The sequence below is a fragment of the Siphateles boraxobius genome, unplaced genomic scaffold, assembly GCF_051911475.1.
Source record: "Siphateles boraxobius isolate OS27281-9 unplaced genomic scaffold, OSU_SipBor_1 89, whole genome shotgun sequence".
Classification (NCBI taxonomy): domain Eukaryota; kingdom Metazoa; phylum Chordata; class Actinopteri; order Cypriniformes; family Leuciscidae; genus Siphateles; species Siphateles boraxobius.
In genome coordinates this window covers 1,583,227-1,727,405 of record NW_027509218.1, presented here as the reverse complement: position 1 = coordinate 1,727,405, position 144,179 = coordinate 1,583,227, and the positions used below count along the sequence as shown (strand labels likewise).

At 40.1% G+C, this 144,179-nt stretch overlaps 2 protein-coding genes across 5 annotated transcripts; one reads left to right on the top strand and one right to left on the bottom strand.

Annotated features, from left to right (window-relative positions):
- Positions 1–26,509: 26,509 nt before the first annotated feature.
- LOC143731940 (zona pellucida sperm-binding protein 4) lies at positions 26,510–36,104 on the bottom strand. The gene is made up of 11 exons (XM_077222547.1): positions 35,538–36,104; positions 35,335–35,453; positions 34,500–34,719; positions 34,254–34,376; positions 31,781–31,953; positions 31,290–31,387; positions 29,768–29,922; positions 28,173–28,350; positions 27,586–27,724; positions 27,427–27,501; positions 26,510–26,601 (listed from the first exon to the last, which is right to left on the bottom strand). The coding sequence occupies exons 1-11, from the start codon at positions 35,797–35,799 to the stop codon at positions 26,593–26,595; spliced, it is 1,551 nt and encodes a 516-aa protein (XP_077078662.1). The 5' UTR covers positions 35,800–36,104; the 3' UTR covers positions 26,510–26,592.
- A 5,494-nt stretch (positions 36,105–41,598) lies between these two features.
- On the top strand, positions 41,599–142,651 carry ints8 (integrator complex subunit 8). Of its 4 annotated transcripts, none has more exons than XM_077222539.1 (28): positions 41,599–41,619; positions 43,987–44,122; positions 49,344–49,518; positions 52,952–53,092; positions 59,645–59,716; positions 59,798–59,849; positions 61,832–62,014; positions 62,107–62,214; positions 62,387–62,542; positions 91,086–91,186; positions 103,347–103,488; positions 103,636–103,706; positions 103,988–104,163; positions 104,277–104,407; positions 104,552–104,662; positions 110,893–111,097; positions 116,970–117,091; positions 117,957–118,141; positions 118,291–118,324; positions 118,425–118,484; positions 120,586–120,647; positions 120,795–120,913; positions 141,268–141,371; positions 141,508–141,558; positions 141,637–141,710; positions 141,798–141,862; positions 142,034–142,077; positions 142,286–142,651. In XM_077222539.1, exons 2-28 carry the CDS (start codon positions 43,993–43,995, stop codon positions 142,400–142,402), a joined length of 2,991 nt encoding a protein of 996 aa, XP_077078654.1. In that variant the 5' UTR covers positions 41,599–41,619; positions 43,987–43,992; the 3' UTR covers positions 142,403–142,651. The 4 variants fall into 4 exon arrangements, with proteins under 4 accessions (XP_077078654.1, XP_077078653.1, XP_077078652.1 ...); XM_077222538.1 differs by lacking the exon at positions 41,599–41,619 and adding an exon at positions 41,672–41,745; XM_077222537.1 differs by lacking the exon at positions 41,599–41,619 and adding an exon at positions 43,316–43,474.
- Positions 142,652–144,179: the final 1,528 nt, after the last annotated feature.

Below are 144,179 nucleotides of genomic sequence, written 5' to 3'. Positions count from 1 at the left end.
TAGAGTGGTATAGGGATCCTCCATAGGGAGAGGCTAGTTGGCACTTCAGCACTGCATTGTCATCAGGTCCAGACGAAAGTCCTTCGTCAGATCTGGAAACGGCCTGGATCCAGCAGGCTGCGGGAAAACCTCGGGATAAACAAAGACACTAAAATTAGCGTAGATGCCATTCTTCTTATGATGTAACAAGTACATCAGGATTTGAGGGAAGTGTTCCCAGTTCCGGCTGACCTAATGTAAGCAGCCTAATATTGAATTATAGAAGTCTATAGAGTGTTATGTGAATGCTAGGTCAAAGAGATGTGTTTTTAGTCTAGCTTTGAACTGACAGACTGTGTCTGCTTCCCGGACAATGTTAGGAAGATTGTTCCAAAGTTTTGGTGCTAAATAGGAAAAGGATCTACCGCCAGCAGTCGATTTATATATTCTAGGTATTATCAACTGGCCGGAGTTTTGAGATCGCAATAGACGTGAAGGACTATAATGCGTTAAGAGCTCGCTCAAGTACTGGGGAGCTAAACCATTTAGTGCTTTGTAAGTAATCAGCAATATTTTAAAATTTATACGATGTTTAATAGGGAGCCAATGCAGTGTTGACAGAACCGGGCTAATATGGTCGTACTTCCTGGTTCTGGTAAGAACTCTAGCGGCTGCGTTTTGAACTAGCTGTAGTTTGTTTATTAAGCGTGCAGGGCAACCACCCAGTAGAGCATTACAATAATCTAGCCTTGATGTCATGAACGCATGAACTAGTTTTTCCGCATTTGTCAATGAGAGCATATGACGTAATTTAGATATATTTTTAAGATGGAAAAATGCGGTTTTACAGACACTAGACACGTGACTTTCAAATGAAAGATTGGTATCAAAGAGCACACTCAGGTTCCTAACTGACGACGAAGACTTAACAGAGCAGCCATCAAGTGTTAGACGGTATTCTAGGTTATTACGTGTGGAAGTTTTTTGTCCAATAATTAGAATCTCTGTTTTTTCAGAATTTAGTAGTAGGAAATTACTAGTCATCCAATTTTTGATATCAACTATGCATTCCGATAATTTTGTGAATTGGTGAGTTTCGTTAGGTTTGGAAGAAATATAGAGCTGAGTATCATCAGCATAACAGTGAAAGCTGATTCCATGTTTCCTAATGATATCTCCTAAAGGTAGCATGTACAGAGTGAACAGCAGCGGTCCTAGTACTGAGCCTTGTGGTACGCCATACTGAACTTTTGATCGATAAGACATCTCTTCATTTACTGCTACAAACTGATAGCGGTCAGATAAATATGATTTAAACCATGCTAATGCAATTCCACTAATGCCAACATAGTTTTCTAGTCTATTTAAGAGAATGTTGTGGTCAATGGTGTCAAATGCAGCACTAAGATCAAGTAACACTAATAGAGAGATACAACCACGATCGGATGATAAGAGCAAATCATTTGTCACTCTAATGAGAGCTGTCTCAGTGCTATGGTGCGGTCTAAATCCTGACTGGAAATCCTCGCAGATACCATTTCTTTTAAGAAAGGAACACAGTTGTGAGGATACTGCCTTTTCTAGTATCTTTGAAAGAAAAGGTAGATTTGAGATCGGCCTGTAATTGACTAATTCTGTAGGATCAAGTTGCGTTTTTTTAACAAGCGGTTTAACCATAGCCAGCTTAAAGGTTTTTGGTACGTATCCTAGAGACAAAGATGAATTAATGATGTTAAGAAGAGGATCTATGACTTCTGGAAGCATCTCTTTCAGTAGTTTAGTCGGTATAGGGTCTAACATACATGTTGTCGATTTAGATGAATTAACAAGTTTGCAAAATTCTTCTTCTCCTATGGCAACAAATGAATCAAATTTTACCTCGGGGAGACTATAATGCACTCCCTGATGTGATGCTGTTGTAGACGGTTGCATAGTTATAATTTTGTCCCTAATATTATCAATTTTATAAGTGAAGAAGTTCATAAAGTCATTACTGCTGTGTTTCTTGGAAACTTCTGGGCTTGAAGCTTTCTTTTTCGTTAGTGTAGCCACTTTTTCAAATAAATACCTTGGATTATGTTTATTTTGTTTTAATAGGGTTGAAAAATAAGCAGATCTAGCAGCTTTTAAAGCCTCTCTGTAAGCAATCGAGCTCTCCTTCCATGAAATCCGAAATACCTCTAGTTTTTGTTTTCTTCCAGTTGCGCTCCATTTTCCTGGCTGCTCTCTTAATGGCCCGGGTGTGCTTGTTGTACCACGGCGTTGGACTATTTTCTTTAATCTTCTTTAAGCGCTGTAAAGGAGAGAGTTAAAAGTTTCTGTTGCAATATCAAGTTCCTCTAAGCTATCTGGGATGCTGAGACGATGAAACTGATTAGGAAGATTATTGATAAAGCAATCTTTAGTGGCAGAAGTGATAGGTCTAACATACTTGTAACACGGAGTTGGCTTTGCAGCCTTGGCTAAATGTAATTTACATGAGACTAGATAATGATCTGAGATGTCGTCGCTCTGCTGCAGAATTTCAACAGCATCAACATTGATTCCATGTGATAATATTAGATCTAGAGTATGATTACGACAATGAGTAGGTCCTGACACGTGTTGTCTAACTCCAATAGAGTTAAGAATGTCTTTAAATGCCAATCCCATTGCATCTTTTCCATTATCTACATGTATATTAACATCACCAACAATTAGGACTTTATCTGCAGTCAATACTAATTCTGATAGAAAGTCAGCAAATTCTTTGATAAAATCTTTATGGTGCCCTGGTGGCCTGTATACAGTTGCCAGCAGAATTCTCTAACTTGATTTATCGTTTACATTATGTATTTTTACACTAAGCACCAACACTTCAAAAGAAATATATTTTAAACTAGATTTTTTTTGTGGTTTTGAAAATATTACTATAAATTACAGCAACACCTCCCCCTTTGCCTTTCAGGCGAGGTTCGTGTTTATAACAGTAATCATGAGGGGTGGACTCATTTAAAGTAATGTAATCGTCTGGTTTTAGCCAGGTTTCTGTCATACACAGTACATCTAGGTTATAATCTGAAATCATATCATTAACTATGAGTGCTTTTGAAGTAAGGGATCGAATATTCAGCAACCCAAGCTTTATCGTTTGCTCATCTGTATTATATCTATTTTTTATTTGTTGAATATCAATTACATTTTTAACCTTAGATCGGTTTGGACGTTTTTTGGATTTCCAAATTCGGGGAACAGACACAGTCTCTATATGATGATATCTAGGTGAAAGAGCCTCTATGTGATGGGATCTATCTGACCTTGGTGACGCGAGGCCGCTAGCAGACGGTCGGTTTAGCCAGTTTGTCTGCTTCCTGACTTGAGACTTAGATTGTCATGTTTTGTCTCTAAGACTATGAGCTTAATTACTAGAGAGAAGAGCAGCTTCATCCCAGGAGGGATGAATACCATCTCTTTTCAACAGGTCAGGTTTGCCCTAAAAACTTTTCCAATTGTCTATGAATTCTATATTATTTTGCGGACACCACTTAGACAGCCAGCCATTGAGTGATGACAATCTGCTTACTATCTCATTACTCCTTCGAACCAGAAGGGGGCCAGAGCATATTACAGTGCTTGACATCGTACTTGCGAGTTCAAACACCTCTTTAATATTAATTTTGGTGATCTCCGACTGGCGGAGTCGAACATCATTAGTGCCGACGTGAATAACAATCTTAGAGAATTTACGATTAGTATTAGCCAGCACTTTTAAATTTGCTTTGATGTCAGGCGCTCTGGCTCCCGGCAAACATGTGACTATGTTGGCTGGTGTCCCTATTTTCACGTTCCGTGTAATAGAATCGCCAATTACCAGGGCACAATCAACAGAATTCTCAGTGGGTGTTTCACTGAGTGGGGCAAATCGATTTGTTGCGGTAATCGGAACGGAAGAGTGGTTTTTTGATCCGTGACTAGAGCGATCCCTCACTGTCACCCATCTGCCTGGCTGCACAGGCAATAATTCAGCCGGAACCAAATCATGTAAAGAGTTCACTATGCTAGGTGCATCCAAAGTAGAATCTAAAGCTCTAGCACACTTACTATCCTCAATTAAAGTTTGGATGCGTGTTTCTAATTCTGAAATCTTCTCCGTCAGCCTGACTGTTTCCTTGCATTTATCACATATAAACCCTATATTGCCGACGGGGAAGGCTATGCTAAACATGTAACATGAAGTGCAGGTGACAATAACAGGACAAGACATTACTCACCGTGTTTGTTGACTGATTCTTACTCACCTGGGCTTTTTATGAACTCAGAGTCGCAGGCGCGCGAGAGAAAAATAAATAAATAACTGAGCGCACGGGTGGCGCGTTAACAGGCTAGCGAGTTACTAGCGTGTTGTTCTAACAATAACGGAAGCTAGCGATGTCAGGTTAATCTGAGATGTTGTCTAAGCTGTATTTAGTAGTATAAACAACTAGAAATGGTAGTAAATGATGGTTCAAAACAGAAAGAAATACAAAGCTAATACGAGGCTTGGACGGAGCTTACAGCCTCGAAGCAAGCAAAACACAGCAGGCAGCTAGGCAGACAGGAGCAATCGATCAGGATCAGGAACCTATTTCAGGAACCTGAAATAATGCACTTTTATAGTTGAAACGATTCATTCACTCTATGCATGGCCTAACGTGGCACTGTTCTGTTCGTCTAACGTGACCTGTCTATGTATGGCCTAACGTTGCACTGTTCTGTTTGGTCTAACGAGACCTGTCTATGTATGGCCTAACGTGGCAGTGTTCTGTTTGGTCTAACGAGGCCTGTCTATGTATGGCCTATAGTGGCACTGTTCTGCTGGTCTAACGAGGCCTGTCTAAGTATGGCCTAACGTGGCACTGTTCCATATGGTTTAACGAGACCTGTCTATGTATGGCCTATGCAGCACTATTCTGTTTGGTCTAACGAGGCTTGTTTCTGTGCGGATTAATGTGGCACCATTATTTATGATCTAACGAGGCCGTCTATGCATGGTCGAACGTGGCACAGTTCTGCACGGTCTATGCGGCCTCGCTTTGCGCATCCTCAGGAGTGCAGCTGTCAAATCACGTAAAAAGTACATCAAATTCTACGTAAATCGCCCCTGCCTTTGCTCTAGGCAGGAAATGCAGATCCGCTACCCTCGGATTACGAACTACGGATGGGCCCTACGCCAAAGAACTTTATAAATAATTGCTTGCTGGGCTGTCAATAAATTATTGCTTGTTACATCATTATATCTCCTGTGTCTTTCTGGTAGAAATGAAAGCTTTAGCATAAAGTTCTGCCAGGAAGACTTAATTACGACATCATTATTACCTTCACATCTATCCAATCATGTCCTTATACTCGCTGCATAAAAGATCTGTACTCGCACATGTTTGAGTTTGCAGATACCGACGCGACAACTACCTCCACCATCCCCACCACCACCAGGATAGTCCTGTCCATACCTCCCGGGGGGATAGGCTGCGTCCCTGCCTTTGCTCCAGGCAGGAAATGCTGATCCGCTACCCTCAGATTACGAACTACGGACGGGGCCTACGCCAAAGAACTTTATAAATAATTGCTTGCTGGACAAACTTAAACAAACTACAGCTAGTCCAAAACGCAGCCGCTAGAGTTCTTACCAGAACCAGAAAGTACGACCATATTAGCCCGGTTCTGTCAACACTGCATTGGCTCCCTATTAAACATCGTATAAATTTTAAAATATTGCTGACTACTTACAAAGCACTAAATGGTTTAGCTCCCCAGTACTTGAGCGAGCTCTTAACGCATTATAGTCCTTCACGTCTATTGCGATCTCAAAACTCCGGCCAGTTGATAATATCTAGAATATATAAATCGACTGCTGGCGGTAGATCCTTTTCCTATTTAGCACCAAAACTTTGGAACAATCTTCCTAACATTGTCCGGGAAGCAGACACAGTCTGTCAGTTCAAAGCTAGACTAAAAACACATCTCTTTGACCTAGCATTCACATAACACTCTATAGACTTCTATAATTTAATATTAGGCTGCTTAGATTAGGTCAGCCGGAACTGGGAACACTTCCCTCAAATCCTGATGTACTCATTACATCATAAGAAGAATGGCATCTACGCTAATTTTAGTGTCTTTGTTTATCCTGAGGTTTTCCCGCAGCCTGCCGGATCCAGGCCGTTTCCAGATCTGACGAAGGACTTTCGCCTGGACCCGATGACAATGCAGTGCTGAAGTGCCAATTAGCCTCTCCCTATGGAGGATCCCTATACCACTCTACAGATAAAGCGTTGTGGAATTTTTCGGTTCGCGTACCTACCCAAAGTGATAAGATAAAATAAAAATTCTGCATCAAAATTTATAGACAAGTAGTTTGTTTAGGCATGGTTTGTAAGGAATTATAAACCTGCGCACATATATTCAAACGCACATAACTATAGAATCAATTCTTAATGCGCATGTGAACGCCATAAGCGTCTATCACAGGTTCACGTTTAAAGTCTGTTTAGAGAGAACGGTGTCGTCTTAGCGGCCCCTAATTTAATAACAAACTATCATTTAGACGGAAGTGAATCAATCAAAACTAACTTTAGCTGGAAAAAACATTTTTCAAGAGCAGCTATAAAACCAAACCAATCTCTGTTACCTTAAATTATATCTTTATCACTGTAAAGCTGCTTTGAAACAATCTACATTGTTAAAAGCGCTATAAAAATGAGGATGACTTGACTTGACTTGACTTGACTGTCAATAAATTAATGCTTGTTACATCATTATATCTCCCGAGTCTTTCTGGTACAACGTCACAACTTGTGATAGTGACACTATGAAGATTTTAAACCCCAAAGTAAAAAATGGTGCAAACAGCTTAAAAATAAGACCATTTTCTATTACAATTAAAATGAACAGATGCTAATGTTCAAACACCTGTTAAAATAGCAGAAAATGTAATTTAGTGTTTTATGACCCCTTAAAATGACTCTTTATTAAAGGCTTAACAATGGAATTGAATTTTCTAAATGTAGTAGACATTTAGAGTTTACATACAGTAACTTTGTCCATTTTTTTTTTTTTTTTGCATATGGAAAATGCAATAACTGCAATGAAGGCCCTGTCCTGGCTATTGGAATTGTGATTGGAGCTGCAGTTGCAGTAGCTTTTGTTGCAGGGCTCTGCTTTTAACCTTTATAAGACTAAAATAATTGGTAAGTATTACAACATAAATGCAGATTCTGGGCACACTTTTAGATAATTTTCTTTAATAAAGGTGCTTCAACTGTCAAAATTGACAGGGCTGCTTCAGAGAGAGGGGAAAAAAAATTGTTTCACTAGGGTGGGCAATTAGATAGTATGTCCAAAATCGTGAAATAGTCCATTGAAATCTATATTAATGTAATGCAATGTAATGGTTACAAACAACTAACCTCCTTTAAAAAACTATACATCTTAAGAACAATTTTTTTGTGTTATCCAGACTTCACTTGATATATCTCTGCCTCTGACTGCAATTTATGTAGATTGTAACTGTATTTATAATCTTTATTTGTAATCCTCTCTAGTTTTCAGAGTAGCAAGAGAATCATACTAATGGAACACAGCAAAATATTCTCCCAGGTTAGCTGCTTCAGAGAGGACTGAAGTGGAGTGAATCAGTATTTCCCTTTAGATAAGTGTTATGGGGTGTTAAAACATACAACAATTTTATCACTTAGAGGTTCTATAGTGGATACTGGATTCCCTAATGTTTTTAGGGCTGCACATTTTCCCAAAACCATAGTTCCAATGAACATTCGCAAACAGCATCGCAAAGTTGTCTGGTTGAAACTATAGCTCTCTACCTGTGGTTAGAAGCAGCATAGCTTCTTTTTAGTATGACAAAGATAATGCTCTTGAACAAAATAAGCACTCTAAGGCTGCGTTTACACTTGGCATTAACACGCGATCACCGTGATCCTGAAGCCAATCAGGACACGGTGTGTTTATACCTGTCCACATCAAGTGGCTTCTGTATCTGGATAACAGTGTCAAGTTGTGTAACTGCAGTCTTATGGAGATTAGACCCAGATGCAGAATGACCAAGGGATGGAATTTTATTGACAAAACAAGGAACAATAGGGATGGTTAAGAGTGAGAATGATTCAAACACTAGAACAGGGCAGTCAACAGGAGAAAGGGAAGACAGATGAGATCCGACCCGGGCAAGGCTATGCTGGAGAATCAAGGAGATGGAGAAGCACCAGATAATGAATAGAGATCAGGCAGTAGCTTGAGGAACCAGAGGCTGAAAACTTTGAGCTGCAACCGAAGCTGTATCAGTCACAATGCCTGGTCTTGAAAGTAGCAGCCAGGATAGTGGACAGGAACAGACACAACAAAAAAAGGTAAACAGAAATAAAAACTACTCGGTTACTGTCGTAACCTCAGCCTCAGTTCCCTGAGAGTAGGGAATGAGTATTGCGTAGCTATACGCAGTGGGAAAACTCCTTTTCCTAGATTTACTGAAGCCTATAATGTAAAACTTATTTTGCAGCTGACAGCTAGCACAGTGAGTGTCTGGCTCACTCATTGGGTGTGCTGCGGCAAATGCACATCCAATGGCGCCCGCCAAGGGGCGCAGCCTTAACCTATATTAGTCCCCGAAAAGCGCCATTATAACAGGTCTAAATGACTGAAGTGACAACTTGGCAGATTACTATAGTGCGGCTGGCTACGCAATACTCGTTCTCTAATCTCAGGGAACTGAGGTTACGATAGTAACCGAGTAGTTCCCTTTCGAACGGTCACTTCGTATTGCGTAACTATACGCAGTGGGGATGCCATGCAAAACGCCGCACTTATAGTAACTGGTTGCCTACTGCAGCTCAGGACCCTGAGCTCACAGAAAAACAAGCCAGAACCCAAGCATACATAATGAATAGACCGGACACCATCGGGTCTAGTAATATATATATGTCAGTAACTTAACCAACATAATGTACTAATAGGACCGGACACTGTCGGGTCTATCAGAATAGGGAAAATATAACCGGCCAAAGGCGGGTTTTATAATAAATTTATATGTGATTGTGCACAGTGACATAATTCATAGACAAGACCAGACACCGTCGGGCCTCAATCATACCGAAAATCCCTTCGCCTGCAGGGAAGGTAACTCCAAATTATAAAACTTCATAAATGTGGAAGGCGAGGACCAGCCTGCCGCATCACAAATATCCTGAATGGGAAGACCAGAGGACCAAGCCCAAGACGAGGCCATGCCTCTAGTCGAATAAGCCTTGATACCTATAGGGCAAACCTGACCCACTGAGGTATATGCCATAGATATGGGAGCCACTATCCATCTAGACAGTCTTTGCTTAGTGACTGGATCACCCTTAGATTGGCCACCAAAGCAGACAAAGAGCTGTTCTGATTGTCTAAAAGACGCAGAACGCTCCAGATAGATTCTCAGAGCTCTGACAGGGCAGAGTAGATGAGCCTCCCCATCCTCAGCAGTAGGGGGATTGGCTAATAATGTGATAACCTGAACTCTAAACGGTGTTGAGAGCACTTTGGCTACATAGCCATGTCTGGGTTTGAGGATGACCCTGGAGTCATCCAATCCAAACTCCAAACATGAAGGGCTCACGGAAAGAGCCTGCAGATCACCCACTCGCTTGATAGATGTCAGTGCCAGCAGGAGAGCAGTCTTTAGCGAGAGAGGTTTAAGATCAACCGACTGGAGCGGTTCAAAAGGTGGACCTTTCAGAGCCCCAAGAACCGTGGAAAGGTCCCAAGATGGCACAGAAGGAGGTCTGGAGGGGTTCATCCTCCTGGCTCCTTTCAGTAACCATACCACCAGGTCATTTCTTCCAAGTGGTTGCCCAGCCATCAGAGCATGATGAGCTGCAATGGCTGCCACATACACTTTGAGCGTGGATGGGGAATGGCCCGCGTCCAACAACTCCTGTAGGAAGGAGAGTATCACAGATACCTCACATGACCCTGGATCAATGAGTTTTTTAGAGCACCAGCTGGAAAACCCTGTCCACTTCAGAGCATAAAGACGCCTGGTAGACGGGGCCCTAGCCTCAGTGATAGTGTTTAATACCTTCTCAGGAAGGTCCATGGGTACCCGTTTAGGGGCCAGACATTGAGGGCCCATAAGTCGGGTCGCGGATGCCATATCGTCCCGTTGGCCTGTGTCAATCCTCAGCGGAACAGGCCAGGGGACTCTGTCCGATAGCTGAACTAGCTCTGGAAACCACGGTCTGGATTCCCAGAGGGGGGCCACTAGGAGGACTGGGCATCCGCTCTCCCTGACCCGTTTGATGACCTGGGGAATCATTGAAACGGGGGGAAATGCATAGAGGGGGCGTCTGGGACACGGATGGGCTAGTGTGTCCTTGTTCTTCGAGAAGAACACCGAGCAGTGAGTGTTGGTTCTCGAGGCGAAAAGGTTCGTCTTCGGCCTCGCCGAACACACCCCATATCAGACTGACCGTCTGTGAGTTCAGGGACCACTCGCCTAGGGGAGTGTTGCCCCGTGAGAGCATATCCGCACCCAGATTCTCAATGCCGGGGATATCAGATTGGTCTGTGCCCACAAAAGTCTCTCCCTATAACGTACAGGTTGCCCGACCTGATGCCGCCCTGGCGATTTATGTAGGCCACATTGACGTGTAGTCCGTGAGGACTAAAACGTGGTGACCTTTGATGTTTGACAGAAATGCTTTGAGGGCCAAACAAACTGCTTTCATTTCCAGACAGTTGATATGTAAGCTCTGCTCCGTGCTCGACCAGGGGCCGGAGGCAGGCTTGCCCTCGTGCAACGCTCCCCAACCTAGGTTGGATGCGTCTGTAAAATCAACTTTCCTCCTGGAAACTACTCCCATGGTCACACCCTCGTGGTACCAGTCCTGAGCCCGCCAGGGAATCAGGGTCTGTAAACAACCGTGATTCACCATTATGCGCAGGCTGCCTGACTGCCATGCATGGGTTGGCACGCGGCGTTTGAGCCAGTGCTGCAGTGGGCGCATGTGCAGTAATCCCATACGGAGTACTGGTAAGACCGAGAAGTTTCTGAAATTTCTTTAGAGGTGTGTGCTCGCCCACCTTGAATGAGGCTGCTAGCGTCCGCACAGAGAGCGCCCGCTCTCGTGTAAGGCCCGCTGTCATCGTTATAGAGTCGATAACTGTGCCCTGAAAGACCAAACTCTGGCTGGGGATCAGTTTGCACTTGGTTACATTGATTTTGAGACCCAGACATTCCAAATGGCCGAGAATCAAATCCCTGTGTGATAGTAGTTCGGTCCTCGACAGTGCGAGTACCAGCCAGATGTCGAGATAATTTAGCACGCGCACTCCCTGATGTCTCAGGGGCGAGAGCGCTGCATCCATGCACTTCGTGAATGTACTGGGTGCCAGGGATAGACCGAACGGCAGAACAGTGTATTAATAAGCCTGACCTGACCCGACCCTCGAAGGCGAATCTCAAGAATGGCCTGTGACGAGGGTTTATCTGAATAACCCTAATCTTTCAGAACCACCGTAAAAAAACAATCCCCCGGGCGAACTTGCGCGAGGATGTGTTTGGTAGTTAACATTTTGAAAGACCGTCTCATGAGAGCCTTGTTCAAATGTTTCAAATCTGGTATGGGTCTGAGACCGCCATCTTTTTTCGGGACTAGAAAATAGCGGCTGTAGAACCCGAGTCTTTTAGCGTGGGGGGTGTAGCTCTATCGCCCCTTTTGCTAACAGATTCCGAATTTCGGCGCGAAGAACGTGACCCACGTTGCTTCTCACTGAAGTCTTGACAACCGCCTGAAACTTTGGGGGTGTGCAATCGAATTGGAGTGGGTAACCTCGCTTTATAGTATTTATGACCCAACTCGACACATCGGGGATGGCTTGCCAGGCCAGCGCCCATGTGGCTAGGGTTTGACACACAGTTTGGGATGGGTCGCCTAACACAGGGGGGACCTGATACCCTTACATTGTGATTTGTGCACACATTGAGTGTTGGACTGACTGTATAGGCTTTTGCCTGGGGAAAAGACAGTGTAACAACTGAGAGTGGGCCGCCTCGAAAAGGGGGACCGTGAACCCATGTGTTGTGATTGTGAAATATACTCTTTTTGTGCTTTATGTGGGTCGCCATGAAAACGGCGTTTGTTTGTAGAGGCGCTTGCAAAGCAGTAGGCCTGTTTACAGTAATAAAATCTCCAGCCGCCCGAGCTGAACAGGGAGCTGTGAGAAGTGTGGCAGGTTTCTTTGAGGGTTAGTCCGGCAAGCGCGAGACACAAGCCTTCTCTTTTTACCCTCGATGCTAGGCGGTCTTCGGGCGGTCTGGCTGGATGAGGCGAAGGCGGGTTTGGGCCTGCTTGAAGCGGAGCTGGAGCATTTCGGCAGGAAGTGTCGCATAGCTTGGGACGACTTCGCGCTTCGGTGTACCTCTTCGAGAAACTCTTCACCGCCGGAACGAAGAGGCCGGACCTGGATACAGGGCAGTCGAGGAACATTGTTCTGTCCGCGTCCTTGATGTCGGTGAGGTTTAGCCAAAGATGGCGCTCGAGCACGACCAAACTAGCCATATTCCTCCTTATAGCCTGCGCTTTAGCCTGGGTAGCACCTAAGGCTAGGTCCGTGGCGCTTCGGAGGTCCCGGAACGCCTCGGGGTCTGAAGGAGTTTGGCCTGGTAGACCTGCAGCACGGCCATCGTGTGCAGGGCCGAAGCAGCCTGACCGGAGGCATAATAAACGCGTCCGGCGAGGGCTGAAGTGTTTCGGCACGGTTTGGTTGGATGAACCGTTATTTCGCCAGCCAGCAGCAGTGTTCGGGCAAAGATGAGCAGCCATGGCCTCTTCGAGGGGCGGTTACGACTCATAGCTCTTTTCCGCAACGTCGTCCACGGAGGAGAGCGGTGCGGAAAACGAAGAACCCACTCGTGCAGAGTATGGAGCTTTCCATCCCTTAGTCAGTTCTTCGTGCACCTCAGGGGCTGATTTTCCGCGAAAACGACCGGAGAGGGCGTTTGAGCAGGAGAAAGCGAGGCATGCGGGGACGTGGACCTCCATGCTCTCAGGCTGCCTTTGGCTGCAGCCTTTCTTCTTCCTCTGCCGAAGTAGAGCCGGGAAAGGAAGAGCGGGGGCGGCGTCGTCGTCTCGTGAGAGAGCTAGCCGCAGTGCAGAGATGGGCATGCTCTCACAGGCAGAGCAGCCGCAGGCAGAGAGTGCAGCCACTGCGTGGTGAACTCCCAGGCATGAGATGCAGCTCATGTGTCTATGGGCCTCGTGCAGGTATCATCCGCATGTGGCACAGGAGAAGTGAGGCATTTGAAACAACGCTTTGCGATATTAGCAGTGAAGGATACGCCGGATAACCACAGGTGAACGGCGGCAGGAGTAAACGACTTCGGTGAAGGCGTGGTCCTTGAGTGCTGCTCGCTCAGGCTGAAAGGGTTATTTCAACGGCGAAAGCTTTCAGAGGTTTCAGAGACTTGATGTTGTCGCTATAATGGTGCTTTTCGGGGACTAATATAGGCTAAGGCCGCACCCCTTGGCGGGCTCTGATGTGTATGACGTAATGCTACCTCATTGGCGCACACGTCAGAGGCGCCCGCGCCATTGGATGTGCATTTGCCGCAGCACAGCCAATGAGTGAGCCAGACACTCAAAGTGCTAGCTGTCAGCTGCAAAATGCGTTTTACATTATAGGCTTCAGTAAATTGAGGAAAAGGAGTTTCCCCACTCCGTATAGCTACGCAATATGAAGTGACCGTTCGAAAGGGAACTAACTCAGCACAGCGACTACAGAAAAGAAATAAACTAATTTAACTGGAAATAGAAAATAATAATTATAAACAAAAATAAATACTAGGAATTAATACCTGAAGGTACAAGCAGAGAAAGGCCAAATCAAAATAGAAACAAAAAAAGTCTTGAGAAACCTAGATCAAAAGACTGGAACTAGACTAGAGCAAATTCAAAAGAATAAAATGCAAAAACTAGAACTGGCAGGAAACACGGTCTAAAAGTAGACAAGCAAGAATCTTATCCACTACAAACACATGCAATGAACCAGCAGAGACATGAGGGAAAGGAGCATAATATAAAGGGACCAAAGCACATGAGGATCAGGTGAGCACAATTAGGCGTGGTAAAGGGAAACAAGTAGCAAATGGCCAACAAAAAGATAGACAAAGCCATGTGCTCAGGCACAAGATAAACAGAGAAACATTGAACAGAGACTAGACTGTCAGAGACTAGACTGACTAGACAAACAGATTGGATCTCGCATTCCCGTGGGCAAAAAAAGGATGGCTCTGGTGCAAAGTCGACCTGAAGTGGTGTTTTTTTTTTAAATACAATTTTCAGTCGGGGGATATTTTACAAATCTCACAAAATGAGGGGGATGAAGAGACTGCAAGTAGCTACTAATAATGTGGATAGATGCCGTAATGAAAACGGTACAGATAAACATGGGTCCGAGAACGTTGCCAGGTGTGGTGGGAAAAATGCACGTCCTTTACAGAAAATGAATGGTTCTGCAATCTTTGGGTGTGAAGGCAAACATTTCAGTATATTTGCGATGTACTTTGCACTCGTCTGCATCACAAAACCACACAGCTACGTGCAGCAATTTCTGGAGAGAGGAGGGTGAATAATGACAGTGGGCGGGGTTTTGTGTGACGTCCACCTGTGAATGCAGACACGATGGCTGGATTGCGTTTACATTACACAGTGAAATCAGATCACAATGTGTCACTACCTGCTATCAGGACACGCTGATCGGATAACATTCCGATCAGAAGAGCCTTTACACCACACTTGTCTTTTCAATGTGTATGTGGACAACATATATATATATATATATATATATATATATATAGCCTATATACGCATTTCATTCTATGTCTTTCAGTTTGTCAAAATAATGAAAGTGCCACTTGTTTATGTGCAAATGTGCTCAAGTACCTTGGGGAACCCCGGAGTATGACATAAAAGGAACCCTGCGATTGAATCAAGCATCTGTAAATAAAGCCAAACAATAGAGAACAATAACAACGGGTGTTTGGTGCCATGTGCATTAGGCTACTTGCAGCAATAATCTGACACTATTTTGATCTCACACTGATTAATTAGCATATTATAACACCACCTGGTGACGCCATTGACTACAGTCTTATTGTTCAACCAACATGGTTGGTTGAACAATATGATACATTATGGTACATTATGGCACATAATGTACAATTTGGTACATTATGGCACATAATGTAATAAGTATTACTCAATGTAATACAATTGTTTGTATATTTGTAATGTAATAATTTTTGTTTTGTAATGCAGCCTAATATTTTTAGTTACTGGAGCTCAAATTAATAATGATTTTTAAATTGTGGGAAATTTATTATATTATGAACTCACCAAAAACATATTTGTCATATTGTAATTTGTAATTTCAAAATAAAACCGAATATTCGATCATTTGTTTATTTAAATTAAGTTTTAACGTGCGAGGCGTTATTTTTAAAGATACGTTTACAATACAACGATGTACTAAAAACGGAAAAGTTTTTTCTTTGTACAGATGACAACGTAATCAAAACGATCTCTGCACATGGATCTGCAAAACGACTGTCACAGTTTCATTCAGTTTAAACTTTGTTTTCATTTGCACTGTTTCTCCCTGCCTTGTCTGTTGTCATGGTAGCATATTTGATTTCATCATTCAGTTCAGTTCTTGTTCGCACGTGTATTTAAGTCTCCTTGTTTCTGTTCATTGTTGTCGGGACTCGTTGATGTTTGGTTGATGTGTTACGTTACTCTCGCTCTGTGAATTTATTGAAGACTGCCATATACTCTTTGGCTGCGTTTACGGTCAGGGGATCTCTGGATAAAACGTAATTCGTTTGTAATTGTAAAACGAAAATACAGTTTTTCTGTTTTTTGTTTCAAAACGAAAAACCAAATAACCGTTTTTGGTGTCAGAATCAAAAAACGAAAAACCAATTAAAAACGGCCCGTTTTTCGTTTTTTTCCCATCATTTTATCGTTATTCCTTTTTGAACAAAGAATGAAGAGAGTCTTTGAACTTCAGTCAATTTGTTTTTCGTTTATGAACCAAAAACGGAAGTCACGTGGTCTACTCCTTTTTTGGAAGCGAAAGTAACCGGTAACACTTTCAAAATAAAAGTAGGCTAACTATAGTTACAGAAGGCCTCGAGGAGGCCGTGGCCAATCATCTCTGCCCGCCCTCCACCACCGGATGGAAAGCCAATGCTTCCCACCCCTCGAAGCCCTGCCGCACTACTTCTGCTCTCGCCGGTCGCGCCTACGCCGCCGCCGGCCAAGCTGCATCAGCACTCAATGGCGGTACTTCAGGTGTTCCAAGCTAAGCTTCTCCGCTCTATGGACGAGTATGGCCCGGAACCCGAAGCCTTTAAGGACCTACGCAGCGCAACTGATATAGCTCTGCGAGCCACGAAGGCCACCGCCCAGTCTATTGGCCGCGCCATGGCTAATTTGACTGTTCTCGAGCGCCATCTGTGGCTGACTCTGACGGAGATGAAGGACGCGGATAAGGCCCCGTTTCTCGACGCGCCTATCTCCACCAGCGGGCTGTTTGGACCGGCGGTTAAAGGTTTCGCCGAAAGCTTCACTGAGGCCCAGAACGCTTCACAAGCTATGCGCCATTTCCTGCCCAAGCGCTCCAGGTCATCGCAGAGCAGACAGAGACCGCCACAGCCGCAGCGGGCTAGAACAGCTCCCACCGCCTCTCAGCCCGCGCCTCAGGCTGACGCTCGACGCCGCTCGCGCTCCCACAACCGCAAGCCGCCTCCTGAGCGACGGGGTCCTCGGCCCAAGATTGTGCTGAACCCTGAGCCTCGAAAGCCGTCCTAGCCACAGGAATAAGAAGAGAGAGTGCGTGTCTCGCAAAAGCCGGACCACTCTCTCTGCAAAAGATCAAACATTACCCAGTCCCCTTACAGGCGGCTGGAAATGTCCATACAGCAGTCAATGGGCCAGTCACAGAGCTCGCTCACCTGCAAACAAACGCCGTTTTTACGGCGACGCACAGAAAACACAAAAAGAGTCAAAATTTTCTGCCTGTGTCACTAAGGGTTCACATGTACACAAAGTGTGCATTCCCAGATACTGTCAAAACAGTGCCAAATTCATTCCCAGCTCAGGCTGCGCGCCCCATGAATGTAGATCAAGTGCCTACGGTCATGTACGCACCACTACACACAAACACTGTTCACACAGTTATGAATTCATCCCCAGTAAAAGCGGGAAACATTATAAAAGTGACGCGTGTGCCTACCACTGTTTATGCACCCCCAATTATAAACACTGTCCTTACAGTGTCAAACACAACCCCATTTTACAGACATAGCGCGCGCTGTTGTAAGCACACACGCGCCCATTCACTCAGCTGCTCAGCGCGCGCCCGTGCCTCTGAGAGCTACGAGCTCAGGCGATTCGCTGGCCGGGTCCCTACGTCACAGCGGCCCGCCCCTAGCCTGTATTCAGCCCATATCTGTACACGCAGCGGCATGGGAAAACATTCCAGATATGCCGAAATGGGTATTGAATATAATAAAGCACGGATACTCGCTCCAGTTCGCTCGCAGACCACCACGTTTTACGACTGTGGTCGAGACGAAAGTGAGAAAGGAGTGTTCACAGGTTCTACGCACCGAGGTGCACAAACTAATAGAAAAGGGCGCTGTGGAAACTGTTCCCCCCTCTATGAGCGAGGCAGGTTTTTACAGCCGCTATTTTCTCGTCCCGAAAAAGGATGGTGGTCTCCGCCCCATCCTAGATCTCAGACACCTGAACAAAGCACTAATGATTCGCTCGTTCAGAATGTTAACAACCAAGCATATCCTCGCGCAAGTACGCCCAGGAGATTGGTTTCTCTCAGTGGATCTGAAAGATGCTTACTTTCACATTCCAATAGCGGCCGTTTCTGAGATTCGCTTTCGAGGGACAGTCTTACCAGTACACAGTACTTCTGTTTGGCCTGTCCCTGGCTCCCCGTACATTCACGAAATGTATGGACGCAGCACTTTCCCCTTTGAGACAAAGAGGAGTGCGAATACTGAATTATCTCGACGATTGGCTGGTCCTAGCACAATCAGAGAGTCAGTTAATAACACACAGATCTTGGATTATCAGCCATTTACAATGCCTGGGTCTAAGAATCAATTTTGCAAAAAGCATACTATCTCCCAGCCAGAGGATTTCTTTCCTGGGAATAGTTCTAGACTCGATGCAAATGACAGCGCGTCTCTCATCAGAGCGCGCGCTCACCATCCGGCGCCTTGCAACATCATTCAGGGCGGGCGTGCGCGCCCCCGTCAAGCGGTTTCAGAGGATGCTCGGTCTCATGGCCTCAGCATCGGCCGTACTCCAGCTAGGATTGTTGCAAATGCGCCCTCTCCAACGCTGGCTCAAGAGCCGCGTCCCTACTCACGCGTGGCATTCGGGCCATTTTTTAATCAGAGCGAACCACGGCTGTATAAAAGCCCTGACGCACAGGAAAGCCGCCGACTGGTACCAGTCAGGCGTGAGTCTGGGTGTGAACACAAGGAGAAAGATGATAACGACAGATGCCTCCAAAATAGGTTGGGGGGCCCTTTACGAGGGCAGGCCTGTCTCCGGCTTTTGGTCAAACCCGGAGAAGCGCCTACACATAAACTGTCTGGAGATGAAAGCGGTCGCTTTGGCTCTCAGAGCCCTGCTTCCACATCTAAAAAACGAACACGTCCTGGTCCGAACGGACAACATGACGGTAGTGTCGTACATAAATCGCCAGGTGGGACTCAGGTCGAGCTCCATGCATTCAATGGCCAGGAGACTCATTTTATGGTCCCAGCACAACTTACGCTCGCTGAGAGCAGCGCATGTGCCAGGCGCCCTGAACCAGGGGGCAGACATGCTATCCAGAGACAAGATTCTCCCAGGAGAATGGGCTCTCAACCCGCTGACGATTCATTGGTTATGGAAAACCTTTGGCAAAGCGGAGATCGACCTCTTCGCCTCCAAGGAGAACGCGCACTGCTCTCTCTTCTTCACGAAGAGCACGGACGCGCTTGCCCAGAGCTGGCCGAGCCGCCCCTTATATGCCTTTCCCCCGATCGCGATGCTGCCACAGGTCATCAGTCGGGTCAGGGAGGAGAAAAACGCAGTGCTTCTGATAGCCCCACTCTGGAAGAACCAAACATGGTTTCCAGATCTGATGCAAATGCAATCTGCACCACGGCCGATTCCACTGAGGCCAGACCTCCTCAGTCAGGCAAGCGGGATGATATTTCATCCCCGCCCCGACCTGTGGGCCCTTCATGCATGGCCCCTCAACGGGTTCCCAGGAACCTCACGAGCGGAGCGCTAAAAACCATCGCTGAGGCGCGGGCGCCCTCCACGAGACGCTTATATGCCCAGAAATGGAAAGTGTTCAGTGACTGGTGTAATGCCAAGGGCCTGAACCCTGAGACATGCGAGATTACGAACGTACTCGCTTTTCTACAAGGGCTTCTGGAGGGGGGCCGCACCCCCTCCACGCTCAAAGTATATGTGGCGGCCATCACAGCATCACACAACCCTGTAATGGAACGTCCATTGGGAAGAAACGACCTAATTATTCGTTTCCTAAGGGGCGCTAGGAGGATGAACCCCTCACGCCCCCCCTCAGTGCCGATCTGGGACCTAGCTACTGTCCTAGACGCTCTTCAAGGGCCCCCGTTCGAACCACTCCGAACCGTGCACCTTAAACAGCTCTCGCTCAAGACTGCGCTCTTGCTGGCACTCGCCTCGGTCAAGAGAGTGGGCGACCTGCACACGCTTTCGACTAGCGCCGCTTGCCTAGAATTCGGACCTAACGACTGCAGGGTCGTCCTTAGACCGAAACATGGGTATATTCCTAAAGTGCTCACCACTCCCTTCAGAGCACAGGTTATCTCCCTAACTGCGCTATCATCTCCAGCAGACGAACACGACGCTAATCTACTCTGCCCCGTTAGGGCTCTCAGAGTGTATTTGGAGCGTTCTGCCCTATTCAGACAGACAGAACAACTGTTTGTATGCTTTGGCGGCCGTACGAAAGGTTCCGCCGTCTCAAAGCAGAGAATCTCTCACTGGATAGTTGAGGCTATAGCGCTGGCTTATGAAGCTAAGGGACTTCAATGCCCCTGGGGAGTCAAAGCACACTCCACCAGGAGTGTGGCTTCTTCCTGGGCATGGTCGAGCGGAATTCCGATCGAGGATATTTGTGCGGCGGCAGGCTGGGCCTCACCGTCCACATTTATCAGGTTCTACAACCTACAGGTCCCGACATTGCATTCCAATGTACTATCAGAATGATACTAGTTGAACTACGAGTTCGTATCTAGATTATGTATGTGCTTGTGCCACACTGAGCGCCTTCTAGCCGCTCTATATTTTTCCCACATATAAAGCTCGCCTCTGCCGGCTAGTTGGATGATAACTTTGCTTTTCAGCTCAGGCACCTGCCTCTGGCTATCATAAGGCGAAGTTCAGCACGCACGGCGGAAAGCTACATACGCTATAGGAGAGACCTCTCGAAAGGGAACGACTCGGTTACTAAACGTAACCTCGGTTCCCTGAGAGGAGGGAACGAGTATTGCGTAAGCTGCTGTGCTTGTGCTTGGTTAGTTCGCTTCAGTCGTTTTAACCTAAAGAACTCTCATGACGGGACGCCCAATAAATAGCTCTTGGCCACGCCCATCATGGCGGGCTCTGACGCGCGCGGGCGCGAAGCGCGCTCATTGGTCGCGCATCCAGAGTCGCCACCGTCATTGGTTCGAGCAAGTTGCCGCAGCACAGCCAATGACCGAGCTTCCTTCGTTCATTGCTGTCAGCTGTGCAGCTGCAATGCGTTTTACATAAAGACTTCAATATTCTCGAGAAAAGGAGTTTTCCCATAGCGTAAGCTACTTACGCAATACTCGTTCCCTCCTCTCAGGGAACCGAGGTTACGTTTAGTAACCGAGTCGATCTGGATAACCGATCGGATTCCTGTTTCCTGCATAAATTATAGGTCTGTGGCACGACACCAGATTAAGAGTAAAGATGATACAAATTAAACAATTGCTTTCACTCACTCACTTTACTTTCAATCTCCAGTAATTAGATCAAAGTATTTTTTTTAACGAAGGAATACTTCCAAAGTTGATCATACAAAAATAACTGGGTTGATCATGTTAAAGTCACATCGATCATCTGGTTTTAAGCTTATAGCGTGCAATGACTATATTGACAGAAATGGGAGATTGATAAACATGCTGAAACAATAAAAACATTCAACATTTAAACATAAAAAAATATTCTTCTGGCAAAGCAGCGTGCAGCTCTTCATTAAGATCATGACTGACTGTATACAGGCGATCGCCTCGTTCAGATAATGTTGCAAAATTAAAATGAAAAATGACACACATAGTATCATGTAAGTCTAAATAAACTGTTTTAAAGATTGACGTTTATTGTAAGGTTTACATAAGTTTCATTTCTTGTCTAAACTGCGTCTTGCCATTATTTTCTGACAGCCACGCGGGGAGACTGGGCGGGAATTTAAATTACGTTCACCTGTGAATGCAGACACGATGTCTGGATTGCGTTTACATTACACTGAGATCCGATCACAATGCGTCCTCGACTACCTCCGAACCTGGACACGCTGATCGGATAACATTCCGATCAGAAGTGCGTTTACACTTGTCTTTTCAATGTGTATGTGGACAACATCCGGATACAGGTCACATGTTAATGCCAAGTGTAAACGCAGCCTTCATCTTCGTGTGTGTTATGATAGACATCATATCGCTATGATGTCTATGGTTATACCTACACAATCCGTGACTGACTAGAACACTGTATTATGCATGCCAGGCCAATTGTTGGCGATGTCACTTTGTAAAGAAAATCTACACGCCTGCGCACATACACATTCAATTACAGAGCATTCGCACCAACTGTGAATGCCTATAGACTAAACGTTTAGTGCAGTCACCGTTTTCACAGATTTGCTTTTTTGTAGTTTACATTGAGACGATGACAGTATCATTTTCAAAAACTTGCACTTTGAAACCGTTTTCAAAATTGCGTGTTTCCAGGCCATCAAAACGCAGTTGTTGTGTAAATGAATGGGCAAACGCATAAAAAGATTTCCATTTTAAGTTGAAAACGCTGTCATGTAAACGGCCACTGAATCACTACATTTCTGTCACCATTTCTAAGCTTATGACTAGGCAATATACACAACAAGCTTATCTTAAAGGTTGTATCAGTGATTTCAGGCCCAAAAATAAATGTCTAATCTTTCCTAATGATCCGCTAGCTGCCCGCCCCATAAGCACAGGGGTGTAGTACCAAATTTTGGGCCCTGGGTACAAACCATCTAGCTGGGCCCCCTGCCACGGACTTTTGATTGGAGCGCGGCAACTTCTCCAACGGGGTGGGGTGGGGGGGGGGAGGGTGAAGGAGACGGACTTTTGATTTGAGCGCGGCAACTTCTCCAACGGGGGGGGGGGGGACGGAGATGGAGACGGAGACGGACTTTTGATTTGAGCGCGGCAACTTCTCCAACCGGGGTGGGGGGGTGGACAGACTTTTGACATGAGCTCGGCGACTTCTAAGGGCCCCCCCCCTGCCTCGGGCCCTGGGTACTCTGTACCCTTTTTCCCCCGGCTACCACGCCCCTGCATAAGCATGCCGTCAAAAAACCTCATCTCTGTAGGCAGCGTAGGCTCTGAGATCTGCACACAAAAACAAATGGGGCAACCACCACCCAAAACCAAAATAAAGTGTTCCAACCAATCACTGACAGGTGCGGGTGTTGTGAGGTTTTGCGCTCGTGCACGGCTGGACGCGAAATCGGAGCAACACCCGCCCCTGTCAGTGATTGGTTGGAACACTGTTTATTTTGATTTTGAGTGGTGGTTGTACCCATTTGTTTTTGTGTGCAGATCTCATAGCCTAGGCTGCCTACAGAGACGCGTTTTTTGGACGGCATGCTTATGGGGCGGGCAGCTAGCGAATCGTTAGGAAAGATTAGACATTTATTTTTGGGCCAGAAATCACTGATACAACCTTTAAGGTTTTCCTTTTTTTTTTGTTGAAAACATTAAACAATGCGTGTAAACAAAAACATATACAGATCAAAAGTATTTCAGCTCAAGGAGAGCGAAAAGGGATCAAGCCCGCTAATAAAGTAGTACTGCGCCAATTATAGTACAAACGTACGATAAGACACTTGAGTTGGCATATGGTTATCGTGTTTATATTGTTTGTCATGTTCATGTTGAGAAAAACAAGAATATCCACATGCTCGGGTGAAATTTGGCTCCTCAGTCTGATAACAATAAGGTGTGCAGAGAAAGGGACACAATGATAAGCGGAGTTTCTTACAGCTTCGCATAGCAATTGTAGCAACTAGTCAGATTAAGACAACATTCTTTTTAATGTAATTTTAATTTAAAAAAAAAAAATGTTATGCTCATAACATGTTATGATATAATTATATTGACAGATTTTTTTTATTGTAAACATTAATTCACTTATCCATTATTACATGTTGCTACAGTGTTTATGATGTAATAAATTTCATATACAATAACAAATTACTTTATGTGGCAAAAATATAATAAAAAAATATTATAAGATTTTGCTTTGTATTGATTACATTATAAACATTTTATTACATTCCGATACCACAGCAGTGGTCCATTTGTGGCAACAATGCACTGTTTCAACAGAGATACTCAAAAAAGATGAGTTTTGAGTCAAAAAACAATGTAAATGTGATTGATTATACAGTATACTTATATTTAAGGTAAAATATACAGCACACAAACCTAAGTAGTTGGAGACTACACTCTCTTAGCTTTTATATTTTGGCCTACATCAAGATTTGCTTAAAATTTCACAAATTGCAAGCAAATTGTTCTCATGGGTAACAACTTCCCTCTTACTACAGGAAGCAATGGAACTGTCTAAAGGAAGGCATCTTTCAAACCAGTAATATCCTGACGCATGTATTCAAGAATTATTTGAATTTAATCTAGAATTAAGGATCGTCTAATATAGAATTAAGGATTGTCTAATATTGACATTTTTTCTGTGATATTGATTAAGGTCTCTTTTTGTGCCGCAGGAAACAGGAAACGTAATGAGTGAGGATAGGGATCTCAATCTAGGCTCACTCCCTTTTTTTTCTCACTTTGGTAATCAGATCTACTATGTGCATTGTTTTCCTGAATTCTAAGTATGTGAGTTCATTTCAGCTGATATTGAAGGTGTTTTATTACATTTTTGCATTTGGCAAATGCTTATATCCAATGCAAATTACATTGCATTTAAGGTATACATTTAATCAGTCCATGCATTCTCTGGGACTTGAACTGAACCTTTTGCTAGCACTGTTTAGGCATGGTTTGTAAGGAATTACAAACCTGCGCACATATATTCAAACGCACATACAGTAACTATAGAATCAATTCTTAATGCGCATGTGAACGCCATCAGCGTCTATCACAGGTTCGCGTTTAAAGTCTGTTTAGAGAGAACGGTGTCGTCTTAGCGGCCCCTAATTTAATAACAAACTATAATTTAGACGGAAGTGAATCAATCAAAACTAACTTTAGCTGGAAAAAACATTTTTCCAAGAACCACTATAAAACTAAACCAATCTCTGTTACCTTAAATTATATGTTTATCTCTGTAAAGCTGCTTTGAAACAATCTACATTGTTAAAAGCGCTATATAAATGAGGATGACTTGACTTGCTCTCAGATTTGAGCAACAGGAATTCTGTTTTAGGTGAAAGTATGAACTTATCACTTTTTAAAGCGTAAGCACAACACACTTACTTTGATGTTACAGGGTTATTTTGATATACTTCTGCAGTTTTTAAAAACAATTGTTGATTGGAAGATTTGACTGTTGACTGCAGAAAAGCTTTATTTTTAGGGGTTCTAGCACGAAATACTGAAATCCTATTATTATTATTATTATTTTTCCACCGCAAATCCTGGTCCTGGCGATCAGTGATTCACGCTCATGACAGGACGCCAAAAACGTTCGAAGGTTAAATAAAAAATTAAATAAATACAAAACAACAAAAGAACCACTGCTGTCAAATTATTAAATATTTGAAATTATTTAAAAAAAAATACTTTTTAAACTTTGTTTAAAAACGCTGTTTGTCCGATTTGCTCGAAAGTTGACAAAGTAGAAACTTCACAAAACGGTGCACATATGGAGAACATGTTAATTTGAAAAAACATGCCAGGTTTCTTGGATTTCTGATGCTCAGAGAATTCAGTTAAATTCTAAACTATCAATCATTTCAACTGAGAGATTAAGGCTGTAATGCTACTGTTTTCCACTAAAGAGAACCGCAGGATAAGAAATCTTTTAATCAAATCTTTCTCAGTTCTCAGCATTGTTTGATAAATGTTTTTTTTCTAAATTATGGTGCACTGGTAATATGGTTTTATATACAGTAATTAGTTTGCAAAGAAATATGTAATGCTTAGACCATTACAATATATTTTCCCAAATATTTGTTTTTGTGTGTGTATGTAAGCATGTTTAAATGGACTTACAATGGATAAATTGCTTTGCTTTAGTGGAGATTACACCATTTTAAAATGAAAGTGAGCCAATAATTGTCATTCTACTTACTACTAAAGTTCTTTTTAAATTTTTGCTTTTGCATTCATATTTAGACATTGAATAACTATAACACTTAAAATCACATTTTGTCAAAGTTGATCACTTCATTTGTACTGAGCTCTCAGTTTTGACAATTGTGCCACATAACGAGTGTGAAACCTGAAAAATGTTATACAGAGGAGATTTGCAGTAAACATACCTAGTTTATTTCAAACATCTATATCTACAACAAAATGTGTGAGCATGCTTAGTGTGTATTCAGTAGTATTGTTTAAGCCTTTCATTCTTTTGTTTATGTGATTTAGCATATTCTTGATAATGGATAATTTATGGTGTCAAGCTGTCAGCCCTAAATGTCGAGTACTCCTAAACCCTAACAGCATAGACGTTATTGAGGTCTTACAATACGTGTACTCCAATATTTGTGGCTTGCAGCTAGATTTCCTACAGTATCTGTAGCTTTACATTCACTATACAATTAAGCATGGTACAAAATTGATCGTGTATTGCATTACCATAACTGACTAAATGAGTTGTTTTATTTGTTCAGTTTTAAGATTTGTGGGTAACAATGAATCAAGGCCGTGGAAAAAAGGCAATGTGTTAAAAGATGTTTCAATCATGCTAACAGTTTCTAGTATTTTGAGCTTGAGTTCTCAGCTCGTTCAAGTGTGGTTTCTATATAATATTATCACTTTATTATATAAAACCGATAAACATGGCTTTTTCCTCCCGGGGAGCATGTGCCCAGAACACCCGAGTTCACATATTCACCAGTTTCACTGCTGATGAGTTGACATCCCTGGACTGTTAGATGCTTTAGTCTTAGGTACTTGCTAGAAATGTACATCTTGCACAGAGAGATACAAATTTTATTTCAAGTTAGACAGCACAAACACACACTCCAACTGCCAGTGGCTCACCTGGGCCTTATTCATTGAGACTACAACAAAATGAACAAAATAACATCAGATTGCAGACAAAAGAAATAAATCATTGTAATCCATCATGAACATTTGAGTGACTCTTAAGGCAAGCTTACAATACATGACTTTTGGACGGATTTGGCTGTCACAGACAGATTTCCACGGTCTGTGACAAAACCCCCAGGTCGTGGCCAAATCACTTGTTAATTATTAGCAGTGACATGATCTGAGCCAGTCTAGAGCAGTCACAGACGCTATGATAATATCCAACAGGCCACTTGATCTTTTAGTTTGTGCAATGCAACTAATCCATCCAAACACATTGCAGATGGTACAAACATTCCATCTCAAATTTCATGCATTAATTTATGTGAGAAAAGGTACATTTGTTGGAAACACTTTACAATAAGGTTCATTAGTTAACTACCTTAGTTTACATGAACTAAGAATGAATACTTCTACAGCATAATATTAATATCAACATTTACTAATACATTATTAAAAATCAAAAGGTTGTATTTGTTAACAGTTAATGCACGGTGAACAAACAATGAACCGCTAGATTTTTATTACTAACATCAAAGATTCATAAATACTGTAACAAATGTATTGCTCATTGTTAGTTCATACATTAACTAATGAACCTTATTGTAAAGTGTTACCCATTTTTTCGATGTTGGTCGAGCCTGCCTCTTGACCAAAGCTCTTTCAGTGTTGTGATCTGCTACGACAGATGACAAGAAACCATTTTGTTTACTGTGGGCACCACAGCAATTCAGGTAGTTTTGCAGTCCTGTAGTGTGAGCTTGCATTTAAACGTATAGACATTTTGCACAACACACCTTTCCATCAAAACAGGTCTCTGCACAAGGCGACCCAGAGGGCATGCACACTTCAGTAGAACACATGAAGTAAATCTGTTTGCAGGGAGGAAACACAGGAAACATCAGGTTACCTTAAAAACACATGATCAGAAGCATGATTTGGTGTCTAGTAGTTACCTCCTCGTTGAGATATTTATTGGTGGACAAATCCATGAACTGAAAGGCTTTAATCTCAAAGCGACGCTGGTACTGATTCTGAGGCAGATGTTTCACATAAAGAATGGAGGTATTGCCTGAGTCAAGAGGATTTGGGCATCTTCAGGAAAAAATCCATGGATCAGTCATGAATAAAAACCAAGGATCAATCAAAAGAAATCTGAGCTAAGCAAAACTTCTAAGTATGCATATCAAGTTCTTAGCAACCTTTATCATTTCAAAAGAAGTTTACTGAACTGAAATACAAGCAAGTTCATGGAAGTTATTGAAGTGAACTAAATATAAAAATAGAAATCAAATAGAAAATTCCACCTATAGAATTTTGAACAATTGTGCATCTACTGACAGACACATCACTTTTTACATTTAACTTTTAGCTTTTAAACTATGCTCTCACAACCAATACATTCAGTGTTCATCGGTTTAAAAATTCCACTCATTGCATAAGTGACATGATCATTTTAAAATTCAAATCTGCATCCTCAACTCAATGCAATGCTACATCAATGTAAGCATCTTTGTTTTGAATTTAAAATTTAGGTTCTTACCCCTCAAAAAGCAGAACCAGGGCACTCTTAGCAGAGCGTGGATAGGCCACACAGTAGTGAACTAGAAGAGTAGCTGTAGGTTTTGGAGATCTCAGACGCAATTCCAGATATACAGGCTTCCCCAAAAGAACATGTAGGGGCTGATGACACTGTGGATAAAACTTGGTGAAAGTCTCGTCTGCAAGGAAAAAGGAGAAAATGAAAAGAAAATATTCTAAAAATCATTATTCTGATCAACTAGAGCAACCAGCTTGACTATGGAGGGAATATTGGGACAGATTGAAATCTAAAAGTCTAAAACTAAAAGTCTAAATCTGAAACTAAAAGTCGAAGTCGAAAATGAATTTGGTATTTTGGATTGGGCATTTAGTCATTTAGGATTTAGGATTGGGAATTTGGGGATTGAGAATTGAGGAGTGTAGGCAAATAAGGAGGTGTGGGCCAAATACTGGAGGCTGGGTTTGAAATGGCTGGTGCGCAGAGGCACCTTATGGACAGCAGAGGGAGCTCCCATTGCTAAGGAGCAAACTGGCAGAGCGTCCTCTTCAAAGTGAAAGTTGTCATGCTCTACCATCCACGTTGGCTGCCACATTAAGGCCGTTTCCAGATCTGACGAAGGAACTTTGCCTGGATCCGATGACAATGCAGTGCTGAAGTGGCAACTAGCCTCTCCCTATGGAGGATCCCTATACCACTCTACAGATAAAGCATTGTGGAATTTTCAGTTCGCGTACCTACCCGAAGTGATAAAATACTGCATCAAAATGTATAGGCAAGACAAGTAGTTTGATATATATATATACACACACACACACACATATTCAAACGCACATAACTATAGAATCAATTCTTAATGCACATGTGAACGCCATCAGCGTCTATGACAGGTTCGCGTTTAAAGTCTGTTTAGAGAGAACTGTCATCTTAGCTAATTTAATAACAAATGACCATTGCGACAGAAGTGAATCAATCACAACTAACTTTAGCTGGAAATAACATTCAAGAACCACTATAAAACCAAACCAATCTCGGTTACCTTTAATTATACGTTTATCTCTGTAAAAAGCTGCTCTGAAAAAATCTACATTGTTAAAAGCGCTATATAAATGAGGATGACATGACAAGATTAACAATGGCAAAGCCAGAGCTAGCATCTTTGTTGAGACCGGCACTGGAAGTTGAAGTTATCACATAAAGTACAGTCCTCGCTCCAGCCCTGCTTCATCGCTCTGTTTGGTTTCATTACAATGGGCTCCTTAGCACTGGGAGCTCCCTCTGCTGTCCATAAGGTGCCTCTGCCCACCAGCCATTTCAAACCCAGCCTCCAGTACTTGGCCCACGCCTCATTTGCATACACTCCTCAATCTTCAGTCCTCAAATGCCCAATCCTAAATCCCCAAATTCCCAATCCTAAATCGCTAAATGATTAAATGCCCAATCCTAAATAAAAAATTCCAATCCTAAATCCCTAAATGCCCAATCCTAAATACAAAATGCCCAATCCTAAATACCAATACCAAATTCATTTTCGACTTAGACTTTTAGTTTTCAATCTGACCCAATAATCCCTCCATACTTGACAGATAGAGCTTCACCCTCAGAAATCAAAAGCTGAACTCCAAACAGTCCTTCAGAGAGCAGGAATGGAGGAAGACTGGGACTCCTAACCATGTACCCCGCACTGGCAAGCACAGGCCTGGGAAGCAAAGGATCAGCTGAATCCTTCTGGTAGCGGCATTCAACCATCAGTCTAAGGAGCACAAAATAAAGAGGAAAAATTAGACTGAAACAATCTTTACATAGCCATTTAATTAAAGCTAGCATGATACAGAAGTAGCGAAAGTGTTTTCTTCACTATTGTGGCGCATATATATATATACACACATATACACACATGAGAAACAGCTCAAACTAGAAAAAAAGGTAGGGCAGGACTTGTTTTTGTCCATGGGGAATTGGTTGATTTTACCACCCATATGAAAAAGCTGAAATCAGCTGAAAAGGAAGGTTGTTGTCCTTGTGTGTTGGTTGCGTGTCCAAACACACACTCATTTAAACTAAATATTTAATAATAATAAATTGTTAAACTAAAATTGCTCATGTGTAATGGATTCGGGGTAAAATTTTTTATATAAATCAAAATAATTATCGCTAAAAGAGACAATTTAAGTTACTACTGTGATGAAAGATTACGAAGGTTTGGAAGTTGGAACCATGCCATAAAAGACCAGGGGCCTATACAATGATGGTGGTTGAACAAACTCTGGTTTGTGTTACAGGAGGACTAGTTTAAAGTTGACAAAACCAATTCAATCATGAAGCCATTCATCAACTTCCTCGATCAACTCAGGCTTTGATCCTGAGATCATGGAGCACTTACACATGAAAGTTTGACACCAATCGCATGCCTTGAAACAGAAAAACTGCGAATCACCTCAAGAGAATCAGCAATATTCGAAGATTAAGAGATTAAAGAACATAAAGTACATAAATACCCTTACACAGCAAGAAGAAAATATCTTGCTATATCAGTGCAAGTTATGAAGTTAGTTTATACAGTTGATAAAAGGTATACAGAGAGTCAGACACGTAAACTCAGTTATTCTTTAAAGCTTTATCAAAATGATTCCAATTCGTACTTATATTATGCATTTTGTGGGTGTATACACATATATATACACACACACATACATTTAAACTAAATATTTAATAATAAATTGTTAAACTAAAATTGCTCGTGTAATGGATTAGGGGTAAAATAATTATATAAATCAAAATAATTTATCGCTAAAAGAGACAATTTAAAAGTCTTTTACTATGTAGTGACCTTTAATTTGGAGCAAGATAAACTTGGGAGTGACATTTCAGAGATGTCACTTTGGTCACAGAGAATTGATCTCCTACCTGGAACAACAGAGCGCAAGTTACTATGGCAATGAACTATGGCATTACTATGGCAATGAATAAGCCACTTTCATAGTGCCTAAAACTCAGGGCCGGCTCAGCCTAAACGGAGACATAACTGGCTATCCACCTAAACCAGCTTTATGGTATAGGCCCCTGGAATGTATATAATTTTTGTTTTTTGTAATTATCAAAGAATTTATTTTCAAATACCTGATAGGATTATCCCTGGAGATCACGCCATACTTCAGGTTGCGAACTCTGATGAGGGTTTGTACCTCAGCCAGGTAAATTGTCGTCTCACCTATGACCTGATGTAAAATGACAGCAGTTCTCATTTCTTTCAATCAACCAGTTGAATCAATGTACAAGGTAGAGCCAGCACAAGGGGGTCTAAAGTAACAAAGGGGGCGTAACGTGACGCCAGGTATACCCAGATAGAAAAAACATGTAGCCCATTCATGTAAACCTGTCGCTACTAAAACTAAACTAAAAGCTAATGAGAAAATACAGATGTCAGAGCTTTGAAAAATATTACAAATAAAACAAAAGGAAAATTGCATAAGCAAATATATTTGAAATTTGAAGTCATGTCCATGAAATAATCATTTTAAATAATCCATGTCATCATTCATTTTGACTGAGACAGTCCGGGTGAGGGAGTCACGCCCCCAAAGATGATGCTTCTAAGGAAAAATACTTACATAAGAACGTGTTCCACACTCAGTGACAGAAAATTTGAAGATGGCCAAGTCTTTGTTGGAGATAACAGGTTTGCAACCAGTCTTCCCAGCAACAATCAAGCTCATGGGGTTCACATGGAAGTTTGTGAAATCATTGTGAACCACAAACACAAAATTCTTATCAGCAGTGCATTCTGGGAAAACAAGAAAGTCGAGAAAAATGTCCAAACAAATTTTTTCATTCACAACAAGTGCGTACGCACATGGACTAACCTTAGCCTTGTTTCAACGCTAATAAATTTGGAGTATTCTAAATGAGCGATCGCATGCATTAGGTTAGATAGAGTATTTGCATACACAACATACTCAAACCGCATGTCCATAAGAGCATTCCACACACCATTTCCTTGGAAAAAAGAATCCCACCAGCAAAAATACAACAATTTTTATAGAATAGGATCATGGCAAAGGTGACATGATTCATTACATAACTTTTCTACAATACGATTGGTTGTTCATCTGTATAATCCAGCAAATCCTTATCAAAGTCACGAGTTTAAGAGAAGTTTCTAGATAATTCTATGTTTTAGAAAATGGCGGTATAACAGTAACTTAATGCAATTACTGACCTACCAAACCGGTTAATCAGAACAAAAATGTATCAAATTCAGGTGTTTTTAAAGTACAACCAACCATTTTTTTTAAAGAGGAAAATAAATAGGCTAAATTTTAAAGCAAAGAAAACCCTGACCCGGAACATGTCAAATGTATGGGTTTGTAATGCCAAACACCACCTGTAGGGAAACGACAATTTAACAATCAATATGGCAGCTGTAGAATGGAAGTCTCTCCTTTCAACTCCAAGAGGTAATTGCTTTTTGATAAGGGAATTGTCTTTTCTTCACTCAAGAACACATGTGCATAGAGGAGCCTAAGTCCCTCCCCTTCCGGTAGACCAGCATGGGACCTGATTTCAGAAAAATATTGAATGGTAGTCAATGGCGAGAGACAACAAATATTTGGATCCCGTTTGAATTGTGCCCTGAATTACACATATGATGTTTGTCAATTTAAAAGATACATTTTAAAGTCAAAAAAGTCGCAGTTTGATGTAAAACTGTTGAGGTATAAGACTGTGAAAATACGCATTTATAAAGACTACAAACCCAAAAGGCGCGCATGTGACATCATACCTTTTCTCTCAAGGAATGAAGCTAACGTCTGTCATTTTTTATATAGTCTAACGTTATAATCGTAACGTTACGCCGTCATGCCTGTGTGTTTTGTACCAGACTGCTCACATACGAGCTTGGTGACGCACATAGTGCGAGACGAGAGATGTAGTTCATTGACAGTTTTCACATACAACTAAATGTTACTCTTCTGTTTTATGACAAACTGTGACTTCATAATCATCTTTTAAATAGACAAACATCATGTGTGTAATTTAGGGCACAGTTCAGACGGAAAAAAAAGATAAGTTGTCTCTCGCCATTGACTACCATACATATTTTTTCCGAAATATGGTCCAATGAGCTGGAAGCGGAGGGACTTAACCTCTCCATTAAGTGGACCAACCTGGAGAAAAAAAAATTGCAGGACTTGAGTTAAAGATGTGCAATTCATGGTACAATTGTTGTTACTTGTAAAACTGACTTGCCTTAAAGGGTTAGTTCACCCAAAAATGAAAATTAAGTCATTAATTACTCACCCCCATGCTGTACCAACCCCGTAAGACCTTCGTTCATCTTCGGAACACAAATGAAGATATTTTTGATTAAATCTGAGAGGTGGATCACTGCTACATAGGCTGCCAGAGGGAATGAAACTTGACGGCCCAGAAAGTCATTAAAGAAAATGTTTAAATATTCCATGTGCCTACAGTGGCTCAACTATAAGTTTATCAAGCGACGAGAATACTTTTTTCCCGAAAAAAAAAAACATAATAACGACTTTATTCGACTATTCCTTTTCTTCATTGTGGGCCTGAGACGAGAGTTCAAGAGATTTCCACGACGCATGCGCGAGAACTGAGAAGAGAACGTTTTTCTTCTAATACTTCTTGTTCAGTTCTCGCGCATGCGTCGTGGAAATCTCTTGAACTCTTGTCTCAGGCCCACAAGGAATGAAAAGGAATAGTCGAATAAAGTCGTTATGTTTTTTTTTTCGGGAAAAAAGTAGTCTCGTCGCTTGATAAACTTATAGTTGAGCCACTGTAGGCACATGGATTATTTAAACATGTTCTTTAATGACTTTCTGGGCCGTCAAGTTTCATTCCCTCTGGCAGCCTATGTAGCAGTGATCCACCTCTCAGATTTAATCAAAAATATCTTCATTTGTGTTCCGAAGATGAACGAAGGTCTTACGGGGTTGGTACAGCATGGGGGTGAGTAATTAATGACTTAATTTTCATTTTTGGGTGAACTAACCCTTTAACATACACTAGTTTCTCGCATTACAGTTTTAGCTGTGAAGTATATAAGAAAGAACATACCATCCATGGGATAGTAGCACACTGAGGTCATTGCATCAAAACAGCATCCTATGGTCAGGCAGTCCTCTTGCGTTACACCTGAAGTGCTACACGACACTCTCTGATCGGCAGAGATGCTGCAGCCTTAAATGAAAACAAGAAAAGCGGAGTTAATTTGAGGAAAGCAGGACTTCAAATTAAAAGAAGTTTAAGCTGGAATGTAGCAATGCACAGTTATAAATGTTCAAGAGTGAGTTTCACGTTCACCTCCTGGTTTGCTGTTAAGCGGCAGCAGGTTTGGTGGGGATTGGGGAGATGATGATTGAGAAGGTTGTGCAGGCGGTAGTTTCGCACACGTCTGATCTGACTGCACATTGAGCCGTTTTAGGGAAGCAGCGAGACTTTGGTTTGCATCACAAGACAATGTAGAAACATCCAACTTTCCAGCTTCATTTGGATAGAGGACCCTCAGGGTATAATGGCCGTCCTAAAGACAGAACAATCAAGAGAGAAAGCTGGGTGCAACATGAAACTGCATCTGCAACTTAATATTTTAGGTAGGAAAGTATAGGGCAGAATTTAAGATTAGTTGACAGGTGCTTGGATTAAGGAGACGTGGAAAATAAGAGTGCTTGGACATCAAAAGAAAAAGACCATTTGTTTCACAGGTGCATCGTTTTTCCTTTAGAACAACATGCACTGACAGTAAACCATTTACATCAGGACCATGAATGTGTACAAAGTTAAATAGATTGTTCATCTGTCATGTGGTGTCATACATCCATGCATATCTTTTGTAAGCTTTTAACCAAACCAATCATTTGTAACTCACTTTAGGTAAAAAGTGTCTACCAATAATGTAAATCTTTCTTCTGTGAAACACCATTTTAGCAGTCAATAGGGTTCAAACTACATTGACATTCACTATGTAAAAAAAATAAACAAATAAACACAACAACAAACTATTTTTCAAAATATATTTTGTGTTTCACAGAAGAGAGAATAGCATTCAGGTTTAGAACAACATAGAAGTGAATAAATGACTACTCTAATAGCTGACTTGTGAACTTTAAGAGCAGAAATGTTTCCATAACTTTAATACCTCCAAGGTGACATGACAGCCAGTGTAATCAACAACCAAAATATTACGTCCATGGCCTTGTGTCAGAGAGTATCCACAGGCCGCTGGGGCCTCAAGCACAGATTCAATTACTGCAACACCTGGAAATATTTACGCAAAAAATTAAATGTCAATTAAAATGACATATGAAAACAAACAATTGCTATAGGCTACTAAATACTTACCCAAGATTTTGACCTTATTGAGAGAAACAGAGGGCAAAATCACTTTCATAGTATTATTATTACAGTAAACTGTCAACTCCGATTTTATTTTATGTTTACTGTTTTTAGCCAGAACTTCTGATTTATCAGCTTCACCATCAGAATAATCATAATCTACGCCTGAAAAATGATCTAAAGAAGAGATCGGCTTTGAATTCTGTAATAGAAACAAATCAATGTAGCACAAAAACAAAATAATTTGTTTCACTCCCTGCCAAGCCATGTGTGCCTACAACGCAGCAAAAGATAGGATGGAGAATAAAAAAGCAATGCTGCAAAATTCAAATAATTAAAGTTTTACTTAATTCATAGCACCTGTCTCCACCCGTTCATATAATTACCTATTCTATAGGGCAGTGGTTCTCAAACCTGTCCTGGAGGACCACCAACACTGCACGTTTTCTTTGTCTCCCTAATCAAACACACCTTATTCAACTCATCAGCTCATTAACCCATGTGATAATGAGCTGATGAGTTGAATCAGGTGTGTTGCCGCTTGGTTCTAACACCAGCGCCAGGACCGGAAGGGAGGGGCGGAGCTTACGTTCTAAACCGAGTAACGCCACCTAACGTTTTGGAGCGTGATTTGCTTAGACACGAAACAGCATACTTTTATTACACACGAAACGTCTAACTTTATACGTATGTTATAATCATACATTAAGGAACAGTACAATAAGCATTTTAAAACATTGATTTTGTGTAATATAATTGTATATAGTTATCCGTTTCATTGTATTATGAGAGTTACTTCCTGATCATGATGGTGAAAAATAATGCTTAAAACTTATGGGCATTATAATTTATAACAGTTTAATTGTTTTAGCTAAGCAGTTTATACATAAGTGTAGATTTATGAAGATAAGACCTTTGTTTTTGATGAAGGAGTTAACTCTGTATAAGAAAGCTTTGAAAGATATAAAAACAAGACGAGCCTTGGAGGTTTTCAAAATTATATACAATTTGATAACTGATTAGACCTCTGTGATATTTTATTTTCTATTTATTGTGTTTACAAAAATGTTAAATTGTTGTGATATTGAAGGTATGTATTGTTAATATGAATTTGCAATGCCTGGTTTTGATTGTTGAATAAAAAAAAAAAAAACGTAAGGGCATTTTATATAAAATATACTTTATTTCACAAGGACATGTGCAGCATGCATTTTCCTTTATGTAAAATAATAATGTCAAAAATCTAAAAAAGAGAGAGAAAATTCGGCATTGTTTTAAAAGAAACAATAAAAATGTATACAACCAATGACCAATTCACCCCTAGGCCCATTTTATCACAACAATCCTGTATAAATTTAACTTACAATGTATCAAATGAGGAACTCACTCTAAGGCCCATTTTGTCCTTACATTCTTCCAAAAATAACTACAATGCAATAATAACAATTCCGCCCCTCCCTCACTTCCGGTTCTGGCGCTGGGGTTCTGAAACTGGTGGTGCTGCGGGTCTGCAGCTGGATATATCTCGGTACGTCACGCCGTGTTGTATTATGGGACGTGGGCGCCATCTTTACAGGCACGATCTCTGTTTACCTTCGGCAGAGATGTCCTTAGACTGCTTTGCCTTCGGTTTAATTGTGGGTGTTTGGCTAAAACGAGGTAGAATTGAAGAAGAACGGAAGAAATGGAGATGTTTAAAAAAAAGAGAAGGAACCCTACCGGGATAAACTAAATGCCACTGCCAAAAAACGTTATTTGGACGAACTATCCACGATAAACAACGTTGATACATCTGATTTTTTTTTTTGGTGTTCGAAGCCTATGCTAAGTTGCTTACTATTGTACATAAAGTTCAAGCAATTTTACCTGAAAAGCAGCTCTTATAGTTAATGTTAGCTTGCTATTTTCAGCATGTTAGGTTTTCATAGGTTGTGCAAGAAAAAAAATTGTACGTTACTTTATAATGCCACAAGATGTGGTAACTTGTTAAATACAACTGTGCCTTATTGTCATTTAATGTTGACACGTGTAAAAATGAGGGTATTTGGTACTTTATTTTAAAATAGTTTGATGTATCTTTGCCCATCCCATTTATGTGTACTTAGAGGGTCTTTGTGGATGCAATCACTACAGAAACTGAGAACTCACTTAATGTATTTATTAGGCAGTTATATAAAAACATGATTCACAAACATTTTAAAAAAGGCATGTAAAAAGATGTACAGAATATCAAAGCAAATTGTTAATTGAAAACAAACAAAATATAATTTGATTCATGCAATGTGTCCTGGCTTTATCATCTGCTAACATGAACCACAAATTCAACATCACTAATCAACTACCCTCCTAACTGTTAGTGATCGAGGAATATACAATACACATACTCTTGCTTTGTACAACTTTTAACAAACGTCCTTTCCTCATGATTGCGGCACCCCACGCGATCCGACGTCTTCTCGTCAGCTCCTCGACGTCTTCTCGTCAGCTCCTCGACCTGCTTCCCATGTTGTTTTTTTCTTTCAACACTTCTGCTAACCCGGAAAACTACACTTTTGAAACGCATAGTTAAAAGTACATGTGAATGGTTGTTAGCACTAACAGTTACTAAACTAGCAGCTAGGTGGAGCGCACCTTACCTTTGTCCGGATTACTGCGTTCCCACTGTTCGTTATGATGATCTGCAGCTCCTGAACCCATCCATTAGTGAACTGAACATGCGACTCCAATTCCTTGTAGCTTCGGAACTGTTCAGAGGTGTAGGCGATCACACCACAAACAAGGTAGCTGAATATGTTGTTTATACAAAACTGCGGCGGCAAGTCCTCGTCGGTGCTCCACTCTTTATGTGAAATTTCATAAGGATCCAAACCGTTAATAATGGCGATTTTGTCCACATATCGGTCACTGGCTTCCCAAGATAACCTATCGCGGTAAATTGCACATCCTTTTAGGTGTTTTAACACATTTCTTTTCTTTCTCTCAACTATTCTTCTCCTCGTTCGGCTTGCTGTATGTTTACATTCGTATAGCTGTCAAGATGGCCGCTACGTCCCAGAATGCAACGCGGCGCCCAAGCCCTATTAGGTCACGTGACGCGTTTCTCAACAAAACAAAAGAAAAAGACAGTTGTTGAAAAAACGTTTCAAAAAGGAGGTTCAACCAACTCTGAGTTAAAACTTGACTCTGAGTTGACCCTGAGATGGGAAACTCTTGAGTTTTCGGTTTCAGAACAGCTGAAATGAGTAAGTTCACAGGGCTGCCAACTTTTGAGTTTAGCTTGGCGTGAGACTAACGGGGGGGGGGTCTGCACACGCAAGGTCTCTCGCTCGCTTACCTCTGCCGTGCGCGCGGTTTGGAGCACAATATATTTACTCTAGATTACGGGATATTTAACTAATTTGCGGTATAACTAGTCGATCGCGAGTGGCTCAACAGGTAGATATATAGATAAACTCATCTTTCAGGCATTTTACCTACCGGGTTGACACTTAAGCGTGAGAAATCGGGGGTGTGGCGTGAGAGCGTGAGAATTGGGTCAATTGCGTGTGTCTCACGCTCAATGCGTGAGAGTTGGCAGCCCTGAGTTCAATCAACTCTAGGTTGACTGACTCTGAGTTAAGCGCGTGCACCACAACTATAAAAAGCCATAATCAATGGAGCGCAGAGCCGCAGATATTATGAGTCACCATGGTAACAGCGCCAGACAAAAAGAGGTCTGCATATTTCTCACTAGCAGTACGCAAACATTTTTTTTAAGCAACAGGGCAGCAGCGGCGATCGAGAGAGTTAGTTTGGGAGAAAATAGTTGCTCGAGTAAATGCGTAAGTTTACATTTTAATTACTGTTACAGTGTTGGGTGTAATTCCCAAGTAATCTAAATACTGTAATTTAATTAAAGGGATTACTCTTAATTCTTCTGTAATATAAAGTAAAATAGTATGTCATTGCATTAAATACTGCATAGACTATAGAACAATTCTGTATAAAACAACAATGGATTTAACATAACATTTTTTAAAGGTATATTTTTAATGTAACCTTCTCTCTCTACACACTTTGGTCAATTCAAGAATAATTCATGCTATTGTATATTGTTAATTTGAAAACATTAAAAGCGCAGTTTATTGTCTCTTTTTGTATTGTTCAATTGGTTGAGGTTGATATGGGATTTATAAAGTAATTAGTAATAAGTAGACCAATACTTTCTAGAGATAGTAATTATTACATTAATCACTGTTGAAGATCTCATTTGTTGTTAGTAATTAATAACTATTTTAGAGTAACTTGCCCAACTGTTATAATATCAGAGGCGAAACTGGGAAGAACAGTATGTTATTCAACCTAATTTTAATTTTCATGTAGGTGCAATCCTGCAGGCATTAAAAGAACATGGCAGCAGCTGAAAATGAAATATAAAAACATAATTCAGTCAGTTAAGGCTTGAGCATATCATGGATGTAGGCTACCTGACTTTACAAACATTTGACATATTCAATAACTAAATAGCATCCAGTGTCTAGCAGTGCAGCAGCATTTTTGACATAGGTCTAATTAACACAATTAAATGTTCATTCTCATTTGACTTCTACTCAGCCAACAGAAAGAAGGAAGAGGTTTGCAAAGATGGAGATGAAGATGCAGAGGAGATGGAGATGCAGAGGAGTTGTAGATGCAGAGGAGTTGTAGATGCAGAGGAGATGGAGAGGAGATGGAGATGCAGAGGAGATGGAGATGCAGAGGAGTTGTAGATGCAGAGGAGATGGAGATGCAGAGGAGTTGTAGATGCAGAGGAGATGGAGATGCAGAGGAGATGGAGATGCAGAGGAGATGGAGATGCAGAGGAGATGGAGAGGAGATGGAGATGCAGAGGAGATGGAGATGCAGAGGAGATGGAGATGCAGAGGAGATGGAGATGCAGAGGAGATGGAGAGGAGATGGAGATGCAGAGGAGATGGAGATGGCCCTGAGCCTGAATGCGGGAAGGCCAATGGCTGAGGGAATTCCTGGAGGGACTTCATCAGAGCCAGTCACTCCCGAAGATTCAAGTGCCTTCATAATATGTAAGAGGTCTACATATGTGTTATTATTTATATAGGCTGTTTTTGATATTTCCATATATTTTACTTTGGGTTGGGTTTTTTGTTGCTCCCAAGAGATTCTGATGGTAATATCTGTCTTTTGGAGCCTCCTGTCCCAGCAGAACCCCAGACAGTTGTAAGTAGCCTACTCAATACACCAGACATTATGACAAATAGTATTATAAAATGTGCTTAACCAAATGCTCATCTTCACAGGACGATGAGGATGAAGAAACAGTTTATGCTGCCACAGAGAGGCCTACAGAGGAAATGTTAATATTATGTGTCTACACATCAAACAATCTACACATTCACATTTCTTCACATTATTTATGTGGAGTAGCCTATAGAATCTAAGTTTATATCTAAGTATAAACGGATATTCTTATCTCTCCTCCGTCCCCAGAGTGTGGAAGAACAGCATTGGTCCATCAACTTCTGGTGCACAGATGAACACAGTTCAATGATTTTCAGTGAATGCCACAGTTTAATTCTGTAGAATTTGTTTAGAACTAACTACATGATGTAACACTAATCTACTGTATTTTCAGTTGCCAGTTAAGAAGTTATATAGACTTCATCTTATTAAAAAAATTGGGGGAAAAAACAGCAATGAATAAATGTACCGAAAGAATGAATGAGGTGTTTAAACACTGCTTCCTCTTTTAAAAAGGGGAGGAGACCGAAATAAACTCTGGGTTTACGGAAGTAAACCCGCTCCCGACCAGGTTAGGTTCACAGAGTAAGTTACCATGGTAACTGACTATGAGTATAAGTTACCTCTCTTTCAGAAACGGGCTTGACTTACCCTGCTTTCTCAGGTTTGACTTGCCTCCCATTCTGAAACAGAAAACCCAGAGTTTCCCTCATTTCAGGGTTAACATACTCAGAGTTTTCACTTAACCTCCTTTCTGAAACAGGCCCCTGACCTAGTTAGAATTCATTATTTTGTGTCTGAAAATTCGGAACGCAGAGCCATCGCGCAGCTTTCCCCCACAGACATTTTGATAGTTGGTCAGCTAAATCAAACAGACGATTGCCAAATATGTAGGCTGGGTAGTTGTGGGTGAAGATGCGTAGTAAAATAATATGAGACTAATATTTCACAGAAGAAAGCCTTTCTAGGCTCTGCCCCGGTAATGTTTGTGTCGAGTTATTCGTTAGTCTGGTTGATGGGAAAGAGATGAAAAATAGCAATAAACGACGCTTTAAGAATCAGTACAACTACAGCGATGATGCTGCGCGAAACTGAGGAAACGGTACGATTTGATGTTTGGTTGACCAATCAGTGGAAACGGGCGTTTCAGCCACGTGCTTCACACAATACCAAAACAAACGTTTTTTTGTTTGAAAACAACAATGAATTTACTTCCATGTTGTTTTCTAAAGATTTTGCTTTGTTCAAAATTATTTGTAGGCTATGTTGTTTCCATCTTTAAAATCGCTTTCTGCAAATTCCGCTGAAGTTTCCTGGCAACATTCCTTGAACGGTCTTGATCTGAATTATGAATAAAAAAGATTGCAGTCTTTGAATCTAAAAGCCTGAACAATAACTATGCTATGTATGTACTGAAGGGGGTGGATTGGAATCCACTGCTGCTTCAATGTATATGTAATGATTGATTATAATTAAGGTATTAATCAATATTTTTCCTTCTAAATATCAAATGAGTTGAATGACTTCTCTGGAGATTTTACTTTATTTATATAAGTTACCATTGTGATTACTGAAATGTTCTTTTCATGTATTCTTTAATGTCTGTATTTGATATCTGAATGCAGTGCTTGCTTATTTAACCCAGCTTCCAGAAATGAAATAGGGACTTGTTTTGTGTTTGAGAAAGGTCTTCAATGTGTTTAAACATATAGGGGTCATTGAAGCCAATAGTTTAAGGGACCATTTCTTTGTTAAAGCCTTTCTTTCCAGTTAGACTAAAGTTTAGCTATCTTTGAGAGAAAGAACGCATTATCTTGATGTTTTGAGAGGACTCTCCTGTTTATAGTGAGAGCCTGGCCAAATCCAACCTTGGAAAAGCTGTGTGCCGGTGTGTGTGTGTGTTAGTCTTCTTGGTTACAGGTTAAGGAACCACTGGCATTATTGGAGATTGACTGAGTTGTTGTTCTGGACATGCTGGCGCCCAGCAACCCAAATCTGCGACCTGGAAGGTCATGACGTGCCTAACTTCAGCTGCATAATCGATGGAGATATGCTTCAGTCTATCTGTATATGTGTGGAAAATTACTGTGTTTATCTATTTCATAGCCAATGAGAATCATTCATCCTGTAAGCAATGACGTAGCTTAGACCTTGGAAATGGTATAACTGCTGTGATCTTTGTAACTGTAAGCGGGGCGGCCTACGAACTCCTGTGCGAGTATTGAAGCTGACTTCTGCTGATGAAACTGCAAACTATCTTCAGTAAATATTTTCTTTAATTTTTTATAATTCTGACTCTGGGTCTTCATTCTTCATATCTGGTTCTGGGTCTTTAACTGTACACCCCTTACAGTACGTTGAACTTTACTTAACACAATTGTGAAAATACATATTTACATGTTTCCTTTTATTGATTTATTTAGTCTTTAATTTTTATTATAATTTTTATTCATTGATGCTTTTTCATTATTTATTCATTTATTGATGCTTCACACTCCATCTCAGAAGGTGGCAGAAATGCAGTATACATTTGCTTGCCAACCGCCAATAAATCGAAAGAAGAAGAAGACAACCGCCTGCACAGTTAGCGGCGCTGTTTCGTTTAGTCTCTCGCAGACCTTACAAAGAAGAAAAACTCATTGGCGCCTTGTATTAATATAAACAGTTTGTGATATCTTTAAAATTATTTATTCAGACCTTCTAAACAGGTGAGTGATAATGCAGGAACGGGTAAAGACTTCCCATAGTGTCTCTTTCAGTGGGACTGATCAAAGACAAAAGCATCGTGAGCTTACAAATAAAGGTTGAAAAAAAAAAGTTGATCGTAGAGACCTTTGATGACAAGTTGTATATGGTTTTCTTAGGCTGATGGTTATGTTTTTGGGAAACGTAGCGCTGAAAAGTTAACACGAGCCTGATCCTAAATCTAAACCTTACTGTTACCAATATTTCTATCGTTAATGATTTTCAGTTACTAAAACCTAATGAAATAACAACATGATTGCAATTAAAAGCTCAAAGATGCAATCCAGTACATCACAGACATGGACTATGTGCCAAAACATAGTGAGCTGCCTACCTATACTACACGTTAGGCTACATCATTTGTGGCCTCTAATCTCAAACCCAAAAATACAGTTTAGTTCATCAGCTCATTTGAGGCAGGGTGAATATGCTTTATGTACTGGATGTTTATGTATACACTTATGTTTTTCGTTAGGTTAGTATGAGTGCTGAAGCTGCAGACCGGGAGGCGGTGACTGGCAGTCGGCCCTGCACCCCACCACAGACCTCCTGGTTTGAGTTTCTGCTTGATCCATCATTACTGGAGCAGCACTTACTGGGCCCTCATCCAGGTATTATGCACAAAAAATGGATCATGGAGCTGCTTGCTTGTAAATTAATTAGCACAGTGCTGCTCTTCAGACTATACAGGTGCTGGTCATGTAATTAGAATATCATCAAAAAGTTGATTTATTTCAGTAATTCCATTCAATAAGTCAAATTTGGATATTATATTCATTCATTACACAGACTGATATATTTCAAATGTTAATTTAATTTAATTGTCATGATCAAAACTGACAACTAATGAAAATCCCAAGTTCAGTATCTCCGAAAATTAGAATATTTCTTAAGACCAATACAAAAAAAGGATTTTTAGAAGTGTTGGCCGACTGAAAAGTATGAACATGAAAAGTATGAGCTTGTACAGCACTCAATACTTGGTTGGGGCTCCTTTTGCCTGAATTACTGCAGCAATGCGGCATGGCATGGAGTCGATCAGTCTGTGGCACTGCTCAGGTGTTATGAGTGCCCAGGTTGCTCTGTTAGTGGCCTTCAGCTCTTCTGCATTGTACTTCCTCTTCACAATACCCCACAGATTTTCTATAGGGTTAAGGTCAGGCGAGTTTGCTGGCCAATTAAGAACAGGGATACCATGGTCCTTAAACCAGGTACTGGTCGCTTTGGCACTGTGTGCAGGTGCCAAGTCCTGTTGGAAAATTAAGTCTGCATCTCCATAAAGTTGGTCAGCAGCAGGAAGCATGAAGTGCTCTAAAACTTCCTTGTAGACGGCTGCGTTGACCTTGGACCTCAGAAAACACCAGCAGATGACATGTGACCCCAAACCATCACTAACTGTGGAAACTTTACTCTAGACTTCAAGCAACGTGGATTCTGTACCTCTGCTCTCTTCCTCCAGACTCTGGGACCTTGATTTCCAAAGGAAATGCAAAATTTACTTTCATCAGAGAGCATAACTTTGGACCACTCAGCAGCAGTCCAGTCCTTTTTGTCTTTAGCCCAGGCGAGACGCTTCTGACGCTGTGTCTTGTTCAAGAGTGGCTTGACACAAGGAATGCGACAGCTGAAACCCATGTCTTGCATACGTCTGTGCGTGGTGGTTCTTGAAGCACTGACTCCAGCTGCTGTCCACTCTTTGTGAATCCCCCCACATTTTTGAATGGGTTTTGTTTCACAATCCTCTCCAGGGTGCGGTTATCCCTATTGTTTGTAGTGTTGTCACGATACTAGAATTTCTAACTTCGATACGATAATTTGAAAAATATCGATATTTGATACCATTTTCGATACCACGGAGAAAAAAAACTGCCACAATATTAAGGGGGCATTTTTTTTTATTTAAAGCTAAATATAAACAATGAGTCTAGAACATGACAATGAGGTATATTTTACATGAACTAAAATGTCCTGAGGTAGTGCACTTATTCAAAAGCCTCTCAGATTGCCATGCATTCAAAAACCAATAAAGTGCAAGTAAAAAAAAAGTGCGATGACTGACAGCCAATGAGAGAGCAAGATACAGGACAGCAGGATTTTCAGGGAGGAGTTATAGACCAGAATATCAGTATTTTAATAGATAGGCCTATATTTACAATTATATCAAACAGAAACAAAGCACAAACATTTGCATGACCAGCAGCAAGAGCAGGACATTTGCAAAATTATTTATTTACCCCCAACTCTCTTTGCAAAACACAGTCCTTGCTCCCCTCGTCTTCCCAACCATTTCCTCCTGCATAAACCGTTTATTTTTCTCATTTTCGCTGCAAATCAGCGCACAGACAATTTGGATCGCAATCTTCTTGTAGGCTATCATTTTTAATAACAAATTCAGTGTCGCGCGAGAACTCCGGTCTCACGCATGCTGATCTTCCGTTATTGCCTTATCACTTCTCGCGTTTGTTTGGTTGTGAAACGTAGTTTGCGGACCAGGCAGAAGTTGTTGGCGATTCTTTCTTTTGTAAAGTCATGCAGTGTGAAACCTCCCATCGCCGATCCATTGTGCAGTGTGAACACAGCAGCAACTGAATGTTACCCCAGATAGTCATGCAGTGTGAAAACAACAGTGACCCGATTATTTTGAAAATCGTGCAGTCTGAACTCGGCATTACTTGAAAAGTCTAGGGTGCTTTCACACCAACTCGGAACGGAATGGGCACGGTTCGCATGAAAAATCGCTAATTATGTAAACGCTGTCTGTCATGCGGACCCGGTTGCACACTGGGGTACCAAACCCGAGACTGCCTGGATGAGGTGCGCTGAGTTCGGTTGCACTCGAACCGTGCCGCGGCTCGCGTGAATGTGAAAGGATCACGGACTCGGGTGCGCACTTGTTCAGGAAGTAACCTGCGCATGCTTTTTAGCTGATTATGATGTATTTAGTTAAATAAAACACATGTAAGGGATGATAGTGTTGATAATTTACCTTGGATAAGAGCGAGAGTGAGTCTGCAGTGTATTCGCACACACACAGCGCGTGGACTCAGGGCAACAAATTAATGGAAATCCACTGTCTCCTCCGTTTGCAATCAGCAAAAAGCCAAATGCGACACACAGTAAACGGGTGTTGTTCACTTAGCTGTGCATAATAGCACCAAATAAAATAAAAAAAACACTATATATTAACCCGCGTTCTGTTTTCTATCATGCGTCGTGCACGTTTGCGATGACGTAAGATACACGGAACCACACGATAGAATCAAGTTTTGAACTGTATGGAATAACTGTTATATTTGCAATGCATTGAGCACAACATAAACATTATGTGAATAGAATACTGTTCCTGTATTCTCAATAAAAGGCAAATTATAAACATTTTTGTTGATTTATTTGAAACTTAATAAATATCATGTAAAAATATAGATTATTGAATCGAATCGTATCGCGGGGAATTCTGAAGTATCGAAAATAATCAAATCGTTGGCTTAAGAAATCGGTATCGTATCGAATCGTCATGTAGGCTACGATTTACACCCCTAGTGTGGTGATTGTCAACGCACCTTTGGAGAGAAGTGAAAGTGACAGCTCGGCTAGTATGGATACTTTGGGAAATTAGTATTGGTACCGTTCCGATATTTCAGTATCGATATTTTTGACAACACTAATTGCTTGTACACTTTTTTTCTACCACATCTTTTCCTTCACTTCACCTTTCTATTAATGTGCTTGGACACAGAGCTCTGTGAACAGCCAGCCTCTTTAGCAATGACCTTTTGTGTCTTGCCCTCCTTGTGCAAGATGTCAATGGTCGTCTTTTGGACAGCTGTCAAGTCAGCAGTCTTCCCCATGATTGTGTAGACTACAGAACTAGACTGAGAGACCATTTAAAGGCCTTTGCATGTGTTTTGAGTTAATTGACCTATAGCTAAGTCACGCCCCCAAACGCGATGAGAAAATCACAGTGCGCATAGCTACCCTAATTAGGGCTGTAGTACTCGACCGCTTTTCTATGATCTCGGACTTGCTGGTATTCGGACTCGGACTTGTCGCGGTCTCGGCCACTGGTCTTGTCAAATATGGCTTTTGGTCTCGACCGAGTCCAGGTGTCTTTATCATGTTCCCAGTAAGCACACATAAAAGCCATTTATATGCGCGCCGTTTATTTGCTCTGGTGTGAGCCGCGATTTGCTCCAGAACCAGCCATTATTTCTCCTTTTCACAATATTCTAATTTACTGAGATACTGATTTGGGGTTTTTTATTAGTTGTCAGTTACAATCATCAAAATTTAAAGGAATGAACACTTGAAATATATCAGTCTGTGTGTAATGACTGAATATAATATCCAAATTTCACTTTTTGAATGGAATTACTGAAATCAACTTTTTGATGATATTCTAATTATATGACCAGCACCTGTATTCATATTTAAAGGGTTAGTTCACCCAAAAATGAAAATTCTGTCATTACTTACTCCCCCTCGTGTTGTTCCAAACCCGTAAGACTTTCGTTCATCTTCAGAAAAAAAATTAAGATTTTTTTATGAAATCTGAGAGTTTTCTGTCCCCTCTACGCAACTGAAACTTTGATGCTTCAAAAAGTTTAGAAAGATATTTAATTAATTAATTAATAATATGAATTGAACCATTTAGTCCAAATTTTCTGAAGCGACTCAATTGCTTTATATGATGAACTGATTGAATTTTAGGCTTTTATTCATATATAAATATTGATCTCCAAATATTAACAGAAGCTCAACCAAACCTCTTTGATGCGTGAGAACAAACCTCATTTGTTCTTGCTGAAGCTCAAAAGTGCTGCGTAACACGAGAATGAACCTCAATAGTTCTTGAATCTGTTGGTTTACTGCAACTGATGTGTGAGTTGATGAATGTTCATGTGTATAAAAGCCTAAATTCAATGTTCATCATATAATATAAAGCATTTGAGTCTCATCAGTAAGTTTTGGACTAAACTGAGAAAACTCAATTCATATGGAATAGTTTTACGATGTCTTTCTGAACTTTTTGAAGCGTCAAGTTTCAGTTGCAAAGCTGTCAATGGAGGGACAGAAAGCTCTCATATTTCATCAAAAAGATCTTCAGTTGTTTCCTGAAGATGAACGAAAGTCTTACGGGTTTGGAACGACATGGGTGAGTAATTAACGACATAGTTTTCAGTTTTGGGTGAACTATCCCTTTAATTAAATAGCAGCCTTTTGCAATTTGATGAGTGCCCAATGCTATATTCCTATTTTGATTATAGTTGAAAGATACTTTGCCAATGTACTGTCACAAAACACAATGTTAGAGATCTTTGATGTTACCATGAGAAGTTTAAAATAGTTTGGGTTCATTTTATGTAACCGTGGCAGGACAATGTAAGTAAACCAAATGTCGGAAAGACAAAGAAATCCTCTAACGTTGTTCGAAGAATATTGCATATTATTAGGACTTTACTGTAGTAAATATAAGTGCACTGTATGTCACACTGTATGGTCAGCTTGTTAACTTGTCTTCATGTCTGCTTAATGTTTCAGCTGATGTCAAATTAGTTTTAACCCCCCCCCTGCAACTATATGTCATATACAGCAGTCCACTTTTTCACCATCCAAATCTATTCTTTATTGAAAAAAATCAAGTCCTGCCTTATAGTTATTGAATGAGCTGTTTTACTTGGATACATCGTGTCAAAATACAGAAGTAAAATTATCTGCAAATGCTCTTTTATGTTGACAGTTTCCACAGGTCCTCATGTCAACAAAGAATAAAGTTAAGATAATCTTAGTTTCCTAAGATGAGATTCAGAATTGAATTGTACATGTTTTCCACAGATCCATCTCCTGTTCAGCTCATCATTCAGTTTTTTGAGCAAGCCTCCAAACCATCTGTGAATGAGCAGAACCAGGTCCAGCCACCAGTGGACAACCGGAGGAACCGCACACTGAAGCTAATGGCACTTAAGGTTGCCGCCCACCTGAGATGGGACCTGAACATACTAGAGAAAGGGTGAGTGAATATAAAATATTTGATTTAGTGTTATTTTTTATTTTTTTTAGGTTTATAGCAAGTTTACAAATTTAGAACAGCCACAGTGTTTGGCCATTGTAACAGTGATTTCCACTTACATTTTCTTAAAGAGTCATATGATGCTTTTGTGTGTGTATAAGATCTGCAAAGTTTCTTCTCCAGACCTGCCAAAAAGCCTTGTTCGAAGTCCGGATATTACTTCCTCAAATGTCTGCCCCACAATGCAAAATATTAGCAGGCCTGATAGCGCTCCGGCGCCACGCCGGATTTCCGGCGTAACGTTACAGACGTGTCTGAAAAAAAAAAAAAAGCAACAGCAAAAGAAGCGGAGTTCGACCAATCATAGCGCTGGGTTCATTCCTCAAATAGCAAGCGGGTATGATTAAAAGATGCGTAAGGCCTATCATTAAAAAGAGACTGAAAGTCGAGAGCAATAAAGAAGTCTGCTCGATCCCGCTTCCACTCCCGCGGCCGCCTCTGACTGAGTTCATGAGCGAGGACAGTAGGCCTAGGCTAGAGGTAGTCACGGTACTTCTGACTCCTGAAGGTAAACGGGCTGGGGTGGATGTGGAAAGTTGAAGTATTGTATTGAGTTAACTTAATCTGGATTCTATTATCACACGGAGTGATCGCAATCGCATGGATTATCTTAAAATACTCCGTCATTCATGTCATTCAGATAAGATGAAGACATCATACAGCCATGCAAATTATAAAAAGCTTAAGTATTGATGAACAATAAATCTAAATAAAATTAAAATCGCTATGGCTTACTGATTATGAAAGTGCTGTGATCTGTGGATTAATTTACTGATAAGCGCGAGTCTGCAAACAGGCGTTTATTTATTCATTCTCAGTGTTGAGAAACGTAGCCTGCATGTGTTACGTTATTGTGTTATGATAACTAAAGTACCTAATTAAGTTACATAATAATTTTGTATGAAAACAAGCGCGTTACTTGTGGATAAGAAACCGTTGTATCAGTGCTGCACAAGCTCTCGCTCTCACAAACACAGCGCACAGAGAGAGATGATAATTGTAAAATGAAAATTGACGAACTGTTTTGTTCTTGGTTGTTTTTTTTTCCTGTCAAAATTCCAGAAAGCATTTTTTATTATCCATCCCGTATTTTTAAAATTCGTTAAATGCCGGACGTTTTACTATTAACACAGCTCTATGTCAGATTCTTCTAACATATAGGCTACTTTATATTCTTTTTAGAATAAGTGATTCGTTTTGCTCAGAGCCGAACGGCTCTGGTTTTGCTATTTATTGGTCCTGTGACAGGACTCATGTCTATTCATTGTCAACTATTTTCTACAAGTATGTTTGTATTGGCTAACGTTTATTCAGCTAATGCGTGTCCTGTTTACAATGTGCAATGTTCAAATGCAAAGACAGCACGGCACAAATAAAAGCCCTTTTTTCTTTTCTTTTTATCAAGTAGGCTATCATATTTGGATATAGAACTATCTTATATTTACAAATGTTTTTTTTTTACTGTTTTCTAGGTTTTTTTTAATTTTAGACTAGTTGACCAGCACACATTATTTTGCAATGCAATATTAATCATGAAAAAAATACATTGCAGTGCAAGTGAAATTTAGGATTTGGGTCGAATTCAAAAAACTTTAGAAGTCAAGAATTTTGAAGATAGGCATGTGTTTGTGTGTGCCTTGCATTCTCAAAAAATAATGACAAAAATATATGACAACAATATAAGACTAGAAGAACAATCGCTCATCACTTTGTGTCAGAAATTAGTGGAGGATAAACTTGCCCTTACGCATCTGTCCCAGGGAAAAAAGTTCAGGCTCAGGATTTTTTTCTACTATCACCCCTGTATTAGTATAATGCCCGCCCAAAGCTATACATACAGAAAGTAGACGGCTTCAGTGAATTGTGGTGTTGTCACCATTTCGAGGACACGCTTTGTGTTTCGATGCAAAAGCAAAACCCCTTTGTTTGGCTTTGCGAAAATGGATGAACTTAGATACCAGTGGTTAAGATTTATTTATATTTCTGTTACTGAGCAGTACATCCCAAAAGTTAGCTTGTGTACAGTTCATTTTGCCCAGCTGCTGCACATTTTCTCTTAATTAGAAATATACACTTCAGTGTATATTACCACTGTTAAACGTTCTCCTGAAGTCGTGCTTGCAAAGTTGTTTCCGAGCAAACTGCTTGATCATCCGCATTTTCAGAATCTTACTCTGGCTCGAACTGATACGGTAATACATACAACATCATTACTTTGTGTTTACAGTTGCTTTAGAAGCCTTGGAAGCTGAAGATTGTGATTGTTAAGGGGCGTTACATTTCTTGCACACGCTTGAGGTTTTTGACCAATCACGAGCCACTGGGTCTGCTGGCCAGAGCACTCTGGACTTTTTGAAGAAGAGAGTTTGGGTGCTTCTCAATTCTTATTTGCGTATCCTCCTTTCCTTCCTCGCTTCCTTTCCCCAGAGGAATTTAATCAAGTGAAATGATATATCCTCACTTCAAAGCGTTGTCAAGTAATGATAACTCTACACTGCTGTATTTAGCTTGCACGTCAGATTCTTGAACATTAGAGAGAATTATTTATATTGTAATAGTTTCAACCTCCACAAAATAACACAATTGTCTGCATTTTTTTATATTAACAGTTATTATTATCAATTAATTATTCCCAATTATTAACTGCTTTTTATTTGTTGTATAGTATTACAGTTTGTTTAAATTTCTTGTGTTTTGATATAATTCTGCAACTGTCCCACTACACTTGTTGTAATTTAACATACACCACAGTGAGACAGTTCAAAATGTTATTAATATTAACATATTAACCCCTGCAGGCATTAACTACAAATACCATGTAATCAACACATCAAAACGAATTAACTACAGGCCTACATTAAAGTTATTATCTATTAACCAATAAACGAGGCATTAATTTAAAAATTAAAAGCAACAAACCATTAAAATCAAGAAAATTAAATAAACGTAATTAACTTTGCCTTTAATTTCGATGATTAACGTACTTTTCAGCACTGTCAAACTTCGAACCCACATTTACAATAACTTAATGCTTAATACTCACATTTATGTGTGCTTGTATTCTCTGCCATGGTTAGGACTTGGTGCAGATGTGAAGGGGGAGGAGAATTTATAAGTGCGTCACGTTTAGTTGATAAAACACTTCCGCAAAGGATACACCTGTGTATCCTTGCTCATGACTCCTCAGGAAGCCTCCGCGACTCCTCGCGGTGCAATTAGAGAGTTAAGATGTCCTACAAGATAGCTATTCTATTACACCCAATAAATAATATAAATATTTTTAAAATAGCATAATTTTCCTTTAAGAAAATGTAAAGACTGTGTTGGACATTGATATAAAGTTTCTTGTTTTGTCTTTCTGTTTGAATCACAGTTTGACCATCCCTGTACTCAATATGTTATTGAATGAGCTTCTGTGTGTCAGTCGAGTTCCTCCTGGAGTTAAACATGTGGATCTGGACTTGTCCACCCTGCCGCCCACCACAGCTATGGCCGTGCTCATCTACAACAGATGGTCAGTGTGGCGTTCATTTGTTATATCACAGCTTTGGCAGGGTTAGGTATCTATTTATAATATACTGAACAAAATTATAAACACAACACTTGTTTTTGCCCCCATTTTTCATGAGCTGACCTCAAAGATCTAAGACTTTTTCTATGTACTCAAAAGGCCTATTTCTTTAAAATATTGTTCACAAATCTGTCTAAATCTGTGTTAGTGAGCACTTCTCCTTTGCCGAGATAATCCATCCACCTCACAGGTGTGGCATATCAGGTTGCTGATTATACAGCATGATCGCACAGGTGTGCCTTAGGCTGGCCACAATAAAAGGCCACTTTAAAATATGAAGTTTTTCTGTTTGGGGGGGGTCTGAAAACCAGTATGAACTTAGATACCAGTATCTGGTGTGATCACCATTTGCCTCATGCAGTGCAACATATATGATTGAAACTAGGGGTGTGCAATATCACGATTTTTGGGAATGAAATATTAAAATGTCTCCATGATCTGCTTTTGAAGAAATATCGTAGTATCGTCGTGCTATAGATTCTATCAGTTGCAGTTCTGGCACCTCTGTCTCAACATATTGTACAAAGCGACTTACATTCACATCACATGATGTGTGACAATTCAAATTCATTATTTGCATGTGCTTTAAAGCCTTGCTGGTTAAACATTTAATTCATGTGCTGATGCGCTGTTTTAATATGTGTTTTTCTGAGCGCATACACTGGCAAACAGCGGCTGATTACTGGACTAAGTTATCTTTCGAGTCTTATTGCGCCAAAACTTTCAAATACACACAAGGTTTACATAGACACTTTTGGTTACATGTCTAAAGTGTAAGCAAAAGTAAACATTTGAGGGAAAATCAGATGCATTTCTGTATATTAGTTGCATGCAGGTCTTAAAGTGACGGCAGCTTAATAGTCAACGTACTCTGTTACTAACGTAACCTCGGTTCTCTCTAGAGAGGGAACGAGTACTGCGTAATATCTTACGCCAAGGGGAAAACCTCTTTTCCATGAGATATTGAAGCCCAAAATTATCCTTAATTTTGAATGAATGTAAAACGCTGTGCGGCAGCATGCAGACATAGGCAAGACAGGCCTATTGCGCGCCTATTGGCTGCCCTGCAGCAACAGCAGCAGCCTATCGAGAGAGGCCCTGCGTGACGTGATATCCAATGGGGGCGCTTCGGGCCCATTACGTCACGTCCCGCCAGAATAGGCGTGGCCTTGGCCTATAAATATACTCGACAGGCTGATACAAACTGGTTTTCATCACTGAAGCGAACCAGCGCTGTTGCATGCACGACAATGATGGCATTCTGATACCCCGGGAAGCTTTGCCCACGCATCTGCGTTAATAGCTAGAGGTAGAATGAAATCCGGGCTCGCTCATAGCGGTGGCCGCAGAGCTTCGGTGTGCTGAAACATAAACAATGTGCTTACAGTGTGCGAGGCGGGGGGCGCGCCGATCACGGTGGGCAGCCTGGTCGCGCTCGATTTCTCTATGACAGATTGTGGAGAGAGAGCGAGCTGAACAAACCCCGTGGGGTTGAGCGTGTCTGTGAGCGAATGTGGGCACGGGAGAGCAGGCACACTCACTGTACTGAGAACACCGTCGGCTTGTGCTGACTGAATGTGTGTTGGTTTCATTTTTACAGAAACCGTCGGACACGCATTGTGTAGTATTTGTGGGCACTGTGTCGTGGGCACCTTCACTACATTTTTTGCACAATCGACATGAGTCGATTTTATTTGTGCTAGCACTGAACTGTGGCGGGCTGTGTCTGTGTGTGGGAATGGGCACTGAGACGTGGGCATTCTTATAACACTTATAACACAATCGGCCGTGGCCGGAATTCCAGAAAATACTCTTTTTTTGGGGATTTATCTGGGTCGCCGTAAAAATGGTGTTTGTGTGCAGGCAAGCGGGCTGTGGTACCGGCTTGTTTACTGCAAAATACACTGGAACAGTCAGATTGTTTGGAACTGAACGAGCGAGAAGTTTCGGTGGATTCTGGCCGCGGCGAGACTTAAACACCGTGGGCCTTAGCTGACTGAATGTGTGTTGGTTTCTTTTACAGAAAACGTGGCACATGCAGTGTGTAGTGTTTGTGGGCACTGGGTTGTGGGCACATTCACTACATTTAATGCACAATTGACATGATTCGATCTCATTTGTGCGAGCCCTGCACTGTGGCGGGCTGTGTTTGTGTGTAGAAATGAACACTGGGCTGTGGGCATTTTTATTACACTCATTACACCATCGGCTGTGGCGGGAATACCAGAAAATACAGTGCTTATGTGATTTTTCAGGGTCGCCGTGGAAACGGCATTTGTGTGCAGGCAAGCGGGCCATGTGTTTTTTTTTTTTTCAATTGCTGTCCATCGTGTCCGATGACGACTTCCTTCTAATTAGATTTCTCCACAGAGTCCTGTTTTTTGCTTGGCGATCCCAGCTGCCTAGTGGGATCTGTTTTGCTGCAAAATACACTGGAACAGTCGCATTTTCTTGGAACTGAACGAGGGAAAAGTTTGGGTGTCAGTCTGGACATGGTGAGACTAAATTTTATCTGCTGCTAGAGCTGGGATTGAACACGGGTCTCCCGTGTGAAGGCTTTGGGTTTTGCCACTGAGCCACAGGAGGGAATGACAAAAGCTTAAATTAGCCCGAGCACATAATAGAGGGTCATCACAGTTTTGTGTGTGTCGGCGTTTGTTTGTTGGCGGCGTGCGGCGGCCGTTGTCTGTCAGTGAGCGACTCGACTGAAGCTCGTGAAGCTGGCGAGCGAACCGGCGAGCTTTCACGGGCTGGAGAAGGCTCGGGGACACCCTGAGTACGGCGCGGCACTACAGCGGGCGGGAGTGCAGACTCTGAGAAAAAATGCCAGGCGAGTCCTTAGAGTCACCATGGCAATAGCTCGCTCAGCGAGTGCGAGAGCTGCATGATCCTTACCCAGGCGGGAAACGCAGATGAAATAGTGGTCCCCGTCGCTGAGTGCGGCTCGGCACGGGCCACAGGAACAAAGCATCTTTAAAAAGACACTGCTCTTTTAGAGAGAGAGTGAGAGTTGCGACGGCGAACACACTCTCAGCAGAGTAAAAGGATATTGATGCCGGAAAGCTGAGCAGGTACGGTGGCTGAAGGCGGCGAGGTGAAGGCCAGCGGTTTTACCCCTAAAATCCACTGGATCCGTCTACGGCGAGGAACGTCAGCGCCACGTTTTTGATGCGTCCCTAGCTCGGCGTCAAAGTCCACTGGAAGTGTCTCAGACGCGTTTCAGCAGCGGAGCGTTGGTGACTTCTTCATTTTTACTCAGAATCGGAGCGTTGTTTATTTGTTGTTCATTTGTCCTCTTTTGTCTCAGGAGTGGACAGTTGTTCTAACTTATTGATTTTTTTTTTCAGTTTTCCTCTTTGTGCTTCTACAAGGTGTTTTATTTTGAAAATCGACCGGATCCTCTATGCCGTTCTGTGTCTGACTTCCTGCCCGGTACAATGTTCGACGCGGCAAGCGGCGAAAATAGACCTGCTACCTATTTTCTGCGGAGCGGAGAGACTCTTCTGGGAAGCTTCTGAGACGCGCTGCGTCCGCAGCTGGTGGACTTAAGAGCATTGACTATAATGGCCGCGATTAGCTCCGGCATCCGCGACGCTGACGTTTCGCGCCGTAGACGGATCCAGTGGATTTTAGGGGTTAGGCTTGAAGGCTCGTACCGCAGAAGGCTTACAGTCAGACGGCGCGGCTTCTCACTCCGGATCCAGTGATGCGTGAGCTTCGCTGAAGAGATGAAAATCAGTTTGTCTGTTGCCGCAGGGCAGCCAATAGGCGTGCGAGCCATCTATGGGACATTAATTAAAAATTAAGGATAATTTTTGGCTTCAATATCTTGTGGAAAAGAGGTTTTCCCCATAGCGTAAGATATTACGCAGTACGAGAGATGCTCTCGTAAGAGAACGTGCTATTCATAGGGGTAGTTTCAATCATGAAAATTGTCTTTATTTACTCACTCTAATATTGTTTCAAACCTGTATTAATTTCTTTGTTCTGCTGAACACACAAAAGAAGATATTTAGGAGAATGTGGGTACCCAAATAGTTGCTGGTCCCCAGTGACTTCCATAGTATATTTTTTTCCTACTATGGCAGTCAGTGGGGACCAGCAACTGTTTGCTTACCTACGTTCTTCAAAATATCAACTGAAGAAAGAAACTCATTCGGGTTTTAAACAGCTATAGGGAGTAATTGATGACAGAATTTTCGTTTTTTGGGGAACGATCCCTTTAATGTTAATAAAACAACTAAAGACAAAGAAAATCACTCGCTGTCCCTTGACTGAACAACTTTAATACAGTAGCTTGAGATCTAATAAATGTATAATTTATACATTGAAGTCTGTAGTGATTTATTTATTTGTTCATTCAATTACTTGAATGCTAATGTTAAATACACCTAGCTGAAAAAAATAAAGCACTGTTTATTTCATTTGTATATCATGCTGTGTATATGTAATGTGTCTTTTTATTTTTCAATAACAAAGATAAAATAATAGCTACGATTTTTATCTTTGCCACTTTGGCCTAAATGTCTGCCATTGTTTTTTATTTAATATTTTGTTACCTTGTAAGGCTTTGTTTTTAAAATGGGGAAATTAGTTTGGCTGTAATGCTCAGCCAAAATGGTAAAAACCAACATGGAAAAGAATCGTGATAAAAATCGTGGATCGTGACTTTCCTGGAAAAATCGTGATATGATATTTTTGCCATATCGCCCACCCCTAATTGAAACTTTTGACAAGTAATTTCCGTTTAGCCCTTTTTAGAATAAAAGCGGCCATCTAGATGAGAAGTTTAAATTCTGAGCACCTGCATTCTCAGCAAGCTGCATATTTTAATAATAATAATAATAATAATAATTAGTTACATTTATATAGCGCTTTTTCTGTGACCTCAAAGCGCTTTACATAGAAGGGGGAATCTCCTCAACCACCACCAATGTGCAGCATCCACCTGGATGATGCGACGGCAGCCATATTCCACCAGCTTACTGGTGGAGAGGAGACTGATGAAGCCAATCAGTATATGGGGATGATTAGGAGGCCATGATGGACAGAGGCCAAGGGGCAAATTTGGCCAGGATGCCGGGGCTACACCCCTACTCTTTATCGAAGGACATCCTGGGATTTTTTATGACCACAGAGAGTCAGGAACTCGGTTTAACGTCTCATCCGAAAGACGGTGCTTTTTGACAGTATAGTGTCCCCATCTATATACTGGGGCATTAGGACCCACACAGACCACAGGGTGAGCACCCCCTGCTGGCCTCACTAACACCTCTTCCAGCATCAACCTTGTTTTCCCAGGAGGTCTCCCATCCAGGTACTAACCAGGCTCAGCCCTGCTTAGCTTCAGTGGGCAACCAGTCTTGGGCTACAGGGTGATATGGCTGCTTATGATATGATGATATGCTGCTATGGGTGATTTAGCCGCGTCTTTGTTTACGCATATGACGTAATCATGTAAAATGACCTCAAACTGACATTTCTGAATGTGCAGCTGTCAGTCACCGCGCTGTTGTGGATACTGGCATTTGGAATCACAGATTCTACTTTTTGGAAGTATGACCAACATAAGAATTTTAAGTAACATCCACTTTTATTCCGACCAACTAATGGAAAAAAAGCATTGCAGCATCTAACGATCGTTTATCATATCACGTGAAACCGTGCAAATTATACTTTGTTCTTAAATTGTTAATGTTAACAACATCAGCATTGCGTGACTACTACATTTAATGTGTATTAGGGCTACCTGTAGTTCAGTACTTCAGTAATTTTATGAATTAAGCGAACAAGTGCGCTACTGTTACATAATTGAACATTTGAAATATCTTACCTGTCCAGCTGAAAAAAAGCCATCTCTGTGTACATTTTGAACCCCTTCAAAACACAGAGTTCACGCCACCTTTCAAAAGCCCTTCGGATATTTATCCTTGTTTTTGCATGGGCCCGGTTGCAGTCTCTTTTTTTCTGTAGCCACTCCGAAGTCTTTTGCATTTTACAACCAGTGAATCTCTAGTTGTCACTGGTGATTGTCGTTTAAACTTCTCTGGATTCGCCATCAAATTGATAAGTTTAATTATATCAAGTGCTGTGAGAAAAGGCTATAAATCTCCACCTCCAACATCCTCACGCAATATAGCCTACTAGCCGAGACTCCTCCTTTATGTGTACAGATGTGACGTAATGACGCAAAGACATGCTCGAATTTCCTGCGGAAATCCACCAGTACCACTGGAATTAAAAACATTATTACAAGCTGTATAATTTATGAATATTATGAATCGAGCTACGGCAAGCAGATAGTTTTGAGCACTGGCTAGTAATGTACTTGCTCAATTTTATTTTGGATAATTTTTAACCAAAAAATGTTACGGACTGCAGCTTTAAATAGGTGTTTTACACTGATGGATTTCGGATGAAAATAAAGTAGTACAGAAGAAAGTCAGCCTTAAGCTGATTGCTGTGTTGATGTTGTAATATGAACTTTCTCAATAGGGCCATTCGTACCATTGTGTTGAGCAGCTTTCCTGAGAAACAGACCAAACCTGGACCACATCAGCTGAATATGTAAGGAAGGAATGACAGGGGTGGCAGTTCTTTGTGTTGTGTTCTGTTGAATTTGTTCTAATTTTGTTGTGTGTTCTCTAGGATGAATCTGGTCCAGCAGGAAAAGGAACTTACAGAGAACATACTGAGTGTGGTATGACTGAAACTTGCTTGTAAGATACATGCTTGTAGCTGTCTGCAGTGTTTTTATATACTGATATCTCTTTGGTCTAACTCTGGGTAATAAAAAAGATGTTCACACAGGATGAACAGCTAATACTAATACAACACCAATATAACAGCAATATTTAGTGCAACAAATTAACAACAAAGGAAACGTGGTGACTTCCATTTGTTTGCATAGACAAACATAGGGTTCATACGGTCATGAAAAACCTGGAAAGGCCATGGAATTTTAAAATAGCAATTTCCAGGCCTGGAAAAGTTTGGGAAAAATAAATAAACCCAAAAAGTTTTGGAAAAGTCTATATTTATATAATAGAATATGTTTAAGTGATAATATTGATTGAACAAACTACAACACTTAAGGTTCAATCAATCCATCCAACTGCGGCATTTCTATCAGGTTTCGTTTTACAGCGTTGAGCATTATAACCAACCACACATGTTTCCGTTGAGCTTATGAGTGTGATGGCCAATAACAAGATTAGTTATCGCTGAAATGAAGAGTTTTCGTGCTCTGACATAATTCTGACTGAAACTTGCGAATTCTCCCTTCATAAAACAACAAAGTGTCCTAGACCCAAGTTATGGACAGCCTCACGATCACTCCTGGCACTGTTTATCTTTAGCACAAGTTGCTTTTATTTGGCGTGCTCTTTTCACGGATAAGTAATCTTTTACTTTCATCTGGTATGCAAAATTTACTCTCTGGGTAGAATTGTTTGTGTGTGTATATATCGTATCATATGTATGCTAAAAAAGTGTGTATTTGATGAATGTAAAAGGTCATTTATGCATATAATAACTCGTGCTATAGATACGCAGTACCAGGAGATTGGGCTTGATCGGTCACATTCTCTGCTCCTTTTCTGTATAGAGTTTATTCCAGTTAATATAATTTTTTCATTGTGCTTATAAGATTGTGTAGTCTGCATTTTCGAATGCGTAAAAAGCATTAAATTAATTCAATCGTTAGATTGTTTTTTCTGGGTAGCCAGAATCCCCAAACACCTTTTTTTTATGTGTTCTATTAATCGATGTTAATAATCAGTAGGCCTATTACAATATCAAGAGCATTAAATGACAATAATAGCCCTGGTGAGTTCGTTAACTGTGTAATTGAGTAACATTAAAAAGTATGTGCAATAAAAAGTATGTGCAAATAAACATATATGCTATTTCAAATGCAGCTTCTGTTCCACCTTTGCAGTGTAAAGATGGCTTTTGTTAATGATACAATTTTATTGGTAACAGTCTATATAGTTTTCTAATTGATTTAAGTAATTGGTTAAATTTAATTATTTGACAAAGGACTACACAGGTAATCATAACAATTGCACTTATGTAAAAAAATAAAAAGAATGCCCCTGGAAATCAATTGCAAGGAAAAGTTAATGTAAAAGTTCATTTCTGACCCCGGCACGGGGTAACATCTGGCAGTTACAGTTTGTACTTGGGTGTAAATTGCTGAAATTAAAAAATAAACTTGACTGTTTTGGGGGAATTCAAATAGGGATGTTTTCTTGTTGATGATTGATGGTTATTGCTATGAGATTAATGGTAAATATGAGGCAAATCTGAATTAAAATCTTCTTAGTTACTAAATTTTGTATTCCAAAAGTTGGTCTCTGGAACTGCCACATTGTAAAGTTACTGGACACACACTTTTATTCACTTCACTTTGTTGCCTCCCATTGATGCATGTCAATGTTGCAACACAGTGGATTTAACTGTGGAATTAACCCACATAGCTTGTTGTTAATTAGTTAAAATATGCTGTAATTTGAATTTGAATTTCTTATTTTACATGTACACAGACGTTTCATGGAACATTAGGTCATGAATATTTGCCTCAAATGTCCTGGTAGTGAGATTGCATTGTGTATTCTTCATGTTCCTTCTCAAAGAAAGCTCATCATAGCCCTGTCACTTGTTTAACGCTCTGCTTTTCAGCTCAGAGAACAGGCCACAGACTCTATCATGGTATTAGAAAGAGCCCTGAAGATTAAAAAAGACTTCTACATCCACACTCTTCGTACCCTTGACCTGCTAGCTGCTGATCCCAGTACAGCCAATGGAGAGACTGAGTCCTCCACCGCAGGACTGCACATCAGCGCGGATCACCTGCAATGTCAGGTGTGTCCTGCAGAGAATATAAATGTGCCCATTCATCATGTATAGATATTTTCTGTTATTGAAAGTGAAAAATTTTCATATCTGTCTGACAGGTGCATTACGATTTAGGAGGCATTTACTTTCAGCAAGGCTGTTCTGAGACTTTAGTGTATGAGAAAGCCAGAGAACACTTCAGAATGGCAAGAGAACTTTTCACAAAGGTGAGACATAATCAAATTTAAGGAACACTTTACCCAAAAAGGAACATGCTGTCATTATTTACTCAGGTTCATTACATAACTGAAATGCATTCGATATTGTAATAATGGTGAGGTAATCAGCACACATGTCTGAATCATGACTTTCTTTATTATTTTTGTTGTCGGATGGCAGCTGGATTTCTCTGCAACTCTCTGTTGTTTGGATGAGCAGCGGTTGGCTGGATACTGGAGCGCCTGCAGAACTCTGACCGGAACCTCAGACCCCAACGAGAGACAACACACCCCGTATGGCCAGATCAGCGGCTTCATGAGGAACAGCAATTATGGGGTCAGCAAGAACTCTCAATGCACTGTGCCATTAAATATGTTGAGATGAACAGAGTACCATGGTACTCTTATTGATTAAAAACCCTTAACATGACAAAAGTTAAAGCTAGGGTTGTGGACTCGAGTCGCATGACTTAGACTTGACTTGAGTCCCAAATGTGATGACATGCGACTTGACTCAACATAATCAAGAGAATGTTGCTAAATTGTAGGGCATGTTTGATAATTAAAGCACAATAATCCATGCCTGAGACAGTTTCAAACTTCAAGTCAGCTTTCTGTGTGTATGCTCCGAAACGGACCGCAACTAGACAAGCAAATTATACTTTAGGTTTTGTGTACGATCAAATACACACAAAAATATGTAAAAATGGCCAGCTTGAAGAGTATTCACTTAAACACAGTTTGTCTTAAATGAGCGTAAATATTTGTGAGAAAATGTGTGTATAAATAGATCTGCATTCGGTCTTAAATTGGCAGCAGCAGTCAAGTGAATCAAATAACAAAAGGCAAATAGAAAATTACTCTCAGCTCTTCAGTGAAAAACTTTAGATTTAATACATTAAAGATTTAATTAATAAATCTATTCATTTATACTGTGAAAAAGAATGACATTAAGATATGATTATATTATATTGTGCGTGTATAGATAGGCTACCTCGTCTCTGTGACAGCATTCAAATGAATTTTGAATAATTTTTTATGTTCAAGGAATATATAGAAACATAAAATAATGTAGTCCTACGTCAGTATGTGGTAATAAGTGAGCTTCTGTTTTGCGTCGTCTTAGTGAGTAAATAAATCTTTGATTCATCTGATTCGTTAAAAACATCTTTATGGATGCACAGTGTATTAAACGCATCATAAACTCAAGTGTGAAAGACTTGCTGTCGCTTACACGCATAGAGAGAGTTAGTGAGTCTTACATTCCACTTGAATTGACACGCCACATATAATCTTTAATCTTTGTTGTATTTCCCTGTCAAAATGACAGTTTATTCAGCTTTTAATGCAGAGTTCACATTGCACGATTTTCAAAGTCGTCAGATCCCTGTTCAGACTGCACGACTATCTGAGGTAGCATTCAGTTGCTGCTGTGGGCACAGCACGATGGATCGGCAACGTGGTTCTACATTGCATGACTTTTACAATAAAGAATCGCAGACAACTCGGTCTGTTCTGCAAACTATGTTTCACAACCAAACACACACAGAAGTGGACGCTTCGTCGATTCTCTCAGATAGCGTTTTTTATAATATACACTGCTTGAACTTTGTCATTCGCTTGAACAAGTACAAATTTGCCTTCGTTTTTGGGCACTTTTCAGAAGTTCTGGAAGCTCATAATTCATGTCTGAAGAGACTCATGTGAAATCATACAGGACAGAAGCCAGTCAGTTGAGTTTGTGGCAAAACCAGTGCTTGTATATTGTTGTCTTTCAAAGCATTTGATAATTCATACTCATATGAACTGTAGTAGAACTGAAATGACATTCATTACAAGATTATTTGTTAAAACATTTCAAAATGTATCATTAATAAACACACGAGTTGAGAGTTCTCCACATGAAAGACCCACTACTGGCAGATCAACGGGCAACTACATTTCTCTCTGTTACAGTAGGAAATTAAATTAAATTGAACATGGAGGATTTTAACTGAAAAGATGATCGACATTTTAATTGGTGACAGGATGCACATAACTAAGCGACAGAACGATAATGATGTAGTGCATCCCAAAGCTTGCCTACTCTTCTGCTACACACTGAAAAGTATGTAATATTTCTAAACAAAAACAGTACATACTTTTAGGGCATAGTATAAGTAAGCCAATTGGCAAATGACTTAAGCCCTATTCGAACGGGACTAGTTTAACATGGAGAGGTGGGGTAAAGTTATTATCATCAGAGCTTCTCAGTGATTTTAGTCCCGTCCAAATGTGCCATCTCAATAATCATTACAGACAATGTCAGTAAAGATTACGGCGACTTTTACCTTCTGTAAAAAGGTCTGGAAAAATGACCTCAGGTAATACTAATCCTGTGCGAATAGACCCGCTGTAAATATGTATGCAAATATTCCGTCATTTCCTGTTTAAAAGTAGTTTTCTGTGGTTTTTCAAGGATGGAGGGGCTTGAAAAAGCATTCAGTTGTGTTCTAGGTGGTGGGACAAGTCTGTGGCAAAACTCAAGTATTTTCCACACCGCATCAGTTAAAAAAGGAGGTCGAACCCACTTTTTAGAGGCACAAAACTTCTTTTAGCGTTAGGTAAGTGTCTATTACCAACATAATCCTGTCATGACTAATGAAGCGGAAGCAAAAGTGCAAGTAATCTCGTTTATTTGGTCAGAATAAAAACGATCAAAGATGGCGCCGCGGATGGCTGCCTCGGTTTGGAGCTCTCCAGCTATTGTGTTTTTTTTGTTTGTTTGTTCTGCGTTTAGTCGTTCGTTTCATATATAAGTATCTGTGAGGATACATGCATTCCTACTAGGACATTCTTATCATTTACTAATGATAAACCATGGTTTACTGGGAAACACAAACACCTTCGTCATGCCAAAGAGGATGCCTACAGAAGTGGGGATAAAACCTTGTATAACCAGGCCAGAAACAGACTGACAAAGGAGATCAGAGTTGGTAAAAGAAGCTACTCTGAAAAGCTGAAAAAACAGTTTTCATCCAACGACCCGGCATCAGTCTGGTCTTGCCTGAGGAACATCACCAACTACAAGTCACCATCCCCCCGATCTGTGGACAATCAACACCTGACTGACGATTTAAACTCATTTTATTGCAGGTTTGAAAAGCCCTCATTCACGACACACCGGCTCTGACCTGCACTTCACACATTCAGCATCACCTCCTGCACCCCCCCCCCCCCCCCCCACTTCAGTTCGGCCCTCAATACCATTATGCCTGATCTTTTCACAGCCAAACTGACCCAGCTCTCCATGCGATCCTCAATCTGTTAGTGGATCTCCAGCTTCCTGACGGACCGGCAGCAGCGAGTGAGCATGGGGAAACACACATCCAGGTCTCTCACAATCAGCACTGGCGCCCCCCAAGGGTGCGTTCTCTCCCCACTGCTCTTCTACCTGTACACTAATGACTGGACTTCTAAAGACCCCACCTTCAAGCTCCTGAAATTTGCAGACGACACCACTGTCATCGGTCTCATCTGAAACGGTGACGAGTCTGCTTACAGACTGGAGGTTGAACAGTTGGCTGTCTGGTGCAGTTACACAACCTTGAGCTGAACACGCTCAAAACAGTGGAGATGATCGTGGACTTCAGGAGGAACAGCCCAGCACTCCCCCCACTCACCATCATGAACAGCACTGTGGAAGCAGTGGAGTCATTCAGGTTCCTGGGCACTATCATCTCTCAGGACCTGAAGTGGGATAATCACATTGACTCCACTTTGAAAAGGCCAAGCAGAGTCTGTACTTCCTTCGCCAGCTGAGGAAGTTCAACCTGCCACAGGAGCTGCTGATTCAGTTCCACTCAGCTGTTATTGAGTCTGTTTTATGCACTTCCATCACTGTCTGGTTTGGTTCAGCTACCAAATCAGACATCAGGAACCTACAACAGACAGTCCGGACTGCGGAGAGGATTATTGGTGCCCCACTGCCAACCCTCCTGGACCTGTACTCTTCCAGAGTGAGGATGAGAGCAGGTAAAATCATTACGGACTCCACTCACCCTGGAAACCGTCAAGACGGAGACTCAGATCACTGGCCACGAGAACATCTAGGCACAGGAACAGTTTCTTCCCACAGGCCATTTCCATTCTGAACAGTTAACATATCTCCCAAGGCATATGCCTGTAAGTCTAATACTCCCACTGTTCAGTGCAAAATCTTAAAAATTAAGGTGATATTTATATTTATTCATACTATTCAAAATACTGTAAATATGTTCATAATCTGTAAACCGAACTGTGAACATATATTTTTATAGTATTTTCATTTTTTTAAATAATTTTATTTGTAGAATTTGTATTACTATGTTTCGTGTTGTATCTGTATTTGTATATGTGCGCTGGAAGCTTCAGTACCAAGGAAAATTCCTTGTGTGTGCAAGCACACTTGGCAATAAAGCTCTTTCTGATTCTGATTCTGAGAATAATGAACAGTCTCTGGTGCGTTGGTGACACATGGACAAGATGGTCAAAGTCCAAGTGATGAGTGCAGAGGTGAGTAATCCAGACACGAACAGAAACCAGAACAAGGACAGGAACAAACCGCAACAGTGCAAGGACGATTGGAACAGGACCAACACGAATGAGAAGATCAAACAACGATCTGACAAGGAGAGAAGAATGCGATGAGTATTTATGGAAGAACAGATGGGATGCAGCTGGAGAGGAGATTGATCAGCTGATCAGGTGGAACGAGCTGTCACGCCCACAATCACACACGCCCACACACATAACTATACGAGACAAAAAGGAACAATGAATTTACGAACCGTGACAGTACCAGTACCTTCCGGCGTTCCCAGACTCCCTTACCTGTCAATTGTAATCATCAATAAGGGAGTGATCCAAGATGTCTCTAGCAGGTACCCAACTTCTCTCCTATGGACCGTAACCTTCCCAGTCCACCAAGTACTGGAATCCGCGTCCCTTCCGCCTTGAGTCACGAATACGATTAACCGAATATGTGGGTTCCCCTTCAACGAGTTGCGGCGGTGGGGGAACCGGGACTTGGCGGATTAATATGAGAACGAAACATGGGTTTTATTTTGGACACATGAAAGACGGGATGTATCCTCCTGTACACTGGAGGGAGGTTGAGGCGGACTGCCACTGGACTAATGATTTTGGTGACAGTGAACGGGCCGATAAATTTGGGAGCAAGTTTATTAGAGACGGATCGTAGAGGAATATTCTTGGTAGTAAGCCACACTTTTTGACCAACGACGTATATGGGAGGCCTAGACTGGTGGCGATCGGCTTTGGCCTTGGTGCGTGCTCCCACTTGGAGTAGAGTCTCACGGGCTCTAGTCCAAGTGGGATGACACCTCTGAACGAAGGCGTGGGCAGAAGGGACCGCGACTTCGGAGTCCAGGCTAGGAAAAATAGGTGGCTGGTAACCTACACTACACTCAAACGGAGACAGGCCCGTAGATGACACTGGTAATGTATTTTGGGCGTACTCCACCATAGACAGTTGTTGGCTCCACGAGGAAGGATTCTTAGAGACTAAACATCGTAACGTTCTCTCTAAATCTTGGTTGGCTTCATCAGTTTGACCATTGCTCTGGGGATGAAACCCTGAGGTTAAAATTCTTGCCAAAATCTTGACAAATTGGGGTCCTCTGTCGGAAACCACGTCTGTCAGTAGGCCATGTAAGCGAAAGAAGTGATCCACGACGGTCAACGCGGTCTCCTTGGCTGAGGGTAATTTGGGCAAGGGAATGAAATGGGCCGCCTTCGAGAACCGGTCCACCACGGTCAAAACTACCGTGTTCCCTCGAGAGGGTGGGAGAACGGTGACAAAATCTAGCGCAATGTGGGACCAGGGTCTCGAAGGGACTGGCAGCGGTTGAAGTTGCCCATCAGGAGGACGATTGGAAGTCTTACCAATGGCACAAACTGAGCAAGCCAAAACAAAATCGTGAACATCCGGAGCCATAAGTGGCCACCAGAATCGTTGCTTGACCAAAAACTTGGTTTGACTAACTCCTGGATGACAAGCCACGTTGGAAAAATGCCCCCACTGAATGACGTCAGACCGTAATCCCTCCGGTACAAACAAACGGTTCGGTGGGCAACCGGGCGGAGGCGTTACTCCTTCTAAGGCCTTCTTGACCTTCAATTCAACCTCCCATACGAGAGTGGAGACAAACAGAGTCTCGGGTAAAATACACTCGGGAGTAGACGGGCGTTCGGAATGATCAAAAATGCGCAACAAAGAATCGGGTTTAATGTTTTTGGAACCCGGGCAGTACGAGAGCGTAAAATCAAAACGTCCGAAAAATAGTGCCCACCGAGCCTGCCTGGAGTTCAATCTTTTGACAGTCTTAATGTATTCCAGATTCTTGTGATCGGTCCGAACGATAAAAGGTACCCCCGACCCTTCTAACCAGTGACGCCATTCCTCCAACGCTAGCTTGACTGCCAACAGCTCTCTGTTACCCATGTCATAGTTGCGTTCGGCAGGGGATAGACGATGAGAAAAAGATATCACTGCACCTACCCCCACCTCCGACACGTCAACCTCCACCACGAACTGACGTGATGTATCAGGGGAAATGAGAATGGGGGCTGAAATAAACCGGCCTTTCAGTTTGGCAAACGCAGCTTCCGCTGCATCTGACCACCTGAACGTCGTTCTGGGGGAGGTCAAAGCGGTCAGAGGCGAGGCTAGTACGCTGAAGTTGCGAATAAAACGCCGGTAAAAATTGGCAAACCCCACAAACCTCAGTAGGGCCTTACGGGAACCTGGACTTAGTCAATCCACCACAGGCTTAACCTTCACAGGGTCCATGCGTATTCCCGCAGTCGACACAATGTATCCTAGGAAAGGAACAGAATGTGCATGAAAATCGTATTTCTCCGCCTTGAAAAAAAGCCCATTCTCTAGCAACCTCTGAAGCACTCGCCGAACGTGCTGCCCGTGTTCCTGGAGAGAAGATGAAAAAATCAATATGTCATCCAGGTAAACATATATGAACTGATCAACCATGTCTCGCAGCACGTCGTTGACGAGTGCCTGGAAGACTGCTGGGGAGTTGGACAGCCCGAAAGGCATGACTAAATATTCAAAATGACCCCTGGGGGTGTTAAAAGCAGTCTTCCATTCAGTCTCCCTGATGCGGACCAAATGATATGCGTTACGCAAGTCCAATTTAGTAAAGACAGACGCTCCCTGCAACCTCTCGAAGGCTGAAGATATCAACGGCAAAGGATATGTATTCTTTACCGTGATGTTGTCATTTTTTACTCTGGGACAGAGAGCGAATAGAGCTTGCCTTCAGGGGGAGACTTACCTGACAGTAAATCTATGGCACAGTCATAGGGACGATACGGAGGAAGAGAAGCAGCACGAGACTTACTGAACACTTCCTTCAGGTTAGATAATCCGTGAGCACGTTAGATAGTTCCATTGCCTCCTCCTGAAAGACAGAGACAGAAACAGACGAACAAGCAGACACAAGACAGGACTCATGACATTTACTGCTCCACTCCAATACTGCTCTCTGCTGCCAGTCTATTTTCGGGTTGTGTTTGATGAGCCATGGGTATCCAAGAACACTAGGTGCAAGAGGGGAGTCCAATAAATAAAATGAAATAATTTCCGAATGATTGCCAGATGTAATAAGCGTGATGGGTCCGGTGATGAGAGAAATCGTGGGTAGGTCTTGGCCGTTGAGTGCGTGGACTGCTATCTTGTGTGAGAGTGGTAAAACAGGAACTTGAAATCTGCGTGCAAACGAACGGTCCATAAATTTACCTTCGGCTCCCGTGTCCACCAGTGCTCGACAATTGTGATCATGAGTTAACCATCTTAGTTCTTCCCGGGAAGAGTGTAGATGTGGATGAGGTCTTTGCAGCGGAGATCCCACCCGACAGTAGCCTCATACTTACTGCCGGGCTGTGCCTTTTACTGGGCAGTTATAGGCGAAATAACCCGACGCTCCGCAATACAAGCAGAGCCCTTGGGATCTCCGCCTTTCCTTCTCCTCCCGAGAAAGCGGAGCTCGCCCGACCTGCATGGGTTCGTGATCGTAGACGGGGCTGACCGCGTCCCCGCCGCTGGACCGCTGATTCTCGGCACCCTCTAGAGACCGACTGGGCAGTCTCCACCGTTCCACTCTGGTCAGGCGTGCATCAACTCGGAGGGCCAGGTCCACCAGAGCATTCAATGAAGTGGGGAGGTCCAGGGCATAAATCTCCTTCTGGATGCGGTCAGCGATGCAGGAATATGTCCCACTGCGCCTCCTCGTTCCACCGGCACTCTGCCGCCAGGGTTCTAAATTCGATCGTATATTCCGACACCGACCTTTCACCCTGCTTGAGTTCGATGAGCATGCGAGCTGCCTCTCTCCCGGCGATGGCTCGGTCGAACACCCTCTTCATCTCGTGGCGAGTGCCTGGAATCAGGCGCAGCAGGGATCTTGGTTCTCCCACACCGCCGTCCCCCATAAAGCTGCCTTCCCTGTGAGAAGCGTGAGCACGAAAGCTACCTTAGCCTGTTCGTTGTCAAAGGTTCTGGGCTGCAATGAAAAATGCATAGAGCACGGAGTCAAAAATGCTCTGCAATAATTAGGCTCACCGGCATAAGATTGTGGAATAGGTAGGCGGGGCTTCGACTGTAGAACGCTCTCTGGTGGTGTGGGGGGAACGGCCGTTGTTGGCAGCGCAGTGGGAACTCGCATATGTTGTAGTTGCTGGGTGAGCTCGGACACCTGCGTCACTAATGCTTGCACAGCCCGAGTCGTGTCGTTAAGACCTCTTTCCTGGTTGCCCATGCGTCTAATACTGGAGTTCACGAAATCCTCCAACGCCGACGAACCACCCGCTGCTTCCATCTGTGGGTCAGATCGTTCTGTCATGACTAATGAAGCGGAAGCAAAAGTGCAAGTAATCTCGTTTATTTGGTCAGAATAATGAACAGTCTCTGGTGCGTTGGTGACGCAGGGACAAGATGGTCAAAGTCCAAGTGATGAGTGCAGAGGTGAGTAGTCCAGACACGAACAGTAACCGAAACAAGGACGGGAACAAATCGCAACACTGCAAGGACGACCAACACGAACGAGAACATCAAACAACGATCTGACAAGGAGAGAAGAATGCGATGAGTATTTATGGAAGAACAGATTGGATGCAGCTGGAGAGGAGATTGATCAGCTGATCGCTGATCAGGTGGAACGAGCTGTCACGCCCACAATCACACACGCCCACACACATAACAACAACTACACGAGACAAGAAGGAACAAAAGAATTTACGAACCGTGACAAATCCAATCTGAATTTATTATGAATTTATTTAATACATCATTCGACCGGACTTAACTGTTTTATATATAAATATAGGGTATATGATTTTGCGCCTGAAAACATAGCCTGAAATGATATCAGGAAGCAAGCAATGTAATCGTACATAACAACAGGAGGGTGACAGTGGTGCGTAAATTGAGTTACCCTTCCCACTTCTGCTAGTTTTACTGAGATATCTTATCCTGTGCGAATTGGCCATTATTGTTATTACAGACGTCCTGTGGTAAAATTACATTACTCCATCTACCCTGGTAAAGCTAATCCTGTCCGAATAGGGCTTTGGTCCCACCTCTGGTTAAAACGGCTGTCCTGCATTTTGTCATGAGCCTTCCGCATGGACACTAATACTCATAATTCTCACACATGAGATTGTGTAACTTAATAAAAAGTTATATATGGTTTTAAAGGGTCATGAATTGAGAAATCTAAATTTCCTTGATCTTTTGACATATTAGAGGTGATTTGTACAATACAAACCTTGAGGCATCAGGCTATACACCAGGGGGCCAATTGTCCCTTTGTTGTACAGTGAAAATATAAGTTTGTAATCAAGTATATATGTTACTACATTGATTGAATTTTAAGTTTACGGTAAGTTATTGAGGCCCATCCAGGAATGAATAGTAAAATGCAGGTAGAAGTAGTGTCCATCTGGAACCAGCAGTAGTTCATCCTCTGCGGTATTAAATTGGACTAAGGGACATGCAGATGTTGGTTCTTTACAGCAGAATCACAATAATCTAGTGTTGAGGTTATGAATACAATAATATTTATTTTTTTCAGCATCAAAGACAGCATATGTCTTATTTTGGCAACATTTATTAGGTGAAACAAGGCATTTCTGCAAACATTGAAAATATGATTGTCAAAGCACACATTTCTATTCAAGGTTCTTTTTTCTTCTTCTTTTTTTTATTGAAAGGAGTAAAGCAATATACAGTGAAACCATGAAAGTTAAATTTTCCCTCCTTCTAATTTTAACTATAAAACCCCCCTCACCCCCCAAACATCCCTAGGCAGCTTAAATACAACATAATAACATAGCGTCTGGTTACAAAGTCAAAATATAACCATTATGCCACTACACCATTTCAAGGCATGTACCCATGCATACCAACCAAAACAAAAGTAATGATGATAAAAGTATCACTATTACAGTATAAATGCATACACAAAAGAGAGAGAAGAAAAAATGATAATAATTTTGCCATTCTGTTAGACAAACTACACTGAGGTCAAAGCAGCAAATACGATGACACAACAAGAAGTACAGAGAGAGATACATGGAAAATAGGTTAACTGGGTAATTCTTCCAGATTTTTTAAATATGACAAAATAGGTTCCCATTTCAAATAAAATCTGTCCACAGATCCCTTTAATGTAAATTTTATCTTTTCTAATTTTAAAAAGAACATCACATCTTCTAGCCAAACTGTTGCAGATGGAGGGGTAGGGGATTTCCAACTTAACAAGATTCTTCTGCGGGCCAATAAAGAAGTATATGCAATGATGTCCCTCTGGGTTGCAGTTAAGGTAATTGTTATAATGTCATTGGGAGATCCAAAAATAGCTATTGAGGAACAAGGCCGCAATGTCACCCCAAGAGCCTCACTGATAGTTTTAAAAACCAATTCCCAGTAACTATTTAGAGAGGAGCAAGACCAGAATGGATGTGTCAGACTGGCTGGAGAGAAAGAGCATCTATCACAGGCTGCATCTAACCCAGGATATATTCTCGCTAACCATTCCTTGCTCAAGTGAACTCTGTGAAGCACTTTATATTGTATGAGCCCTAACCTAAGACAGGATTATGATGAGTGGACCCTTTTACATGCCTCTGTTGTGGCAAAAATTCTGTTAAACATCATCACTGCGTAAGAGACACTCAGAGTCAAATTAATAAAATGATAAGTATTTATTCTTGCAAGAATAGGTTCAGTCTAGTACACAGAAGTTACGCTGTGCAAGAGAGTGACACCCAACAGGAAGATATGAGACAGCCTTTATACTGTTTTCAAGGTTCCTCCTCACCCGCTGTACCTTTCACCCACTCAGATAAGGTCCTTACTGCTGTTCAGTTTCTACTTAAAGACACAAACTGGTACTGAAATAAACTGGCCAAAACTGACCGTCCCTAAGGTCAGAGGTCCTGTCCCATATGTTCCTGAAAAGTCACGCACAAGCACGTACACACATATACTTTTATACATTGAATAGGTTCTTTCTCTTATGATACCTGTTTGGGATCAATGAATATTAAAATTTCCACAACAATTCCCCCCTTTTTATCATTCAGATTACCCAATCATAATAATAAAAATAATAGAACAAATTTTAAGTCATATCATCACACTTATACTCTTCATCTCTGGTTACCATTACAAATCTTGAAACCCACATGGCATTTCAACAGGCTAAGAAATACAAAGAAATAAAAGTAGAATAAAATCCCTCATTTCGACCCCTCTCCTTGTACGTCATCACATAGCGGATAACCACAGCTTTTAACCTTCTGTTCATATCAAAAACATTCATAGAAAGAAAGAAAAAGAAAAGGAAACACACACTTTAACACATGTCACAGTAGCTCCCACTACTTGTATCATCATATTTTGTTCATCCAATTGAACAGACTCCCAGCTTTAACCAGTCTCTGTACTGAGCTGGAAACACATTATAATGCATGGTAAACATAACAATATTGATAATCCTATCGCTGAAATTGGTAGTACAGTACCCCCAACCCCCCAAAGATTAACCAATCTTATCCATTTACCATCAGTCCACGCCCATTTCCATACATCGCCTCCATTTTCCTAACCATATTTTCTTAACTTTTAACACCATATTTAATAAAATCTATCCTGAAAAGGTTTTATATTTTTTTTTATCCATTCTTTTAACCAATGTAGTTGTTCAAAATTAACTCTAATATTTCAAATACGGACCATCTTTTAGCTTATTACCATACATATTCTCCCATGATCGGCCTTTCTTACCCTTAATGGACAGCCTAATCATCAAGTTTCTTCAATAATAATCCCTATAATTTACCTGAAATATTTTCTAATGAATCTTTAACCAATCAAATCATTTGATCTAGCCATATTTTGATTCAATCAAATAAAATCATCAAAATCATCACAAAACCAGATTCTTTTGCTAAACTCAAACCATTAGTTGGTGCATCTTCCTCCAGGTGTGTTGGTCATCTCGTTTGCCCCATGGACATTCCGTCTTCACCAGGGTGACACTTTGCGTGCCGTAGCCATGGTCTTCCATCGCTGGTGAGGGAGGCTGTTACTAGCACGAGCCTTTGACCCCTCACGTTGTCCTCCTATTTGATTGTTGAGGCCTGTCGGTGTAGTCTAAGGTGAGAGGCTTCGACCCAGGTGTCCCACTCTCCAACCATTTTCTGATCATTACCAGATTTGCCCCTTAGATCACGATGCACCCCTACTGGAGTGAACCATCTCCTGCTTTGACCTGTGAATGGAGACCTTAAGTATTTTGTTAGTGACCGCTTGTCTTGCCGCTCGTCCCCTTTGGTGTGACCTGTGGAATCAACAACCTGAAACATTATCTCCGGATAATTTCTTGCTCACTTAATAGCACTCGGGGTCCTTTTACCCTGAAAAACACTCAACCCACTTTGCTCATGTCCACAACACAATATTTATACATTTGGAACAGAATTAGTTCTGTTTCCTGCAATCCTTCCTGACATTCTGCAAAAGGAAAATCTTAAGTTATGCGCTGCGCAGGTGTGGCCTTGTTTCTTTCTGCCACAATAAAAATCTAGGCCAGGATAGTTAGTCAAATTCATCCATAACCATTATTTTATTGGGCACATTCTGCCCTGCATCAAAGTCTGCATGCTCTGTAAAGAAAAACAAATGTCGAGGTTATTTTCAGATAGTAAAGTACACGTAGTTTCTTTTGTCTGCTCTGCTGCCACGACCTTCGCTGCTGCATCTGCCCTGGCGTCTCCTGTTGAAACAGTCCTGCAATTTTGTTATCAGCGTGTGCGGCACACTTACAGACAGCAATTTTGTTTGGGAGAAGAATGGCTTCTTGCCAGGCTTTTACCCTATTAAGCCCCTTGTCCTCCCAACATATACCGTCCCTTAATAAACCAAATTTTGTCAATTGTTATCCAAATTGTTACCATCCCCCCTTTTGATGCATGAATCATCTCGTGCATCAATCTAACATAATGGTGTTTGGATAAAGTTTGCCATCAACACTAACCCAAACGTTGTCCCAAAGCTAAAATTCCTCCAGACATCTTTCTCTGCCTCTGAAACAAAAATATTACTTAAAGCCACAAACACATCTTCTTATCAGAGTATTTGGAGGGCAACGGCCCTCAGTCTTACAGTGTATCCTGCTTTTCAGGCCTGTTGTTTGGTCTCTTAATCCCGTCATCTACAAACTTGTTTCTGAAAATTCTGTTTCAATTGTTTCTGTCAGGTCAGGTCGTGCTGTACAGACTTGGTCAATGTCAGTCAAACAACATTTTCCCCCTTTTGTTCACAATATTCATAAATGTGAAGGACTCTCTGGATAATTTGTTATTGACTTAGCCAATATGTCACTTTGTTATTGCCTTCAAATCTATAACATTTTAGTTTATCTCAACCCATTATGGACGACGATCTACCACTTCACAAATCCAATTTACATAAATGCTTTTAATCCATAGATTGATTCATAATTACCAGTAGCAGACAGAGCTGGATAACTAATCCATTTAAAGCTCGTCCCACTTTCTGCATCATCTTGTCATCAGATTGACTCAAAACTTTTAGCTTCCTTAAAACTTGTCATTTGCCTTAACCCATCTGTAATGATAAAACCCTCATTCCAGAGGTTAATGACACAATATACACACTATTCAGGCGGAGTATTAGTACCCCAAACTAACACATACAAGACATAGAGTGCAGTCACCATCACACACACTCATATTAGACACATATTTTAACTGTTCATTTTTAATGTTCGCTTTTCATTATATCATCTCTAAAAAGATTTAAATTTTAAGTAAGATTTTAAACTTCACATTTTACTGTAGCTTTTACCTAATTTTACATGGTCTCTTAACCAGTTACAAAGCATGTCTGTTCATTATTCATTTCATCTTAGCAAAGTCAGCTGGGTTGTTTTGGTTCATTATCACTATTTTGTTCTTTAGCAGGCCGATAACAAAAAGACAGACACAGTTACCATCCCTTCCTCCACTCAAGCAGTCTCTCTCACTATAAACAAATAATCTTTTCAACAGCCTCCTAAGACTGTAATTTAGACAAAATGTAATATTAAAGTCATTACATTAACCTTTTACCATTCACCTTTGTTATCCAGACTCTTCTCAAATCTACAAAAGCCTGTCTTCATCTTTAGCCACCACCATGCCTACCGACCTTCACAAGTTAAAACTATGTTATAGACATATTAGCTCCAAATTAACTCTTCTATACATTTTACTTGCCCATATGGCAATCAACATCATGTCCCTCATATAATTAAGTTTTGTTACTGTCTCCGCAGCAAATAATGGCAATCACCTCATGGAATCAGCTGGCTTTTGAAAGTCCAATCCCGCTAATCATTTATCTTTAATTTTCTTCTCTTCAGGGTGTCATCCCCTGGCATAGTTGCAGACACTTGTCACAATGAAAAACAAGCCATACAACGAATGCGGTTTCTGGGGAGTGGTATAGAGGAGCTTTGTTTCTGGGGCAGACTGCAGTAACTCGTCACCGCTTCATCTCCCCTTAACGGTATAAGGACGCTGCTGGCCTCACAGCTCCTGCTCAACTCTCATACCTGTCTCACATAACACACCTCCATTCAGGAGATGCCCAGTGACTTTACGTGACCCCCCCTGCCTTAGGTTGCCCCCTGTCTGGCCAAAGAAGGTCTTACCCATCATAGAGATGGTCACTCGTGCCCACTGGTAACCGCTTTTTCCCATACAATCAGTTTTCTTCAACAGAACTCAGCTGTTTTCTGGAGCTTAGGAAAGGCACGTTCAAGAGTCACCAGAGCCATTCCGATTGCCTAATAGTGTTCACAGGGAGACAGGTTAATAACAACAGTATTTAATCACTTAAATCCATTACCTATCTTAAAAGCAGCAACTTAGCTACTTAGACTATACTCAGTGAATTTAGATCACAACTGTACATTCAGTGTACTTCATCTGTAGCCGGAGCCATCGGTCCTGAATGGTGGAGACTAAAATGAGACAAAGTTGTTACTGGTCCTAAAATACGCTAATCAAAATGTCACCTCTATCGTTTAAGGTCTGTATTATTATTTTAAAGACTTCTTTAAAGTCATTCAGTTTTACATTTAAAACATTTACAAATACAAATTGCCCTCTGAACGGCAATGAATTCTTTTAACATCTCTGTGTCTATGATTTTCAACTGAAACACTGTGCTTTACTATCAATAACTTATTTTCACTTATGACACAGGCTCAGATAACAGCTTTTAGCTGACATTGAATGAGATAGAGACTCTGAGGCATTCAGGACTGGTACACTGCATTTTCATAAAACTTTTAACATCAGACTTTTTCTGCCATCTTTTAACCCTAGCCCAGCTTAAGGCATCTTTGCCAGAAATTACATACGTTTTCAAATAAACATAGTTTTACAGTTGTCTTTTTCCCACGTCAGGGAATCTAGACATTACAAATTTCCATTCAGATTGAGTCTCTGTCACACTGGCTGTTTCAGCCACAGCACACATCAGATTTAGATAAGCAAACTGTTTCATTACAGCCAATAGCAGACTTATCTTTTGAAAGCAAAACATCAGCTTCTAGCTCTTTCATGGTCAACTTTTCAAGCTGTTTGTTTAATCAGATGCCTTTCAACATTTAGCAACTGTTAATTCAGTAGCCTACTACTTCTGCTTATTTGTTCTTACATAAAAATAATTATTCTAGTTCTCAATAACGTTTCACATTTCTCAATCTCAATTACCATAGTTTAATATTTGACTTAAATTTTTCCTAGGAGTTTATCAATCTCCAATTAGGATTTAATTTTGACGAGGCAAGCACTCTCTGCTTGTGATACATTTTGATGCACATACATCTTTTGCAGTTATCATTTTCCCTGAGATTAGTCTCTCTATATAACATAAACCCTTTTTAAAATGTTTAATTAACACACAATCATCCTTTTAGTTACTTTTATATATTTTATCACATTTGTTGGAGTCATTATCTGTAATTTTACCTCAACCTTTATTCATCAATTCACTTATAAAAATTACTATTATAGATCTTTTCTTCAAAAGGATTCACTTTAAGAGTTTAATCTCTTGACCTTGTTTTTATCTCTTGTTCCTTCTCAGACTAAAATGTTAATATCATCATATTAAACACTGACCTACTTTCAAACCTACATTATTATCAGAAATGTGTCACTATCACAAAATAGTTTTTTTTTATTATTATTATTTTTTTTTTTTTTTTACACCACCTCGGTGGGCATTTACAGTTACGTGTTAAATGGTCCTGCTGACCACAATCAAAACACTCTCAGTCGGCTCCAACTTACTGCACACTCTTGAAGCAGTGTGTCCCATTCAGGAATGCAAACAGAGCCACTGATTAAGCAGTTCTCTGTATTCTTTTACAGTCCACCAGTGGCGGATTCAATCCCAATAGCCGAATCATAATCTTTATCATTATTTTTGGCAGAACATTAATTTTCATAAGCAGCATCTAAATGCCCAAAATATTCTAAGTTGTTTTCACAAAGTTTCCGTTTAACTTTAGTCATACTTGTCCAGGGAAATTATCCCCGACCCATAATTTCATTTATAAAACAAACAATATCTTTTGCTTCAATTACTTAATATCAACAAATATCCAACATTATACATTATTGATTTCCAGAATCTTTGGTCAAAGTTGTCTTTACATTTTACTAATTTGGTATTATCATCAACAACCCTAATTACAGAACAAGTACATATCTAACATCCGGGAACCGGGCTGAATAATCAAACCCTGTTGCTGTACCCCCAGCATAGCTGGACCCTAGGTTCAAAACACAATGGTTATCAAACTAAAACTAAACCTAATTTCAATCATTATTTTACCATTAAAATATAGAATTTTCCCCATTTTGCTTAATGAAACATTCCTTATCTTTATATCACATTAATCCCCGTTAATCATACTCAATGCCTTATTTTTATTCTGAAACTCATTTTTAATACCATTTAAACAGTTAATTTGACTTCCATAAATTCTGTCAGACATTTTATTTTCATCACATATAGTTTTCTACTATATTCCTTCTCAATCTTTCCCTACATGTCCAGTTCCTTCTGTATCCTCTGTTCTACATGCTAATTCTTTCTTTTCTCTACATGCCAGTTCCTTCATTATCTAACCAGTACATGATTGTTTGCTAACAATCCCCACACACATATCTCACACACCAACCTTTTTGTTTTTCACTTCCCTCTTCCATCAAGTCTCTCACTTACAGTTCCCTCTATTTCACACAGACAGCCTTATAGCTGCTTGCTACTTCAATCCTTATCATGTAAATTTAAGTTCTCAGACATCTAATGCCATGCTTCCATTTACTGGATGAAGAAGTAAAAACTTTATTTCTCCTCGCAGTTCAACTTTTTTTATCTGCCCCTTTAAGACAACAATCCATTGTTTGTCCACATTGCTTACACATGTTGAACACAGCCATAACAACCTTTTTTGTTTCTCACTGCCCTGTTCAACTGATTCTCGCACTACTTTCAGTCTAGTTGTGCTCAGTGTTCCCTCCCTTGGGAAATAATGGTATTTTCTCAGTTTTTTCAATATCTAAAACATAAATTTTCCCCCATAATTTTCTCATTTGATAGAAAAACCGGTGTATCAAATTTGCATGCTTACCTTGAGACTTCCCCATATTGGCTGCTTCTCTGTTCTCTGTGGATTTCTCTTCAACGCGCGTTTTCCTGATCTGTTAGGCGTCCCCAACAGACCCGATTTTTCCTTTTAACCCAAATCGGTCGGGTTGCACTATTAGTGCCCTCCTAATTAAGGTTCACCAAAAACTGTTCTGGTTCCCCCTAATTAGCCTCAGTACCTAAAAACAATTTGCTCCGTGGCGGAACAACTCATTTTCAGGTTACCTATCTGTTTGAAATCTCTTGATCTGTTACAGACCTCAATTAATCTCAGATAATTTCCTCTCGTATCTGTTTGAAACCTCTTGATCTATATATAGATCTCAATTAATCTCAGATTACGTACCACAGAAACAGCCCTCAGCCAATATGGTTCGCTCACATTTCATACCCGAAACAAAATACTTTTCCCCAAAAGAAAATATTTTAGACGTCTCTTACCAGAGATATGTTGGTTGCCACGGGTTCGCTTTCTTTTGATTCCAGTGGAGCCCCTCCTGGACCCGATAGCGGTCGGCCCCTCTCTCTCAAGCTTACGAGGTAGAGCTGGAACTGCTCAGTCCAGGTGGCCAAACACCGTCCGCTCTCAGGTCCAGAAGGCACTTCCAAGGAATCCCACTCTGACACCAAAATTGTTGTGGCAAAAATTCTGTTAAACATCATCACTGCGTAAGAGACACTCAGAGTCAAATTAATAAAATGATAAGTATTTATTCTTGCAAGAATAGGTTCAGTCTAGTACACAGAAGTTACGCTGTGCAAGAGAGTGACACCCAACAGGAAGATATGAGACAGCCTTTATACTGTTTTCAAGGTTCCTCCTCACCCGCTGTACCTTTCACCCACTCAGATAAGGTCCTTACTGCTGTTCAGTTTCTACTTAAAGACACAAACTGGTACTGAAATAAACTGGTCAAAACTGACCGTCCCTAAGGTCAGAGGTCCTGTCCCATATGTTCCTGAAAAGTCACGCACAAGCACGTACACACATATACTTTTATACATTGAATAGGTTCTTTCTCTTATGATACCTGTTTGGGATCAATGAATATTAAAATTTCCACAACACCTCCCTCCAAAAAGCCTCAGACAACATTATGCCCAGTTCATCTTCCCATTTGGATTTAATTTTATCCAGATTGTACCCTTTCAAAGACATGAGCTGAGAATATAATATGGAAATCAATCCTTTATTATTAAAATTGAGAGTAAGACTGTCTAAGGGCGAGGTAGGAGGAAAATCAGGGAAAGGTGGAAATTTGTTCTTAACAAAATTACGAATTTGAAGGTATCTAAAAAAATGGCTTTGTGGGAGGTCAAAGAGTCTGCAGAGGTTCTCAAAACTGTTAAATAAACCTTCAGTATATAAATCTTTGATGCATATTAGACCGGAAGTTACCCACTGTCTAAATGATGAGTCTGTTGTAGAGGGAGGGAATAAATGATTTTTGTAAATAGGACCCAAAACTGATGCTGATGTAAATTTGTAGTGACAGCGAAACTGATTAAAGATCCTAAGAGTAGAAAGTACTACAGGGTTGGATGTGAATCGAGAAGCTTTCAAAGGTAGGGAAGAATACACTAAAGCAGGGAGAGAAGAAGCGTGACATGTTTGTGCTTCAATTAAACACCAATTTGTTTCTGGGCAATGAAGCCAAAATAATATTTTCTGAATATTTGATGCCCAGTAATAATGAGTGAAACTTGGGAGGCCTAAACCACCTGCATCACAGGTCCCCTGAAGAATATGTTTGTTAACTCTGGGGATTTTATTTTCCCAAATGAAAGAGGATATAGTTTGATTAATTAAACGGAAAAAGGATTTGGGCAAAAAAACCGGTAGGGACTGAAACAAATAAAGGAATTTGGGAAGAATTGTCATTTTCACTGAATTTATTCTTCCAGCTAAAGTAAGGGGAAGACTACGCCACCCTTCTAACTCAGCCTTTACTTCTTTGAACAGAGCTTTATAATTGGCTTCAAACAAAGAAGAAAAGGAGCGCGTCATGTGAATTCCAAGATATTTAAAGCCATTTGGAGAAAAACGAAAGGGTAATGATTCTTGTTGGATTTGTAATGCCAAATCATTAATGGAGAAACATTCACTTTTTTGGAAATTTAATTTGTATCCCGAAAAGGTACCAAACCGACCTAGTAATGATAGAATTAAAGGACAACTAGATATGGGGTCACTAATGTAAAAGCAAAAGGTCATCGGCATATAAAGAAACACGATGTTCAATACCCCCCCTCCTAACCCCCTGGAACGCTGTGGCTGTTTTCAAAGCTATTGAAAGAGGTTCAATCACAATATCAAAAAGAAGTGGGGACAGTGGGCATCCCTGAAGGGTCCCTCGTGTTAATGGGAAAAAGTCTGATCGAGAATAATTAGTCCGAATTGATGCCAAAGGGGAATGATATATTAATTGGATCCAAGACATGAAAATATTACCAAAACCAAACTTTTTTAAGACTGCAAACAAATATGGCCATTAGGGGTGGGAATCTTTTACCATCTCACGATTCAATTCGATTCCGATTCTTGAGACCCCGATTCGATTCAAAATCGATTTTCGATTCAAAAAGATTTTCGATTCAAAACGATTCGATTTGATCCATAATGATTTCTAATCGGGTTTCTGATCATGATCTACTCTCATCTGCTTTCCTATACAGAATGACAAACGGGGACATTAAAGTCATTTTCACATTTATTAAGTTCAATTCTCAGGGAAGTGCCTTTTATCAAAAACATTGTCTGGTTCTCAATTGCTACTCATTAGTAGCTAGCTATAAAATAAGTTGGAACAAAAATAAAGTGCTTCTTCATAATACAAAATGGTTGAAAATAGATGCATTTCCCAGAAAGGTTGCAGTTTAACACAAATATCATGTAGAACACAACAGGTGAAGACAAAAAAACATCTATATTTCTCAGTCAGACTCAGTAACTTAAAGAATAACAAGTTATGAAAATAAAGTGCTTCTTTCAAAATGAAAAATAGTACCCCTAAGCTACCTGTCTCTGAAATAGTCATGACAGCATCTCTTGCAACAATAGAACTGTAAACTGTGCAACTGATTATATGATTTTCAACAAACCGAGTTATTTTTTTTGCCCTCTTGGAGTTGGCATGGAGTTTCGTGAAGCACTGCAGTGTGCGTTGGTCTGCAGTTGGCGGCTGACTCTGCTCCGTGTCGCTGAGCTCCGGGTGATGCCTAGTAATATGAGCACGCGCATTTGTTGTGCTGCCGAAGTACTTTCGTTTTGCAAAGCTTGCACACTGTGTGTCCAGCGCAGTGCTTCCAGGCATTCGGTAAAAACCGAAATGACGCTAAACTTTAGCTTTAAGTGAAGACGGGTCTCCCTGGATCGGGAGATTCTAAAACGCATAACGTGAAAAACGCTTAACGTGGCTTACAGCACTAAGACAGTGATATTAAAAGACCAAACTCAGTACACATCATATTAATAAACCATACTATGTATAAAAAAATAAGATGAGCCCAGAATATAAACGCAGCGCGTTTAATTACACGTTAAGCATTTTCTTCCCATAGAAAATAAGAAAACGCTTAACGTGGCTTACTGTACTAAGACAGTGATATTGAAAGACCAAACTCAGTAAACATCATATTAATAAACCATACTATGTATAAAAAAATAAGATGAGCCCAGAATATGAACGCAACGTGTTTAATTACACGTTAAGCATTTTCTTCCCATAAACCGTTATAAGAAAACGCTTAATGTGTAATTAAACGCGTTGCGTTCATATTCTGGGCTCATCTGATTTTTTTAATACATAGTATGGTTTATTAATATAATGTGTACCGAGTTTGGTCTTCCAATATCACTGTCTTAGTGCAGTAAGCCACGTTAAGCGTTTTTCACGTTAAGCGTTTTAGAATGTCCCGGTTGGATCTCCCTCTCATCCATATTTGCTTCCTCTTTGTTTTAGCGATTTGCCGCTCACGTTCAAAAACCGGCTCCGTGGTGATGTCCGTATATGCTAGTTACAAAAATGAAGGCGAACAGCCAGCTGATTTTATTTATTTATTAAATCGATTCTTGGACATTTCAGATCGATTCTGAATCGTTGCAAATGAGAATCTAGATTCTTCTGTGAATCGATTTTTTGGCACACCCCTAATGGCCATTCAATTTGATCAAACGCCTTCTCCGCATCCAAGGAAATAACTACCTCCGGGTGCGGAGAAGTATCAGAAAGATACATTATGTTAGCGAGTCTACGAATATTACAGAAAGATTGGCGACCTTTAATAAATCCTGTTTGATCGTCTGAGATTATTGAAGGGAGGACATGTTCTAAACGAAATGCCAATACTTTAGCAAAAATTTTAATGTCGGTGTTTAAAAGAGATATAGGACGATACGATTCACACTGAATAGGGTCTTTATCTTTTTTAACAAGGAGTGTAATAGATGCTTGAGAAAAGGTTGGAGGTAGGGAACCTGCCTCCAAAGATTCTTTAAAAACTTCAAAAAGAATTGGTGCAAGTTTCTCCTTAAATTTTTTATAAAAATCAATAGGATACCCATCAAGGCCTGGGGACTTACCACTCTTCATTGCCATAATGTCCTTACTAATTTCTTCAATCTCGAGGTCACGTTCTAAATCCACTATCGTATCTGATTGCAAAGTAGGAATATCCAGATTGTTTAAGAAATTTTCCATATCCATTGTATCCGAAGGGAATTCAGAAGTATATAATGAGGAATAGAAGTTTTTGAAAATTTTATTAATTTCTTTTGGGTTGCTAACTAAAGTTTGATTTGAGTCTTTTATCTGTGAAATAAGTCGAGAGGCAGTTTGACGTTTCAGCTGATGAGCCAAGAGCCGACTTGATTTGTCTCCATATTCATAGTAAAGACCACGCGTCCTCATTATTAAATGTTCTGCATGAGAAGTTGATAAAAAATTAAACTTTGTCTGCAAGTCAACTCTTTTTTTTATGTAATTTAGCTGTGGGAGATTCAGAATACTGTCTGTCTAAATCTAATATGGATTGTGAAAGTGTTTGCAGTTCCTTCTTACGTTCTTTGTTAGCGTACGATGTATAAGAAATTATTTGACCCCTCAAGTAAGCCTTTAAAGTCTCCCAAAGTAATGAGTAAGACACTGTATCTATTCTATTGTATTCCAGAAAAAAATCTATACTAGATGAGACAAAGTTACAGAACTTCTCATTGGATAGCAATAATGGATTAAATGCCCAGATTGGTCGTTCTCTGATGTTCAAAGGGAAGTGCAGGTCCAGCACCACAGGTGCATGATCGGATACAACTATAGCCGATTAGTCAACTTTCTTGACCATTGATATAAACAAGTTGGCTACAAAAAAATAATCTAGTCTAGAAAAGGAATGATGGACATAAAAGGAGAATTGTCTAGTCAACGGGTTTAAGAATCTCCAATGATCTACACAGCCATTCTGTTGCATAAATAAAGAAAAGGCCATTGCCATATCAGAAACATTACTACAAGTGCTGGATCTATCCAGCTGAGGATCGAAAACACAATTTAAATCCCCAGCAAATAACAAATGATGTGTATCAAGCTTGAGAATTATCGATAGGAGACTATTTGCAAACTGAACATCGTCCCAGTTGGGAGCGTAAACATTAACTAAAACCACTGGGACTTGAAAAAGAGACCCAGACACAATTACGTAACGACCATTAGGGTCACAGATTGTGTCAGAAGGTATAAACTGTACTCTCTTATTAATTAAAATTGCCACACCTCTTGATCTGCTATTAAATTTGGAATGAAAAATTTGACTTACCCATATCTTACGAATTCTATTGTGGTCACTGAGTCAAGTCAAGTCATCCTCATTTATATAGCGCTTTTAACAATGTAGATTGTTTCAAAGCAGCTTTACAGAGATAAAGATATAATTTAAGGTAACAGAGATTGGTTTGGTTTTATAGTGGCTCTTGAACAATGTTTTTTCCAGCTAAAGTTAGTTTTGATTGATTCACTTCCGTCTAAATGATAGTTTGTTATTAAATTAGGGGCCGCTAAGACGACACCGTTCTCTCTAAACAGACTTTAAACGTGAACCTGTGATAGACGCTGATGGCGTTCACATGCGCATTAAGAATTGATTCTATAGTTATGTGCGTTTGAATATATGTGCGCAGGTTTATAATTCCTTACAAACCATGCCTAAACAAACTACTTGTCTATAAATTTTGATGCAGAATTTTTATTTTATCTTATCACTTTGGGTAGGTACGCGAACCGAAAAATTCCACAACGCTTTATCTGTAGATTGGTATAGGGATCCTCCATAGGGAGAGGCTAGTTGGCACTTCAGCACTGCATTGTCATCGGGTCCAGGCGAAAGTCCTTCGTCAGATCTGGAAACGGCCTGGATCCGGCAGGCTGCGGGAAAACCTCGGGATAAACAAAGACACTAAAATTAGCGTAGATGCCATTCTTCTTATGATGTAACGAGTACATCAGGATTTGAGTCTCAAATGTGTTTCTTGTAAAAACAATATATCTGGTTTGAAGGATTTAAGATGGGAGAAAACCTTAGCTCTTTTAACAGGACCATTTAAACCCCTGACATTCCATGTCATAAGTCTCACAGGGTGTCCTCTATCCTCATCACCTATATTAACTGTACGATACATAAGTTAAAAGCATGCATGGGTTTTAATCTAAAGCAAATTGTAGCCATGCATTGTAAATTACAAAAATAAGATACAAGAAACCAGAAGTAAACAATCCTGCCAACGCCCCTCCCTCCCAACCCCGCCAACCGCCCCTCCCTCCTAACCCCCAACCAAAAACATACTATTCCTAGATCTAATTCCCCAACTGAGGATGATCGCAGATAAAACATAACGAAAAACTTCCAAAGAATGCGAACCAGCAATTAAAGTCATGTACAATGTAAGTGCAGCCCCCATATAAAACTAGGGTCAAAACGGTGTCAAATTATATGCTATCCTACCGGAAAAAAAAAACAGAAAAATAAATAAATAAATTATATAAATAAATAAATAATAATTTAAAAAAAAGAAAAAAAGAAAAAGAAAGGGTGAGAAAAATAATGTACGGCTTTATAGCCATAAGTCCAGCGCAACTTCGTGTTTGAACATAGTTACGGTATGAGTCTTTTTAATTAAAAGTCTATGGAACCGCATGAAGAAATAAAAAAAGAAAAAAAAAGAAAAAGAAAGGGTGAGAAAAATAATGTACGGCTTTATAGCCATAAGTCCAGCGCAACTTCGTGTTGGAACATAGTTGCGGTATGATTCTTTTTAATTAAAAGTCTATGGAACCGCATGAAGAAAAAAAAGAAAAGAAAAAAAAAACGTTTTTTTTTCTTTTTCTAACTCTTCCTCACCCCTTACCCGAGGCAAAAGGAATGTCCTGGCACATTATTCTTCACCCCAATTTGAACGGTAGAACTCGTTGGCTTCTTCTGGCGTGCTGAACAAGTGTGTTTTCCCTTCGTGAGTAACCCGGAGCCTTGCAGGGTACAAGAGACCAAATCTGACTCCCTTTTCGTATAGCCGGGACTTCACGGCTTTGAACGCCGCTCGCTTCCTCCCCAGCTCAGCGCTGAAATCCTCGTGGAAAAACACCCGCCGTCCGCGAAAGAGCAACTCTCGCTGTTGCTTACTGAATCTGAGGATGCGATGCTTGTCCTGGAAGTAGTGAAAAAGAACCAGAAACACTCTGGGTTTGGTCTGATTGGCCCTTGCATCGTTGGTTGGGTTGGGTACAACTCGATGGGCATGAGAAAGAACAAGAGGACTTGTGAAGAATTCTTTCCCCAGTACTTCCTCAAAAAAGTCAGTCATAAATTTAATCGGGTCTTGTCCTTCCAACTTTTCGGGGATGCCCACAACTCTCATATTAGATCTCCGTGAGCGATTTTCGAGGTCATCCAGCTTTTCCTTCAGTAATACGTTCTCCCTCAGTAACGCATCCATTGAAGCCTCGACATTTACCAGCCTATCACTGTAGTCATTTAGGCCATCTTCAACCTCGCGAAGTCGTTCGTCATGAGCTTCGTAATATGACTTAACTTGTTCCAATGTCGCGTTCACAGGTGACAGTGCACCAGCCAGTTCTGTTTTTAAAAGAGAGTGAACTACTTGCGTCATATCAGAAAGCAGCACTGACCGAAGCCTTTCGAGATCTTCGGGTAAAGCCGTTAATCCCTCAGGGGATGGCGCCATATCGTCGGTCTTGCTCGAAGCTTCACCGTCTTTGTCGCCAGTTTTATTCCGAAGTTGCTTTCTACTTGTCATTTTTGCTCCACCGTTATTTCAAGTAATATCAGGTGCCAGATAGTCGATTGTAGTGAATAAATATCGAAAAAAAATGACTAAATGAACGAAAGAGGTCGGGAGCTACACTCACTTATACCGGAAGTCCTATTCAAGGTTCTTAACTGTAGATGTCAGCATAACAGTAAATCCATCAAAAGACATTATATTCTATTGCCTTACATTCAGAGGTTTTGAACAGCTAATGCATTATCCAGGAAATTGACCCTTCGCTAAGCCACGCCCGAAAACCACCACTGGCCAATCGTGTCTTAGCAACCGTAACTAGGCACGGGAGGTCTGGCAAGCTTTCGAGCGAGGGAAACATGCTGAAGCGTTGTGCGTATGGATTGTGCAATTCTGATACCCGGTATCCTAAAAGTTTGGACGGGGGAGTGGATTTTTTTTCCTTCCCGAAAATCTAAAAGCCAAGGGGAGAAATGACGGGCGTGGAACAAGCAGTGTGGGAGACCCCATTCACAACTAAATGTCGACAGGATTAACAAAAACACCTATTGCTTGGAAGTTTGAAATAATTACGGTTCTTTGTTCATAATGCACGTTTTAACATAAAATAAGAGGTTTAAAGACAAGACAGAGGCTCACTGACATACTTTAAAATATATTTAAGCATTTTGCTAATCAACGGCCTACTAAGTTACCCCTGACTGAGTAACTTTAACCCAATCTAATCGCGGCTCTCCTGGTGTTAGTATTATTCCACAAGATTTATGGATAAACTGTTTGATTTATAATTATTAGATTAGTTTCACTTTTCACTTACCCTGCTGTGCACGAACATAGCTGTTCCTCAATTTGTATTTTTCCCATTTGCATGGTCAGCGTATGAGGCAGCGACTGCTGCGACTATAAGCTTTAGCTTCAATTGTTATTAAATTATTCTCTAATCGGTTGCATATTATGTCGTGGATATATCCCTAGAATGCATACTGCAGTCCCTTTTGTCTTGCTCTCTCAGATATTTCACATGTTCGCCAAAACTTACTAATTATCTCATTGGGGATGTCTGACACTGGTGCATACACACTGTAATAGACGTGCTAGACGCGAAAGCTTGACAGGCGTAGCAACAGTAACTAAGGAGGGCGGGGCTTAGCGAAGTGTCAATTAGTTATACCGGAGTTTGTTGCAGTCTATTTTACATTCAGAAACTAGAAAGTAAAGTTCGTCGGGGCAAACTCTTATGTTGGCTTGACAAAGTTTGAAAGCTTTAAAAGCTTCTTAGCATGTTTTATGTTGTTAGCAATGTTTTACATTTTGTTAGCATGTCTTAGCACGTGTCTAGCATTATTTTGCTAGCATGTTTCAGTACATTGCTAGCATTATTTAGATTAGCATGTTTTGTTAGAATTGTTAGCATGTTGCTAACATGACTTAGCATGTTACTAGCATGTCTTGTCAAATTGCTAGCATTGTTAAGCACATTGCTAGTATGTTTTAGAGTGTTTTACATGCTAATAAAATGAAATGTTTGATCAACTTAGAAAACCCTTTCAATTTACTGCCAAAGACTTTCCTCCTTTCATCAGGTCAAGGCAGATTATAAGAAAAACACTAGACATGCATGGCCTTCATGTTGGGACATCTTACTGAATGCCACTCTTGACCAAGAAGAACATAAAAGGCTGACTTGAATATGCTAATCATTTGGATTCTAGAATTTATTTTAATGGAGTGATGTGACCAAACTGGAACTTTTTGGACCCATGTATCAGTGGTATGTCTTGTGCAAAAAAGGCAAAGCTTATGAGCAGAAGAACAACATCTCCATGGGCAATCATGGAGGTGGTCCTGTCTTGTTATGGGGGTGCTTTGCTGTTGCAGGAAGTGGAAATCGTGACTGTATGAAGGATTTAATAAATTCTTTGAAATATCAAGCCATTTTGGCAAATATGGTGATGCCTTGGGTGCAGAGACTGAAGCTTGATGATCAATGGACTTTCCTGCATGACAGCCATCCCAAAGTGTACATCCAAATCTACTTAAGCTTTGTTCAGAAATCAGTTGTAGAATGTTCTCGATGGCCTGTACTGTCTTCAAATTCCACCATATTTTTCAATGAGATTTAAATCTGAAGTAAATAGTGGTAATATGAAAACCAAAGATTGCAACTGGGTATACCAGGAGAAAATTGAGTATTTGTGTTTCACTGGAGCTTGCCAGGACTGTGCAGCTGGTGAAATGTGAATTTGTTGATTTGTATATTAGTAACTTTTATCTCTGTTTTGTGTCTTTTTGCTGTAGGCCCTGATCGAGGCCTTTATCAGGGACAATGTTGCGCTTGATCTACCCAACAGCTTCAGACATTCAATTCAGCTAGAGCTGTTGCACAAGCTTCAACAAGGGTGAGACATAGCTTGATGCTTTTTAACCCTCTGGGGTCTAATGTGTTTTTGGGGTCCTCGAGATGTTTTGACATGCCCTGACATTTGTGCTTTTTTCAGTTGCTTATAAACATATTAATGGCAAAGGTGTAATTACACTCTTATTTAGCAAAAACAGGGCTACCATAATATGTGAGCAACATGTATGTACATTCTTGTATTTTTGAGGGAATATTGTTTATGCATGGTTATTAAAAAAACTAAAACTTAAAGTTTCTGTAATAAGGCCACAAAACACATACTAAATATGTGTCCACAAGACTTTTGACTAATGCTGACCTGCAAACAATAGCAACAGTATCGTCCGGGGCGGCATTTTTTCATGTCACATGGGGGTGGCACGAGCAGTTCCTCTGCGCCGCGAAGCGATTTTCTATTATCTATCTAAGGTGGCTCGAAGGTGCTCTCGCCCAGGGTGTAATTCAATGTAGAACCGCCACTGCCTGCCAACCTGTACGCCAACCTGTACGCATTTTGCGTAGCGGATACGCATTTTGACCTCGGAGTACGCTGGTATGATTTGTCACTCTAAAATACGCAAAAATCTGGTGACGCACCTCTGTTCACGTGCAGTCCTCAAATCAAGCAACAGCAAAAGAAGAAGAGTTTGACCAATCATAGCGCTGGGTTCATTCCCCAAATAGCAAGCGAGGATGATTGACAGATGCATAAGGCATATCATTAAAAAGAGACTGCAATAAAGAATCCCGCCCGATTCCCCCTTCCGCCACCTGACTGAGTTCATAAGCGAGGACAGTACAGTAGTCACAGTACTTCTGACTCCTGAAGGTAAACGGGCTGGGGTGGATGTGGAAAATTGAAATATTGTATTGAGTTAACTTAATCTGGATTCGATTATCACACGGGAGTGATCGTAATCGCATGGATTATCTTAAAATACTCTGTCATTCATGGTCACTCAGATAAGAGGAAAACATCATTCAGCCATGCAAATTATAAAATGCTTAAGTAATGTTGAACAATAAATCTATATAAAATTAAAATCGCTATGGCTTAGTGATTATGAAAGTTCTGTGATTTTGTGGATTACTGATAAGCGCGAGTCTAGAGAAACAGGCATTTATTCATTCTCTGTGTTGACAAACGTAACATTAGCCTGCCACATGTGTTACTTTATGGTGTTATAACTAAAGTAGGCTACCTAATTATGTTACATATTTATTTTGGATGAAAACTAGCACGTTAGTTAGGCTACTTATAGATTAAAAAGTACCGTTGTATCAGTGCTGCGCTCTCACAAACACAGAGAGAGAAGATTGGCTAATTGTAAAATGAAAATTGATAGGCTAAGTTAAAATTTTGTTCTTGGTTGTGTTTTTTTCTGTCAAAATGTTAGAAAGCATTTCGTATTATCCATCCATGTTTTTAAAATTCGTTAAATGACAGACGTTTTACTGTTAACAGCCCTCATTATATGTCGGATTCGTCTAACTTATACTTGATATTCTTTTTACAATAAGTGATTCGTTTTGCTATTATTGGACTCCTGTCTATTCATTGTCAACTATTTTCCATAAATGTCTAAAATGTCCTTTTTAAAATATGCAATGTTCAAATGCAAAGACAGCACGTCACGAATAAAAGCCCTTTTTTCGTTTAGTATCATATTTGGATATTGGAATAATAAATTAAGTAGCCTATCTTAAATGTACACACAATATATATATACAGGTCCTTCTCAAAAAATTAGCATATTGTGATCAAGTTCATTATTTTCCATAATGTAATGATAAAAATTAAACTTTCATATATTTTAGATTCATTGCACACCAACTGAAATATTTCAGGTCTTTTATTGTTTTAATACTGATGATTTTGGCATACAGCTCATGAAAACCCAAAATTCCTATCTCAAAAAATTAGCATATTTCATCCGACCAATAAAAGAAGTATATAAATATTGTATATAAAAAAAACTAAAACAAAACAACATCATATATATATATATATATATATATATATATATATATATATATATATATGATGTTGTTTTGTTTTAGTTTTTTTTTTACAGTTTTCTAGGGATTTCTTAATTTTAGATTAGTTGACCAGCACACATTATATGCAATGCAATATTAATCTTGAATAAAAAAAGGTTGAGCAGTATATTGCAGTGAAAGTGAAAATTTGGATTTGAGTTGAATTCAAAAAACTTCACAAGTCTAAACAAGAATTATGAAGATAGGCATGCGTTTGTGTGTGTTTTGCATTCTCAAAAAATAATGACAAAAATATATGACAAACACATACATATATGAAAAGTTAATGTCATCATATATGCCTCCAAATGGTAAACACTTGTGTGAACACAAGTTTCTGTTTGTCTTGTTGGTCACGGTAACCCCGCCCCCAGCCGCTGACGTAAGCGGTTCTTACTTCTAGACCAGCAATGATTTGGTGCTACTTAAGAACCACTTTTACTGGTTCGGAGCTGGTGCTTTGGTGGTCGAAAAACAAATATATATAGATGGTACCCAGTGACACTTGTGTGAAAGGCTCATTATGCAGCGACGTTCGTTTGTTATTATAGGACAACTTAGTTTGAATAAAGGAGCAGACACTGATCTACTTGCTCTACGTTTTTTTAAAATGAACAGCAAGACGACTAGAAGTGAATGTGCTTTCCATTAAATTAATCACACACAGTAAACAAATCCTTAACAAAAAAAAAAACATTACAATGAACGTGCTTTGTTTTAAATAAATCACACACAGTAAACAAAACCTTAACAAAAAAAACTTTGCAATGAACTGCAATTTAGACACGCAAACTGGGTGCGGGTGCGGTGAGACGTACATGCTCAGGCAGATTCGGCTTGAAGTCGTTTGTTACAAAAAACAAAGCTGTGCACACAGCAATGCGAAATGGGGTCTTGCCGGTCCTGCGCACCCAACGCGTCATTTTTGCACCCTCGCGCTCGTGCGAACCATAGACAGTAAAAGAAACGGACGCGTCGAGTATAAACAAGGCTTTACTCCATGTCAGCGCACGCTCTGATCGGTAAAGGGGCAGAGATTTCTCCCGAATCATCTCCAGCAGTAGCAGAAGCACCACCACAAACTCCGCCTTCATTTCCCTCGTAAGCTGATATTAGTATTTAAACATTCTCCATGATAAAAAAAGTTTGTAAAAAAATATTTTAATAACATGGTTTTGGCGGTTATAGAGTTCTAATGACGGTATTCAACTATAACCGTCGGTCTCACGGTTATATAATAACCGTCACACCCCTAATTATATTCAACTTGTATATATGTGTATATACAGGGCTTGACATTGACACTCCCCAACCCACCAAACGTGGGTGGATTTCAGCAGTGGCGTGTAACAGCCACTCCCACTTGCCAATTTGGTGGGTTTCAGAGTGAAGCGCAACGCTTACATTTTTTATGTGTGCAAGTTACACGTTTCAGAGTGGCTTTGTTCACACTAAATGCTGCTCCACATAAACTCAGTTGTGCTTTTGTTTGGGCATGCAATAACATGCATTTCTATCGTAAAGAAGTGGCCAAATAATAAAGATTAAGTGGGCATTTGAATGAAAAGTTGTTTGATAAAAACAATATCCGATTATAATCAAAATTTATCAACTGATTATTCGAATAATCATTAGTGATAGCCCTAGTTTAGTTAAAACATTTCAAAATGCACATTGCATTGTTTTGCGTTTTGTGATTTAGTCATATATTTTTGTCCTTGAAGATTTCCTACAAATAGTGGTAAAATATTTTCTCGTGAACCCAATGTTTATCATCCCGTCTCGTGAGCTAAGTGTATCGTCACAGCTGAACTAAAACGTAATTTCCCAAAAACCACTAGCCACAGTGGCTGGTGAGCAAAAAAGTAAATGTCAAGCCCTATGTACAGTATGAGTCAAAAGTTTGAAAACATCCATCCATCCATTTTCTTCCGCTTATCCGGGGCCGGGCACTCGTGAACAAGACCCAAAGGTATTTGAACTACTCCACTTGAGACAGGAACTCTCCACCAAGCTGAAGCGGGCAAGCCTCCATTTTCTGACTGAGAACCATGGCCTCGGACTTGGAGCTGCAGATTCTAATTCCAGCCGCTTCACACTCGGCTGCAAACCGTCCCAGTGCATGTTGAAGGTCCTGCTTGATCTGATGAGGCCAACATGACAACATAATCTGCAAAAAGCTGAGACAAAATCATGTGGTCTCCAAACCGGACACTCTCCAGCCCCTGGCTGTGCCTAGAAATTCTGTCCATAAAAATTATGAACAGAACCGGTGAAAAAGGGCAGCCCTGCCGGAGTCCAACACGCACCAGAAACAAGTCTGACTTGCTGTCGGTAATGCGAACCAAGCTCCTGCTCTGCTCGTACCCCATACTCCCAGAGCACCCTCCACAGGGTGCCGCGAGGGAACCAGTCAAATGACTTCTCCAAATCCACAAAACACATCTGGATTGGTTAAGCAAACTCCCATGAACCCTCCAGCACCCTGGAGAGGGTATAGAGCTGGTCCAGTGTTCAACGGCCGGGACGATAACCACACTGTTCTCTTGAAATCCGAGGTTCCACTATCAGCCCAATTCTCCTCTCCAGTACCCTGGCATAGACTTTCCCGGGGAGGCTGAGGAGTGTGATCCCACTGTAGTTGGAACACACTCTCCGGTCCCCCTTCTTGAGAAGAGGGACCACCACCCCGGTCTGCCAGTCCAGAGGCGTGTCAGCCAAGACAGCCCCACAACATCCAGAGACTTGAGGTACTCGGGGCGGATCTCATCCACCCCCGGTGCCTTGCCACCGAGGAGCTTCTTAACTACCTCGGTGACTTCAGCTTGGGTGATGGACGAGTCCACCTCCGAGCCCCCGGCCTCTGCTTCCTCAATGGAAGACGTGTCGGTGGGATTGAGGAGATCCTCAAAGTATTCTTTCCACTGTCCGACGATATCCCCAGTTGAGGTCAGCAGCTGCCCCCGTCCACTGTAAACAATGTTGTTAGGGCACTGCTTCCCTGTCCAAAGGCACCGGACAGTTTGCCAGAATCTCTTTGAAGCCAACCAATAGTCCTTCTCCATGGCCTCACCGAACTCCTCCCAGGCCGATTTTTAATTTTTTTGGCCCCCACAACTACCAGGGCTGCAGTCTGCTTGGCCTGTCGGTACCCGTCAGCTGCCTCAGGGGTCCCACAAGCATTTATTTGAAAAATACAGAAAAAAACCCCCGTAATATTTGGAAATATTATTAAATTTAAATTTGAATGAAACAAATATTTAAAATGAAATTTAAAATAATGGTTTTGTTTTCATATATTTTAAAATTTAATTTATTTCTGTGATGCAAAGCTGAATTTTCAGCATCATTACTCCAGTCTTTAGTGTCAGCCTTTTTGGATGAGAAGCGCTTTAATTTAATTATCTGTCCGATGGACTACTGGCACTGAGCTTTGTGATGCACTTTTGAAATCGTTTATTTCCGGTTATGTATATTTTCAATGTCCTGTAGTCACCTAGTTCAAGGGTTCCCAAACTTTTCCATTCCAGGATCCACCTAGACAAGTATAGTCTATCTCAGGACCCACCAAAATAATTTAAACGCATGAATATGGGGTGGGAGTGAATGACATGAGTTTAATTGCAATACAAACTTATGGAACATTATCAAAAATGTTGATAACGATTAAAATAGCATTGCATTGTTCAGCGCAGAAAATGCTTTCGTGCTCGTGTGTGTATACATGTGAAATACCTTTATAAATATTTTCCTTATGTGTTGGTAGGTAGTCAAAAGCATGTGAGGGAACGGAAACAACGCACTCTTACAACAACCGTTTCCCTGAGAGACAACAGTGCTGAGTCGAACAGAAGACAGAGATGAATGGGTTTCCCAAAAGCATCATATGTAGATCGTAGAACCTTTGCCACCAGTGGTCTCTCTACGATCAACTCAGCTTACAATGCTTTTGGGAAACTTTGCCCAGACCTGAATCAGCCTTTTGTGACATTTTAATTCTCCAGTGTAATGCGATCTCATACTGAATACAGCGCAGTCATTGGAGGGAATGAGTTTCTTCTCGTTAATAATGCGCCAGGGTTTCCGTTGTCCTGTAATTACCGGACATTGGCCGGTAAAAAAATGAAATGTCCGACAAAATTAAATCTCTTCGGTCAAATAGTTCAATTAAAATTGCCTAATAATCCCACCCCCCATACACAATCTGAATTTGAGAATAAGCCTAAAATGTATAAAGCAAAAAATACACAGACCTTTTGCTATGTTATAAAGGAACAGGCTCTACCGTTTGAAAGTTATTAAACAACATCGCATGCTGCATTTCAAATACAGCCAACCTTTAAAAACGGCTGTAATATAGACCTAAACAACGAACGATTGAGTGAGACGTTTTTAAATATGGCCAGGCCCAGGCAGACTAGCCTTAAAAGCTTTTTTCAGAGGCCAGACGTGACGGACGATGGTGAATCAGGAACGCTGGAAGCCTCTGATGTCCAGAGCCAGACAGCTCCACCACCGGACGTTCAAGTTTTTTTCCGTCTATTTGAAAGTTAGGCTAGTGGCGGCTCGTCAATAGAGGGCGCTTGGGCGCCACCGTCCCTGGTCGCTGCGTCCCTGGCGAATCAGAATGTGATGCATGTTTTTTTTATCCAATCTGATTGGTTCTTGTCACCTGTCATTCAACTTTACGCTCTTGGGCCACTACTGCTAATGCGCAGGTGACTTCGACAAAACCTTGCTAGGCTGATCACTTTCGTACAGATAATGGCAGCAGTTAAACCAAATCTAACCCGTCATTGATTTACAAAAAAAACCTTTCACAAGGCGTTTGCTGGAAGAAGGAAAAAAAAGGATAAAGGATCTTGGACCGGACCAACCCGATTTACAAATCTGGCAGCATCCAGTGACAGAGGACGAGCTTCACCCTGAGCTTCACTCACGCTTGTCATAAGAAACGTGTCGGCACTGAAGTTTTGTGGACAATAACGGGGGTAAGAGACCTCAAACAGCTATCTGAAATTTATTTTCGCCCTGCCCCCCCAAAAATAATTATCACCAGCCGCCACTGCAAACCTGTTGCATTCTATACTAGAGCCCGACCGATATGGATTTTTGGGGGCCGATACCGATAAAAAAAAGCCTGATACAGATATATCGGCCGATATTATTTGTGTACAGTAGCAATATTATTAATGTATATTATAGTACAGTACCAGTCAAAAGTTTGGACACACTTTCCTATTGGTGTGTACAAACCTTTGATGGGTACTGTATATATAATATACAGTATTTAAACAGAATAAATATATAAACGTTTCGCAATGATCACTCAAATGTGGTGATCAAACACTTGTGTGACATATGTAATGGAGGCAGGGGGAATGATAGAATGACAATGATACATTTGAGCTGTAACCAAACTAGTTTGCATTGCATGTTATATTATATTATATTCTAAATACTGTTGCATAATCTTCACTAAGGACTTTCTTTTAATTTAGTCACGTTATATAAAACAACTTCAATAAATATATCAAAAGTGTCACTAACAAAACCTTATTATCTTCTATTTTTATTCTTAATTCCTCTAATCTCTACCAGTGGAGCAACAACTCAGATCTTTTTACTAAAGTAAAATTAATAATATAATAACGAAAACGTTTTTAATTACATAGCCTATGTACAGTACTTTTATACTTTTTTAAATACTTAAGCAAAATGTACCGTGAAACTATATTCTTAATGCAAAAGGGCCCTATATAAAGTGTTATAATTATATAAATGATTGGAATATTGCTTGATGTTGTAGCGTAGCGTTATAGGCAGAATGAGCTTTAACACTGTCTACACCGGACGCGGCAGTTATTGCTCACGTCGCAACAGCTGTTTACCATAGACGCGAGAAAGCGCCCGTTACAAAGCAGAACGAGGCATCAGTTTACTGTCAATGTTTCATCAATCAATTGCCTGGATTTAATAAATAAGAAATAAATATAGCAGACAATATAATAAGGACTTCTCAGCTGAAGGCCTACGCTTGCAATAGTCACAACCTCACACAATACGTGACAGAGACTGGTAGCAGAGAAATCAATTCTGTGAATTACACGGCGCAAATCAAAAGTAATAGGCTACTACCCACCGGATGAAGAAGCGTTGGCTCTCAACAGAACATAAAAAATTCATTTTATTTTTCGAGTTCACATTTATGAGGAAAAAACAATGTTATGGACATCACCGGTCTGAAAGCGGCACTAAAGTGTTTTAAAACTTTCACAGAGACCTCGCACAGAAAGCACAAAGCCTTTCATTAAAGTATATATATATTTTTTTATTAATTGTATCTTAATTTTAATCAATGTTTCATCAACCAATTGCCTGGATTTAATAAATAAGAAGTAAATATAGTGGACAATAGATAGTCTCGACACGGAGGCGCCAGCGAGTGAACTGCAACTCCTCCCATAAATAAACCGAAACTCAGCGTATAGACCTGAGAAATATCTATATTGAAATGTCTCCTTTTAAACAGAACAATTCAAAACGACAGACTGCTCTCTGCTTATATAATCCGTATGAAATGTGCATTTCTCTCTGGCCCGTTCAAAGATCGCTAGTCTGCATCGTCAACTTCATCTTTCCAGCCCACAATGACTGAAAACACTTGTTATTAATAAACAATTAAAATGTCTCCTTGCTATATTTGATGTATTCATATAATTGCTTTTGCCAGTTCTTTGTGACAGCTTTTACGTGCTTTATTGGCAGTGCCACCCTTACATGAATCACTGCATGCCGCATTTTTTTAAATATTAATTTATCGGCCATTTTAAATGCCGATACCGATGGTTATGAAAATGCCTAATATCGTCCGATAATATCGGCTCGCCGATATATCGGTCGGGCTCCATTCTATACGACCTGATTGTCATTTTTTAAGTTACATAGCCTGCCGCCAGTTTTCCTCAACTTGACTAATTAAGCGGCGATATTAGACCGGCATATCATCAAAATGTCCGTAAAACGAAACAATTTTTTTCTAGCGGAAACTCTGCAAATCGCACCGAACCGCTTAATGAACCGAGCCGCTCTGAGATGCTGAAATTATCACACGTGCATGCTTCGTGAATTTATTAAATATTTTAATCACTATTCTGTGTCAGTTTTCACTGTCAATCATTTGTGCATTGCTGTTTAATTAATCAATTAAATTTAAATTTCTTTTAAGGCACGTACCCCGCATCCATTTATTTAAATATTTGATTGGAATAAGAGCATTAGCACACAAGCATACCTTTTATCAGTCAAATTCATTTAAACATATAAACTGAACAGGTATGAAATATGATCAGTAAGAGAAAAACGCTGTTAATGAGAAGACAAGCACGGGACTGCTGCAAATTAGTGGGGAAACATGCACTATGTATTTATTATTCGGAATGCTCAAGTTGGAAATAAAAAAAAGATTTATAGGAACATTTCAGCAGGTTCAAGATTATTCATGTTAACGCAGAGAACATTATTCATTGTTTTAATCCGTTAACAGCCATAAAATGTAGGTATAATCTGCATTCTCATGTATGTAGGTGCGCTGTTACCAGAAACAAAAGAGTTGTAACAAGTAGAAGGCGGTAGTAGTTGTGCAAGTAGTCCATTTGACAAATTGTTTTACTTGAAAGGTTTATATGTAACTGTTAAAAAAACATTTGTACTTTTTTTTTTTGTCAATTCTGGGCAATTTTAAATACCAGGTTAACAGAATCCTGGGTTATCCTGTTTCACACACACTTGGGGTTAACAATTAATGCTGGGGATTCGTAAGCTGACTCTTGACAGTGTAAAACATTCCTGATCCCTGGGTTAATGTTCTTATTTGCATATTTGTGGCGTCTGTGTCATTGATTAGACTGCAGCACGTTACCTGTTTGCCTGTTTGGCTCTTGAGCATTGCGCATCCTCATATTACACACATTTTATATTTCACTGTCAAGTTTTTCCAGATATATATTTTTGGCAAAGGTAAAAAAATTAAACACTCAAATTCTCACGTTTTCGTTGGCGTTTGTTGGTCAGAGGAGAACTGGCCCCCCGTCTGAGCCTGGGTTCTCCCAAGGTTTTTTTCTCTCCATTCTGTCACCTGATGGAGTTTTGGTTCCTTGCCATTGTCGCATTTGGCTTGCTTAGTTGGGGACACTTAGTTCACCCAAAATTGAAAATTCTGTCAGTAATTACTCACCCTCATGTTGTTCCAACCCCGTAAGACTTTCCGTCATCCTCGAAACACAAATTAAGATATTTTTGATAAAATCTCAGAGGTTTGTTACTCCTCCATAGGCTTCTATGTAATTGAAACTTGCCGGCTAAGAAAGTTATTAAAGACATCGTTAAAATAGTCCAAGTGACTACAGTGGCTCAACCATAAGTTTATAAAGCGACGAGAATACTTTTTGTGCGCAAAAATAACGACTTTATTCAACTATTCATTTTCTTCTGTGTGGGCCTCTGAGTTCACGTAGTGTAACAGCGCAGCACTTCTGGGTTATACATCAGAACGTAGCCTCACTATTGGCCGACGCTGGTCATGTGTGTAATTTGTGTTGCGAAGATGAACGAAAGTCTTACGGGGTTGGAACAACATGAGGGTGAGTAATTATTGACAGAATTTTCATTTTTGGGTGAACTATCCCTTTAATAGTCAACAATATTATTGATCAGCCTGCATTGATACCATTATATGAGAACTGAACTGAGCTGGACGATGACATCACCGTTTTCTCTAGAGCAGCTATATATATATATATATACAGGTCCTTCTCAAAAAATTAGAATATTGTGATAAAGTTCATTATTTTCCATAATGTAATGATAAAAATTAAACTTTCATATATTTTAGATTCATTGCACGCCAACTGAAATATTTCAGGTCTTTTATTGTTTTAATACTGATGATTTTGGCATACAGCTCATGAAAACCCAAAATTCCTATCTAAAAAAATTAGCATATCATGAAAAGGGTCTCTAAACGAGCTATTAACCTAATCATCTGAATCCCGCTATCGAAGCATCCTGGGCCTCTATAACACCTCAGCAGTGCCACAGGCTGATTTCCTCCATTTCACGCCGCATTGAAGCAGTCATTTCTGCAAAAGGATTCCCGGCAAAGTATTGAGTGCATAACTGAACAGAATTATTTGAAGGTTGACTTTTTTTGTATTAAAAACACTTTTTTTATTGGTCGGATGAAATATGCTAATTTTTTGAGATAGGAATTTTGGGTTTTCATGAGCTGTATGCCAAAATCATCAGTATTAAAACAATAAAAGACCTGAAATATTTCAGTTGGTGTGCAATGAATCTAAAATATATGATAGTTTAATTTTTATCATTACATTATGGAAAATAATGAACTTTATCACAATATGCAAATTTTTTGAGAAGGACCTGTGTATGTATGTATATATGTGTATTTATATATGTGTATGTATATGTGTGTGTGTATGTATGTATGTATGTATATATATATATATATATATATATATATATATATATATATATATATATATATATACATAGACATGAGACATATACACAATGGTTCATTTTTGTTGTACAATAGTCTATTTTACAACAAAAATGAACCATTACTGAACTTAATTAAGCTTGACGATGCTTGTCCTTCTCGCTATTTTCTTCTAGATCTGCTGAACAGCAGAAACAAAATGTGTTGCATTATTTTCCAGTTATCGCTGTAAAGCTGCTTTGAAACGATCTGTATTGTAAAAAGCTATATAAATAAAGGTAAGGTGATTTGACTTGCCCATTTGACATTTCCCCCCTCAAATGCCAGGGTTAAGCACAGTGTGAAAAGCCCTTTAGATAAGTAGTCCCACCTAAAAGATCAAATACCATTTGTTTTTTACTAAATCATTTGTGTAAAATCTTCATATTTTTGTTTATATACTCACCAGAATGTTTTGTCTATAGAATTCCATAAGTGGTTTACTATAAACACGATTTGTTTAGTTAAGCCAACATTTGGTAAATGACATTCCACAAAGTTTGAGCTTGTTGTATTTAAGCTTAGAATATTCCTTTAATGTATGTGTGTGTTTACGTGACAGGGACAGGGCTCTGGAGGAGGTATGTCATAAACTGTGTGTGTGTAATGCAGTAAGAGATGCACTGGAGGGTGGTGTCCCTTGTGTGTCCTTCCATCAGCTCCTTCTCAAACCCTGCAAAAACACCATCAGCTTTCTGCTGGAGGTATAAACCCTGCTGCATCACTGAATCATACACATCGCACACTCCATTCTCTTAATTCTCTATGTTCTCACTTTAAACTGAACTAGTTCACATGGACTTTTGTTGAAATGAAATGCTCTTTTACGCTCAGTGATCTCATGTCTCCAGGTGTGTACAAGATCTTTGGATAAGGAGCACCTGTCAGAAACGAGCAAGAGAAAAATGGCTCTTTTCATCAAGTGAGTACCTTTACATAGTTTTAAATAACTATTTTCATTGCATTTTCAAATGTTTTTTTTCTGCATTTTGTTTGCTTTCAGATGGTTTTTAAGGGTGGATTTGTTTAAAGTGGGTTTTGCTACAATAATATACTTTTTCACTTGGTCACTACTATATTTCATTTGAAATGTTCCTATTGTGTAACAATTACACAAATATTCCATGACCTCTCTGTTAATTTGAGCTTTGAACTTGCCTGTTTTTCAGAGATTTAAGATTTTCTTTCTTGTTTTCATTGTAGGACTGTTTGTGACCGGTTGGAGGATGTTTCTCTGGCCTTCATGGTGTCATCTCATAAACTCTTCAATGAAATTCTTCAAGATGAGGAGAAGAAGATCCTGATAGAGCAGATGAGGAAGAGCTCAGCCACAGTCAACCTCAGTGCCAAACCACTGCCTTCATTCTATGATATACCAGGTACATCCTGACGGGCAGATATGTAATCGTGACAATATGAATTTTTTAGTTTTATGATTTGAGCTTTGCTTGCTTTTGGTTGTGGTGTGGTATTTATGTCTTGTTCTCAACAGTGTCTGCCAGTGTGAATATCAGCCAGCTTGAACAGCAGCTCATTCTGTCATTGGATGCTCGACATATCCGACAAATCCTCATTGAGCTGCATGGGATGGCCGAACGACCTTTCTGGAGGGTTAACAGTAAGGTTGGAAAAGACTTTTGAACTTGTATACTGATTCGCAAACCAAAAATGCTTAAATGCTTAAAAATAATAAATTATAATTGTTGATATTATAGTACTGTAAAACATTCTCGAGTTAGTTTAACAAAATATTTTTTTTTTCTGTAGTGGGAGGTTCCTGTTGACTATGTAAACGTCATACTGGCAATAAAAGACAACCTGACACGGGACCTGGTGTACATCCTCATGGCTAAAGGTCTACACTGCATCAGTATAAAGGTATGTATCTGTACAAGACTCACTTTAACACCATTCAGCATGTTTACATGCACACCAGAAAACCAGTGTCAGAACACTGTCATACAAATTTGAAGCTTGGGAGCACAAGCACAGACACTTGGCAGATTATTGTTGAGGTAAAAAAACAGTTTAAAGAGTGAAAAAAATTTTTTTTAGGTTTTTATTTTATGAAAATGATTTTATTAATATAAAATATTTATTTTATAAAACCTGCTAAAAAAGTCAAAGCCATAAATCAGGGCTGCCAACTCTCACACATTCAGCGTGAGACTCTGCAATTTACACTGTTCTCAAGCTCTCATACCACGCATCCATTTTCTACGGTGGCCCAGTAGTGCACAACACAACAAATTTTAAAAGCAAACATAAGATCACAACACAGCAAAAACAAGCCCCAACACAACGGAAATGCTCCTGACCACTGTAGGGCTTTCAGAGTATGGTAAAATTAGTTTTCCTTGCCACTGCTCTATAGAGTCGTCAGTCTTACAAAGTTATAAACACCATTATTAGTTTTAACAGTATGTAACCATTTTATATCAACATGAAATATTAATTCAAAATCACCTACATGCATTATAGCTGCGTATTTATACTCTGACATGCTACCATGGCGCACAAAGGGAACATCTGCCTTATTTCACCTTATTTCAAGTGGTTAAAACATATAATTTGTAGTAATTAAAATGACTTTTAACATTTAAAAACAGACATGTTCCAAATCCAAAGCTTGATTTTATTAGTAAAACTGACTTACTACTACAGGTGACATTTTGCCAATAACTCATTTCATGTATTTACAGTAAACAATTATTTTCAGTAAAAAATCACTGTAATTCACCTAAAGTGACCAGACTGACTTACTACTGGTGAAATTCTACCTAAAGCTTCCTGTATGTACTAGGGGGTGTCCCCGACTAAGGATTTTCATAGTCGAATCAGAATTGTCAAGTCTTCCCTATAGTCGACTAACATTTTAAAGCCGTGATCTACAGAACATCACGCAAAGATAGAAGAAAATGTATAAAAACATTTTGGATCATTAAAACTAAGAAATAACATAACTGCTACCGAAAAATAATCAACAATTAATTTACAGAATGAAATTAGAACAGAATATACCTTTCTAATAAATAAAAATACAAAACGAAAGTCAGAATCAAGTCACCAGATGCAGAACAAATGTGTGCAAAGTTCCTAAAGTGCAGGGGAACATATATTCAAAACACAAGCCACAAATAGTTAAATTAGATAACCCTGAGTGATCAATAAACTAAATAAAAATAGATAAATTATTAAAATAGCGAAAGTATAGCCAGAATTGTCAACTTTGTGTTTTTAACTGCAGAAACAACAATAAACGCTAATCTCGAGTGACAGTTTAGCTAAACATGTTCACAGCCTCCAAAAATCAAATTAGAACCGGCTGAAATGTTTTGAAATCAATTGTACCCTACCTGATCGAGAGAGAAAAAATCTAGTATTTCACTCTGTCTGTGTCTCTGTGTCCGTTTGAGTCTTTTCAAATTGTGTGTGGGGATAAAATGCATTCTAAAACGCTTAACATGAAAAACGTTTAACAGCTTAATGACAGTTATATTAATAGATCAAATTCTGTACACACCTTATCAATATAGCATACTGTAGCCTACAGAAAAGCAGATGAGCCCAGAATATGAACGCAACGAGTTTAATTAAACGCTAATTTTCCTCCCATTGAAAACTGTTATTATAAAGAAAATGCTTTACGTGATTTTTTATAGGAGGAACACGTTGCGTTAATATTATGGGTTAATCTGCACATAGTATGGTTTCTTAATAAGGTATACTGTGTACATGCATTAAGCCACGCAAAAGTGCCCTTTAAGCGTTTTAAAAGCTTCTTTCACCTACTTCTTAATGTTGGCCTGCAGAAGTGCGATCATGGTTTTCCTGATGCTAAATCCAGCCTTGGAGAATACCCTTTCTGATGGTGTGCATCCACACTTTAGATTTTCTTATCCCAGACATTTTTTAAGATTTAAATTCCTGCCGCCAAAATGCTCCTCTTTCTGTCACGGATCGAAAGTGAAACTTAAATCTGTTATGGGGTGTTTGGATTTATTCACTCACGTTAAAAATATTTATTAAAAGTTTCTTCCTTTGCACATTTGTATTTACAGCATTATCATAATAGGCTCCTATATTAACGTATTGACAGAAAACCGGTAGTTCTCTTACGAGAGGTTCTCTCGTATTGCGTAAGCTAGCTTATGCTACGGGTATAGTCATCTATGCTCGAGATATTGAAGCCAAAAATTATCCTTAATTTTGTATTTATTGTCAACGCAGTGCAGCAGCTAGCAGACCTAGAACAGGCCATATTGCGTGCTCATTGGTTGCCCTGCGGCAACCTACCACTGAGCTTCGCGCCCTCACGCGTCATAGCCCGCCAAAATGGGGTTGGCTTGGCGTATAAAAGCCAGGCTCGTAGGTTGTCTCACTGATTTCATCATCTTCAGCGAAGGTCCCGCATCGCTGGACTTTGAGAGAAGACGCCGCCGTTGAAACCAGCGACCAGCAAGCAGAGGAAAGAGCCTGAGGAAGCCGGCCGTCTTCGCCGCCTTCAGCCTTTCGTGCCTGCTATGCCATCCGGCGACGAATATCCTTTTAATGCTATTGCTTTCTGTGTTCTTTCTAAAAGAACGCGAGGCGTTTTTCTAAAAATGCCTCGCATTTCCTGTGGCTCGTGCAGAGCCCCGCCCAGCGCCTGAGACCGCCATGTGATCTGCTCTCTCTGCCTGGGCCCGGAACATGGGAAGCGCTTCCGCAGTCGACCCTGCGGGCTTGACTCGAGGCCTTCGCTGTGAAAACGGTCACCCCGGAGCTCGCCGGATTACGTTACATCCCGCCAGCTTCTCTCTCTCTCCTTCTCCGCCCCTCCCGGACGCGCAGCTGCCGGCTTCGTCCCGCACTGCCGCCGCCTCAGGGGACAAAAGCTGAACGAACGGACCTAGGTGACAGCTGTTCCATCCTGACATCGGACAGCGAGGAGTGGTCGAGTTCTCATCACTCCGCCTCCTCCTCGATCCAGGAAGGTTACAAAAGCTACTGCAGCGATGTATTCGGCAGCCAACGAGCCGGTAATACAACCCGCTCGCCTGCAAAATATCAAGAGTATAACGTCAGCCAACGAGCCGGTAATACAACCCGCTCGCCTGCAAAATATCAAGAGTATAAAGTCTGGTTATCCGGCTCATGCCGTGATGTTTAAGTGTAGTAATGTGCCCACATCTCAGTGTTTTTACCCCTACACGCAAGCACGTTACCCCCTTGTCTCTCACACTCACAGAGCCAACTCGCATAAAGCTGGCAAATGCCGCTCGAGTGTTAGATGTAGAGAATGTGCCCACAAATCTGTGCTCACACCTACTCGCAGCCCGCTCTGTTACACGGCAACAGCCTCACAGCGGCCATGTTATGAATGTAAGTCAATTTGCACGCCCACGAGTGCTCACGCTTACTGACAAACACTTCACCCCAGGCTCCGCTCGCGATAAAATATCGTCACAAAATGTTCCCCATTCCCAGTAATCGGGTCATCTCAAGTGACACAGGCAGTTACAGCTGTCGAGCCGCCGTTACTGAGATCAGAGGGCGCGTGCGCATGGCTGTGAATGTAAGTTACGTGCCCGCTTACGAGCGCTCACGCTTACTGACAAACACTTCGCCCCAGGCTCCGCTCGCGCACAATATTATCACAAAACGTTCCCCATTCAAAGCAATCGTGACGGCACAAGTGATACAGCCAGCCATTGCTGTCAGCGAGCCGCCGTATTCGAGATCCGAGGGCGCGCGCATGGCTATAAATGTAAGTTACGTGCCCGCTTTCGAGTGCTCACGCTTACTAATAAACGCCCGGCGTTGCTCGCGAATCACAAAGTTATCTCAAACGTTCCCCTTTCAAGCTATCGGGACTTTACATGTGAAACAGCAAGCCATGGCTGTCAGCGAGCCGCCGTATTCAAGCACTGAGTATGCGCGCGTCGCGCCCATACTTACGGTTCAGTTTTCCAAGCCCACGAAGTGTGGCGATCGGAACCCGGAGGCTATTCTGCCCGTGGCTATGAATGTAAGTTAAGTGCCCGCTTACGAGCACTCACTCTTACTAATAAACGCCCGGCACTGCTTAATAATGCATTATAAGGGTATAATGTCTGGTTATCCGGCTCAGACCGATGGTGTCATAAATGTAGAAAAGGTGCCCACATCTCAGTGCTCACCCCTACATGTGAACACTATGCCCCATTCCGAGTTTAACTTCCTACGGATGCTGTAGTTCGTCAACAATGGCTACAATTTATGTTTGATTATGTTCCAGAAAATTACAATGGTAATTTAGCTCTCTGTGCTGCGCATTTTACGGAAGATAGCTTCCAGAATCTCCACATTTCAATGCTGGATTCAACAACAAACTGTTACTAAGCATGAAGCAGTTCCAACTTTAAAGGCAGAGGCAGCAGTTGTTGGGCCACAACCTGTAAGTAAGACTTAATAATTTTAAATGTATTTGCATGTATAATTTTGGACGTAATGTTTTAGTTTTTATCAAGGACGTAAACAAATGCCAGCACTGGCTTTAGTAGCCACATAGTTATGCTATTTCGTGTCTATGACAAACGTGTACAAACATTTTGGACCTGGATTTGTAATTATGTACTAATTTTGTAAATGTATTTTCCATGTATAATTTATGACGTAATTTTTCGATTTGATCAAGAACGTTAACCAATGTCAACACTGTTTGTTTATAGTAGCCAGTTAGTTCGATGCTATTTTGTGTATAAGACAAACGTGTACAAAGTTCAAAAAATGATATCTAATCGCAACAGCAAACTTTAGCTGCTGTTATCAGATGTTTTCACGTTCTTAGTTTACTCGGTGTATCATTTTCTTTAAACGGTTGTTCAATATATCGATAAAACAATAACTTTAAAAAACAGTATTACTCAGTCATTTATTCAGTAATATTCAGTTATATTAAATATTTAATCAGGAGAAAACCGTATCTCAAATGCTAACAAGCAGCAGTAGCATTTTCAAGTAACAGCGTATCGAAATTCTTATATAATAATAGTAGAATAGAATAATAATAATACAAAAATGTACCATTCAGAAACGTTTTGTAAGATCCGTGTTTGGATTTTGCTTGACTCTCTTCATTGCCGCTTTCTGGATCTGATTCTGGCTCAAACTGAGACTGCTGTATTGACACCATTATTTACATTTGACCGGAGCACATGCAACTTTCGCCAGTAAAGGTAATGGGCGTGAAGTTTCCGGACAACGTGCGCTATGCAGTTTAGCCAATTGCAACACACCGGCCCAACTAACCAATCTGAGCCCATTGCCTGTTTCTGAGGGAGTGGTTTCATAGAATCAGGAAGTCAATCGGTCGTTCAAATGACATAGGAGAAAGCGGCTTACAATAAATGTGAAATTTATGAAAAATAAGGCTTTAAAAAAAAAAATCAGGAAGACATGTTATATTGCACCCCATAAACACAATCATGCAAAGAAAAAAAGCTGTAAACCACCCCTTTAACATTGTAACTGAGAAAGATGGCCATTATAGACGAAGGCCATTATATACATTTTCAGATTTTGATTAAAAATTACAAGGACAAAAATTTTATGTTTTTTTTATCAAATTGCATAATTCATTTTTCACCAAAAAATGTGTGTGCACTAACAAAATAAATGTTTCAATTTTAGTTTCATGCCTACATTAACAGAAGCAAATTGATAAAAATGTGGAAAAAAAATGTATGCACACACAAGGTTTAAGACACAAAAATGTGTTATTGTGCACTATTTATTGCTATACTCAACCTTTGAACATAGGCATATAGATCATAGGCTTTCTCTACGACTTTACATTGCTTCAGTTATCCAGTCATGTAATTCCAAGTGCCATGTTTTTGTTACTCATTTTGAAAACTGAGGCAGTTTAATTAAGATTAATTTATTTATTATTTACAGGAAATATTTCTTAGTGGCTTTAACTTATGTTTGTTTTGACAAAGCAGCACATAAAGAGACGGTATGGAAATTAAATAAATTTGAATTAAAGATTACATCAAGTCTTATTATATTTTGGGGGTTCAATTGTTTGGTTACTTTTAGTTTTTAGTTTGAACCAGCCTTTTTTGTCTCTTTGGGTGTGGCAGGATTTTGTGCATGCCCGTCAGCTGTTCACAGCATGCCTGGAGCTGGTGACGGAGTTTTCTCCTAAGCTGCGTCAGGTCATGCTCAATGAGCTACTGCTGATGGAGGTTAGAGCACACGAGGCGGGTGCTGTCGAAGGCTACATGGAGAGGCCTCCATCCGACCTGGTCAGCAGAGTCCGCGGATATCTGGAGATGAGGATACATGGTATTACGTCTACTGTTACAAGGTCTCTTTAACCCTTTGATGCACAAGCTATGAAAACCCCTTCTAATGCACAACATGGGTCTAAAAAGACCCGCATTCATTTCCTATGTTATTTCAGTCATGGCTGAATGCTTCTTTGCTGAATTTTTTTAATATAACCATTTTTATCATTTGTTATTCCAGGCATTCATTAAATATCTTGTTTTTGATTTCCACAAATCAATATGTTTGTTTCTTTCTTACTTTATAAACAAACACAGTTTTTGTATTTCTACATCAATTTTACATGACCCGTATTACATGACCTCTAAAATGACCCGTATTCATTTCCTATGTTATTTCAGGTGGCTTTGACAGTTACAGATTTTAAAATCAAAAAGGCGGGAAATAAAGGACCATAGACTCTTAACAAATAGAACCATTTCAGAATATGATGGCTTATTCAAGACGATACGGTTCTTAATAGAACTTTTAGGCCTATTACATGTAAAAAAGCTTTAAAGCGGCATTCGGCAACTATTTCAACTTAATAAAACCGTTTAGAAATCATTTGGATGGTTTAATAACCTGTTCTGGTGAAAGTGGTGACTTTCCCCGCTCCCCCCAGCGTTCCTAGGCGGAAAACCAACCTTGCAACATGAGGACTAACCTAACGTCCCGGTAAGTTGGAAATAGGAAGTCTTGTGAGAAGCGAGAACGAGCAAGAAACACAAACTGCTTTACGGCAATTCGACATAAACACACACACCGCCCTCAATGTGTATGATCTATTACACACCTCGGTAGACATAGCTCCACACGATAAAGTTGTCCGGCTCCGATAATAACAAATGCACATGAGCAGCGGTAGAAAGGGGGAGGAGGGTGCCGCAATTGAGTTTTTTTACGACAGTGTTGTGACATATATGTCCCACAGCTGTAGGGGGAGTTCACTGAGAAAACAGGCGACAACAAAAGTGAAAATCAGCGAAGAAATAGCTAGAGTTGCTGAGTCCCCCTTTAATACCCGTCTTTTTTTAGTGTAGCTAACATTAGCTAGCTAGAATAGAATATGTCAACAGCTAGCTAGCTAATAGTATTGGATCTGTTTCTCTTTCTCACAAGTAATTTCTCTCTAGGATTTCATGGTCAAGGTAACCATAGGCTAATATTCAAATATTATGTCCAGTTATCTTTTACAAAATATCAAATATTTTCTGTGGTTAAAATAAAATAAGACTTGCATCAAATATACAAAAGCAGCTGTGTTGAGTTGTGAAATGTGTGGCAGGTGAATAGTATATAATACTATAGTAATAGTATTTATGCAGTAAATGTTCCTACTTGCAAATATGTGACCCTGGATCACAAAACCAGTCTTAAGTAGCACGGGTATATTTGTGGGAATAGCCAACAATCCATTGTATGGGTCAAAATGATAAATTTTTCATTTATGCCAAAAATCATTAGGATATTAGGTAAAGATCATGTTCCATGAAGATATTTTGTAAATTTCCTACCGTACATGTATAAAACATTTATTTTTGTGAGTGAATGCAGCACAATCGCGAACATAAATGGACATATTTAAAGGTGATTTTCTCAATGTTTCGATTTTTTTGCACCCTCAGATTCCAGATTTTCAATAGTTGTATCTCTGCCAAATATTGTCCTATCCTAACAAACCATACATCCATGGAAAGTTTCTTTATTCAGCTTTCATGTGATGTTTAAATCTCAATTTCAAAAAAATTACCCATATGACTGGTTTTGTCATCCAGGGTCACAAATGTGCAAATATCAAAGGTTTCTATATGGGTCATTTTTGACCCATGTATGTAAAATTGATGTAGAAAAACAAAAACTGTGTTTGTTTGTAAAGTAAGAAAGGAAACATACATATACATATTTAATGAATATCTCGAATAACAAATGATAAAATACATATATTCTTAAAGATTCAGCAAAGAAACACTCAGCCATGACTGAAATTACATAGTAAATGAATACGGGTAATTTTAGACCCGTGTATGTAAAATTGATGTAGAAATACAGAAACTGTGTTTATTTATAAAGTAAGAAAGGAAACATGAACATAATGATTTGTGGAAATCAAAAACAAGATATTTAATGAATACCTGGAATAACAAATGATAAAATACATATATTTTAAAGATTCAGAAAAGAAACACTCAGCCATGACTGAAATAACATAGGAAATGAATACGGGTCTTTTTAGACCCATGTTGTGCATTAGAAGGGTAGTGACCACTGATCTACTGTATATAGAATGACTGGATAGCTCATGACGTTCTAAACTGCCATCAGGCAGTGAAGCCACCGGAAGTGTTCGAGCGGCCATCTTACGATTCCCTACCAGCAGAGGGCTCCAACGGCCGTTATACAGATTTTGGTAGCTTCGACGGTACTTTTAAGATGACCCGCTGTGCAGCATACAAGTGTAAAACGACATTCACAAAACGATGTAGGAAAAGCCGATCTGAGTGTCACTTCATGAGCATTTTACCGCTTCATTTGAGAAAAACTATCGTTATATCATAACACACACAGAAACTCAAAGGTCTTCACGGCAACCCGTCAAAATAAAAGTTCGGTTTAGCTTTAAGAAACTGACTGAAATAATTATATTTGCCTACTGTTGTACAGTAGATTTAGCTACATCTTAATGTAATGCAATTTTTAATAAGCAGGAAACATTTTCGACTTTAAACAAATATCCATTTAAATGCTTAGGGTGTTTGAGTGGTAAGAATGGACAGGGTGACTTTAGATTTTAAAACGGTGTCTCCTTAGGCAATGTTTTCTCAGTCTATTGTCTATTGTACAGTCTATTTTCTTTCGTATTGATTCAATAGAACGCGTGAGCTCACTAGGGAATACCAATATGGCGGCGCGGTGGCTTCACTGTTTATGACGTTATGAGCTATCCAGTCATTCTATATAGATCAGTGGTAGTGACACAAAAACAATTTTTATACAGAAAGTAAGAAAGGAAAAATAAGGATTTGTGATGATCAAAAACAAGTTAATTGAAGAATACCTGGAATACTGAATGATTAAATTAATTTCTTGTAAAGATATAGAAAATAAAAACTCAGTCGGGTCACTTTAGACCCATGTTGTGCATCAAAGGGTTAACAGGAGGTAAAGAATCTATTAAGGGCAATAAATTAATCTGACCTTATACACTCACCTAAAGGATTATTAGGAACACCTGTTCAATTTCTCATTAATGCAATTATCTAATCAACCAATCACATGGCAGTTGCTTCAATGCATTAAGGGGTGTGGTCCTGGTCAAGACAATCTCCTGAACTCCAAACTGAATGTCAGAATGGGAAAGAAATGTGATTTAAGCAATTTTGAGCGTTGCATTGTTGTTGGTGCCAGACGGGCTGGTCTGAGTATTTCACAATCTGCTCAGTTACTGGGATTTTCACGCACAACCATTTCTAGGGTTTACAAAGAATGGTGTGAAAAGGGAAAAACATCCAGTATGCGGCAGTCCTGTGGGCGAAAATGCCTTGTTGATGCTAGAGGTCAGAGGAGAATGGGCTGACTGATTCAAGCTGATAGAAGAGCAACTTTGACTGAAATAACCACTCATTACAACCGAGGTATGCAGCAAAGCATTTGTGAAGCCACAACACGCACAAACTTGAGGCGGATGGGCTACAACAGCAGAAGACCCCACCGGGTACCACTCATCTCCACTACAAATAGGAAAAAGAGGCTACAATTTGCAAGAGCTCACCAAAATTGGACAATTGAAGACTGGAAAAATGTTGCCTGGTCTGATGAGTCTCGATTTCTGTTGAGACATTCAGATGGTAGAGTCAGAATTTGGCGTAAACAGAATGAGAACATGGATCCATCATGCCTTGTTACCACTGTGCAGGCTGGTGGTGATGGTGTAATGGTGTGGAGGATTTTTTCTTGGCACACTTTAGGCCCCTTAGTGCCAATTGGGCATTGTTTAAATGCCACGGCCTACCTGAGCATTGTTTCTGACCATATCCATCCCTTTATGGCCACAATGTACCCATCCTCTGATGGCTACTTCCAGCAGGATAATGCACCATGTCACAAAGCTCAAATCATTTCAAATTGGTTTCTTGAACATGACATTGGGTCTCATTCATGAAACATTCGTAAATATACGAGTAAATATTCGAGTGATTTGTGCGTAAAGAGACCTTCCCGAAAACTCTTCTCCTGATTCACAAATACTTCATAAACGTCAGATGTGATCGTGAAATGTGTGTGTGTGTTAATGAATTCCAATCAGTCGTAAATGGGATGCGCGTGCACGTTCATTCTCAATTACCATAAATCCCGCCCGTTAAATCCGACTGACAACTATATATGGGCATCATAATTTCTCAGATGCAGAAATTGAAATTTTTTTCCAAATTTTTCCAAATTTTTCAAAAAAATTTCAAAATTTTTTCAAAATGCTGTGTAAATATGTATCCGATTAAGGTGAATTAAAATGCAGCCTTATTAATGAGCAAAACGTTCATGTTTTAAGCGCATTATTTACACGTGGCTGGGAGCAGGTGAAGATTCCTTGCCTACCAACTAACATTTGGAAAATACGAACATTTTAATGAATTCGAAAATTTACGCCAGAACCACTTCACACGATTTACACACAAATTCGTTCTGCTCGTGTTTCATGAATGAGACCCAATGAGTTCACTGTACTAAAATGGCCCCCACAGTCACCAGATCTCAACCCAATAGAGCATCTTTGGGATGTGGTGGAACGGGAGCTTTGTGCCCTGGATGTGCATCCCACAAATATCCATCAACTGCAAGATGCTATCCTATCAATATGGGCCAACATTTCTAAAGAATGTTTTCAGCACCTTGTTGAATCAATGCCACGTAGAATTAAGGCAGTTCTGAAGGCGAAAGGGGGTCAAACACAGTATTAGTATGGTGTTCCTAATAACCCTTTAGGTGAGTGTATATACTGTAACTGTTGCTCACTCAGGCTGGATTTGATTTAAATCTTTGTGCATTTCTTTGGCCTTTTTTTTAAACTATATACTGACAAAAGTGTTCCATCATTCATTCACTTTCAGTTTTCATGCCAGTCTGTCCTTGGTTATTTGTAGGTCTGCACAGAATTGATCTAAACATGCAGTGCTTACATAAAAAAAGAGAAAATTATTTTAGTCTAACAGCTTTTGCCTTCTGTATTTTTCAAAGTCCCCCTGTGGTGAAAATTTTGTTTTTAATGTTGTTTTGTCTGTGGTGTTTTTAATATGCTTTAAGACAAACCATGTGCAAACTCATAAGTCAATACCATTGCTGAGTATTTTCTCCTTAAACTGCAGTGAAAAAAAGAACGCCAATGTGTGATTGTCAACGAGTGGATCTATGAGCTGGTGTGAGTGAGTGGAGGCGGGACTAATTAGCATATTCATGATTCCACTGATACTACATGAAGCAAGGGTGTAGAGTTACATTCAATCTATTTTAAGGCAAGACGCTTTTTTTCACGGGAAAAAACTAATGTGTCATAATTTTGGTGATCAAAGATGAGTTTTAAAGTATACAATCATTGACTACAGGAGGACTTTAAGGTAGCATTGGATAGTTTGGATTGCACGTTTTAAGGCAGGTGAGTGTCAGTTACACTGCAGATATTGGCCTGAAGGTCCACCTGCTCCCATTAGTTAATGACCATTTACTCAGGATGTGATCAACCCAAATCGTGCCAAAACAGTGAAAGTGTAGTTTATTCTTCTGACAAAACAAGCTATTTGGGTTTCTGTGGTTATTCTAATGAAATCAGATGAAGTGGAATTCATATTTTATGAGAGGATGCTGTAGTTTCTTACAGTGTTCTTCACGTCCACAGATCTCCCCCTGCGTCAGATTGTTGGTGAGGAATGTGTTGTGTTCATGCTTAACTGGAGGGAGAATGAATATCTGACACTGCAGGTGCCCCAGTCACTGGTCAAAAGCAACCCGTATGTAAAGGTATCTGCACTCTGTCCACACACCCTGCTGCTGGCATTCAGATGGTTGGACATTTGAATCTAACAAAATATATCTAGATCAAATTTCACCACAAAAAATATTTAAGAAAAGAAATTGCAATCTGCATAAAGAAAATGAAGCTGTTTTATGACCATTGAGAGTTTTTAATTATCTAAATAATCTGTTTCTGTAGTGTCTTTTAAAAAAATATTTCCAAGTTTGATTATTGTTACTGTAATAGAGTATTTTTTCCATACTAAAATAAATTACTATAATACAGTGATGTATTTACAACCCCAAATCAGAAAAAGTTGGGACATTTTGTAAAATGCATTAAAATCAAGAATCTGTGATTTGTTAATTCTATTTAAACTTTTTTTAACTGACAAAAGTACAAAGAAAAGTTTCCCAATGAAAGGTGAAGTGACACAGTGGTAAACATGTCTCTGTCCCAACTTTTGTATTGCATTGTATTGGGGTGTATTGCAGCCATCAAAATCAAAATTTGTTCATATTTACAAAATACAATTATGTTGGTCAGTGAAAACATTGGAAAACTTTTCTTTGTACTTTTGTCAGTTAAAAAAAGTTTAAATAGAATTAACAAATCACAGATTCTTGATTTTAATGCATTTTGCAAAACGCCCCAACTTTTTCTGATTTGGGGTTGTAAATAAAGGCAACAAAATGCTAACATACTGTATAAATTCTTAAGTTTAAAGAATATAGTTAAATGTTTTCATTACAGTAATGAGAATTGTGGGAAAATGTGCTTAATTGCTCATTTTTATAATTTAAATCTATGCATGTCTAGATTTCAATCTCAGGTTTGTCTATTTTGTTCTTCACCTTGTAACTTGTGCAGCTGGGTCAGCTGATAGCTTCCACCTGTAAGGAGCTGCCAGGTCCTAAAGAGAGCAGACGCACAGCTAAGGAGCTCTGGGAAGCGGTGGTGCAAATCTGCAGTGTTTCCAGCCAGCACAAACGCACCAGTGAGGGTAGAGTGAGCCTTCTCAAACAGAGAGAGTCCTCACTCGGCATCCTGCCCCGGTGAGACGGAGGGCGTTTACTGCAAGGCCACTATATCGTACATGGGGAATTATTCTAAATCCTGCCCTAGATGACTTCCTGAGAAAAATAAATCAGTTTCATTGCAATAAGCTGTAATTATATACCATTTTTTTCTTTTGTGTTATTAGGAGCAAATTCATGACTTTTATGAAGAAACTACGGGTAAGTGTAACATTTTGCAGTACATAGCATTAAATAACTCTATCGTAAATATAGAGAACTTCCAGAATTAATCTACAAATATAATTTTGTTTTGTTTTAGGAGCCACTGGTATTGACAACACTCATCTCTTTGTTTGTGCGGCTTCACAGTATTGTACGGGTATGTGCTAACCGGTGTAGAGGAAATTACTCCATAAAAGTATTAATTACTTTTTCTAAATTGTAATTAGAATTTTCAAATGTACTGTTACTACCGGTACCAGTCTGTACTGAAAAAAAAAGTTAATGCTAACCATGCTGGTAGAATGTGTCGAATGAAGTGGCAACTCTGGTTACTTTTCTGTTGCCTGCTACCCGTTTTCTGTTGCTGGCTAAGCTGGCAACTCACTATTTGAGTGACTTAAACACAAATTAATAAGAAAATCAAATTAAATATATGATAACCCTGCATAACAAGGTCAGTATTTACATCTCCTATCATCTGTAAAAGCATTTATATTTACGTTCCAAAGAGCTCCGTTATCATCCCCACAGGGGAAAATTAAACCGGATTGTTAAGGAATAGAACGGTTAAGCAGAGAGAACGGTTCGGCCGGAGGTTGGAAAAAGTGTTAACACAATGTAAATAAGATTTTAATTGTAGCCTACACTTAAGACAGCTGTTTTGTATTTAGCCTATTATACCAAAAGTTTTTGCGAGAGTGCAGAATTCAGTGAGCTTGCGGTTTAAAGATTGACAGCCTTAGTGATTACAAATAGTTAGGGAAAGTTAGGCATTTTTATTCCCAATCTGCAAAAAAAAATTCTTACCAATAGCTTTTTTTTTACCAGACCAGAGATTAGCTACTGCTTCAAAGTACATCACTGGATGTCCTTGAGTATGGATGGAAACAAGGAGAACAAGGTTATGCACCAGTCCTTACAACAGATCCCATTGCACCAGACTACCTTCTGAAGTTTGTCAGCTGTAACTGTGCAGGGGACTGTGACACTCTCAGGTGCTGCTGTAAAAAGCAAGGAGTCAAGTGCATTTCTGTTTGTGTGAACTGTCATGGTAACTCTTGCCAGAACATCAACCAGCCAGATGATAACATGAGTGAGAGAGATGCAGGGGAGTTGGATGAGCTTTGTTAAATTTTAAGCTGATTTAGGAAGTTTCGTTTCGTAATGGACTCCAAGTCCATGCGAAAATCCATAAAAAAGTGGTTTTATTGAACATTTTTATTCAAAACTAATGGCTGGGATAGATTCAGCACCCATAAAAACCCCTAGTTAGACATCTCAAAAGCTAATATTGGTTAAAAAAAAAGAATTCATTATTTTTACCCAGGCCCTCTGGCCACCCCAACTTTGATTGCCTCTCCAGGCGTTTCCTAGGCGACACCTATAGGAACACATGGTAAAAAAAAAACTATTGGTAAGAATTTTTTTGCAGATTGGCAATAAAAATGCCTAACGTTCCCTAACTAAAAGGCAGGCTCTTCTCTTGCTTTCTGTTTATTACCCATTCCCAATCTAAATACGAGTTTAGTTTTTCATGCTGGTTAGTACACAAAAGTTTCTGGATTGACAACCATATTTAAATTCGCAATTGAATCGGAAACTGCATTGATTGACAGTGAAAACCAACAGATGAGACAAAACAGGACAACATTTTTAAAAGTACTTGATCCAATAGTTTTTGCTCTGGTAATGAAATTGGTACAGATAACCTCGAAAGTTACCTAGTATTGGTAGCGAGTACTGAAAATTAAAACTACTACTACAACTACTTTACAACCCTAATTGTTTTGGTGGGCATTTTATCTTTTTTTTTTTATAATCACTGTTTTGCCTTCACTAGTTCATTGTAAGTCATCCTGCAGTATGACATGAATTTTGTGAAGTATGTCAAATAAATAATGACAGAGTAGGAACTATAAAGGGAGTAGTCTCTTGTAGGGCTGGGCGATATCAACTATTATCTCTATTATCACGATAATCTTATAATAAAATTACAGAATATCGTTAATATCGAATATTGTTGAATATTGATTAATGTGCCAAAGACGGCACTAATACGCAATTTCACTTCTGCAAAACTAGTACACTAGGCCTTCACCTACAACATTGTTGCTTTACTTTCTGAAATTTACTGGTCACGTTGACCAGTACATTTCTAAATGTTGGTTCCATGTGCTAAACATTCTTCATGAAAGACTCATTCCTGTGGACTGGATTGATTACAGGTCATTATGCTTATGATGTTTTGTATTTCCCAGGATGATATAGTGAATGAAGTGACAGCTGAGCATATCTCCATATGGCCTTCATCTCTCGCCAAGTACGTCACAACAAATGAAATGCCATTAGATGAAGAAATGCCCCTTTGTTTATATTTGTATCTAATGATAATTTGTACATTTATAAGGTTTGTTTTAATTGTGTAATTTTGGTGTCAAATGTTCTTATGAGGATTTTGTCTGTTCAGTTTACAGTCTGTAGATGTTGAAGCCGTGGTTGTCACATTAAAGGAGTTGGTTAACTATGCTCTCAGCCTCAACCCCAACAACCAGTCGTGGCTCTGCACACAGGCTGACATTTACTTTGGTAAGTAGAAACTAGGGCTGACTTCTAATAGTCGAGGATTCGATTCAGAGAGGTCTGATTCGACTAGGAACCTCAAACCAACATTTGTGACGGTTATTATATAACGTGAGACCGACGGTTATAGTTGATCACCGTCATTAGAACTCTATAACCGCCAAAACCGTGCTATTAAAACATTTTTTACAAACATTTTTTATCATAGAGAATGTTTAAATACTAATATCATCTTATGAGGGAAACGGAGGCGGAGTTAGTGTTGCTTCGGAGGCTGAGTGCTGGAGATGATTCGGGAGAGGTCTGTGCACCTTTACCGATCAGAGCGCGTGCTGACACGGAGTAAAGCCTTGTTTATACCAGACGCGTCCGCACAAGAGCGAAGGTGCGCGCGGCAAAAAATGACGCGTTGGGTGCGCAAGACCCCATTTCGCTTGGCTGTGTGCACGGCTTTTTTGTAACAGCGCGCGCGACGCCTCATCCGAGGATGAACGACTTCAAGCCGAATCTGCTCGAGCATGTACGTCTCACTGCAACGGCACGCAGTTTGTGCGTCTAAATTGCAAAGTTTTTTTGTTAAGGTTTTGTTTACTGTGTGTGATTTATTTAAAACAAAGCACGTTCATTGCAACACTTTTTTTTGTTTTGTTTTTTGTTAAGGATTCATTTAATGGAAAGCACATTCACTTCTAGTTGTCTTGCTGTTCATTTTAAATAAACGTAGAGCGAGTTGTAACAGACGAACAGTTATTCAACCGAACGTCTAGCTGCTATCAAAAAAAAAAAGAAAAAAAAAAAAGGTTTGACTATCATTCGACTACGGCAAAATCTAACGCATCAGATTCGACTATGAAAATCCTTAGTCGAAAACAGCCCTATAGTAGAAACAATGAATAAATTAAACCTTGCACTCATACTGTAAAGATCCAACATGGAGGGGTTATTTCATTATTTCAAGTCAAGTCGTATTATTTGTATAGCACTTTAAACAATACACATTGTTTCAAAGCAGCTTTACAGAGTTTCATGTAGGGCTGGTACGGTTACCGCATTACCGCAATACCGCGGTCACGTGACTCCAACCGCGGGTCTGAGCTCGTCACCGTCATCACCGCAAAAAAACAAACAAAAAAAATACCTTGGCCTGACATGTGTGCACGTTGTGTCTAATGACATGGATTCATTGATTCTAATGACATGGATTATGTCTAATGATATTGTGGCTTACATGGATTCAAGGTTTTCTAAACAAAACTTATCATCAAAAGATGGAGCAAATCCGACCTTTCGCGAGTTGAGGAGCGCAATGTTCCATGACGCATAATAACATTCCAATCGTATTAGAGATGCGCGGATAGGCTATTATTATTTCATCCGCAACCGCATCACAAAACTCATCATCTGTCCGCCAACCACCCGCACCAACGTTTTTTGATCAATTTTCGAAACCGCATCCGCGGCGCTGACTGTTTTAAGGTCTAAGAGCAATGCGAGGCGCTGCTGTCGCGAGGCTAGAAAGCTATGGGAAAACTCCTTTTCTCGAGAATATTGAAGCCTTTACTTTAAAGGCCATGGTGCAGGTTAAACACCACTGTCGATTAATGGGTAGATAAAGCAGTCAAGATATGTATATAAAGTTAGAAATGTCTCCAAAATGGTGTTAAAGTCTAGTTATTGTAGTTTTTGGTTAGTAACGGTTATTTTTTACGCAACTCGGCGATGACGTCACACGAGGTAGACGCGGTGGAATGTAGCCTCAGTCGTTCTCAGCTAAGTTACTTGAACTAATTCTAGCAGACTGGCACTGACTACTATGGCGTCTAACTGGGATGAGGAAGAGGTGGCAAGACCCACAGTTAACATTTATGATGGCCCATAGCCATACAATTTCGAACCGTTTAGACGTGAGAGGGCGAATGAGGAAATACTGAGAGCCGATGGCCGTCAAAGACAAATAAATGCATGGTCAGAGGAGAATGAATGGAGAGTTGGTGTAGTGTCCTGGTGAGTTGCTACCATTTAGAAACGCAGCAATGACCGCTGGAGCTAGTAGTCAATGAACAGCAGTGCATACAATAACATTTTTTTTTTACTATCAGTGAATAGCATCGAGTGAAAGTCAACGTTTTCTTTTTATCCAGTGACAGTGATTGTCGTTGGCTCAGAAAAGTAACGTTACCCTAAACTTAGTCAGAAGATCTATAAATAAAATGCAAGCTTGACAGTCCCACCTGTGAGTGTTTATTTTTAAACTTTTACCTCTTTCTCCGGTGAAAATGTTGTATCACCGTAGCCGACGCCGAGTAGGCTGGTCATGTCTTCAGTGTGATTATTGTTGATAGTGCCAACTCGTTTTCCTCATGATTGATTGTCATTGACACAGTCAGGCTTACCGGGAGAGGGAGTGAGTAGTAAGCGTCTGTGTCGCAGTGTTTGGCAGGTGTCTGTATGGGCGGTGTCGTCCCATGGAAACTGTGGTGGAGAGCTTGTGTTGTAGGGAGGTGAGCGCGTTTTGGTCGCTGGTCGAGGACCTCGCCCCGCGGCCAGCAGATGTAACGTGCCTAACGCAGCATCCTGGATTTGAGGCATGCTGCCTGAATCCGATTGTGCTACACATAGCTTATTCACACTTCAGGCAGGATCATGGCCCCCTTCAAGCCAGCACGCACGAGTATGTTCATGGTTTATGTTTACTTTACCAATCTTTTTACAGGGAGTCCTTTGAACAACAGCTATAGGTGACAAGAGATGTGTTGCATGCACAAACATGCATAAGAGACAGGCTTCAAATGACGTTTCCAACCTACTTACAGAGTTTAAAACTTACGAATCTTTCCTACTTATCCCTAGGCAATACCGGTACACTGCGTACAGGCAGGCTATACGCTGGGCTTATGGAGTTTTAGGGAGGAGTATATAAGGAAGCCTCTACCCTCTTGTGTGGTTTCAACCATACGGCAAAACTTCCAAAGTGGTGACCAGACCTATCAGGGCTTTCAATGGCCTCGTTTGAATGAGAATGAATAAAAATAATTCTGTAAATAAATATTAATAAATAAATATTCTGTTGTGATTGCCCAATGGCCCTTAAAATGTTATAAAGTACACAGAACACATGAATTTTAATAAGTAAAAACAGTTTATTTGCATTGCTTGTAAGGGTTACTACATTTATTTGTATAGCACTTTTCATACATAGAATGCAACGCTTTAATTTCAGTAGTACTCTGCCAGAAGCATTATGTATCAATTGTAGCTTCGTTAAAGAACTCTTCGAAACGCCAGTGTACATAACATTGCAGTAATCAAGATGAGAGAAAATAAAAATATGTATGAGTTGCTTAGCATCATCCAAGGATAAAAATGAATTTCTCAGATGCCTGCAAAAGTGTGGTCTTACCTGAGGGTCAACTGATGGTTCTCATACTCACTCACACTCACTTACACACACGCACGCACACACAGTCACACACACACACACACACACTCTTTCAGGAATGCATATGCAGTGTTACATGCAAAAGCACATCAAGCTGACACACAGTGAGCCCAGACAACACCACACACAGACGTTGACAAGCCACAGGTAAAATGATTGGTAAATTATATTGAATTACATACAACAAATTTCATGCAAATAACAGACAGAGGAGCAGACATGCAGCATGCAGGACCCCGTGAATGGGGTACAGCGACAATTATTGCCACTTACAAAGACGAAAAAATTTAATGATTTAGTGCAAAGTAAAACCAAAACAACAGCACACAAAGAAAAAACAAAACATGCAGAATACAGGAAACCACCACCAAATGAGATGACAGGGACAGAAGGAAAGAAGATAACTAAATAAATACTTACTAAAATAAATTAAAATAAAATAAATACTTACAACTAAATCATTGGAATTGTCTGTGGAAATTTTTTTTTTTAATAATGTGCATTTAGGTTCTCTTGTAGCGTGACTGCCGGGCTAGGAAGAGGCTGACGGCCTCCTCCTTAGGAACCTGTTCAAAGGATTTGGCGATGGGGGCGGGTGCATCGGAGGACAAATTAGCGCTAACCTCTCGAAGAGCTGCAGGTGAATGGGTGTAGCTTTCCTGAAGGGCCTTCATCAATGATGTTGTATAACCTGCAGACATAATAATAATAATAATAATATTTAATAAAGATCATTGCCAGTGATCACAGATGTCTCGTGAGCCATCTCAAAATATGATAGAACTGCATGACACTGCTTACCGTATGAGGCTACCTCTTTGATGGGACGCACCACATGAGCACCTTTTCTGAAGTGCGGATACCGCACGCAGTACTTCTCCATCCCATCACTTCTCCTTGCTGTCTCCCGGTTGCCATTGTGATTATAATGCAGCGCCGCTAAGAGAAGCCTACAAAATAACACATTTACAGGCTATGTATTAATTTAATCAATGTGTATGGAAAAGTTCTGATTGCATAGATACTGGCAATGTTTTAGACTATATGATAATATCTACCCCTTAAAATACCCAAGTTTTACCGTGAGACCATCGGGGGGGCTTCAAAGAACACTGTGTCCCAGCGTCAGAAGTGGAGGAGGGCAAGGGCTGATCCCCAGTATAGACACTCTCCACAGTGTCTACACTGTCCACAGTCTCCTGCTGTGAGGCATCTATCAACATCTTGCAAAAACAATAATGAAAAAGGGTCAGCAAAATGCAAGGGTGTAGTGGTGAAATAAGAGGTGGGTAAACTATGAATACTTAGAAGTGATTCGCAAGCACATTGGGTGCACAAGCACATTGCAGGAGCACATTAAATTAATCATTTATTTTCAACTTGGAAGTACTGAGAATTATTTACTTATCTTTGAAATTCCAAGACGATAAGTAAATATTCCCAGTCATTTCATAAGTCCATCAATAAAATGGGACGTGTGTGCTACAACTAACTTTAGTTTCCCAGTGGAAACAATAACCTATGGCACAGCCGTATCAAAATCATAACAGTGCGAGTGGGTGAGAAAAATGCTAAGAGGGTAGGTGCTACACAAGAGAAAAAAGGTTGGGAACCACTGACTTAGATTACAGTACTGTGGACCCAGATATGCGATACTAAATGTTTTACTTGCGTTTAGCCTTCACTACAGCCCTGGCGACATGATGATCACACATGATGACAAAACACTCATGATGATATGGACTTTTACCTCAGGGCAATTTTGTTATTATTCTAATTTTTATTCGTGAATCACGAAATATGCTCTTCTAATGTCAGAGTGATCGTGCTTGTAAATTAGTGGAGGCTGTGTCAAAGGGACAGAGCTAGCTAACACGCAGCTTGTAAACATTAACGTTAGCATGATGCTTACCGTGGCAATTTCTCGCTTGCGGCAGACGGTGTCTCTCGACCTCGGGACAGGGCAAGCAGAGAGGTTTGCGTTCACAGACGACACGGCGCTAGGAAGTAATTTAGCACTTCTCTCACTCTTTAAACCAAGTGAGACCATCGTGGCATCCCCTGAGTTGTAATCCTCCTCTTTGAAATGCGCGCTGCATATTCTCAAGTAGGCGGTGACAGAGCTAGCTGAAAAATCTGCCCGCCTAATCTTCACAAACTGCACCCAGCTTCGGAAGATCGCTTTGTCCTTGGGGAAGGAATGGACCCTATGTCCAGTTTTGCTGGAGTTCTTGCACCCGCCACAAACACAGTAATAAACCATTTTGACTAACGTTATTTATGATCTACTCTTTATCTATCTCTAAGCTATCTGTTATGCTATGCTATCTCTCACTATATATGCTATGCTCATCTATCCATCTATCCATCTATCTATCTATCGTTATCTATCCATCTATCATTATCTATCTATCTTTACTTATAAATCTGTCACTGTCACTCTTTCACTAGCTAGCTACTCCTCGAATCACTCTCCCTCAATGGTAAGGCGGGCCGCGGGCTTTCGTCTGTCGTCCAACAGTCAGCGAGTACCTCATGTGACGTCATGGAATGCATTGTGGGAGAAATAAGAATCATCGCTAAGCTGTAGCTAAATGCTAACATATCACCTACTTTTCCGTATTATATTTAAATTTTTGAGTACCCTACAACATCAAATTCAATGGATAACTGTTTAAATGTTTATTACCAACTAGAAAATTGGCAAAAAAAAAAAAAAAAACCTGCACCATGGCCTTTAAAACGCAGTGCAGCTCCACAGCATGCACAGTGCAGGCTGTCTTAAGAGCCAGAATGGGCGTGGCTGCTGATTATAAGTGGCCCATTTCGCCATAGGAATCAGATTTAATCTCCTTCAGCGAACGACACATCTCTTCGCTGATTTCTTTCCGGAAAAAGACGTCTCTCTCGACGTTGAACAGCCCAGCAGCGGAACCCAGCGATCTGCAGCAGCAGCTCAGCGACCGGCGGCCTCCTGCTCAGCATTCCTGAATTCGAAGTCGTCAACGCTTTTCACCTTTTGCTCTTTTGTGAAAGGCTTTTTCAAAAAGGATACTCTGCCGGATGGCTGCAGGGAAACCCCGTCCCAACTTGTGGGCCCTCCACGTATGGCCCTCAACGGGTATCCAGGGACCTCCCGCAGGGACACTATTGCTGAGGCTAGAGCTCCGTCCACAAGACGCCTCTGCACCCTTAAGTGGTCAGTGTTCACCGGCTGGTGCTCAGCTCAACATAGACCCATATTCGTGTGAAGCATCACTGGTACTTTCCTTTCTCCAAGAGTTGCTGGACACGGACCGGACCCCCTCCACGCTCAAAGTGTATGTGGCGGCCATAGCAGCCCTCCATGCTCCTGTCGCCGGCCAATCTTTAGGGAAAAGCGACCTGATTGTGCGCTTCCTCAAAGGGACCAGGAGGCTTAACCCGCCTCAACCTTCCTCTATCCCCGCCTGGGACCTATCTTCGGTCCTCAGGGCTCTTAACCCTCTGGGGTCTAAGGTGTTTTTGGGGTCCTTGAGATGTTTTGACATGCCTTGATATTTGTGCTTTTTTCAGTTGCTTATAAACATATTAATGGCAAAGTTGTCATTAAACTCCATTTAGCACAAACAGGGCTACCATAATATGTGAGCAACATGTAAGTACATGTTTGTATTTTTGAGAGAATATTGTTTATGCATGGTTATTGAAAAAAATATAACTTAAAGTTTCTGAAATAAGGCCACAAAACACATACTAAATATGCATAGTTAGCAAGACTTTTGTTGTTTGGATGTTGTCGCCGAGTGTTTTTGCTTCAAAATGATCTGAAAATCATCCTGCCTAATCATTTACACAAAACAATACATTGATTTAAATGTTGTAAGACACTTCTTGTTTGGTAAGGCAATATGCGTGGGGGCGTTAATAATGATCTGATTCACACCTGAGAAGACAACGACCTGCATAATGAGCCGCATAATGAGCTGCATAATGAGTCTTTCACACAGGTGTGTCACTGGGTACCAAAGAATGCAAGGACAAAAGAAATGTAGATATATTTTACAGAATTGGTTCAAACTTAGAGTTGGAAACATCTTGAGAAATTTGTCTTTTTCCACAAATTTTGTACCATTTCTAGTAATTGTTCAGTTAATTCTTATACTGTATTTTCAGAAAGTTTTGGAATATGTATCCTCTCCCCAAATGTGTCACTAATAAAACACAATAAATAAAAGGTTACAATTACAACAACAATTACAATTTTAACAATATTTCAAGTTTAATCTTTCTTTGTAAAAAGTATACATTTTATCATACATATTTCAAAGGTAAGGATTCATTAGTTTGAATATTGGAACAAACACTACAGATGAAAATCGAAAAATTAGAATATCGTGCAAAAGTTTATTTATTTCAGTAATTCAACTTAAAAGGTGAAACTTACTCGGCTACATGCGTAACCTCGGTTCTCTTTAGAAGAGGGAACGAGTATTGCGTAAGTTGCTTACGCTACGGATAAGCAACCGTAGGAGGAGGCGGAGTGATGAGAACTCGACCACTCCTCGCTTTCCGATGCCAGGATGGAACAGCTGTCACCTGGGTCGATTCCTTCAGCTTCATCCAAGTGAGGGCCGAAGCCGGCAGCTTCACGTCCGGGAGGGGGGCTGGCGGGATGCAATCCGGCGAGCACTTCAGTGTGACCTCAGGCTCCAGTATCCTCTGTGAACGGCGCTTCTTCTTGCGTGATCCAGAGGGCAGAGTAACAGCGTCCGTGGTGAAGGCCTTGAGTCGGGGCCTTGAGGCCTTGCTGAGCGGGGCTCTGCACGAGCCACAGGAAAGGCGAGGCATTTTAATAAAAACGTCTCGCACTCTCTTAGAGAGAGTGAGTGTTGTGGCGGCGAACAATCACAGAAGGCAAAACTACTTACTCGAAGGCAAAAGGACACTCGACGCCGGATGGCGTAGCAGCCAACGAAAGGCTGAAGGTGGCGAAGAAAACCTGCTTCTTCAGGCGCTTTCCTCAGCATGCTGGTCGCTGGTTTCAATGACGGACGGCTTCTCCCAGAGTCCAGCGATGTAGAGACGCAGCCTCCGAGCCTGACTTTTATACGCTAAGCCACCCCCATTTTGGCGGGCTGTAACGCGTAGAGGGCGCGAAGTCACGCGCGAGGCTCAGTGGTAGGCTGCAGCAGTTGCCGCAGGGCAGCCAATGAGCGTGCAAGATAGCCTGCTCTAGGTCTGCTGGCTGCTGCACTGCGTTATCAATAAATGGAAAATTAAGGATAATTTTTTGCTTCAATATCTCGAGAAAAGATGACTTTACCCGTAGCGTAAGCAACTTACGCAATACGAGAGAACCTCTCGTAAGAGAACTAATATATTATATAGACTCATTACATGCAAAGTGAGATATTTCAAGCCTTTGTTATAATTTTGATGATTATGGCTTACAGCTTATGAAAACCCCAAATTCAAAAAAAGGGTTCCTGAGCCTTTAAATGGTCTCTCAGTCTGGTTCAGTGGAATTCACAATCATGGGGAAGACTGCTGACCTGACACTTGTGCAGAAAACCATCATTGACCAGGCATGTGATTTTTCCAGATAAATCCGGAATTCCGGGTCAAGAGCTGTCGGAGTGAAAAGGAGAGGATATGAGGACATAACAGGCTGATGTGTAACGTTAACAACAAGGACGTATTTGCGTACAGCTTGTTCATCTGCTCAATTTCGTTCCTCAGTCGCTCTCGTGCTACCGTGGTATCGTTGTCAGTTGACAAGAACATCGCCGTTAGGCCACCAGTAGGGCTGGGCTATATATCGATATAAAAAATATATATCGATATATTTTTAAATGTGTTATGGAATATCGCATAATAGTTCAAATTTGCGCTATGATCCTTGGTCCAAGCAAGCTGCTGACTGCTTTTGTTGAAATATGTATATCGTGCATTGTTGTGCATACAACACAACAAATACTCTGTAAGGAACCTAGCTATATGAAATATTAATAATCAATAATACATTGTTATGATTAATTATGAATATTTGGGTCAGTTAATTGGATTAACTTGACATTGCTAAATTAATATTACAATCAATTAATCAGTTCGTCCAACAAACTCTTTTGATTATTAATTTATTCTAAGGAAAGGGTATCTTCCCTGGCCACAGAAAAATAATTATTTCTTAGCATGTACAGCGTTTTGAGCATGTAGCAAGAACAAAAACCGTAAAGGGACTTCGTATTGCAAGCGAATCAGAACCAAATACATAAAGTGCATACGTTTTTATTAACTAAATCATAAACATAAATAAACTAAACACACATATTTACAGAAATACAGAAATAGGTTAGTCATAGGATTAAATTGGAAATTGGAAAAAGGGACTATGAGAAGAACCATCAGAATTTCATTTTCACATTTCATTGAATTGAATACTTGTATTTGTAGTGGGAACAATTCTTGAAGTTGTTGAAAATTTAAGTCGTTGATGGTTCCGGCAGTGTCAAGTGGAAGTTGGTTGAGAGTTCTCTTTCTCCAGGAACGCATGGCTGGTTTGTTCAAGGCCTGAGGCCCTGTTGAGGCCACGCTGAGCACCCAGGAGTAGTGAGGAAGTCAGAAGAGTGGGTGATTTGAGTCGTTGTTGTTTGGAGTCTTTGTTCCAAAACTCCTGAGATTGTCCTTGGTTCTTTAGTAAATTATGCTTCAAGTAAATTATTCTTCAAGTAAATTATGCTAACCGCTAACTGTAAAAGTTATTGTGTAGCTTAGCCTAAGCTGGATGGATGCTAGGTTAGCTTAGCTTAAGCTGGATGGACGCTAGGTTAAGTTAGCTTAGCCACCTAGGCTGGTTTGTTTACAAAATTACATCACGAGTTAGCACTTCCTGTGACAAGTCGTTGTCATGGGAACCAGTGCATGTCAGAACAATTCAACAGTCCATAAAGAATGTCTGCACATTTTAAATGAGTTATGCATGTTTAAACGGGTTAAAAGGGGGCGCCTATACTCTAAGTCTTTCAAGAACTTGATGTTACATTCAGTAAAATGCAAATGTGGTTTGGCATTTGCAAATTTCATGGAACTCTTCTCTTTACTTTACACAACTTATTCTATTTGTTTACAGAGTAAGGAAATAGATTTACTGTAAGTCAAAGCTTGTCTAAACCTATATAGTTATGTCCATCTCATGCATAAATACTGACTTTTCAGAGAATGAACAGTTTTGATAGCTAGGTAGCTCTCTGCTTGTAGATGCAGCCAAAATTTAGGTGAATTACATCAATCTCACAATAATTTGTAAGGTTTTTACTTTGTAGAAAGGGGAGCATCACCCAAGTCTACATGTATATAACACTGTACTGAGATTCCTTCGTCAGAAACCGATTAAGCAATACTGCAATTTGGATTCCTTCAACCAAAGCAGAATAATAAATACCAGTACGGTTTACATGCCGCTGAGATGAGATTCCTTTGTCAAACAGACTTACGCTTTAATGCTGAAATTACAAATACCGGTTAAGACCCTTTTTTTTATTATTATTATTTTAAGTAGAGATGTCAATTCCAGCTATCGTTTTATCTGCATTTAGACAAGCCAGCAGCTAGTGATCAAAATGTGTATCGCATATCGTGTCCCATTTGGATCGGAATGATCAAATAAACACTTTTAGGATAACAGTAGTTGACGTCAATTCAGTGACGTTTCTGACCATTCGCTCGAGATCTTTGAGTGTCAATTCATGTGTCGTTTCAGGGTTTGTCTGAATTAATCCTTTTCCTCCTGCGGCTGCGGCTCTTTGCTTAACACTGACTGGTGAAGTGTCAAGCCAAGGGCTTTGGCTCCTCCCCCCTTTGTGCAGGGCTGGGGAAGCTTACGCTGCTGATGTGAAGTTCAGCAGGGTACATCTTTCTTGTGGGTCCATTTGCAGTTGGTTGGACTGTTGCAGTTCTCTTTGGACCACATGGAGTTCGTCCATAATGTTACAGCATTACTAAGTCAGTGTTCGGACTTTAGCTGCACGTTGATGGCTTTAGCGTCTCTCTCTTTGAGTTCAACCAGTTCCTCTCTCGTCTGTTGGCAGGTGCTCAGCAGCTGTCAGAGCCGCTTGAAAACTGGTGATCTCTTTCATTTGCTCCACGCTGTCAGGGTCTTTGCATCTGTCCTGTGCCTTCTCCCGTTGAGCAGGGTTCATTCTCTGTGGAGTCCTGTGGCTGGCAGCGTTAGTTCATTTACCTCCTGTTTGAGGCCTGCAGGAGCATGGCCAAGGAGAAGGTGATGCTGGTCAGCTCTTGGTGGCTCAGGCTGGGTGTCAGACGTCTGATTTCGTTGTTGCCTAACTGTTCCTTCCTCTGCCGTGGCAGGTCGTTGCCTGCTTCAGGCTGGAGGATGTCCATGACACTGCTCTGCCGGGTCTTTAGGTGGTCCTGGTGGCAGGGCTGGGTGTCTGAGGCCTACTGGCACACTTGTGGGAACACGAGAGAGAAATGGCAAAGGCAGATGCAAGTTTCTACAGAGGTGGTGAGCTGTATGTCTGGGAGAACGGCTATCTGGAGCAGCTAAAATTTAGTGTTGGTGAGCACACACAACAAAAAAAGTTTTGAGTATCTTAGTTGACGTGCTTTAAGCAGCATCGACTGATGACTGGGCTCTTACATGTCAACCTATTACTCAAAAATACTGGTGGTTCTTCTCACATGTTGTGCTACGAGAGTAACAGATAGAGCAAAACCAAAGTTAAACAGTAGGATGAAACCAGAAAAGAAGAGGAAGAAAGGAGTGTTTTACCTATTTAGGTTTTGCTAGGAGACATAGGTAAACAGGAGTCACTTCTGGGTTATGCTGCTGTTAGAGTAAGCTACCAGGGACACATCAAACATCTCAAAGTCCAAAAGAAGAAGAAGAAACAATGGGAAGTGTTTCCAGTTCTGTCTGGGGCCTACTGTGCATTTGTGTTTAGCCGTACTTCATGTACTTAGCTTGGTGCTAAGGAGTGAGGATGGGTAAAACACTGACAGGAAGTAGGATATTAATGACCTGTGTGACTCGCTATGGAAACAACAGTCGCTAGATATTGTAATCCTATAGAGAGAGAAGATGAGGATAGTGACTAGTGATCTAAAATAAGGTAAAGGTAAAGTTAGAACGTCCTTATAGCTCTAAGAAAACTAAATGGAAAGGGAAGTGTATCAAGTAATTTAATTAAATTTCAAATTTAGTTAAGTTTTTTTTTTTTGCTGAATATAAGAATTCAGGCTGAAACAAAAGTAAATAAATAAATTGAAATAAAAAAATAACAAAAAAATAGCTCTGGTAACTAGAGGGGAACTTGAATAAGCAAATGATTTAATTAAATTCCCAATTTAATTAAATTCCTCTTAACTGAATAGGACTATTTAGGCTCAACAGGTGTAAATACACAAAATAAAATAGGGTTAGACTTAAGTCAAAATAAAAGAAACACAAATAAAAACCCAAAGTATCTGGGTTTCAATTGAAAATGAAACTAAAAGGAAGGGGGTCAAGCAAGAGAGAGAGAGAAGAGAGGGGTTTAACCCACTGATGGGTAGCTTTGAGACATGCTTCGTGAAGCTCTGAAACGTGTGAATCATGTTTCTCAAATCAGGGGTGCGGAGCGTGTATCACTGCTGAGGTCACGTGATTTCCGTAGACGGGGCTTCGTTGCGCGTCATAGCTATTTCGAAATTGTTTTAAATTTCAACAGTTCGTGAACCAGTGTGTATCTGGTCTTTATGTGATCTCGTATCACTTTATAGATTCGTACACATTTAATGACGCATTTGATAAACGATCTGATTGACCAAGCTTTCATAAAACGAACCCTACAGTTTACTAAGATACTGTGCCTTTAAAGACACCTCAAATTAAAAGGTATTAGGTAGTTCGCGGATTGCCACTACCTGCTTACACCTTTTGATAAAACCTTTGCGATTTGGTTAAAAGGTGTTTCATTGATTTGAGTTTTCACTACACTTACACTGTTCTGACCAGAAGGGGTCGCCAGTGAGGGCGTTTCAAAACCTAGAATCATTTGTGACGCAGTTGACTCATTTGATTCAAAGCTTCGAGGAGCTTTGACTCTCATTACTCGTGTTCAAATCACCCAGCTATCCCTTGGTTCGCAAGGGCCACTGGCCCAAAGCTAAAGTCTTTGGTTTAAAGGTTACACTTTACCCTCTAGCGTTTCCAAGTTTTAGGCGGCGCTAAACTATCACTCGAGGTAGAGGGTTTTACTTGTATGCTTGTAAGTTAGGATTGAGGGAGCTAACTTTGGCTACAACAATCACTTGTTTACACGAGGGTCTGTGAGATTGGTGCTGTTCTCTGATAAATACTAAATAGAAATGCCTGCACGCATTTCAACACAATGCCAAGCAACAACAAAGATCGGCCGGAGCAGCTGACAAGCTGTGCTGATAGTTTGCACTGAGTCTCTCACTTTGACACGACGTTGCGTGCGAGTGACTCTTTTTAACAAATCAAAACAGCACCGTTCTTTCACAGACAATGGCAAATTACTAGTTAGCTGGGCTAGAATTTATACCACTAATCCGACGCGATTGTTTGATATGAACGCTTCAGCGGTTTAGTATGAATACAATGACGTAACGAATAATAAGGCCTTAATCGGTGATTGAGGAACATCGCTCAGATCACATTCAAAAATGCTGAAAATTGAGATTTCTTCGTCCATATCAGGTAAATTTTTTCTGGTACCATTTATACGCGCGGCTAATCTGAGATTTCTTCGTCAGAGAAGGCTTATGCTCGATTTATATCTGAAATTCTTTCTTCGCTAATATCAGGAGTTTCATATCGTACGATTTAAATATGCATTATAGCATTTGTCGAACTTTCTGCCATTCAAGCTATAGTTTTGCTGATTTATTAAAACTTGTAAGTGCATGTATGAGATGTTAATAAAAACTTATGGGACAACATATGATTGATTACTGTCTGCTTGGATACAATGTTTAATACGATGCCTTAAAATTCTCCACCATATATATAAGGAGCCTAGCTATATGAAATATTAATAATCAATAATAACTTATGATTAATTATGAATATTTGGATCAGTTAATTGGATTAACTTGACATTGCTAAATTAATATTACAATCAATTAATCAGTTCGTCCAACAAACTCTTTTCATTATTAATTTATTCTAAGAAAAGGGTATCTTCCCTGGCCACAGAAGAATAACTATTTCTTAGCATGTACAGCGTTTTGAGCATGTAGCAAGAACAAAAAACGTAAAGGGACTTCGTATTGCAAGCGAATCAGAACCAAATACATAAAGTGCATAATTTTTATTACCTAAATCATAAACATAAATAAACTAAACACACATATATACAGAAATAGGTTAGTGATAGGATTAAATTGGAAACTGGAAAAAGGGACTATGAGAAGAACCATCAGAATTTCATTTTCACATTTCATTGAATTGAATACTTGCATTTGTAGTGGGAACATTTCTTGAAGTTGTTGAAAATATATGTCGTTGATGGTTCCGGCAGTGTCAAGTGGAAGTTGGTTGAGAGATCTATTTCTCCAGGAAAGCATGGCTGGTTTGTTCAAGGCCTGAGGCCCTGTTGAGGCCACGCCGAGCACCCAGGAGAAATGAGGAAGTCGGCAGAGTGGTTGATTGGAGTCGTTGTTGGTTGGAGTCTTTGTTCCAAAACTCCTGAGATTGTCCTTGGTTCTTTGTGAGAGAGTCTTCTCTCTCCTGCCTAAGCCCATATCTGGTTGGATTGAGGCCTGCTGGGCCCTGGGGCCCCTGTGGAGGGGGAGGGGGTTCCCCAGTATCACCAGAACAGTGTTGCGGCTGGATGAAAGAACTAAGAGAGGCAGGTCACATGTGGACTGTCTCTAAAAAAGCCTGGAAAAGATCCTCCCCTAAGGGTTGAACTCGACCAATCAGAAAGGTGGCATGTTTGAGAGGGAAAGTGGCTCTTAGTTGATTTACGGGTGTTTCTAGCGTGGTTATACCTTCATTAATGCTCAGATAGCTATAACACATCCACACTGCATTCTAGAAGAAGGTGATGTACATCAAAGTGTGTATTTCAAAAATACCAAAACCTGGTTCAATGACCATGGGATTACTGGGCTTTATTGACCAGCAAACTCGCCTGACCTGAACCCTATGGAGAATCTATGGAGTATTGCCAAGAGAGAGATGAAAGACATGATATCGAACAATGCAGAAGAGCTGAAGGCCACTATTGAAGCATCCTGGTCTTCCATAACACCTCAGCAGTGCCACAGGCTGATAGCATTCCTGCCACGCTGCATTGAGGCAGTAATTCATGCAAAAGGGGCCCAAAACAAGTACTGAGTACATATGCATGATTATTCTTTTCAGAGGCCCGACATCACTGTATTTAAAATCCTTTTTTTTTTTTATTGATTTCATGTAATATTCAAATTTTCTGAGATTTTGGGGTTTTCATAAGCTGTAAGCCAAAATAATCAAAATTATTACAAATAAAGCCTTGAAATGTCTCACTTTGCATGTAATAAGTCTATATAATATATTAGTTTCACCTTTTAAGTTGAATTACTGAAATAAATGAACTTATGCACGATATTAAACATTTTTGAGTTTCACCTGTATAATAACATCTTGATTGATAATTCAATATACCAGGGTGTCTGCGGGTCCGTAAAAAGTCTTAAATTAGATTTTAAAAATTTAAGGCCATAAAAAGTCTTAAAGTCTTATTTTTACTTATGAATGGTCTTACATTTTCTATGGCAATTTGACTTATACATATCTAAATGTTTTACATATTAAAACTATCTAATTAGCTTCCTTTTTTATTTTTTATTCGTTCTTTGTGTATTTGCTCGTTCACGTGACATTTCGCGTCACATTTGCGGCAGCATTACGTCTGTCTCCTGCACGCGAAACAGCAGGAGAGGAGAAGAAAGCTGGTTAATTTCAGTTCAATTGTAAGTTCATTCTTTATGTGCGTAGTGGTGTGCGATGTGTATTGTCTATTATGATATTGTAATCATTGTTTTACATTAACTATGATGTATGAGGGCGCACTGCGAGCTGACATCGCATTTGTCTCTCATGCTTGCTTTCACTGCGTGATGTGTCAGTGCAGTTATAGGTATGTTACCTAATAGACGTATAAAGTTTTCGTATTTTATATATTTATGTTGTTATCATACAATATTACATCAGCAAGAGGGCTGTTTTCCCTCCCTCGGGTTTCACATGCTCCCTCCGCATGTGTAATTCCACGCCAACGCGGACAACGACGCAGAAGTATTGATGAAAACCAACGCGTAGTGTATAGCGTAGGCTCCAACGTAGGTCCGACGCAGAAGTATAAATCAGCCTTTATATGTAAAATCAAAATCAACAGAGTATTTTCAGTCTCTTTTGCACGGATAAGAAAAAAGCTCTCGACTCTGTTTAGACTGTTTAGGTTATTTCACTATCGGTTCTTCCCCCGTCGGAAGACGATAGAGACTTGAATCTACTCTGTCAGCTCCAGACGATAGCTGATCATTAGCTGATGACTTCGCTCTGACTATCGTCTGGAGCTGAGAAGCCCAAGTCTTATAGTAGAACTAAAGTCAGAATCCAACGGGGATCGGATGAGACTGGGCCCTCGAAGGGATATGTAGAGGCGACCGGGAGAGATCTCGAGCATTTTTCGGAGAGTTCTCGAGCATTTTTCAGAGAGTATCTCTTGAAAAAGAATACATCAGGTTTTATAGGATAAAGACAGACACAACAATAAGATAATCGTGACTAACTCATGACTTAACTCATGTCACCTACTTTCCATATGATTTGTTCAATTTGTGTAAAAGCAGCCTCTGTTACTGGTGAATCATGATCAATGATCTCGAATCATCAGAAAAAATAATAGAGAAAAGGGTTAAGAGTTCAGTTGATTACTCAATATGTCATGAGACTATTCTAGACAGTATATTTTTGATATTGTCATGGTCAGCATTTTCCATGGACAACAATATTTAGAGAGTATTTTGGTACATTTTGTTCAAGTGTTAGAATGTTAGGCCTGGAAAAGGGAAGTAAGGTTTAGATGTTTTATAGTTAGTTTAAAAGATAGTTTACTATCCTATCTATTAAAAATCCATCACAGTGGATACAATTGTTACTACAATTTGGTGATATGCATCACTGCCATGGTTAAATTATGTATATAAACAGCAGGGTTTAAGAAGTTTAGCTTAACTGCCCCACTTCTAAGCACTAAGCCGTTTAACTTAAAAGTAAATTGAAAGTCATGACATGATACTTCCATGTCTGGTGTGATTAAAAACATAAAATATTTAACTATTAACACTAAGATTGATGCTGAAGTCTCATAATACATAATACTCAAATGAAGTTTGTATACCTGAAATGATTTTCACATCCAAACAATTTGAAACTCTTAGCCTAATGTCAGATGCCTGATATTTCATAGAGGTGAGTTCATTGTGATGCATTGTTTGGTAATCTTTTTATACAAAGCATACAATTTTCTTTTCTTTTTTTCAAATAGGTTTTCATGCTGAAAATTCAGTATTAAATAGGCATTAATGCTAAAAGAATGATTAATACACTACTTGTTGATAGGTTTTGGCCAGAACAGGTATATAAATGCAGATAAAGCATTTTGAAACTTATCCATGAGTAGACTACAGTAGAGGGTATGCGCATGACGTCACCGTCGGCTTGAGTGACTGCGGTGACGTCCACTGAGTGGCAAAAAGACGGCAGCAGTTATTTTCAGCGTGAATGCATGCCGCGAAAAACATACAAAATGCATCTAAAGCGAGAAAGAGCTTTGCGATTGACTGTACAACTAGATTTGACAAGAAATCTGAGGTATATGTTTACAGTCTGATGAAAGATACAGAACAAAGGACAAATGGATCGCTGCAATTCACAGAAACAACTGGACTCCAGGCAGCAAAAGGTGGATTTGCAGTTATCATTAGAGCCCGACCGATATATCGGTCTGCCGATATTATCGGCCGATATGAGACTGTCGCAGATATATCGGTATCGGCGTATATATGCCGCCGATATGAACTCTTTTTTTTACAGAACATACAGTATAACGCGGATAAAATGCTTGTAAATTGTGTAACTATGTAGTTTGTCCAGTAGAGGTGGTTTGCCATTGTTTGCTTCATTGTCTGCTACAAGCGACCCAGGTCACTGTAGTGACACCAGCAAACCCTTTCACTTCAGTAATAAGGTTTCTTCACATAACGATGTAAGATGCATGCACACATTAGCTTCAACTCCACTGACAAGTTATGAAACATGGCTAGCTAGCTAATGTAGCAAACGAGTATGATAAGCTCATTGTGAAAGTAAAAGGACATTGTTTATTTAATTTATATTGTCTCATCTGGTGACAACGTAGCGTTAAATCACTATTCAACAGACTCCACCACACTGCTAACTAGTTAGCAACTTACCTTTAAGACTGCTTGTCTGCTCCTGCCTGACCAAGACAACGGACGCAGGCAGAGCGATGTTACAAAAGACAGTTGAACCCATTATCATCAGTGATGTTGTTCACACTGGGTGTGGCGTGACACAACAAAACTCCCACAGTAAACTGATGCCTCATTCTGCTTTGTAACGAGCGCTTTGCTGCGTCCAGGATAAACAGCTGTTGCAACGCGTCCGGTGTAGAGACAGTGTTAAAGGCCATTCTGCCTTTAACGCTACGTTACAACATCAAGCAATATTCCAATAATTTATATAATTATAACACTTTATATAGGGCCATTTTGCATAATGAGTAGTTTCAAGTTTAGTACATTTTGCTAACTACTAATTTAGTAAAAGATCTAAGTACTTCCTTCCTTCACTGGTAATAGAAGATAACAAGGTTTTGCCAGTGACACTTTTGATATATTTATTGATACAAGTTATTTTTTATATATAACGTGACTAAATAAAAAGACAAAGTCATTAGTGAAGATTATGCCACAGTATTTAGAATATAATTTAGAATAGAACATGCAATGCAAACTAGTTTGGTTACTGCTCAAATGTATCATTCTCATTCTATCATTCACCCTGCATCCATTACACATCTTTGTCACACAAGTGTTTGATCACAACATTTGAGTGATCATTGCAAAAAATTTGTTTTTATATATATATATATATATATATATATTTATTCTGTTTATGTGTATATATATATATATTCTGTTTATGTGTATATATATATATATATTCTGTTTATGTATACTGTATTCTATAACGATTTATCGGCCGATATTATGTATGTGTATATTATAATACAGTAGCAATATTATTTTTGTGTATACAGTATTATAGTACAAAACCAGTCAAAAGTTTGGACACACTTTCCCATTTGTATATATTTTGTATCATATACATTTTTTGACAACTCAATTAAATATTTACCATCTTATATTCTAAATGTTTTTAATTAAACACTGACAGAAAAAACTATACAAGTTTTTGGTCTGGATGATATGATGAGATGTATAACATTGATAGAAGTAATCACCTTGATTTAGACCTACCTATATTGTATTTATATAAAGCGTTCACTGGCAGATTTGCTTTATGTATATCGAAAAGTAGAAAACAGACACGCATAAATGTCAGGAAACACGATTCCTGGCTGCATGTCAATATCCATGGATCATTGGATCTTTGGTAAGTTGTAAGGACCTTCAGTTTAAACTGATAATCATTTGTTTTACTCACGTTTTCGTAGTTTCCCCAATTGAATCCAGTCACGCAGCAGCTCTTTTGCCTCTCAGTCCGAGGGGACGTTCCGGTGGGAAAGTGAAGTCAATGCATACCCTCTATAATTTATGCAGAGTTTTTACTTGTTCATTTTTTATTTAATTTTATATTCTTCCATTGTTTTTTCAGTGACCAACCAGTATTCTGCAGCGATGCATTATTACCTGCAGGCAGGGACTGTGTGCTCAGATTACTTCACTAAATCAGTTCCTCCTGATGTCTACACTGACCAGGTCCTGCAAATTTATGAACGCCGTTATTAACAAATAATAAAAACAATTATTTCTACTTTTGTCTTGGTAATACAATGCTGTCTAAAGATGTGACTGAATTATTGTCAGGACTGACACGTGTTGAATGTCTTTGCAGGTTCTGAAGAGAATGATCAAGTGTTGTTCGTTTTTGAACTGTCACACTCAGGTAACAAGCCGTCATGAACCGTCTCGTTTCAGATGATAGTACTAGCTAATTCATGATTTGATTCTGTACACTTTGCAGGTAGCTGTTCTCTGCCAGTTTCTGAGGGAAGTGGACTACATGACTGCATTCAAAGCTCTACAAGAGCAAAACAGGTGAAATTACAACGCATACTGTATCAGTACCCTACAAAATAATTCAGAAGTTTAATTCTCTCTCTACCCCACCCCTCTTTCCATCAGTCATGACTCTATGGATTCGTTCTATGACTACATTTGGGATGTGACGATTCTGGAATATCTGACATGTATCCTTTTTTAAAGAACACTCCATTTTCAGACCAACAACAATCTGTAGTCAGGAGTTATCAGTTTTGAGCTCTACATCTGCAAATTTATTAATACAAAATTTAAATAACCTTTTTTTTCCAGCATGTCTGATATTTTAGCCGTTGTTAAACCGTAACATTTGCCCTCAGACATTCACCAAAAACGAGGAGAGGGTGACAAAAGACAAGTTGCAGTAAGCTGATTTGTTTTCTCTATTGATTCAAGAATTACATTTATTGCAGATAGTGTAGAAATGTTAATACCTAGAAATATGTATAATTTCAGTGGAGTTTTAATGCAAGATTTGTACAGAAGTAGCTTTTGTAGTAACATTTGGCGATCACAAAAGAAACTAATTCACTCACTGCATAAATATGATAATGGTAAATTTGTGAACACAGATCAAGGCCATCGGACAGACGGAGTTAAACTCCAGTAATCCAGAGGAAGTCCTGCAGCTCGCAGCACAAAAAAGAAAGAAGAAATTCCTACAGGCCATGGCTAAACTCTACTTTTAAATTCAATCCAAAAGAATGTATGTTTCTTTTTTATACTGAAAAATCAAAATCAATTTCAAATAAATATGGCTAAGCTTTTCCTAAATAAGATGTCTCCTACGTTTATATACAAATACGTAGTAGTGTATGAATTTCTTTTACTATTTTTTTTTTTTTTTACAAATACTATGTATCCCATTTTGTGTTTATAACAATCCTGTGCACAATGTAATGCCTTTTGAATAAATAAGCTTTTGTTTTGACAGTAAACTTCAGGGGGAGACCGCATAGCTTCTTTTTTTGACATTTTATTTCAACATTCATAGATTTTCACTTCACACACCTAGAGAAAGAGACAAAAATGAAGAATTTAAAGATATCTACAATCAGTTACTAGTCAGCATTTCAATTTGAACCACTGCAGAACCTTTTTGGGGGGGATTGTAGCCTAGCTGTTTCTAATCCAAAGTAAACTACTTAAAAATTCTTTTTTTTAATAACCAACGAATTACACTATTCTAGCCCTAAACTCTAACAGTAGCCTACAGTTCCTATTCATAATTTATATTTAAATTTAAGGCAATGCAGTTACTTTCCCACCCTACTAATTTTGTCAGGTATTAATAGCCTATACGTTTACTGATTCAATTATATATATTTTTTTCATCTCCTTTTCGTGTGAACTGAGTACATAACGCGTACAACCGTACTTTTAAAGATTATTTCTGTCTGGGGTTTTTTCCCCACAATTATTCTGTCACACAGACAGAAGCCCCTTTCACACAGAGATTCCGGAAAATACATGGATAAAATGACCTGGGATTTGACCCGTGTTCATTGGACTTCGGTTCAATCACACTGCCAGTGATTTTCCGGAATCAGAGAGTGTGTTCACACAACCCGTAAAGACACGTGACATCGATGTGACATGTTATGTCTCAGCAACGTCTATAGTTTGCTTATGAGCTGCGATTTCTTTCTCGAGAAACCACACTTGATGAAAAATTTGTAAGGACGATTAGGACAGTTCTTCATGCTGCCTCGAGGACATTTGTTCTTATTTTTAGTTTAAAATAGCCTGCTATCAGCTCACTTTAATAAACTTCAGTAACACTATTTTAATGGTCCCTTTTGATCATTCTGTTGCTTTATAAGTAACTTTGCAACTACATGTCAAATAACTCTCTTTAGAGTATCAATAGTCACTATACTGACTAACTTTGCAACTACATGTCAACTTATTCTAACCCTACCAGTCTACTAAGGCCCTGTTCACGCGAAGACGCGTTTAGCTGTATACATAAAACATTTTTATCGTATCGGCGTTTCGTCCAGACGGATCCAGCTTTTTGGGAGACTGAAACCACTATTTTTTTAAACCGGGTCCCAGAGTGGAAAAATCTGTTAGTCGGACTAGTCAGACACCGCTAAGTCAGTAACAGCAACAACTGCGACTACATGCTTGAGTTCGTGTTTCAGAATACTGAGCCTCTTTTATTTTTTTATTTATTATATAGGCCTACTTTAATGTATTTTTATTTTATTTCTTTATTCTACTTCTGTATTTATTTATAATTCTTTCTTATGCTATGATGCTTTGTATTTTGTAGGGATGGGCATTTCAAGCAAAAATAATATTCGACGATTGCTGGGAATTATTTGATTATTATTCAAAAAACGCACCCCCACACATGCTCACCAGTAACACGGCGTTTGCTCCGACATTAAATTTCTCTGTACTGTAGGCCTACGTGTTGTAGCCATTAAAGGTTACGACGTTAAGTTGTACAGGTCCTTC

What these genes read in the sequence shown, in the direction of transcription:
- LOC143731940 (XM_077222547.1), bottom strand. Translation starts at nt 35,799, where the DNA reads ATGGCTTGGCAGGGAGTGAAACAAATTATTTTGTTTTTGTGCTACATT. An exon ending in CAATAAGGTCAAAATCTTGG is followed by an intron (nt 35,454 to 35,537) that starts GTAAGTATTTAG and finishes AAATATTTCCAG; the next exon opens with GTGTTGCAGTAATTGAATCT. An exon ending in TCCAGGGATAATCCTATCAG is followed by an intron (nt 29,923 to 31,289) that starts GTATTTGAAAAT and finishes TGTGCTCCTTAG; the next exon opens with ACTGATGGTTGAATGCCGCT.
- ints8 (XM_077222539.1), top strand. Translation starts at nt 43,993, where the DNA reads ATGAGTGCTGAAGCTGCAGACCGGGAGGCGGTGACTGGCAGTCGGCCC. An exon ending in TGAGGAACAGCAATTATGGG is followed by an intron (nt 62,543 to 91,085) that starts GTCAGCAAGAAC and finishes TTTTTGCTGTAG; the next exon opens with GCCCTGATCGAGGCCTTTAT. An exon ending in TTTTGAACTGTCACACTCAG is followed by an intron (nt 141,559 to 141,636) that starts GTAACAAGCCGT and finishes TACACTTTGCAG; the next exon opens with GTAGCTGTTCTCTGCCAGTT.